This window comes from Pogona vitticeps, chromosome 1, assembly GCF_051106095.1.
Source record: "Pogona vitticeps strain Pit_001003342236 chromosome 1, PviZW2.1, whole genome shotgun sequence".
NCBI classification, from domain to species: domain Eukaryota; kingdom Metazoa; phylum Chordata; class Lepidosauria; order Squamata; family Agamidae; genus Pogona; species Pogona vitticeps.
Window position 1 is genome coordinate 337,457,297 of NC_135783.1, and position 144,179 is coordinate 337,601,475.

Genomic DNA, 144,179 nt, shown 5'->3' on the forward strand with positions numbered 1-144,179 from the left:
CAAATTTTAAAAAAAATGGTTGGTAGAACCAACCATTCTCTTTCATGATAAGCAGGACTGGTCTTTTCAATTTGAATGAGCTATTTTAATTCTGGGAACGTTTACAGTCGCCTTTGTCTGAACTGGGAAAGTGGGCAAAACACTTTTTCAAAAATCATAACTTGAAAAACCTTTGCCTAAACTTCCCTAAATTTGGGAAACAGCAAGAGAAGACTGTCTGCTACAACTGTCCCAGACTTGGTGCTGATCCGAAGCCCAGTTTAAAAGAGAAAATTTTTTGTTTGGGCTTCACCCCTTTTTAGAATTGCCTTATAGAATGTTGAATAGCTCTGCCCACACAAGATCACTGTTGCTCTCTCATTCAGCAATAACAATGTGCAAACATCTACTGTGGGCCCTTAATTCACAGATAGTCACTTTAACTGTACAAATAGTCATATTGCACTGCAGAACATTGCATGTGTTTTCTAGCTACCATTCTGATTTTCATCCTTCAATTTTGACAATCAGCTAAGAGGATAACATGCTGACTGAGCAGCAAAATTCCAGGGAGATGGGGCGGTGGGCAACTTGGAACAAAACTGGTTAGCCAATCTCTTTCCTCCAGTCCTGAACACATTCTTTCCAGATGATGGTTTTTACTGTGCTTTAACTAGAAAATGGAAACATCATTAACTGCAGGGAAAAAACATGTAAAGAACATTACTGAGGCACAGAACACAGGAAACCGAGATTAAGGATTGCCAAGGCCAATATATTTTTAATGCATGGACAGGAATGAAAGGAGGAACATCAAAACACGACAAAGCTATGCTGGCTTTACACTTCATGTTTCCTGTATTGTTAAAGCCAAAGGTAACAAGATTGCAGTTAATGTTTGTGGCATTTTCTGCTTCACTGAATGCTTGGTGAAGCAAGAATGCTGTATTCAAGGATCAAAATGTTGCCTTTTCTTTTTTCTTTTTAACTCAAGGTTCTCCGATTACTTTTCCTCTGCTCTCCCCTTTGTCATCCTATTGTCTGAAAGGGTCAACTGTTTTACCATGAGCAGTAACATTTCCTTTCCAGCAACAATTAAGGTACATAAACTGATTTACAGAGTGATTGTACATCTGTATCGAACTAGGTCCAACATGGTTTAAAGGCAGGTGCTTCTTGGCAGTTCTGCAATCTATACTTCTTTACTCTAGAGAAAGGAACAACTGAACGGCATTAGGTACTCCCATTGAAGTCAATGTTTACTGCAGAGTTAATGTGTATGATTCTATTGTTACTAGGGAACAAGTACTATTGAACATGGGAGGGTATAGGCTGCCATTCAGCTCACTTTTCTTTTTGTGCACCACTTACAATATGCTATATATATATAAGGATGGGGCTAAAGCAACCGATGCATTCTTGAATCTCAGGAACTGGAGGAACAGGAAATAGTATGACCGAACCTTTGTCTTGGAGCACACGTCTTTAGCTTAGTTCCATAAAAATGATAACCACTTGCTGCAGTTGACTGCTACAGCCAGGCTGCTGTGATGGTTTTTCCTATTCTCCTTTATGTTCCATTACCTCATTGGGTTAGTTTTGTTTTCTTTCCCATCTCCACTAAGACTCCCAGTTGGGTCTTCCTTTCCCTAAATATTGCTTGCACTTCTGCAGAACTTGGAATTTACCTGATCTTACAACTGTATTTCTCTGGCACAGATTATCCTATTTCAGCTCCATAAAGCTCCACGCAGACAATAAATTCACTGTTGGTATTAAAGATGTCTAGGCAATGTGTGGGCCTTCTAATGGGGGGGGGGCTTTACAACCCCTCCATCAGCCCTGTAGTTCAAAAATGGCCAGAGGAACACAGTTGCCAACCTTTAGTACAGGATGATAGTAGCTGCAACACATCCCCTGCTCCAGCTTCAGTTGTATGAACCAGTCATTAAGGATAGGGCAACGAGAAGCAACACCACCTTCTGAAACTAGCTCCAAGGGTGCAAAGATGGGGGAGAATTTGTTTCCAAGTCCCCACTTACCCACATCAATATAAAAGAAGGAACACCTCAGACTTGAAGGGAATGGCCTTCACCTTCTCATAAAAAGGAAAGCATGTTCATCTGGAGGTACCTCAGGAGACCACAATAGATAAACAGATTGCCTTGACTCTTCTACCCACCCTGGCTAAGTGCTCTCAAAATATACTGAATGCTAGTCTTGGAAGAAACCCTTTCTTCCTCTTCTGTCTAACTTTCCTAGCTTTTAGCTAGAACACTTAATAAGCTTCCTCTTTTCTCTGAGTGAAAAGTTACTGTTCAGCTTTTTTTAAAGCTATGGAAAGATCCTTGGCTTGGTACATTCAACCACATGATGTGAAACCACTATTTTTAAAGGGGAAAATACAGTTGTTCCAGTGCCGTGTTGCAACATAAATATCTCAGAAGCATTTAAAAGGCCATGGTGTGAAAGCAAACAACATTAAACGTTTTCATATTCCTTCCTTCCAAATCCACTAAAACAGCTTTATCATCACCCAGATTGCCACTAGATGGCGATCAGATACTACCATGCTTGACTGGGAGGTGACTCGCTTCAAAAACAAGAGTCCTGTGGCACCTTAAAATTAACAGACATTTTTACTGCTACTCATTTCTTTCTCTAGTCACTTCCTACAGTTCAGAACTGACTGCAAGACAGCAGGAGAAGAAAATCCTCATCAGAAGACATAATTTATTTATTTTATTAGACTTATATACGTACCACCCATCTAGAACATGTCTACTTTGAGTGGGTTACAAAAATTACAAAAAACCCAAAGATACAAATCTAATAAATGAAAACATTAATGATTTAAAAACTAAGGCCCAATTTTGCTACAAAAATCCAAGATGGGACAAAAGGAAAAGAAGAGGTAAAGCTAAGTAATGGCTGTTGGGAAGGCTGCATAAACACCATTATAAACAGAATGGTGTTTATGAATTCCACCCAGTTATACTTAATATTTTATTAATATCAAAGAATACATTACAGTCAATTTGTATTTCAATACATTTCAACTATGTTTAAATCATATTTCAGTCTCTACTCTTTTTAAATCCATCTATTTTTGCTGATGCTAAACAATTGAACTATTTATTATTTTCAAATCCAATAATGGTGAGTTCTCTTTCAAGACAATTTTCATAGCCTCTGCTGTTGCTTTTCTGCCCACATACACCACCGCCATTTTCTTTCAAGTGTATTTTCAGTTCTCCTTTTACACAGTCTCTAATTCCTTTTTCTTTCACTTGTGCAATCTCAGTTCCCTCTCAAAAATCAGATGAAACCATTTCCATTTGCTTCTCAGGTTTTTCTTCAAACTCCTGAATTTCCCTTAAATCATTGAATAGTTTATTAAATTTCACTCAACTCTTTCAATTCTGCTGCTACAGGTTTTCGATTAAGCCTGCAATCTGGTATGAATAATGTGGTCCTCTTAAGGATTGCTTCTCAGATGAATCTGTTCACCACTTCACTTGCTAGCTGGGAAGTACAGGGAGCTTGTAGAAACTTAAGTGCTACTAATACCCCTCATCTGTCCTTCATATTGGTTTTTAATCTCTGGAAATTTATTTATTTATTTGATTTATACCCCGCCCATCTGGCCTAAAAGGCCACTCTAGGCGGCTAATGACTAACAAGAATAAACTGCCCCTGAGGAGAAGCCCCCAAGCCTGTCTCCTTTATGCATCCATGATCAACTCAAGTAGGTGCTCTCAGTCAACTTTATATGAACAGAAAAGAAGGCAATCTTTTTGAAGCTTAGCGTTTTTAAAGTGCTCTGCAACTTCAAAAGTCTGAACAGTAATCCTGCCATATAGCAGTTGCATCAGATATTTTGAAAGTTTAGGAAACTATGTCATTTCGATCATGGAGTGGGGAACTGTGGCACTTCACACTTTAGGGCCTGTGACTCCCATCAAGCCTTAACCAGTATAGACAGGACTGAGGATTATGGGGGCGATTCTATGTTCATGGGCAAGGTGCAACATTTCCATAATGCTCTTCCTTCAGTGAGCTGAAGGCAAAGGGGAAAAAAGTGTGCTGCTTATATACTGTCCGCCCCATAGTGCTTAAAGCATTGTCTTGGTAGCATACAATTTAATTATGCAGGCTACATATTGACCATTCCAGAAAACTGGCTACTCAGATATCCAGAAAAACAGACTAAGCAGCAAAGACAATGTATCAGGGGGCAGACTCTTGATTAAAAGTGCAAAATATAATTCCAATTCCTTATTTATTCCCTATGAGTGAATTTCCACTTGATACAGTTCTGCTCTACCTATTCTAGGAATGAAGAACTTACTGCCCTCTAGATGGTATCTTATTCTGGCAATTCAAAAAAGCCTTAACTTGAAAGTGTGAGGAAAGTTTTGACTCCACCCCTTCCTGTTGCTTTGGGAAGACAGAGTGTCTTCAACAGGAAGGTTTCTGCCACAAGTGGAATCTCCCCATGTAACTGTTCTTGACTGTCTGTGTTCTTGATTTTGTAGAGAGGTTCCAGGTGCTGCAGATGACTTCTTTTTCAAGCTGTTCTTTTTTTACATGGAGACAAGAACAGCTGGGGGGACGGGGGAACAGGGCTAGAGAACCTCCTGCTCACACTTTCAGATTAGCTTCCTTCTGAACACCTGAATAGGGAGTAAGCCTTTTAGGTCTGTCACTTTAAGTAACAGGGGCAAATTTAGGCGTTGGAAACGCTGGAGAGCCATGAAGGCCACATTCCAGCAAGGAGTCCACTGCCAGGTGTCTCTGCCGCTCCTTTGTCGTCATTTTCCACCCACCCCTGCCTGAAAAGGAGCAGCAGCCTTTAATTCATGTGGTGTTCTGGATTCGGTCCAAAGACAAAGGGAAATATACAGGCAACCAATACAAGGGCAAAGAACAAGCTGCTGAATATTAAGAAGGGCGGCCACAGATGCCACCTCACCCTCAAAATCCAAAATCACCGAATCACACTGACTGTGGACTAAATATCCTTCAACATTTCCCCATATGGGTTCTAACATTCCACTGAATTTTAATTAATGACATCGTGGTTTCAACCTGCATACCACGCCATCTGCAGGCTTCAGTGTTCCTGTGTCCAAAACTCTAAAGCTCTGTGGTGGAACCAGCTGGAATTCAAACCTCTGCAGAAATTTGGCCATGACCACTTTCGCCTCCATCTGCCGTGAAGAGAAAAATGGAAGAGTGAGCAGTCGGTGCTTATTTACTGCAATTACCTTTTAAACCTAGTATTCTTGTTAAGGAGCTTAGAGAGGCATATAAAATTTTGTCAGTATATCTTCACAACAGACTCAACAATGAGGTTGATTATGTTGGAAAAGAGTGACTGGGGTAAAGTTGGTGAGATGCAGGCTGGGTGGAAATTTGAATTTTTTTATATATATACAGTACTGCATATATATTCTAGCCCTCTTTCACTTGCAAGGGAGGGGGGAGCATGTCTCCTTTGAGCTGTCTCATTTTGAGCAACATGCATTCATGTTGTTTTTGCTAGGAGCAGCCACAACTAGTGAAAACAAGACGCTTACCAACACCCCTTTAAATAATAATAATAATAATAATAATAATAATAATAATAATAATAATAATAATAATAATAATAATAATAATAATAATAATAATAATAATAATAATAATAATAATAATAATAAAAAAGGGTGAGAGCGCAGTGGCCATAAATTGGCCACAGTACCCAGAAACCCAACTCCTCTGCAAAGGAAATAAATCGACAGCATTCAATCATGCTGAAACAAAAAGAATGAAGTGATTCATCACTGGAATAATTTTTTAAAAACCCTCCCAGTGAGGCGGAAATAAACAACTTGCCAGGGCAAATGAATCAATGTTGCCTGTGCATCATGTGAGTGAAAAATAAAGATCTAAAAAGCCAGCCAAATCAGTATAACTGGGGTTCTTTTGGCAAGTGTGACTCGAGTTCAGTATTCTAACCAAATTATTTTAGGATTTAGGATTAGGCATCCTTCAGTCTCGAGAGACTATGGTAACATGCTCTGTATGGAGGACTTGGAACAGCATCTAGTGTGGCTGAGGAGGCCAATTTGAGAGTGACCATTCCTTCCACACTGAGGACAAATACAATCTGTCCCGTCCAGCTCCCTGATTTTGCTGCTTTCGGGACTGCCTCTTTGCCTCGGCCTTCTGGACAAGGGTCTCTTCAAACTGGGGGAGGTCGTGATGCACCGCCTGTTTCCAGGCTGAATGCTCAGATGTCAGGGTTTGATTATTAGCAGTGATATGCACAATCTGAACTTTTTAAATACCTCACTAATAAAAATATTTATACAGCCAGGGTGATGTGAAGGACAGAGTGATGGTCTAGAATTTAGGAGATCTGGGCAGAAATCTCTTCTTGGTCACAAAAACTCCCAGGGATTGGCAATGGTAAAACCACTCAATAACATAAAATGAGCAATTTCAGCCTTCATGTTCCACATATTTTGTTTGTTTGTTTAGTCATTAAGTCGTGTCTGACTTTTCGTGACCCCATGGACTAGAGCACGTTCTTTTGATTCTGTTTAGAGAAATATGTAATTTTTTAAAATACCAGATTATTTTAGATTAGCAAAAACTATTGCTACTGTTTTTCCAAGTGCATTCAAGAGTATGCAGATTCTCAAAATACCGGCTTCCAGCCTTCTATGTTGCCATGATATGCTATGTCATATAAATACCGCCGCCACCCCAGTTGGCAAGGGAACCAATCACACTTGTTAATAATTGCTTCAGGCATACCACTAAATGATCTACTTCAGCTCTTCCACTTCAATCAGGACCTTCATGTTTTTTTTTCCTTTTGATTATCATTATCTTGTCAACATTATTCTCATGGAAGCATCGCTTAACCTTCATTTTATTCAATACGCTTTCAGGACGTTTCAGCCTCTTCCTCAACCTTGAGAGCTTTCACAGCTCTGATTCTTTGTAAAAGTTCTTCAGGTTAACTCAGTCTATTCTCTGCTTTTGTCTTTTTATTCATTTCCATTCATATATTCATTTTAGTTTCCTGTTGTTTATGTGTCACGGCTCATTCATGGGGAAAGCGGGTGTTGTAGTTGCAAGACTTGTACTTCAACACACCGGGGAAGCTGCTTTCTCTTATCTATAATTCAGAAGGCTCTCTCCATTTCTATGGCTTGCTGACTTCTACCAGTCCTTGCTCTCACTATTCAAGTAAAGTATTCTATCAGGTGGAAGACCGTTTTCTGGAAGGAGGAGGACTGAGTTCACCATCGGACTTTTCTTTTAAAATCCACTCTTTTCTCTTTGAGTAATCTTTTAAGAAATCTGCTTTTATGCTGGAGCTCTTCATTGTTATTATTTTAATATTGCTAACTAAAGCACCAATTTGAGAGACTGTCATTATAGCCAACAACTTCAAATGGGAACTACCATTACCTCCACCCCAATGCAATACAAAAAAAGATGGAAGGTTGCATAAAAGGCACTGTACCAACTGAGACAAGAGCAGTTTCATTCTGTTTTATCTGTCCTGGTTCCATCCTAGAGAATTCTAGAATTTGTATGTCAGCAAAGGGGCTTAAAAATCTCTGCCATCGTTCCCAAGTGGCCATTCTCTGGTCAAGAATTCTAGGCATCTCATTAAAGAACAAATTCCAGCACTGAACCATGGCAGCTAAAATGCAATCAATTTATTGTAACTGTGTAACATATACAATTTTAAGAAAGCCAACACTGGGAGTCCCTAGATCAGCAATTTTCAAGATTGGGTCCCCATAATGTTCTTAGACTAAACCTCCCAGAAGCCTTCACCACCAGCTGTGCTGGCCAGGATTTCTCGGAGTTGTAGTCCAACAACTGGGGACCCAAGATTTGGACTCGCTGCTCCTGGTGATGTTGCTTCTCTTTCTTAAACTCTCGAGGCATGAGATCTTCACTTAGCTTTCCTCCAGCTCATGGTACTAGTAGGGCTTGAGTTCTGTCCCATAAGGGACAGGAGATGAAGAGGAGCAATTGGATCATTACTGGAGTGAAACAGGTGGTTCACTAAGAGATGTGCTACATTCTCTCTTGGTGTCATGGAGTTTTAAATGGACAGGTACCAGCTTTTAGGGAGGCCTGGTAGCTTTAGAGATGACTGTCTCACTTACCTGTGCAAATATCTGCCCAATGCAAGAACGAGGTCCCAGGGAAAATGGGAAATAACAAAAGTATGGTCTAAAAAAAAACAAGAGAAGTAGGAACCATTTAGATCATGCATTAGTTTTATTGCAGCCATCACATGCAACCTAATTGCTTAGTGCTAAGGTCAAATGTAGTGGTGTCACTGACGAAACTACTTCCAATAGAACAATTAGAAAGAAGCCACCTTCCACTCCCATGCCAACTAAAAACCTGTTGTGAAGCACTGAAAAAACCTCTAGAGCAGGTCTGCATAAGTATCAAGAATGCCAGCTTTCCCTACTAGCACTGAGCTACTGTTAAATAATGGATGAGCACTTTTCCTTGAGCACTTGTCAAGTACAGTAGCCCGCCCCCATAGCAGCTGGAGATTGGTCCCAAGCCCCATCTTAGATACTGAAAACCATGGACAATAGCGAATATGACAGACAGACAGACAGACAGACAGACAGACAGACAGACAGACAGACAGGATGGTAACATGCATTATCAGAACTGGCCACTAGAGAGCAGAGATCCTACTGGGGGGTGTGGGCTCTGTGCGAGGACCGCTTGGGGGGCGGGGGCACCCCGTGCTCACAGGTGGGCATGTCAAACTCATGGAAGGGTGTGTCACACTCAAAGCAAAGCAAAGCGTGCTGCTTATATACCGCCCCATAGTGCTTCAAGCACTCTCTGGGCAGTTTACAAGTTAATTATGCAGGCTACACATTGCCCTACCAGCGAGCTGGGTACTTATTTTACCAGCCTCGGAAGGATAGAAGGCTGAGTCAACCTTGAGCCGCTACCTGGGATTGAACCCCAGGTCATGAGCACAGTTTTGGCTGCAGTACAGCGGTTTAACCACTGTGCCACAAGGCTTACTTAGACACTCATGTCTAAGATACAAGAGTGCTTCTGAGGAGAGATAACAACTCTGAGTCAAGTTTCTCTATTAGATAAGGTAGCTCAGGGCCATGCTCAGGGAGGAACACAAACCCTATTTTCATTGATAATGATGGGAAGGGTGGGAAGGAATGCATGGTTTGCCAATGATAAGCTGTGTGAATGGGATGACTCATGAGGCTGAGGGCGCTGGGAAGACACTGGCATGGATACAGGCTGGTGCCCTAATCATCAGTCAGGAGGTAGGGCATTGGCAAGATATCACTGGGATGGATACAAGCTGGCCCCACCAATCATGAGCCAAGAAGCGAGGGTGGGGCGGATTCAAATTGGCCCCCCCATCAGGTAAGGGGCAGGTGGACTGACAGTGGTAGGAATTCAAGCTGGCCCTCATAAGCCACAAATCTTGTATTGTAGAAGGCACCCAAGCTGCCCAATCATGAGTAAAAACAGAAGGGAGAGTCCAAGTACATACTCAACATTAGCTAACCAGGAAGGAGAGCAGGAAGATGGACAGTGAAAGGGCCAGGCCTTGAACTGTGTACAGTTGTGTAGAATTGTGTAGAGCTGTGTCAGGTGGACAACAGACTATAGGATCCCTGGAAAGCACAGCCGAAGAATTCTTGCCTGAAGTATAACTTTACACAGCTCCAGTCAGTAACTTTGCCACTAATTATGAGCTAGGGCAGGGGAAAGAGGGAGTAATGTGAGGCCATCCTATAGATCAATAAACACAAGTTTTCTTTGGCTGCCTCCTGTGGTTCTCTCAGACAGTGGAGTGGGTGCACATTTAAATGAGAGAAAGGTAGATGTCATGGGGGCACTCTGACTGCACCAGATGCACTAGGAGGGGCTGAGCTTTCTACGGCACTAACCAGTATTGCAATGGGTTTCATGGCAGCTGCAGAAAGGACTTGCATCTGGGGGAAATAGCACACTGTACCTTTAACAGGCATCTCCCTCTTAATTGTGAGGTTATGATTCAGGCAGCCTAAGGCCAGCCTGGCTAGTTAGGATTGTGCCCTAAACCAGGACGAGAAAAAGAAAGAAAAATTTACTTTAGTGCTAACATTTTCTGAATTTGGACTAGGGTTCTGTGACATAAATAGTGCTTTGAATGGCGGTTAGTTCTCCAACATCTTCTAATATTCCATTCTTGACTTTTGACCTAAAAAGGAGTAGGTAAATAGCTCCATGACATTAATTAAGATAGTTAATGGATACTCATTTGGAGATACTACTCATCATGTATGAGCTGATAAGAAAAACAAACAAACAAACAAAAAACAGCCTGACAGCAGCCCATCCAGAAATATTATGATCCACAGGACATTTATTTCACTCTTGCAAGCAGCCTGGTTGGGCTTAAGAGCGTGAGAGACATTTAAATAACTCTTGACATACCACTGAGGTCATAATGAGAGAAGGTGTCACATGACCTCTGAGGTCACATGATTGCTGGAGCAACAGTGCTCTAAGCTCTTGACAGTTGGTCTTTGCCCACTTGCTGCTTTCCTGCCTCAACAGCCATTGGGAGCAGAGTGAGTTAGAGAGACCTTGGCTTTTCAAAATTACTTACATTTACCTTTCATCCGGGCCTAACTGTGGACTTTCTCAGCCATTCAGGTTCATAGTTTATAGAGATGTACTCTGTATCAACGGACAGGATTGCTTCCTGTTTTGTCTATAGCTCTAGAAACTACGTTAAGGCATTGCCTAGGTAGTGTAGGTTTAAGGTGGTGAAGTCTGGCAGGACAGTTGATGTGGTACTTTTGAGAGGTTGCTGTTGTTTTTTAATGGAGATAAATGGGTTTGTTAGGAGGCAGCCAGATGTAAACTGGATTTCAATAACAGATTGGAAAGAGTAGCATTTGTGAGGATCCTTTTCTGGGTGCCCTCTTTCTGATGGAGCCATGGGTGTAGTTGGAAATGAAACATTTCTGTTTCATTTCTGAAATATTTGCCCACTCTGCATGATTAATCTGCATATTTCATCCCTAGCATTCATTAGATTGTATTTGGTTAATCTCCCTCCTTAGTAACCATAATTAGAAAAAATGTTTTGTTTATGTTGTTCAGAAATGAACAACAGACCTCTTTACATACTGTTTCCGAGTCTGAAGGGTTCCAAAGATTATTGTGTCTGAAATATTTACCCATTTAATGTGTTAATATGCCAGGATCTATTGATTTGTTCAGCTTAATAGTTCTCTTTCTGGGTTAATATCTCTTGTATTTATTTCCATATTCATAGTGTTAATTACGTGCTCAAAATTTAAAGAGATAGTGGTTTATAAATGTTAAGACATATCACATAACTATCTTCTAGGTAAAACACCTTATCTTATGGTTAGGTACTGACCAGGTAAGGGATCAAAACTCAATTTAGATTTATTTATTTTTTACTACCTTCCCTTCTCATACAGGCCAAGACACCAACCAGGTAGGAGATCAAACCAAATTTTGGTTTATTTTTTTTCCATTTTTACCACCTTCCCTCCTTATGCAGGTGAAGACATTGACCAGGTAAGGAATCAGAACCAATTTCTGTTCATTTTTTTCCATTTTAACTGCCTTCCCTCCTTATTCAGGTAAAGACACTGAGAAGGTAAGAGATGAAAGCTAATTTTGGTTTATTTTTTGCATTTTTATCACCTTCCCTCCTTATACAAGTAAAGACACCAACCAGGTAGGAGAGCAAACCTAATTTTGGTTTATTTTCTTCCATTTTCACAACTTTGCCTCTTTATACAGGCCAAGACACCAACCAGGTAAGAGATCAAACCTACTTTTCGTTTATTTTTTCCAGTGTTACTGCCTTCCCTCCTGTGCTGTGATGTTTTTTGTGTTTTGGTGTGTATTTTTTCCCAGCCCCATCGCGTTCGGACTGGCTGTGTGTATGTGGAGGGTGTTTTTGTGTTTTTTTCCCCAGCCCCATGTGTTCTGCTGGGGCTGGCTGTGTGTGGGGGGGGTTGTGTTTCCCCCCCCCCAGCTGGAAGAAATATCAACTTCAGATATGTAGATGATACCACTCTGATGGCAGAAAGTAAGGAGGAATCAAAGAACCTCTTAATGAGGGTGAAAGAGGAGAGTGCAAAAAATGGTCTGAAGCTCAATATAAAAAAAAACTAAGATCATGGCCACTGGCCAAATAGAAGGGGAAGATATGGAGACAGTGACAGATTTTACCTTCTTGGGCTCCGTGATCACTGCAAATGGGGACAGCAGCCACAAAATTAAAAGACGCTTGCTTCTTGGGATGAATGCAATGACAAAGCTAGACAGCATCTTAAAAAGCAGAGACATCGCCTTGCCGACAAAGGTCCGCATAGACAAAGCTATGGCTATTCCAGTTGCAATGTATAGAGGTGAGAGCTGGACCATAAAGAAGGCTGACTGCTGAAGAATTGACACTTTTGAATTCTGTTGCTGGAGGATACTCTTGAGAGTCCCCTGAACTGCAAGGAGAACAAACCTATCTGTTTTGAAGAAAATCAACCCTGAGTGCTTACTGGAAAGCAGATCCTGAAGCTGAAGCTTCAGTACTTTGGCCATCTCATGAGAAGAGAAGACTCCCTGGAAAAGACCCTGATGTTGGGAAAGTGTGAAGGCAAGAGAAGAAGGGGACAGCAGAAGATAAGATGGTTGGACAGTGTCATCGAAGCTACCAACTTGAATTTGACCCAACTCCTGGAGGCAGTGGAAGACAGGAGGGCCTGGCGTGCTCTGGTCCATGCGGTCACGAAGAGTCAGACACGACTTAATGACTAAACAACAAAATAGGTTGTTGGCAGAAGAGGTAAGTAAATGTTTGGGAGGAACACAAGGTCCTATCCAGACCTGCTCTCTCCCATATATACTTCACACATTTAGTCTCCATTTCACTTCTTAACCCAATCTTCACCCCCCCACCCAGTCCCTACATCTGAATTCATCCACTATCACATTGGCCTGCCCTCCCCACACCTCCCTGCTTCCCTCCAGCAACCGACAGAACATGTCTCTTCTCCTCCTACCCACAATCCCCTATCATTGGTCTTCATATGCACATACCCAGACATACTAAAAAAACCCATCACCTCTAGACCCACCCAACTCCCCTCTCATACGTACACACTCCACCTCCTTCCCAGCTCCACCTCCTTCCCTACAGGAGATCCTCCCCTCCCAATCCCACACCATGCCACATAATGACTCCTCTGCCCCACATGGACAAAAAGCATCCCAATATGCACTCCCCTCATCCCTTCCATGCCTCACATGCCCAACAGCCCTAACCAATCCCTCACACCATTTATAACATGCCCCTCACAAGTGTGTTCCTAGTTACTGGTAACTCCAACACTTGAGTCCATCTCTGTATTTCTGGAGCTGGTGGGCAATGTATACCTCTGCCAGCATGGATTCCTACGCTGGCTTGGAACTATTTTTCCCACATCTCCTGATCTGACATAGGCAGGTAGAGGCACCAACTGGCGCTTCCCACAAGGCTATGCTGGGACTGGATGTTGGTGCAATTATAAGATCCTTCTGCCCCCAGCCAGCCCTTTTTCCTTTGAGTTAGCCTGCCTCCCCTGGGTCCACTCTGGCTGAGGTGGTCGCTTCGGGGCCGGATAGGAATTTTGGGTCTGTCTCACCTGATTGGCATATAAAAGGTGGGTGGATGTATTTTTGCCTATCCCACACAGTTTACCCATAGGATTCTGAGGGCTATTCCAGATTCGAGTCACACTTAAATAGGTCAAACTGTCAGGTAGTGTGGAAGAGAAGGTTTCAGTGAGCTCCCAAAAAGCACATGGGGTCCTACTGCACCCAGCATCACAGCAATCAGGATCTAGCGTTTCACTTGCTGGGATGAGGGATGGATAAGGCATAGTCCCATCCACTGCATGTCTTAGTTCTAGACAATTGCATGGATGGCAGATAGGGAGTTTTTTTCTTCCCAGTCTGTGGCCAACTGGGTACGAGCTGTTCAGGGGACAGCTCTGACCAGGGGCTTGGGACTCACCCACTTAGGATTGGAGAGGGGGTAAGAGATACCCCTAGAGCCTGCCCCAGGGATCCACATGACATCCAGGCCCCTCTACAGGATGAGAGTGATTGGAAATTAAAAGCAATAAAGTGTGGCCCTAGTTAACTCCAACACCTGTGTCCGTCTATTTCAGGAGTGGGTGGGCAGAGATTAAATAACTGGTGGAGGAAAACACTGAATATTAATTTCATGAACTTTAAAATATCATGTGAAATAAATCTACAGTGTTTTGGAAATTCATAGTATATTCCAAAGTGTCAATAGTCAACAAGGGACCATAGTAGAATATTTTAACTACAAAAATTCTTAAATGCTTTCCAGACAGTTTACATGTCTCCTCTACATTTTCTCTCTTGCATTCTTTTTTAACAGCTCTACAGTTCATCCCAAAAGCAGTCCTGACTGCCACTGGCAAAGTTCCATCTCCCACCCCTCCAAATGTAGGATATCCACAAGAATAATCACAGGCCTGACACTATACTGATTTTCTACTGATTCTGCCTCTTATCATACAAGAGGTGAATTATCGAGACAGGGCTCACATGATCAGCATTGCTGATTTATCAAGAAAACATCAAACTAGTGGCATTCCCATTTGGACATAAGAAAAAAAGCTCTCCTCTTTCTCTTGATCCAAGAGAAAGTATAAAGATCCAAGGTTTGGGCCCTTATAAATTTTAAACAGAAGTTTTCAAGAGTTGCAGATAGAGATGGTATTTGCAGCAATCTGTGACAGATTGTTACCGCTGATCATACAGGTAAAAGGTAAAATCAGTGGAAGAAGCAGTGCAGGAAGAATAATCAATTATTGGTCTGAATACAACACAATATTATTGTTTAGAGTTGTTGCATGCATGGTCAGAATGGCCACAATGACATCCAGCCTCTAATAAGAAAGGGATGAGAAGACCACTGTCTCTTCAATCGGACATGTTGGAGTAAGATGTTCCTTGCTTAAAAATTGAATTTCCTTTTTTCCTCTTTCAGTCTGCACTTGATTAGGCAGAAGGGGATGGGTGATTCAGAAGTCATATACTGGGGAATGGAAAGGAAGGGTGAAGTATTGGATGGTAGAGCTCTTTGTGGTGCATGGCAGGTCCTACATACAACTAAACTACATCAAGGCCTGAAGAAAGAATTCTACTCACACTGAAGGAAAATTGCTCCCTTTCAGTCTTTGGTGCTACACATGTTCAACTACTGGGTGACAATAACAATATATTTTGAAATATGTTGTGTTCTGCCTACATGGAAGAAATAAATATAAAATAGGCTTTGTTCTGTTCTACTAGGTACCAAGATTCCTTTCCTCTTTGTTTGTTCCTTGTTGGCCATGGCTCTTTGGCCCTGGCGGTGGCAAACAAGCAACAGCAGGAAAGGAAAAGGAAAGGAAGAAAGAGGGAGGGAACGAGCGACAGACCGTCAAGACGGACAGATGGACGGGCGTAAGCTCTCCGCGGCAGGCTGCGAAAGGAGACAGGGAGGGGAGCGCATGCGAGAAGGCTGTTCTCTCGTCATCACCCCTTCCCACAGCACGTCTGGGCAGGGAGCAGAGTCGTGCCAGTCGGAAGGAAGGAGAAGCGCGTGGCCAGGTTGCGAGCGGGCCCCCTCCTTCACCTCAATTGCAAAGAGAACAAGGTGACAGCAGCAGCAGCCTCGGGTGACCCGTGACGAGCGGGGGAGGGGGGAGAGACCTAAAAGCAGAAGCCCAGGTGGCACCAAACCCCTGAGGGAGAAGACTGCCGGGCAGGGAGAGGGCTCTCCTTCTGGACACGTGGGTGCTTCAGGGGGGCAGGTGGGACCCAGCCCTTACGAGGCGGGGAGGAAGCCCCGTGCTCACCAAGTAGGTGCCGCTGCTCCTCTTTTGGCTGAAATTATAAGCCAAGGAGATTTTGAGAGTGTGTGGGCGTGTAGCCCTTGCGGGTCGCCGTGTTGTGCTTGTGCGCATGCACACAAGCGCGACACGCCACTCCGCAAGCACAACATGCCCACCCACAAGCCTGACACACCCCTCCGCAAGCACGACACACCCCTGTGCATCCGTGCGGGGGGGCAGAGATCCGTGTCCGCGGCCCAGTTAAAGGAAGCCCACGGACCGACGCCAGACTGCGGGCTGGCGGTTGGGGACCCCTGTTTTAAGAGATACTGAGGGAAATGCGAAACAAATGACAAAAACACAGCAAATTTGCTCCTTTCTATAGCTGCAACATACTCAAAGACATCTCCTCCACTGTAGAAGTCTGACATTTTCTACTAGGCCTTCTAAAAATTAGCTGGATGTGTCACAATTCACCAGAATCATGAAAAGTCTTACATATTGTTATGTGTATTAAAGGAGAAGCACCTGTAAAGAAGATATGTTGCTTTTAAGAAAGATTCCAAATCCATGTTCAGGTAACACAATTTTAGACCAACCAAAAAGGTACAAAAATACATGAATACTTTTGAGATGCCCATATATCCTTACCAGACGAAACAGCACAAGAAGCAGTGAGGGTAAGGAAAATATCTGAGGATGTTGAAATTATGATGTATACATGATGTCCTCAGACAAAATGAAGGAGAAAGCATCTGCAGCCATTTTTCCTCGAATTGCCCTTCAGACCAGTGAGAGCAAGAAAGACAGAGCCTCACCTTGGTTCATCTTTGCTAAATCGATCAGGATTGAAAGTCAGTGGATCCTTGAAATATCTTTCCATACGTCCCATGATGTATGAGCTAAACTGCCAAAGGAAAAGGGGAATTAAAATTTGCACATGGGAGGCAGCTGGATATATGCAAGAGACAAATGCAGAGTATAATGGATTTCTGTTTACATTTTCAGGATATGTTTTTACTTCATGTCAACACAATAACACCCTTTTCCTGGAATGAATGCTATTTTAGACTTTGCTTAGAACAGCAGTTCCCAACCTTGGATCCCCAGATGTTCCTGGACTATAACTCCCAGAAACCTTCATAACTAGCTGTGCAAACAAAGGTTTCTGGGAGTTGTCCAAGGACATCTGGGGACTTAAAGTTAGGAAGGCCTGCCTTACAGATTAAGCTGAGGTTGAGCACTTATGGCCCTCCAGGTCTTCCTCTAATCCCTCAGCACTGACTATGTTAGTTGGGGCTGATAGGAATTGCTGTCCAACATCACCAAGATGCCCAACCCGACCCAGGTTCCTTTCAAATTGCCTCCTACTACATTTGTAAGCTCTAGTACTTTTCTCAGATCAGAGGTCGTTAAAGTTCACAGATATATAGCATAGAAGGAAGAAGGCGGTTGTCTTTTCCATCTTGGCATTCAGGTTTTGGAATAATCTCCTCAGAGACACTCTGCTCTGAAATGCTTGGAGAATCACGATATTATTACTGTGGGCACTTATCTTCTATCCCCACCTTTCTATTTCTGCCATTTAAAAAATTTGACTGACTTTGAAACTCTTCTAGACTATTTTATATATTGATAGCCTCCAAAACTTTGTTTCCCCACAGAAAGGTGGGATACAAATGTTACTATAAAACAAGCAAAATAAATATAGAAGATATGAAAAAAATACACTTAAATGAAAGCATTTTGCTATAAGTCAAAAGGGGACTGCTAAAACACATATATAATCTATGAAACTACATTTTAATAAGTACAACATTAAAAAAATCTAAGCATGACTTGTTTACCATTTATTTACATCACTCCCCCAAAAGACAGATGGTTTAGGAGACCAAGTTCAGCATCTGCTATCACTTGTTCCTGTTTTCAGGCAGGCTTTGGAATCATAGCAAATATTCATTGCCTTAGGTGTACAATTCAGTTATGTCAGTGGACATTTGGGGCCAAATACCAATACTATGTAACTTCCTCTTTTTCTCTATTTTTATCTACTTTGTTCTGTGTAAATGCCGTAAATTGTTATTTGATATTAATTGTTTTTATTCTGCGTTTTGTGAGCCGCCCAGAGTAGACTACGTCTAAATGGGTGGCATATAAGCTAAATAAATAAATAAATAAATAAATAAATAAATAAATAAATAAATAAATAAATAAATAAATAAATAAATAAATAAATAAATAAATAAAGTGCTTTGGACAACCACATGCTGCAGCCCATTGAACATACTCACAATCAGGGTGGTGTTTGCTGGAATTTTAACCCCTTCAATGACATTCTCCTTCCCTGTCCAGCGTACTGTGCCTGGAGCTGGTGGATATAATCGTAGAACCTCTTTGAGGACCTAAAATAGTGAAGATGGATTTCATGCAACATACACTGGCCATTTTCCCCCTTGTCCTTTCATCTGGAATACTTCCCATCACAAAATTATGCAGTGAAAGCTGATGCTAGGTTAAATTGTGTAATGCTAAATCAAAAGTTATTACAGAGGTGGAGAATGGCCGGCCCTCAAATTATGCCATTCCATTTCTAATCATTCTTCGCCATTGGTTGTACTGGACAGAGTTAAAGAGTACAACCCAACAAGCTCAGGAGGGCCACCCATTTCCACACCCAATTCAGTGTTTCAGCTAAATATAGTGTTCAGACTGACTTATATACTGGCATCCATACAAAGGGCTTCACCCGTAGTTACCTGTTTGATCCTTAACTGTATTTCAAACAAGGAGAGAAAGTGTTCCTCACATACATTTTAGGATTGCCTCCTGAGGCCTGATTCTGCCACAGACAAATACCAAAAAAACAAACAGAAAGTTGACAAGATTATGTGAGCCTAAGGATAATGTTTTGTTGATTGCCAGTAACATCATGGGGAATGTTGTATGGATGACAGTTAAACATAAGCACATGGTACAGCAACTGCAGGCCAAATATGCAAAATGTACATGTCACAGTGATGGCAAAGCCTTGATTAGTGACTCACTAACCAGCTCAACTATCATGGAGAGGAGAAAACTAGCCAACATTTTCAACAATAAAAGTATCACAGCACTGTGTTGATTATTCCACTGAACGCATTACTGCTAAGAAATTACAGGTTTCCACAGCATGGGAATCCTATAATGTCTTTCTGTAATGTGTTTATACTACAGCAAAGTCACACTGAGACATTGTTTTAAATGCTCTCAAGCATCATGCTGCAAGCTCTATTTTGGGAACAACTTTATTATTTTTGTCACTGCGGGATGGTTCAGCGAGGCTTATTCTTCTGGGTTACCTGTGGTCAAGAGACAGTACCTGTGATAGGTATTCAAGCTTTCCAAGATCTTCATAACCAATGTCTGTCTTCACACCAATAACCTCATCCACTTCAGCCTGAAGTCTAAGAAACAGAAGCAGAAGAAAATTTTAGTTTAGTGGCTATTAATCATCAGTGTTAAAAAGACAACTTCTGTATTTGAGAAGTCCAGGATTTATCATCCAAGAGATTAAATGGCAACATAACTCAGACAGAGAATCTGGGAATTACGAATATCAGTCACCATTCTGGACAGAGTTAAGCACTTTTGGGGCAAAGAAAGTTGCAACATAGGTTGAACAGAAGATCCATTTTGGAAATATTTATTTATTTATTTATTATTTATTTATTTATTGGACTTATATACCGCCCCATAGCGCTACAAGCACTCTCCGGGCGGTTTACAATTTTAATTATACAGGCTACACATTGCCCCCCCAGCAAGCTGGGTACTCATTTTACCGACCTCGGAAGGATGGAAGGCTGAGTCAACCTTGAGCCGGCTACCTGGGATTTGAACCCCAGGTCGTGAGCACAGTTTTAGCTGCAGTCTCCAGCCAAGTCCAGAAGTGGAGAACCTATGGTTTTCCAGATGCTGAGGAATTAATCCCATGACTCCATCACCATAGGGCAGGCTAGCTGGGGTTAATGGACTTGTGTACTGCTGGTGACTAGAACCAGGATCACCCAGTTAACCAAATTCTCGTGTTTATTGGGCAAATATAACAAGTACTCAAAACTGATCAGAACTGCTCATGTGCTGTGGCCCAAAGATCTCAGAAGGGATGAGGAACCACAAACAGCATCATCATCATTAGGTCCAGGAAAGAATAAAGAGTTTACTTGCTTTGCAACAATCTCTGGATGCCGTCCCAGTTCCATTACGGTGAAAGATAACTGATTGGCAGTGGTTTCATGACCTGAGGAATACAAAATCTAGTTGAGTAAAAGAGAATAGTAAAGAAATAAAATAAAAGATTAAATGAAGCTAGGTTGTAAAACAAGTAAGTCTTCTCTTAAAATATTTCTGAGGTCTGACAGAAGTTTAAGTTGCCTCTGATGACAAATGTCAATGCCAAAAATTAGTGTGAGAAGCAGAGCCCACTACACCTACATGTAGAACTGGTTCTATGGCTAAGCTGCATAAAGAGATTTATCCCAATATTAAATTGCAGTCTACCTTCCTATGATTTAAACCAGCCCTCCCGTGGGACAGGTCTTCAGCCCTTTCTATGGAGCAGCTCTTTGAGTATATGAAGAGTATTAACCTGTTTGCTTCATTCTTCTCTTTCTCAGGGTAAATTTATACAGTTGCACAGAACCCAGCCTCAACAGTGAGTAAACCATTGGCCCATCAAGACTAGTCCCGTCACCTCTGATGATAGTCAGTCTGTCCTTGGGTTCAGGCAGTAGCGATGGACACAAAGTGAACCACAAACCAGGAAAAAAACACAAACTGGGCTGGTTCATGGTTTGGTGAGCCTGTTTTGCTGAAAGGAAATGCCAGACTATTTCCCCCTCGGTGCTCATTTTGCTTTGGCAAAAAGGGATGCCCACTCAGTCTGTCCTTGGATGCAGCCAGCATTCTTTCCTAGACTCACAGGATGTCTCCATTCAACTACTAAACAGTGGAAGTGTCCCTCCCAATTCTCAATGTTAAATGACTTTGGAATTGTTTCACTTTTGGCTTCTTCCAGCCCACTGGCTTACTGACAAACTACAACAATACAGAACAAAGGGCAGGATACGTTCATCCTTCCCGATGTCCTCAGACATATCAAACTGTGACTCTCTTCATCCTGCAGGACCACATCTTAGGAAAGTTTTTTACTTTTTTGGACTACAACAAACAGAATCTCCAGGTGTTTGCCTCTTCCTTTAAGCCCTCAAAAGAATAGATTTTCGAAACTCATCTCAGATGAGTTTCTAAAATATCAATATAGAAATGATGCAGAAATGCTCTTTCAATGTCTGCTACAACCTAAAACCTACTTTCCTGTAATCTGATCTTGATACGAGTAAAGCTTCAATATGACCCACAATCCAGCTCTGACAACAGAAACAAAACAAGGACACATATGGCATAGTGGTTAAAATGCAGTACCGCAGCCACAACGCTGCTCATAACCCGCATTCAATACCAGGTAGCCAGCTCAAGGTTCAATACGAATTTTGTCCTTCCAAGGTCAGTAAATTGAGTGCCCAACTTGTGGGGAGTGGGACAACAATCTGTAGCCTGCTCAAAGAGTGCTTTAAGTGCTATGAGGCAGTATATGAGCAATACACTTTGCTTTGCTTTTTTTTGGTAGGAATTCTGAACGAAGACAGACATTCTGATTTATGTCAAAACACAAATCCAGCTGGTTTGACATTCTCAGTATTGACAGGAGATACATGGACTCTCACTTACTCAGCTACTATCACCACCAGCAGGCCAGATGGGAAACAGGGTCATTCTGCTAGCCAGGTGAAACGACCTGTTTTTTTTAACCTTCCCTCAGAGCTTGAAAGCCATGAGTTACAAGGACTCCAGTTAAAGATTCACATGAATTTCTTGGTCCAGAGGTTTGTGCTGGTTCATCAGACCAGCACTATATGTGCCTCATGTTCTCTTCCCTCACTCCCCAACTGGATTCCCCACTCGCCAGCTGGTGTATGCAGCTTTCTCCTCCTCTTTTGGCGTTCAACCAGTTTCAGTAGGAGTGTGTGATTCCCCCCTCCGCCTGTGCCATCAGCCTCCCTACAAAAAGGCAACACTGCAGGAATCCCTGTCCTACCTTCTTGTCTGAGTGACTGGATGCCAGACGAGGCAGAGAAGGTAACCACGCTCTCCTTCTGGGACTGGTTGAACGACTGAAGAAAAGGAGGTTTCGAACCAAAGTTCGTGCCCATCTCTACTACAGTTACATTTCATTAATTGTTTGGGTCAAAAAGTAACAAGGATATAGCAAAGTTACATGTTAAAAGCAGGAATGACTTTGAGTGATATAGTGAGCAACCTATTCCAGTTACTTTCAGAAGTTCCTTTTAAAAGAAATTTTAGAGACAATTTAAAAATAATTTTTCAGGTTTATGCCATTATGGATCCTACTTTGTAGTAAAAAGAAAATAAGCAGCACATCAAGCTGTATATAACAAGTTATCTTTCAATACTACAACACACAATCATAATTTTTCACACAGTATGACTCCATAAAAACACCAGGCAATCTTGGACCAGTTAGTGTCTATCACCTTGCTGCCTGACCTATCACAGATGGCTGATGTATGGATATAGAGGAGGAAAGCCATTTACACTGCTTTGAGTTCACGGAGGAAATGTAAAGAAGAGAACTTAATTGACATGTAATGAATTTAATGTAAGAAGGTCTACAAACCTGCAAAAAAGAAAGTGACAAAATTATCGAGGATCGTTTCGTCATCACAGTCCCCTTCCTGAGCTGCCAAATAAAGGAAACAGAGATCAAGATTGCCACACCTCTTCACATTATAGACATTAGATACGTATAAATATAGCACCGGACATCCCTGGTGAAGCCAATGTCAGAGGTACAAGACAGAAGAGCAACTTCAGAATTTGCATTCTGGATCATAGTCCTATTGCTATTTTTTTTCTGAGCAGAAATTTATTTATTTAAAATATTTTTACCCTGCCTTTCTCCTTAAAAAGTATCCAAGGCACCTTACATCATTAGAAGACAACATTTAAAGCTAAAAACAATGAGTTTTTACTCATTTTACTCAAAGGCGGCTTACAAAATTAGAAGACAATTGTCGTTTAGTCGTGTCCAACTCTTTGTGACCCCATGGACCAGAGCACGCCAGGCCCTCCTATCCTCCACTGCCCCCTGGAGTTGTGCCAGCTTCATTCTGGTAGCTTCGATGACACTGTCCAACCATCTCATCCTCTGTCGTCCCCTTCTCCTCTTGCCTTCACATTTTCCTAACATCAAGGTCTTTTCCAAGGAGTCTTCTCTTCTCATGAGATGGCCAAAGTATTGGAGCCTCAGCTTCAGGATCTGTCCTTCCAGTGATTTCCTTTAGAATTGATAGGTTTGTTCTCCTTGCAATCCAGGGGACTCTCAAGAGCCTCCTCCAGCACCACAATTCAAAAGCATCAATTCTTTGGCGGTCAGATTTCTTTATGGTCCAGCTCTCACTTCCATACATCACGACAGGAAAAACCATAGCTTTGACTATGAGGAATTTCGTTGGCAAGGTGATGTCTCTGCTTTTTAGGATGCTGTCAAGGTTTGTCATTGCTTTCCTCCAAAGAAGCAAGTGTCTTTTAATTTTGTGGCTGCTGTCTCCATCTGCAGTGATTGTGGAGCCCAAGAAAGTAAAATTTGTCACTGCCTCCATGTCTTCCCCTTCTATTTCCCAGGAGGTGATGGGACCAGTGGCCGTGATCTTAGTTTTTCTGATGTTGAGCTTCAGAACATTTTTTGCACTCTCCTCTTTCACCCTCATTACAAGGTTCTTTAATTCCTCCTCACTTTCTGCCATCAGAGTGGTATCATCTGCATATCGGAGGTTGTTGATATTTCTTCCGGCAATCTTGATTCCGGCTTGGGATTCCTCCAGTCCAGCGTTTTGCATGATGTATTCTGCATATAAGTTGAATAAGCAGGGGACAATATACAGCCTCGTCATACTCCTTTCCCAATTTTGAACCAATCAGTTGTTCCATATCCAGTTCTAACTGTTGCTTCCTGTCCCACGTATAGGTTTCTCAGGAGACAGATAAGGTGGTGAGGCACTCCCATTTCTTTAAGGACTTGCCATAGTTTGTTGTGGTCCACACAGTCAAAGGCTTTTGCATAGTCAATGAAGAAGAAGTAGATGTTTTTCTGGAACTCTCTGGCTTTCTCTATAATCCAGCGCATGTTAGCAATTTGGTCTCTAGTTCCTCTGCCCCTTCGGAATCCAGCTTGTACCTCTGGGAGTTCTCGGTCCACATACTGTTGAAGCCTACCTTGTAGGATTTTGAGCATAACCTTGCTAGCGTGTGAAATGAGTGCAATTGTACGGTAGTTGGAGCATTCTTTGGCACTGCCTTTCTTTGGGATTGGGATGTAGATTGATCTTTTCCAGTCTTCTGGCCACTGTTGAGTTTTCCAAACTTGCTGCATATTGAATGTAGCACCTTAACAGCATCATCTTTTAAGATTTTAAATAGTTCGACTGGAATGCCATCACCTCCACTGGCCTTGTTAGACAAGCTTTCTAAGGCCCACTTGACTTCACTCTCCAGGATGTCTGGCTCAAGGTATGCAGCCACATTATCTGGGTTGTTTGGGATATCCAAATCTTTCTGGTATAATTACTCTGTGTATTCTTGTCACCTCTTCTTGATGTCTTCTGCTTCTGTGAGCTCTCTCCCATTTTTGTCCTTTATCATGCTCATCTTTGCATGAAGACAATATTTACAGATAAAAACAAAAAGCATATAAATACTAAAAAGAATTAGACAAATACCACTCTGAGAAATGGTAAACAAAGTAGTCAATTTAAGCATGTCTAAAGTATAATTTTCAAAAATACTCCTCCTTCCTTTCTTAATGCTTTTTAGTTCGTATAGTCATGGAAAGATAATTTGGTCATGGGACTAAAGGCTCTAAACCATTCTGTGATATCCCTGCTTTTGATAGAAAATGGTACATGCAAAAATGACACAGCCTCGTCCCATCCCTAAGGAATCTCTAACCTGCACTCTTTAAGATCTGGCTCAGAATATCCATGGGGATCTCTTCTCCATTCTCAATGGCTTTGCGCCTCCGCTCAATACACTCCTTCCCAGTCCGACGGAGCAGTTTCAGACTCTCCCGAATCTCTTGCACTATTTTTCTATTCCTTGGCATATACTAAAAAGAAAAGTGTTGTCATTAAGAGAAGATGAGCATAAAAACTAATTTTTTAAAAAACTGAATTTTCACCAGTGACCTCTCACAAATGTATGTATGTATTTAAAATATTAAAAGACTAAAAGATAAAAAGACTAAGAGAAGTAGAACAGAAAGTAGCATATTCCATGGCAGACATCACCATCCTTCCTCAGACATAACTTCTAAGGACTTCCCATTCAGACTTTTTTGACCCTAATCGGACAGACCATTTGAATCATTTCCTTTTCCTCCTTTTTTAATATCCCTCCTTTTAAAAATTTAACTTCCCAGTTCCTTTCTCCATTTTCTGTTTTCTCCCCTACCCTCGATTTTTCTCCTCCTCCCCTTTTCCCTTCCCTCCTTTACTCCCCGCTTCCCTTATTTTTCTGCATATCTCTTCCTATCAGTTCTTGGTTTTGATTTTACTTTCCCTCTTTGAATAGCATCAGGACGAGGAAGAAGCAGGTTTTAAAAGATTTGAAAGTATTGTGAAGAGCACAGTTTTTAAAAAGTTTTTCTTTCTCCCCTCAAACAAGTTGAAGCAGGAAACGGCTCAAGCCTTCTTTCCTTCCTTAAATCCTGAAAGGGATGGGGAGAAGGTTGTCTCCTTCTGATCAATGTGCTTATGCTGCTGTGGCTGCTTTCCATGGGTAAAAAATGATTTATAAATAACCTTTTTTTAAAAATAAAAAAGGGTAAAAGTGGCCATGGTGCTGCAAAAAAAGTGACACATTCACAAATTAAATAAATTGGGCAGCAACATTCACACATGCCAAGATGATAAGGATTGAAGCAATGAAAAGATCCAGTGAAGAGGGGGGAAAACTGGCTGGCCAAATGAATCAATGGTCTGTGCATCATGTGAATGGAAACTTATAAAACTTTTTAAATATGAGAAGAATCTTATAATTGGGGTTCTTTTGGCATGTGTGATCAAGCCTCAACTCCCCAAATTCTGGACAATGCTTTCTGGATTTCGTAGTTCTTTGGAAAGCAGTTTCTTTACAGCCTACAGGGCAACATGACTACAACTCCCAGAAAGCACCACAGCAGCTTCCATTTTTGCACATTAACCATAGGAAGTAGGACAGAGACAGGCAGAGAGGCTCCAGGACGGACCCAAAACAGGGAAGAGGACCTCTCTCCTAGCACAGCTAGCACCAGCATTAAGGACCCACTAACTCAAAATCACCTCAGGATAGGGTGGGAAATGATACGCCTTGGCCTATTAATGAGTGGGGGCCACTCCCACTGATTTTACTGCATCTCCCTTCACAAATAAGTGTTTATTTTAAAAACATTACATCCCAAAAGAATCACCACCACCTTGAAATGTGCATTGTGTAGAATGAATTCAGAGGCGAGCATCCTGCCCTGACCTTGAAAAACGGATTGCGTCCTTCGCCTAGTCCTCTCATGACCAAGTTCACTGCATGTGGAAAAGGGGCCTGGTCATCGTGCAGGGTGTTCAATTCTAGGCCAAAAGCTACCTGATAATATAAAGGAAGAGGAGACAAACCTGAGGAGCTGAGCACTGCTATTTTTTTTTTAAAAAGCATAAAAATACACATGTTGTTCTATCTCAGGGGCACAATCTGACAAATATTTCAAGAGGTCAATACAGAAGTACAGAGTTTTAAATGTAAATGCCGGCTGCCGGCATGCCGTCAAAAGAAACATTACAATTTTGGAAGGGGAATGGGAATCCTTGAAATAAAGGAAAAGGTCTACTTCTCCATGAGAACTAGACCTTTTCGTCTCAGTGGGGGGGGAGCACATTGTTTCAATTTTGTTCGTGTACAATTATTGTCCTTTATTTGTTTATTCATTTGTTGTTCTGTTTGTTGTTCCTTTGTTTACAATATGTTTTCATTTCATAAAATAAATATTCCAATTATTTAAAGAGAAAAGAAAATTAAATGTCGGCAGCTCAGCCAGAATGCAAAGATACTATAAAGAACAAACTTTAATTCACATTACATCTTCTTGTTTTGCATTATTTAGAAAGAATAGCTAGTTACAAATCTTTAGAATAGCTGTTACAGTGGGGTTTTGTCTTGAGAACTTAATCCGTATTGGAAGGCGGTTCTCAAGTCAAAAAGTTCTCAAGTCAAATCTGCATTTCCCATAGGAATGCATTGAAAACCATTTGATCCGTATCTGCTCTTTTCCGTCCATAGAAACCAATGGGAAGCTGCTATTCTGCCTTCGACCACTAGAGGGGAATATTTTGTTTCTTTTTTTCTTAGGTCAAGAAAGGTTCAGGGAAGGCAGGGAAAATACAGTCCAGGCAGTACCAGGCAGTCTGAAGACTCCCAATCCACTCTCTAAACGCTGAGAGGAGTGAGGAAGCAGACAGGCACCCTTTTCACTGGCCAACAGTTAACTGAAAGTTCAAATTTTGCACTTTCCCTGCCTCCCACGTGGTTTTTTTTCAGTTCTTAACTCAAATCTAAGTACTTAAGTCAAGTCAATATTTTCCTATGAGAGTGGTTCTTAAGTCAAAATGTTCTTAACTCAAGCTGTTCTTAAGTCAAGACCCCACTGTATTTAATAGGCATAAGTGCAGTACGAGGTCACTGCAGTGTGTTAATATGTATGCCAAATATTCTTAAAATGCCTTCTTTTTCTGATTCACTCTTTCCTCCATATGGAAACAATGCACATTCTTCCGGACATTACCTTTGCAATGATGTCCAGTGTCACCCGTCTCAGCAGGTTCATCACATCCACTTGGGTTTCTCCATCTGCTTTTTTCTCCAGCTCCTTCATAAGCTCTTCTGCTTGGTCATTAAAAGGTCCCATCAAGTCAATCAGGTAACTGTGTTATTAATACACAATATTCAAGAAAGGGTTTTGTGGTATATCAAGACATTGATTCATATGTGAAAAATGAGGGTTTATAAATTATATGCCTGAATGGTATGCAATGGGGAATACAATCAGGAACTCATTAACATGAAGCCATTGACCATGGCAATTTCTACCTGCATTTGGATCAGTGTAAATAACCAGTTTCATTCTGGCCATACAATCACAAGATACATAAGAACGGGTTTTGTGGTATATCAAGAAGTTAGTTCATATGTGAAAACCCCATGTTTATAAATTAGATGCCAGAACAGCATATAAAGGGGAATACATTTTGAACCTGCTCAAGAGTTAACATCATTCGGCAAGACCTTCGCCTTGGTCCTGCCACCTTCACAGATGCATTTGGTGGGGACACGGGAGAGAGCCTTTTCTGTCACTGGTCCCACACTCTGGAACTACCTCCCACAAGAGGCTAGACAGGCTCCATCTTTACTGTCCTTCTCTTCAGGCAAGCTTTCCCTGAGTGAATGGCTGCCGAGGTGTTTTTTTTTAAATGGATTGTTGTACCTCGCTGCATTGAATGTACTCTAGTTTTGCTTATATTTTTGGGTTCATTGGTTTAGTGTTGTATACTTATTCATATCATGAAAAATAAGCCATCTTGAGTCCTTTTTAAGGAGAAAGGTGGGTTAAAATATTTCTATAAATAACAGCAGCAACTCGCTAATAAGGAGCAATTGGCCATGGCCATTTATCTCACTGAACTTAGATCAGTGTAAATAACCAATTTGATTCTGGCTCAACAATCATAAGAGAAAGACAGTAATACTACCCACTGTGAGCAAAATGCATAAACACTACACACAACATGTAAGTTGCCAACCCAATGAAAGGAATGAGGCAAAAAGGTAGCCCTCTGCTTATCCATTCTTTCAATATGAAAACATTTAGGACTAAGTGGCTACGTCACCAACACGGATTGAAAAACACACAATCTCTTTTAAAATTGATCTGCAACTCTCAGTGTTTGTCTCACGTTCGACTGAACGCCGGATCCATAATTCTCCGCTGCTTGTGCCAATGGTCATAGTCACGATCAGTTACCAGGCTATTCCCCAAAAATCTAAAAAAGCAAAGGAAATATGTACTGTTTTAGGGCACGTCGTCATATTGACACACAAAGTTATGATTTACAAGGAAGAGACCATAAGGCTTAGGCGATCCCTTCTTCCACTTCTTGTATACAGTATTCTAGTTCTTGCCCATTTTCTAGTTTCTTCTAACCATACTCATCCTAGGCCCTGTTTCGGCTAGGTATACCAAGGCAAGAACTGATTGATTCATTCTAGTCCTCTAAAACCATGATGTAAATAATAAAAAAACTTATTTTCTCACCACATGAGATAATTTCTAATGTTCCATTTTTGAGGGCAAGAAAAATGTTGAGAGCAAGCTTTTCTAAATGAAAAGAATTAAGTCATCCATTCAGGTTTGGTTCGGTGTTGAAACCGGACCTGTTCTGATGTAGTTTCAAAAACAGTTTGGAATCACAAATAGTAGTGATTAATAATCTGTGGAGGAAGAAAGTGTGTGTTGACTAATTCTACTGGACTTTCCCGTGACATTTGGTATCATCAATAATTGTATCATTTCTGAACATTATTCTGGATTGAGAGTGAGAGGCACTGATTTACATTCATTCCATCAGCAATTGGAATGTAGAGAAACATCCACAAGACCTTGGCCTTTTGAGTTGTGGTATCAGTCCTGCCTCCTATACTGTATTATACAATACTGATATTAAAAAAAGAATTTAAGAATCTGTTCTCATAAATATATATAATTCTCATCGATTCATATCCAAATTGTGTAGCAGAGATGGGCACGAACATCGGTTGAGATGTTCATGCTGATTCATACGCACAGCACCTATGGTGTCGCACATTCTCTTCTCCCTCTCACCAGCCAGTGCCTGCATCTCTTCCCCTTCAGCTGCTTGACCAGTCCCTTGAAGGACCATGGGCCTCCTTGTCCCAACTCCTTGGGTGGTCACCCACTGAGACAAGGAGGCAGGACAAGCAAACCCATACCGCTGCCAGGGACTGGACAAACATGCTGAAGAAGAGAAGGAGGAGAGGAATGCGCTCCAACTGGTGAGTGGGTTATTGGCCGGGCAAGTGGGGAAAGGTTTGTGCCTGTTTCTATTGTGGTTCGGGCCCTTCTCTATTGTGTAGCATTTCCAAATACTTTCCACATGAGCATGTTTCCTGTGTATGAAATACATCTCCAATAACCTTAAGAATCACAAACATTTTGAATACTGGTCAGTCATTTAATCCAACAAGTCACATGTCATTTAGCTGTATTTTGACTCACCTTACACCAAACATATTGAAAAGACGGCCATATGTAATTCGGTCCTTTGGGTACTGTGGTAACATCAAGTATTCCTAGAATTCAGTCCTCTGGTTAGTCCACATCAGATATAAATAACATCACAACAGACGTCAACCAACATCACATAGGACAACATTTTGTAAAAGATACTGATGTTGAAGGATGGCTGAAACCCTATTTCACTGGTGTGTGTGTTATGTGCCATAAGGTCATACCTGACACCTGGTTTTCAAGACATAATCTGGGCTCAAGTGATGTCCATAGATCTGGGTAGTCAGAAAGCCAATAAATATCCATTTCACAGAAAGCTCAGATTTACTAAATTGGACAGAAGCCCACTACCCTGATAGGATGGGATTAGCAGAGACTTTGGTTCTGGAACGTCTATGGCTAACTAGGCCACAGTACCAGGAAGCATTGTTTGAGAAGCATGACAAAACTTTATGTAAGGTGAAGGAACATATTTTTTAAAGCAGTGAGGGAACTTTGATACTCGTAATACCCTCACTGCATTCAAATACACGCTTTTCTTTCAGAGTTCACCTTTTGGAAAAACAAATGGTTTTATGAATCCGAAACAGAAGGGTGAAGCCAGATTTGGTTATTTTTTATTTTTGCCAGAGGAACAATCTAACTAGGCTTCAGATCATTTTAGCAGCATTACTGACATGCTGTGCATATCCCTCATAGTCACAGAGGGGTCACCCATCTCAATATTTGGGTCAAAGTTAAAAAAGACACCCCTAATTTATAGACATTGGCTTCCAGGATCCTGCAGTCAGCAAGGAAAATAATTCTGGTAGTAGCATTTCTGGGCTCAGCCCAGACAACTCAATTTAAAAACTGTACACGGTCAATGAACAATGGAACCAAGAATGCAGGGAACAATGAAAAACCTTCTGGATTTCCAGACCAGCTGCTGCCATCTTACATGTCACCCTCAAATTAATATTCCACAGCATACCTTTACTGCTTCAGGACTCACTACCAATAAGGACACTCTATGAAAGGCGTTAAAACGTAAGACTGGCCCATATTCCTCAGCCCTATGAAAACAGAAATGGGTATAGATAAAACAGTTTAAAATTTAACAATTTGTTTATATTGTCTGTTTGCACACAGAGCTAGCTAAGACATTTTGTTTCCTGAAACAAAGTTGGACTTCAATTACGGTACCTCTTGGATTAGAGAGACAGACAGACTTTATTTACGCTGGAGAGCACCATTTGAATTTTCCACCTCAGAAGCCAGAAGGCCCCAATTTAGAATATTTCCTCACTCAGACAAAGAAAATGTCCCAACATTTAAGAGACAACAGACATATTAAATCAGTCTCCTGCTGAGGATAACTTCTTTAACCATCATGATACCATCACACTCATGGTTCTCAGCTCTTTGCTGCTTTTACTAAAGTGATTCTCAAAATTTAAAAATATAAGTGAGATATCTGTGTTGGCACAAAAACAAATCCCTGAATCCTTACTGGGGTTATATCTTTATTACGTATATCTAAAATGGCAAAGAAAAGTGTCCAAGCTGACCTCAAGTCCTTGAAGTTTATACTGGCTGAAATCCAGGAGTAAGACACAAATAGATTAGCCCATTGAATCAATGCATTTACACAGGCATGAACTCACCAGATTCAATGGGCCTACTCTAGTAGCGACCTCCTGCTGGATTTCAGGTACTGTGCATTAAGATGCAATGCAAGCTGTGGAAAAGGAAATTCTCAGGTGACGCAGCCCACAGACACTGCAGGAGCTGAGAAGTCAGGAAAAAAATTGTTTTCCCTCTTGGGGCAAAAAAGTTGTCACCAACACCCCATGATTAGAAAAATCTAAAGGCTAAATAAATAAGGGCAAAGCCAAGACACAATACAAGCCAGCCAATCTTTTACTTCAATATGTCTGATTATTGGAAAAAAAAACTTACCATTGCAGAAAGATATTGTGAGCAAGTTTCTTACTTTTCAAGCTTTCCCACAGGACTGGCATATGACCAAAGAAAAAACTGCAAGATTTTTAAAAGGAAGATTTCATTAAACTGTGAGGAGGACACCCTACTTTAAAAAGTCAGATGAAAATGGAAGGAAAAATAATTAAATGGAACAGAAATTCCTATAGTCTTGAGGTACCACCCCACTTTCTCTCCTTTTAACAAAACAATTTGGCAAAGAAGACCAAAAAACAAACAAACAAACCCCAAACCCAGAACACCTGTCAGTGTCTTTTCATTGCTAGATATGGAACTGTCCTCCTTTGCTCTACCAATCAGATACTGAAACTTGTCTGGGCAAGGGAAGCGAATGTAGAAAACCAAGAGAAAAACTATTGTTTATGTTAGCTACATCTGAGGCATGTTTAGCTAAATAGCCTCCTGTTTGGTTGGAAGCTCAATTCCTACTGTGTCTCCTGGAAGAAAAGTCTGGCTGTGTGGCCTTACGCAAGCTCCCATCTTAGAGTGCCTCCAGAAGAAAGGAACGGTAAACCTCTTTGCTTGTTTTCTACCTGGAAACTCTTGCAAGGAGTTGGATAACCAGGTTTGAAAAAGGCAAGAAAGATGCCAACCGAGGGAGTTCATGGTCTTTCTCAGGTCTCATTCTGTTTGTTTATAATTCAAAAATAACCTTTGAGTTCTTTGATGTGCAGAAATGCAATGCAAAATCAGTGAAGGACAAAACTTGAGGAAACAGCTAGAAGATGGACCAATAAGATAAATATCGGTACATATGCTGCAGTCTCCAAAAAGCAACATTACAGAGTTGTTGTAAAGTATGCAGTTTGACAAGCTGCGATGGTATGGATCCTCTTAAGAAATATAAGGCAGGAAAAGAGATCAGGTCTCAAAACAGGTTAGAAAAAAGACCCTGCAATTCTAGCTTTATAAATTTTGTGGTCTGTTAAGGTAATGCAATAAAACGAATTAAAGCTACCATAGAATTTCATTCTCCAAGCAGGGAAGGTCACAGTGGCCCTCCTGACCCAATAAAAGCAGGCACGCACAAACACCCAGGATAAAACCGCTCATTTTCTACAGGTAATTTTCTCATTTCTATCTGGGGAGAAGAGGGGAGCATCCAAAGGAACCAGGATGCTGGGTTTTGAGACAAGTGGAGTTTTACTATTGCAATACTGCTTAAAAAATGCTCACTTATTTTCTTACCTGGCCCGCGGGGCCCCCGGGATGTGATCATATCTCCAATGGACCGTTTTGATGTAGAAACAATAAAGACCGAAAGCCAGGAGGGAGACCGCGAGCAAGAAGCCCAGCAAGCTCCAGACCACCTGCAACACTTCCATGACAGCTGAAAGTTTTCACTGCTTGCGTCCGTTTTGACCAGGAAAAACTCTTTGCCTTCGGAGGGAGGAGCCAGCAGGACGACCCTTAAAGGGACAGAGTTTGGCATGGCTACTCCCAGGACTTTGAAACGTTTTTTACTACAATTCCCAAAATTCTCCAGGAAGCGCTTCTGCCTATGGAATTATGGGGGTTGTAGTCCAATCTCCCCTCTCTACCCTCTCATTGCAGCCGCAAGCACTGGAAGACCAATTGCAGTCTCTTTCGCGAATGCGTAAACAAAAGCCCATAATTTCTTCCAGCGGTTGCGATGATGATGATGATGACGGTAACGAGGAAATCACCGAGAAGGTAGCAAAATTCGATGTGCCGGCATGTTTCACGAGGACGCATCTGATTAATTCTCAATTAAATATATCTGCTCTGTCAAATAAATCAAACGACAAAAAGAGAAGAAGAGAAAAACGTTGTGGTACCTTAAAGACTAGCTGTTATATTTTAATATTATCTTCAGTTAAGTTTACCACTAAAACTGGATATTCAGTTCGCAGAGAGACTGCCTGTATTTGCTCCATTAATATCCTTAGTGCATTAAAATTTGGCCGATCTATGATCGTAATAGTAAAGACTGACTGATGATAACATCCATACGTTTATTACTATAGAGTTGATGTTTACACCGGACCAGAATGGGGATTTACTTTTATTTCTCCCTTGGAAATATTTCTGGACATCTCTTCTGAGAATCTGCAAGGAGAAGCATTTAACCTTTGAGACCAATTTAGGATCCTGATTTGGGTTTGTATGTTTTAACAGTGAAAAGGTTTTAGCAAAGGTTCATACCCTTCCAGCCTAAAATAGTTTTTTTATTGCGCAAATATTATCAGCCACTCCATCACAGCCTCTGTGACTTGATTTTGAGAAAATCAGAGTATCACTCCAACTTTCCAGAAAGAGATTTGAATAGTGCAGCTGCCAGCCTTGTGGAAACCCTGGAGGATAGAGAAATACAGATTTGTGATTCTAGAATGCAACTCTCAGAATACAGGAGGGAGAGATTTAAAGCCATCCGATCACATCTGTCATTCCATCTATTATTATTTTTGGCTGCATTATTGTGAGAGTTCGTTTCTCACCCTAGACTGTTTCCCAGGTTCCTCAGCAACCATCAAGGCCTTTCATGCTTTAAAACCAAACTTCTATTCACATATGGAGGTTGTTCTACTAGGTTGTCTACAGATTGACCTTCTTCAAAACATGGTTGCATTTTTAGGTTAGAATCAACGTTATCTGTGATCCCGCCTATTATTTTTCAGCTGCATTCTACCTCACCTTTCCTCCATTGAGTTCAAGCTGCCATTTGTAGCTCTTCCACTTCATTTTCACAGCAAACCCTGTGAGGTAGGTCAGACAAAGGGCCTATTTATGGATCATGGGGTTGGGAAAAAATCTCATTTGTGAAAACGCTGGAGGATAGAGAAATACAGATTTGTGATTCTAGAATGCAACTCCCAGAATACAGGAGGGAGAAAATGGAGAAGAAATTAAGAACACACAAATGAGAACCAGCAACCAAATATTGTATGATTGTCATGACCTCCTAAAATGAATTCTACTACTTCTAGTACCAAAAGCCATCTATATTATTTTTGGACATGAAGCAGAAAAAGCCAAAGGCACCTCTCCTCAACCCTGGTAGTAAAAATACAATAAATTTAAAGGAGAGCTGGCAATACAAGGAGACCTCTGGAAATACCCAACTTTTCCCCTCCCTTTCTCTGCCAAGATCCTCTAGTACTTCATGCTAGGATCTCTTGAACCCTTCATCTGGGGCTTAGTGGAGCATGTCACTACAGGGTGAGAACAGGAGACTTTCAGCTTATCTCAGGTTCTAATTTGTAATCTTAACTTAAGTGACTTGTTGCTGATTAAGAGTGAATTGAATTCTGGGCCAGCCCTACAATTAATCAGTGCAGCCTTCCCTCCTATTCGCTCTGTGGCTGAAATCTTGTTGTAAACATTGTGACACCCCTCCCCCCAAAGGCCATGGCTGACATAATCAAGTGTAGCCCTCTTTTGGTAATTTAATAGTTTCTGATTTGCAAGTGCATACAGTGTATACAGTGGTGCCCCGTATGACGATGACCCCGCATGATGTTGAATCCGCAGGACGCTGACTTTTTTGCGATCGCTATAGCGATCGCAAAACGATGTTTCCTATGGGGGATTTTCATTGACGACAATTAGGTCCGTGCTTCGCGAACTGTTCGCAAGATGACGATTTTCACAGCTGATCATCAGGTTCCTAAAATGGCTGTGCTGTGTTTTCCAGACACATGCTTCACAGGACAGCCATTTTAACAGCTGATCGGTGCTCTCAAAATGGCTTCCCTATGGAGGATCTTATCTGGACGATGAGGTAATTTCCCCATTTTGAATGCATTAAGCTGGGTTTCAATGCATTCCAATGGGGAAAGGCTTTTGACTTGACGATTTCGCTGTACAGCGATTTTAACGGAACAGATTATCGTTGTCATGTGGGGTGCCACTGTATACTTAGAATGATCCACTGTTTCCATTCAAGAGCTTTTTAGGAGTTCTGCAACTTTCTGTCCCAGCATAGAGCATGCATTCTTTTTGGCACACCCCTTGTTTAGCCCACTGTTTAGTTTGTTTAGCCTCAGCTTTCAACAGCCATTATGGCTGCAGATTCTGATGGAGAGTTGGGGGAGAATGTGGAAAGGCAACCTGGGGGGGGGAGAGAAAAAAACAGAAGGGCATTGACAGAGGGAGAGAGGAGTGGCATAAAAAAAATCCCCTTCTCCTGAGCCACCACCGATGATCAGGGTAAGCCCTTAAATGACAACCGATCAGGCTAAAAGCAGCCATTTCCTGTTTGGATGCAAGAAGTCTACCAAATGACACATTGCTCCTTCTGTCAACTTCAGCAGAGCCTTTGCCGCTTGATCTGTCCATCCCACACCCAAAGTGGCCAGTCTGGACAGACCCTAAGGAGTGAGCAGCCAAAGATTGTTGTATAAAAAGAATCATATTTGAGGCTTGCATAATTTACCATGATTAATTGCCGGTAGTTGACCATGTGCCAGGAAACATATCAGTTGCACAACTGGAGACATCTGACTGGAGGTGTCCACTTGCACAACTGGAGACACAGGCCAGAGCTTCATCATTTTCTTCAAAATAGTCACAGCAAGCTACACCAATCTTACATGAACACCAGTAGGATTCTGGCCAATGAGTTCATAACTCAGCAAGACCTGAAAGTGAGTCTCTGGAATCCAATTAGAGCAGTCCAACTGCTATTCCACACACTATTCCACTCCTGCAAGGGAGCAGGGCAGAAAAATTCTCATCAAAAGAGGTCACAGCATTTATGAATTCCACCCAGTTATATTTAGTATTTTATTAATTTCAAAGATTACATTACATTCAATTTTTTTGTTCAATACATTTCAACAATTTTAAAATGACCTATCAATCGCCATTCCTTTTTAATCCATCCACTTGTTATAGATCCTTAACTCTGGAACTACAGTATTTGGTCTTTTTGGATCCAATAATGGTGAGGAATCAAACAAAATTCAAGAATTTGTTGTGTTACACAAGAAAATGTTGGCAAGCGAGGTTCTCGATTCAGTGGGGACAAAAATCGAGATTTCCCACATCACAGTCCAACACATGATCTACTATGACACACTGGTTCTCTATTTAAAAAAAAAACGCTGGAGGGATATATTTGTTCACTTTGATCTTAGACGAGTCTCAGTGAAATACATTTGATGTCCAAAACATGAAGAACTCAGTGGTCTGTCTGATAGCTTTGATTCTAACAATTCGGTTTCTAGGCTGAGAGATTCTAAATCTGGTGTATTTAGTGATTTTTACCCTTAACACAATACACAGGTTCACAAGTGATCACCCGAGGCTTAGGACTGTAAGATCCATGGAAACAGACATTCAGAAATGCAAATATAGCAGCGAAGAAGCCTTCACAGTGTGTCAGGTGTATTAAAATGGCAGCCTCTTGATTAGAACTGCAAAATATAATTCCACTATCTTATTTATTCCCTATGAGTGAATTTCCACTTGATTAGAGATACAGTTCTGTTCTACCTATTCTAGGAATGAAGAAGTTGTTGCTCTCCAAAAGGCATGGTAGGGCTAGATCAAACGTACTGAAAGAACTACAGTTACGTAGCTTCTGCTGTTTTAAAAATCATTTTATAAATTTCTATTCACATGACATACAGGTAAGATCAATTCATTTGGCCAGCCAATCCGTTTTTGCCACCCTTGCCAGTAGGGTTGTTTTAAAATGTACTGATCACGTATTGCTTCATATCTTATAGTTGCAGCCCAGGTGAATGTTTTTGGCAATTTATTTACTTTGTGAAGAGACTGAGTCTGGGGGCCCTATGGCCACTTGGCCGTTGTGGTTTTACTCTTTAAAAAAATTAAGTGATATTGATAGGTTGTTGCAGCTGCTACATTGGGTAGACAGATACATCCTTCTCCCACTCCCTTGCAGGTGTAAGGAAGGAAAGGGGAAAGAAAGCTTGAGCAGAGAAATTGACATTTCCTACTTTTAATTATTTGATGGGAAGAAAGAAAGGGGTTTTGCATTAATGTCTCCTCTCTCTCTTTTTAAACCCTACTCTTCCAAATACTTTGCAAGTCTTTTAAAACCCGCCTCCTCCTCCTGAGAAGTGAAAATTGGGAAGTGAAAATTAAAAAGGAAGGGCAACATATCAGGTGTCATATACCACCAGATTCCACACTGGCTGGAGTATCAGGAAAATAGCAATATGTCACTTACAATTTTTTAAAGAAAATGTTTATTGCAGCGGGAAACCCAAGGAATAGGATGGCAAATGAATTGATTTATACAAGATGGCATGTGCAGGCTACAGAAGCATTAAAAAAGCAAGAAATGTACCAATTGAACTGACAGCTGTGTGAACAGTCCTGGCAGGATATATACCATGTGACCCCATGAAACATTTTTGGAATATTTTTGGAAAAAAAATTCTGTTTTGGAAAGAGAGACTATCTTGAAGAGGAAAGCTTCTGCCACAAGTTGAATCTCTCCATATAATAGTGGGTCCCAAAATATCTGAGTTCCTGAAAAAAGAGGAGCTCTTTTCAAGCTCTTTTTTACATGGAGACAAGAACAGCTGGGGGGCGGTGGCAGGGAAATAGGGCTAGAGAACTTCCTCCTCACACCTTCAGATTAGCTTCCTTCTGAACACCTGAATAGGGAGTAAGCCTTTTAAATCTGTCACCTTAAGCAACAGGGGCAAAGTTAGGTGTTGGAAACACTGGAGAGCCACGAAGGCCTACATTCCAGCAAAGAGTCCACTGCCAGGTGACTCTGCCACTCCTTTGTTGTTGTTTTCCACCCACCCTTGCCTGAAAAGGAGCTTCTTTGTTAAGTCATGTCCAACTCTTTGTGACCCCATGGATCAAAGCAAGGCAGGCCCTCTTGTCTCCCACTGCCTGCCAGAGTTTGGTCAAATTCATATTGGTAGCTTCGGTGTCCAACCATCTCGTCCTCTGTCGTCCCCTTCTCTTTAGAAGGAGCAGCAGCCTTTAATTCATGTAGTATTCTGGATTTGGTCGAAAGGGAATAGGAAATATACAGGCAACCAATACAAGGGCAAAGAACAAGGCTACTGAATATTAAGGGCAGCCACAGATGCCACCTCACCCTCAAAACCCAAAATCACTGAATCACACTGACTGTGGACTAATTATCCTTTAACATTTCCCCATATGAGTTCTAAGATTCCACTGAATTTCAATTAATGACATCGTGCTTTCAACCTGCACACCACATCATCTGCAGGTCTCAGTGTCACTAAGTCCCAAATTCTAAAGCTCTGTGGTGGAACCAGCTGGAATTCAAACCTCTGCAGAAATTTGGCCATGACCACTTTCGCCTCCATCTGCCATGGAAAAAAATGGAACAGTGAGCAGTCCGTGCTTGTCTATTGCATTTACATTTTAAGCCTGGTATTCTTGTTAAGGAGCTTAGAGAGGCATACAGGATTTTGTCAGCATAGTAGGACTCCCATATCCATATGGGATTGTTTCCAAGCCCTGCTGTGGATGCTGAAAACCACAGATGTATAGTGAACACTATATGGAGCATGGTAAAAAGAAACAAATCCAAAAAATTATTTTCACATGTATTTTCTTATTCAACAAGAATTCAAACCATGGTTTCTGGCTCCCTGTATAGTTTAACAACAACCTCAACAATGAGGTTGGTTAGTTTGAACAAGAGTGACAGGGTTAAAGTCAGTGAAATTTGGTCTGAGTAGGAATTTGAACCTTAGTCCTAGTTCTAGTTTTCTAACTAAGCCATCACTCTTGACCCTTAGCAGTGGTATCCAAAATCTGAAGGTTTTTTTACACCTCACTGATAAAAATATTTATACAGCCAGGGTGGTGTGAAGGATAGAGTGATGGACTAGGACTTAGGAGATCAGGGTAGAAATCCCTTCTTGGTCATAAACACTCCCAGGCGTTGGCAATGATAAAACCACTCCTTGAATATTTCACATACATATCTTGAAAACCCTATTAGGATCACTATGAACTAAAGGTAACTTGGTGACACGTAAGAATAACATAACATGATTAGTATTTCAGCCTTCATGTCCCACATAGTTTATAATGTATTAAATGTACAGAATTTTTTTTCATTCCTGCTTCCATACCATTATAAAAGAAAGCCCAAATACATTACAGTATTTTGTTTTGTATGCAAATTCTCAAAACTAAACAGCAGTTTCCAGCCTTCTGTTCCTTGATGCCTCTGTGTTGCCCTGATATGCCATGTCATATAAATACCACCAACCCAGTTGGCAAGGGAACCAAACACACTTCTTAATAATTACTTCAGGCGTACCACTCAATGATCTACTTCAGCTCTTCCACTTCAATCAGGACCTTCATGTTTTTTTTTCTTTTGATTATCATTATCTTGTCAACATTATTCTCATGGAAGCATCGCTTAACCTTTCAGGATGCTTCAGCCCGTTCCTCTACCTTGAGAGCTTTCACAGCTCTGATTCTTTGTAAAAGTTCTGTCACTCTTCTTCAGGCTAACTCAGTCTATTCTCTGCTTTTGTCTTTTTATTCATTTCCATTCATATATTCATTTTAGTTTCCTGTCGTTTATGTGTCATGGCTCATTCAAATGCCCTCAGTTCTTCTAAGAAAATTTACTTGGTAGAAAGCAATTCTTCCTCAGCCAGACACTGCCAAATACACTGGACTACCATTTCTGCCATCTCCACGCCCATTGGCCACAATGGCTGGGGAACGTGGGTCTTGTAGTTGTAGGACTTGTACTTCAACACACCTGGAAGCTGCTTTCTGTTATCTATAATTCAGAAGGCACTCTCAATTACCAGTCCTTGCTCTCACTATTCAAGTAAAGCATTCTATTAGATGGAGGACTGTTTCCCCCCTGCCTTTCTGATGTTTGGCACGGAAAGAGAACAGAGTTCACCATCAGACTTTTCTTTTAAAGTCCACTCTTTTCTCTTTACGTAATCTTTTAAGAAATCCACTTTTGTGCTAACTTTTATGTTATTTTTTTTTCAAGTGCATCCAACTGGGGGGCTCTCACCATAGCCAACAATTTCAAATCAGAACTACCATACCGTGTTTCCCCAAAAATAAGACAGGGTCTTATATTAATTTTTGCTCCTAAAAAAAGACATTATGGCTTATTTTCAGGGGATGTTTTATTTTACTGTCATATCGTATTTTGGTTGCTACACAATGCTGCACAATGGTGGAGGGCAGAGTATCACAGGGCTTCTATTACGAGCATCCTGAAAAATCATGCTAGGGCTTATTTTCAGGATAGGTCTTATTTTTGGGAAAACAGGGTAGTACTAAACTCCATCTCCAATGCAATACAAAAAAACACCAGATTAGTGGTTCCCAACTTTGAAATGCCAAATGTCCTTGGGCCAAACTCCCAGAAGCCTTTGCCACCAACCGTGCCAGCTAGAATCTGTGGGAGTCGAAGTCCAAGAACATGTGGGAAGTCCAAGAACATGGGGAACACTGGTCCATGAGATTTAGGAGACAAGGGGGAACAATTGGATCCTTGTTGATGTAAAACAGGTACAGTGGTGCCTCACAAGATGAATACCTCGCGGGACAAAAAACCTGCAAGACGATTGGTTTTTGCTATTGCTATGGTGCCTCAAAAGACGGTTTCTTCTATGGCCTTGCTTCGCAAGATGTTTTTTTTCTTCAAGAGCAATGCCTCGCAAGACAAATAAATTTCCCATAGGGGAACCTATGCAAGACAATTTTTTCGCAAGACAGCGCTTCTCATGGAACAAATTACATTCGTCTTGTGAGGCACCAACTCTAGATCAAAAACAGAAGTGCTATATTTTCTCCTGGTGCCCTGTAGTTTAAAAGACAAGTTCCACCTTTTAGGAACACCTGACAGCTTTAGAGATGGCTCACTTACCAGTGCAAATACCTGCCCAATACAAGAACGAGGTCCCAGGGAGAATGGGAAATAACAAAAGTATGGTCTAAAAAAAATCAAGACAGATAGAAATCATTCAGACACTTTTTGTTACACAGCCATGAAACACAACCTATCCGCTTAAGGCTAAGGTCAAACTTAGTGGTTCCACTGGCAAAACTACTTCCACTAGAACAATCAGAAAGAAGCTAACTTCCACCTCCATATAATCAAAAACCTGTTGAAAAACACTGAGAAAACCTCTTAAGCAGGTCTGCATAGGTATCAAGAATGCCAGCTTTCCCTACTGGGAAAGTGATGATGCTGACCTCCATGCTGTAAAATGTTCAAGCAGTTAAATTCTGAAGACTGAGCTACTGTTAATGGTGTGGAAAATAATGCACAATATGCCAATTTAAGTATCTTTTAAGAGATATTGACGGAAATGCCAGAAAATAACAAATATGCAGCAAATTTGCTCCTTTCTATAGGAGCCACCAACTGAAGGACGTCTCTACCACTGTAGAAGTCTGACATTTTTCACTAGGCCTTCTAAAGTCTTAAAAATTAGCTGGAAGTGTCAAACAAAATATTACAAGAAGCAGTGAGGGTGAGAAAGATATCCGAGGGTATTGAAATTATGATATCTACATGATGTTCTCAGACAAAATGAACGAGAAAGCATCTACAGCTATTTCTCCTGGAATAACCAGAATAGTGAGAGCAAGAAAGACAGGTCCTCACCTTGGTTCATCTTTGCTAAATCGGTCAGGATTGAAGGTCAGTGGATCCTTGAAATATCTTTCCATACGTCCCATCACGTATGAGCTAAACTGCCAAAGGAAGAGGGGCATTTAAATTTGCACATGGGAGGCAGCTGGATAGATGCAAGAGACAGATGCAGAGACTAGAATGGATTTCTGTTTGCATTTTCAGCATCTGTTTTTACTTCATGTCAACACTAGAATGCCCTTTGCCTGGAATGAATGCTATCAATGCTGGAATGAATGCTATGAAATCAATCAATCAATCAATCAATCAATCAATCAATGAATAAATAAATAAATAAATAAATAAATAAATAAATAAATAAATAAATAAATAAATATTTATAGACTTTGCTCAGAGCAATAGTTCCCAACCTTGGATCCCGAGGTGTTCTTGGACTAAAATTTGCAGAAGCTTTCACAAGTAGCTGTGCTGGCCAGGGTTTCTGGGTAGAGATGGGGGCATTTGTATTCGTATAAGAATATGAACACTCCCGCACAGGTGGACATAATGAGGGTCCAGCCTCCTGGGGCCGGATGGTCCACTCATGGCTCGGAAGATCATGTTCGGCTCGCAAATCCTCGCAGAAGATGGATGACAAGCCTCTGTGCTCGGTCGAAGAACGGCTCGCGGAATGCTCTCTTCAAAGCCATTGGAAGGCTCCACAGCAACGGCAAATTGGTGGCCGGACCTTCATTATGTCTACCTGTGTGGTGGTATTTGTATTCATATATAAATACAAATACCCCATATCTATTTCTGGGAGTTGGTGTCCAAGAACATCTGGGGACCCAAGGTTGGGACGGACTGGTTGACAGATTAAGCATAGGTTGGGCAATTTATGGCACTACATGTTTTGTTGAATTTAATTTCTTTTAATCCATCACCACTGGCTATGCCGGTTGGGGGTGATGGAAACTGTATGCCAGGAACATCTGGAGAGTTCAAGGCACCCAACCCAAATCAGGTTCCTCGCAAATTGCCTCCTGCTACATTAGCCTGCTCTCATACTTGGCTCATATTCAGAGGTCTTTAAAGTTCACAGATATGTAACACAGAAGGAAGAAGGCAATGGTGTTTTCCATTTTGGCACTCAGGTTTTGGAACACTATCCTCAGAGGGACTCTGCTCAAAAATGCTTGGAGAGTTGTATTATTATTACTCTGGGCACTTATTTTCTGGTTAGGAGTCCCCACCTTTCTATTTCTGCCATTTTAAAATGTTGACTATTCTTTAAATCATTCTATTTTCTTGTTTTATATATTGATACCTGCCTAGACTTTTTTTCCCCTCAGACACGTGGAATCTGAATATTAATATAAAACAAGCAAAATAAATATAGACCATCTGGAAAATACACTTCATAAAGAAGGCATTCTGCTATAAGTCAAAAGGGTACTGCTAAAACCCATATATATCTATGAAACAACATTTTTTTTACGTACATTAAAAAAATCTATGCATGACTTGTTTATCATTTGTTTTATTTACATCAGTCCCCCAAAAGACAGATGGTTTAGGAGACCAAGTTCAGCATCTACTATCACTTGCTCCTGTTTTCATGCACTCCTATGGAATCATAGCAAATATTCATTGCCTTAGGTGTACAATTCAGTTACGTCAGTGGACATTTGGGGCCAAGTACCGAAGAGCTTTGGACAACCATATGCTGCAGCCCATTGAACAGACTCACAATCAAGGTGGTGTTTGCTGGAATTTTAACCCCTTCAATGATGTTCTCTGTTCCTGTCCAGCGTACTGTGCGAGGAGCTAGTGGATATAATCGTAGAACTTCTTTGAGGACCTAAAATAGTGAAGATGTATTTCATACAACATACACTGGTCATTTTCCCCTTGTCCTTTCATCTGGAATACATCCCATTTAAAAAACTGCTTGGGCAATAAATTTACCAAGTGATTCTCAGCATAAAAAAAAATTCCAAAATCCTGTTCACATAACTTTATGTAGTGAGAGCTGATGCCATCATCTGCCCATGCTGCTAAAATTTATTTTAAATTAATTAAATCATTCCTATCCCCCCATTTTATGTGCTTAGGCTCCCTAAGGGTCATTTTTTGCACTGTGGATCTGTATACTACTAGTTAGTTAGATACTTAGGCATCCTTCAGTCTTGAAAGACTATGGTGACGTGCTCTGTATAGAGGACTTGGAACAGCGTCTAGTGTGGCTGAGAAGGCCAATTCAAGATTGAAAATCCCTTCTACACTGAAGACAAATCCAATCTGTCCCCTGTCCAGCTCCCTGATTTTGCTGCTTTTGTGACTTCCTCTTTGCCTCGGCCTGCTGAATCATATTTTTTATTACAGAGATGGAGAATGACTGACTGTCCAGCCATTGTATTCCACTTCTAATAATTCTTCACTCTTGGATGTGCTGGCTAGAGTTGAAGAGTACAACCCAACAAGGTCAGTAGGGCCACCCATTTCCACAACCAATTCAGTGTTTCAGCTAAATTCAGAGTTCAGAGTGACTTACTTCCAGGCATCCATACAAAGGCCTGATTCTGCAACAGACAAATACTAAAAAACAATAGGACATCGAGAAGATTATGTAACATCATGGGGAATATTGTGTGGATGACATTGAAACACACACAGCCACATAGTACAGTAACAGTAGGCCAAATGTGCAGAATGCACTTGTCTTAGTGATGGTAAAGCTTTGATTAGTGAGTGACTCACTAACCAGCTCAACTATCACGGAGAAAAGAATGAAGGAAAGCTAGAATTCTTTGCACAGCCAACATTTTGAACAATAAAAGTATTACAGCACTGTGTTGATTGTTCCACTGACCACCATGACTGATAGGAAATTACACTTTTCCATGGCATGGGAATCCTATAAAGTCTTTTTGTAATGTGTTTATACTACAGCAAATTCACACTGGGACATTAATTGCTTTAGAGGCTGTCAAGCATCATGTTGCAAGCTCTGTTTTGGGAACAATTTTATTATTTTTGTCACTGTGGGATGATTCAGCAAGGCTTATTCAGAGTAGCTGTGGTCTCTTTATTACACTACCTGTGATAAGTATTCAAGCTTTCCAAGATCTTCATAGCCAATGTCTGTCTTCACACCAATAACCTCATCCACTTCAGCCTGAAGTCTAAGAAACAGAAGCAGAAGAAAATTTTAATTTAATGGCTATTGATCATCAGTGCTAAAAAGACAACTTCAATATCTGGGAAGTCCAGGACTTACCATCCAAGAGATTAAATGGCAACATAACTCAGACAGAGAATCTGGGAATTATGAATATCAGATTCAAAACAGTCACCATTCTGGACAGTGTTAAGCACCTTTGGGGCAAAGATAGTTGCAACATAGGTTGAACAGAATATCAGTTTTGGAAATATGCCCTAACTTATCTTTTCCCCTCTCCAGTAAAGTCCAGAGATGCAGAACCTGAGATATTCCAGATGCAGAGGAATTAATGCCTTCACCAAAGGGTAGGCTAGCTGGGGTTGATGACATGCTGTAACTTTCTAGGAAATCCAGCAACACCTGGAATACTATGTATTTCCCCAACCCTGATAAATATTACAGCATTCTTCATCCTTCACTTGAATTTAATTAATGAGTTCATCTGTGCTAGATTATGTCCAATTTCTTCATAAACTCATAGGGTGACTTCACAAAATCTTTTTTGTGAGACACAATTAATGTTGAATGACCTTGACTCTTGTCAACAAGGCTGTTGTTGATACAGACAATGGAGAACAAGACAACCCTAGGCATTTAGGGTGTATTTCTATATGCATTTTACCTGGGGGGTAAGGCATGCTGTACTCAATATGGCTCGTTTCTGAATAGATCCATATAGGCATATATAGTACTTATAATTAGATGATATCACATCGGTTCTGACTTACAGTAACCCTTTCCAGGATTTTCTAGGTAGAGAATACTCAGAAGTGGTTTAGGATTACAAATGGGCATGCAGCCATGTTCCTGAACCCCAAGCCAGATTCCACCACTGACCAACTGGCACGCCCCACCTCCTCATCTGAGTGGGGAGCTAATGGAGGGGGTGGAGAAGGGAATTCCGTGCTCCTGCCTTGAGTGGTCAAATGACTGAAAAGGAGGAGGACTGGATTTGTACCCATCTCTATTTACAATTCCCTTCTTATGGGACACTCTGGGACTGTGCAACTTGCCCAAAGCTACACAGCCTGATTCTTCTCCCAGGGGGAAAATTGGAGAATCCAATTCTCAACTTTCGGGTCTTCAGCAAAGGACTCAAATCACCAGTCTATCTAGCCAACTCATAGGTGTACATATTATGAAATTATTAGCTGACGCTAATTCTTGGGATTCCACAGCTCAGGGGAAAGTGCCAGTGAGAATACAAGAACTGCTTGTGACTATCACCCAGTTCTCATGTTTAATTGGGCAGATACAAGAAGTACTCAAAACTGATCAAAACTGATTAGGTGCCGTGGTCCGAAAGATCTTAGAATGGATGGAGAACGGTAAACAGTACAAACATAGTGGGTGTTTGATTCCCCACTGTGCCTCCTTCACAAGGACTGGACTCAACGATCCACAGGGTCCCTTCCAGCTCTGCAGTTCAAAGGTGGTGGCAGAGATGGTTGTTGTTAGGTCCCAGAAAGGATAAGGGGTTTACTTGCTTTGCAACAATCTCTGGATGCCGTCCCAGTTCCATTATGGTGAAAGATAACAGACTTGCAGTACTTTCATGACCTGAGGGATGCAGAATCTGGTTGAGTTAAGAAGGACAAAAGGAATAAAACCAAAAATTTAAGCGAAACTAAGTTATAAAAAAAGAAGTCTTAAAATATTTCTGTGTCTGACAGAAGTTTTAGTTGCCTTTGATGAGAAATATCAGGCCAGATGGGAAGCAGGAACACTCTGCCGGCCTGCTGAAACTAGTTGCTTTTTTACCCTCCCTCAGAGTTGGAAAGTGTCAGGGCTTACAAGGACAACAGTTACATTTCATTAATTGTTTTGTGAGGGGAGGGTAACAAGGTTATAGCGAAGTTATATTTTAAAAGTAGGAATGAATTTAAATTGACTGGTATAATCAGCAACATTTTTCAGTTACTTTCAGAAGTTCCTTTTTAAAGGTATTTTAGAGACATTTTAGAAATAATTATTCAGGTTTATGGCATTATGAATCCTACTTTTTATTCAAGTAAAAATAAGCAGCACATCAAGCAGTATACAGTGGACCCTTGACTTACAGACGGCTTGACTTACAGACTTTTTGAGTTACAGACTTCTCTGGCCACAAAATTTAGGTTTGACTTGCAGCCTGAGAATTGACTTACAGACCAGAAAATAACCAAAATGGAACAAAAACGGCCTGTTATGGGATTAATCGGTTTTCAATGCACTGTAGGTCAATGGAGACTTGACCTACAGACTTTTTGACTTGAGAACCGCCTTCCAATACGGATTAAGTTCTCAAGTCAAGACCCCACTGTAGCAAGTTACCCTTTTCAGTGCTGCAATAGGGAAGTATCTGCCATGTGCCTAGTCTTGCATTGGCTGTCCAATCAACTGTGTGAAGGACATGTTTGCAAAAATAGAACAAGCACTTGGTGCAATCATGGTAAACCCAACAGGTTATTAGCCGCAGACAGTAAGTAGAGATATTGTTTTATTGCATGTATGTAAATTGTTCTGCAAGCCCTTTTTGGCTGAGGATCAAATGGTTTAAATAAGAAAACAAACGTGGAAAGCACTGTTAATCCAATATGGAAGTGAAGACCTTCTAGCAGCAGATCTTTCTTGGTGAATCTGGGACTTGTAGGCTAAAGGAATTAGAGAGCTGGGTTGGGACTTGAGAGGTCCAGGTTTTCCTCACCAGACATCCATCAAAAACACTAGGCAACCTTAGGCGTGTCAGCTTGTTGCCTCAGCTATCACAGATGGCTGTTGTGTGGATAAAGTAGGGAGGAGCAAAGCCATTTGCACTCCTTTGAGTTCACTGAAGGAAATGTAATGAATACAAAGGTAATGAATTTAAGATAAGAAGATCTACAAACCTGCAACAAAGAAAGCGACAAAATTGTCTAGGATACTTTCTTCATCACAGTCCCCTTCCTGAGCTGCGAAAGACAGGAAACAGAGATCAAGACGTCCACATATTTGCAAATTGTATATTATGGAAATTACATAAATATGATCATAGCACTGGAGATCCCTGGAGAAGGTACAAGAAACAAGAGAAAGTTCAGAATTTACATTCTGGATCATAGCCTTTTTGCCACCTTTTTCTTTCAAACAGAAATGGTCAATTTAAGCATGGCTAACGTGTTAATTTCACAAATAGCATTTATTCCTTTTTAATGGTTTTTCGTAAGTACAGTATAGCTATTAACAGATAATTTGGTCATGAGACAAACTAAAGGCTGTAAACTATTCTGTGATATCCCGGAGGCTTTTGATAGAAAATGGCACATGCAAAAATGACACAGCCTCTTCTCATTCCTAAGGAGTCTCTTACCTGCACTCTTTAAGATCTGGCTCAGAATATCCATGGGGATCTCTTCTCCATTCTCAATGGCTTTGCGCCTCCGCTCGATACACTCCTTCCCAGTCCGACGGAGCAGTTTCAGACTCTCCCGAATCTCTTGCACTATTTTTCTATTCCTTGGCATATACTAAAAAGATAAGCTATTTTGCTAAGAGCAGATTAGCATAAAAACATTTCTTTAAAAAAAAACCTGGCATATGAGTTTTCACCAGTGACCTCTCACGAATGTATGTACATATTTATTAAAAATATTAAAAGACTAAAAGATAAAAAGACTACGACAAGATGAGTAGAAAGTAGCATATTCCATGGCAGACATAGCCATCCTTCCTCAGACATAACTTCTAAGGACTTCCCATTCAGATATTTTTGAGCCTAATCACAAAGACCATTTAAATCATTTCTTTTTCCTCCTTTTTAAAATATCGACATGCTTTGTTCCCTCCTTTTAAAAAATTCACTTCCCAATTCCTTTCTCCACTTTCTGTTTTTCTCCCCCACCTTTTATTTTTCTCATCCTCCCCTTTTCCCTTCCCTCCTTTATTCCCCACTTCCCTTATTTTCCTGCATATCTCTTCATCTCAGTTCTTGTTTTTGATTTTCCTTTTCCCCTTTGAATAGCACCAGGAGGAGGAAGAAGCAGGTTTTAAAAGATTTGAAAGTATTGTGAAGCGCACAGTTCTTTAAAAAGTTTTTCTTTCTCCCCTCAAACAAGTTGAAGCAGGAAACGGCTCAAGCCTTCTTTCCTTCCTTTAATCCTGAAAGGGGTGGGGAGAAGGTTGTCTCCTTCTGATCAATGTGTTTATGCTGCTGTGGCTGCTTTCCATGGGTAAAAAATGATTTATAAATAACCTTTTTTTAAAATAAAAAAGGGTAAAAGTGGCCATGGTGCTGCAAAAAAACTGACACATTCACAAATTAAATAAATTGGGCAGCAACATTCACACATGCCAAGACAATAAGGATTGAAGCAATGAAAAGATCCAGTGAAGAGGGGAAAAACTGGCTGGCCAAATGAATCAATGCTACCTGTGCATGATGTGAATGGAAATTTATAAAACTTTTTAAATATGAGGAGAATCTTATAACTGGAGTTCTTTTGGCATGGTTGATTGAGCCCCAACTCCCCAAATTCTGGACAATGCTTTCTGGACATTGTAGTTCTTTGGAAAGCAGTTTCTTTACAGCCTATTTACTTAATTTATTTATTGGATTTATACCCCACCTCTCTAGTCAAACGACCATTCTAGTTGGCTTCCAACACATAAAACAACAATCTAACAAAATTACAATATAACAAAAATTTTAAACATCAGTACAAACAAATTATCCAAGAAGAAAAAAGAGAAAAAAGAAAAATGGAAAAAATCAAGTATCAACTGGAGGGAAGGCCTGCGTAAACATCCAAGTTTTCAGTTGTTTATTAAAAATGCCCAGTGAAGGGGCTGCACAAATCTCCAGAGGAAGGTTATTTCAGAGGCGAGGAGCTACCGCCGAGAAAGCCCAGTGTGGCATCCACCCTCATGCCCCTTTTTTGACCTTCAAGCCCCAGAGCACACGAAGGCAAACAAACCTCACTCTTTTCACTTGCTGCCACCAGGTGATCTCTAAATCACCATTATTTCAGAAAGACTCAGGTCCACACTTCAGGTCCTTTTAAATAAAACTTTGGTTTATTGAATACATAGATCAATTCATGAATATCTTCAGCATTTAATCATTCCTCAGAAGTTCCCCAAACCACACATTCTTTTACTCTGTCAGGCTTTTCTCTCCAGCCTGACTCTTACATTTGTCTTTCTGACTCTCTCTGAATCTCCACACACTGATTTAAACTCTATTAATCTCACACTCTGACTGAAATATTGACTCAAGCTCTGCCTCTTATAGCATCTGTCTCGGCTCTGCCTCTCTGCAATATTAATATCCATAAACCATTATATTACATAACATAGACCGAGTAGACATGGTCTAGAGGGGCGGGGTATAAATAAATAAATAAATAAATAAATAAATAAATAAATAAATAAATAAATAAATAAATAAATAAATAAATAAATAAATAAATAGAGAACACTACACCCAGTTTCTAGTTTTTTTCCTTTCGGTCATCCCTCAGCGTCAGGCTCCTCAGCCTCACCTCCTGACTTGATCGAGTTATTTTGGTGGGAGTAGGCGTTCCGCCAGGTATCGAGGCCCTAAACCGTTTAGGGCTTTATACGTAAGCATTAAAACTTTGAAGTCAATGCGGAATCGAATGGGCAGCAAATGAAAAGCGGCCAGAGCAGGAGAGGTAAACATGCTACAGGGCAATATGATTACAACTCCCAAAAAGCACCACAGCAGCTTCCATTTTTGCACATTAACCATAGGAAGCAGGACAGAGACAGGCAGAGAGGCTTCAGGACGGATCCAAAACAGGGAAGCGGACCTCTCTCCTAGCACAGCTAACACCAGCATTAAGGACCCACAAACTCAAAATCACCTCAGGATAGGGTGGGAAATGATACGCCTCGGCCTATTAACAAGTGGGGGCCACAGCCACTGTTTTACTGCATCTCCCTTCGCAAATAAGTGTTTATTTTTGAATTCATAGGCAAGCATCCCGCCCTGACCTTGAAAAATGGATTGCGTCCTTCGCCCAGTCCTCTCATGACCAAGTTCACTGCATGTGGAAAAGGGGTCTGGTCATCGTGCAGGGTGTTCAATTCTAGGCCAAAAGCTACCTGGTAATATCAAGAAAAAGAAGAAGATTGACCAAAAAACTGTGGAGCTGAGCACTGCTATTTTTTCAAAAAAGCATAAAAATACATATGTTATTCTAGCTCAGGGGCACGATCTGACAAATATTTCAAGAGGTCAATACAGAAGTACAGAGTTTGAAATTTAAATGCCGGCTGCTGGCATGCCTTCGCAAGAAACATTACAATCTTGGTAGGGGAATGGGAATCCTTGAAATAAAGGAAACGGTCTAGTTCTCCATGAGAACTAGATCTTTTGGTCTTAGCGGGGGGAGCACTTTGTTTCAATTTTGTTTGTCTATAAATTTTGTGTTTTGTTTGTTTATTCATTTGTTATTCCGTTTGTTGTTCTTTTGTTTACAATATGTTTTCATTTCATAAAATAATTATTCAAAAAGAAATTAAAAGTAAGTGTTGGCAGCTCAGCCAGAATGCAGAGATACTATAAGGAACAAATTTTAATTCACATTACATCTTCTTGTTTTGCGTTATTTAGAAAGAATCCCTGCAATAGAGTCATTTCACACCGGCTGGCTAAATATTGATTTTCTGCAAAATCACCAGATGATTCAGAAACATTCTTTTTTCTTTTTTCCCCCTCACTTTTTATTTTTTATTTTTAATCAACTACAAACAAATATACAATATAAAATACAATATGAAATAAAACAGGAAAGAAAGGGAAGAAATAAAAACAAAATGAAGGAGGAAGAAAGAAAAAAAACCCCAAACCCTCCCCCACTTTGGCGACAGAGATTCAGACCTCATTGCATCCCAAATTTCCCAAGTTTTCAGAGAACATTGAAAGCGAAAAAGGAAAAACAAAGCCCATCAATCATTTTGTCCTATCCTCTAATCTGTCCCTGGGCCCAAACTTATATTAAATTCCAACTTTGTTTTGCATAGTCTCTTGGTTGTTCTCTTAGTGCTTCTGAAAGTGTGTCTAGTTCTGTAATGTCCAACAGCTTCTTCAGGAATTCCTCCATTGTAGGTATGTCTTCACTTTTCCATTTTTGGGCCCAGAGTAACCTAGCCGCTATAAATATGTACATCAAACAGTATTTAATTTTCTTATCAGTAATTTCTGGCATAATATTTAATAGTGCTATTTCGGGTTTGAAATTTAATTTCTTTTGAGTGATTCCTTTTATTATTTCCCACAACTGTAACCAATAACCCCTGGCTTTTTCACATGTCCACCACATATGGTAATAAGTTCCTACTTTTTTTTTTACATTTCCAACAGATATTGCTGTTACCTTCTGACATTTTTGCCAGTTTTGCAAGGGTGTAGTGCCATCTGTAAAACATTTTGAGGATATTTTCTCTTAGATTTACTGGCTTAATCATTTTATAACAGTCTTTCCACATCATTGTCCAGTGATCAATGTCAATATTATAACCGAAATTACTTGCCCATTTTATCATCATCTCCTTTACCCTATCAATTTTCTGCAAAATCACCAGATGATTCAGAAACATTCTTTTTTCTAAACTAGGCAGTCTCCAGATAGCCACCTGTTGGGGAAGGTTCAGGGGTGGGCTTGATGACCCTTTGAGATCCCTTCCACCTCTATGATTCAGTGATTGTACAACATTAATTTAGGTAGAAAGAGATCAAAATTGCTGATCCCCTGGAAATGTCAAGCCTAATGTTTCTCTTCTAATTATTTTGACCAGTTACTTCATCAAAGCCAATCCTATGCCATTCTAAAACCAACTGCTGGATTTTTCTGTTCCTCTTTAGGTCTGTGGTCTGAAGGAAGTCCTTTACGTTAATTAACAATTCATATGTGCTAGCTGTTGTCTCCTGTCTCTGTCAGGGCAGCTTTAATCAAATGCAGTCAAAAGTTTTTTTGATATATTAAAAAACTTAACAAACGTATCACAATATAAACTGAAAGACCCGAGCTGGATTCATAAGATTCTGGTTATGCTTTCTCACTCGCCAGGTTACAAAATCCACTCTCAAACGAAATCACCAGATTTTCAGGGAGCATCCCTGTCTCCTTTCCCCTCCTCACTTTTCAATTAATTCCTTGCTCTGGGCCTTGCTGTTGTTTAGTCGTTAAGTTGTGTCCTACTCCTTGTGACCCCATGGACCAGAGTACGCCAGGCCCTCCTGTCTTCCACTGCCTCATGGAGTTGGGTGAAATTCATGTTGGTCGCTTCGATGACACTGCCTATCCATCTTGTTCTCTGTCATCCCCTTTTCCTCTTGCCTTCACACTTTCCCAGCATCAGGGTCTTTTCCAGGGAGTCTTCTCGTCTCATGAGATGGCCAAAGTATTGGAACCTCAGCTTCAGGATCTGTCCTTCCAATGGGCTCTCAGGGTTGATTTCCTTCAGAATGGATACAATTGTTCTCTTTGCAGTCCAGGGGACTCTCAAGAATCTCCTCCAGCACCACAATTTAAAAGCATAAATTCTTCTTTATGGTCCAGCTCTCACTTCCATACATCGCTACTGGAAAAACCATAGCTTTGACTATGCGGACCTTTCTCGGCAAGGTAATGTCTCTGCTTTTTAAGATGTTGTTTAGGTTTGTCATAACTTTCCTCCCAAGAATCAGGTGTCTTTTAATTTCGTGGCTGCTGTCACCATCTGCCATGATTATGGAGTCCAAGAAGGTAAAATCTGTCACTACCTCCATATCTCCCCCTTCTTTTTGCAAGGAGATGATGAGGCCAGTGGCCATGATCTTAGTTTTTCTGATGTTGAGCTTCAGAACATTTTTTGTGCTCTCCTCTTTCACCCTCATTACAAGGTTCTTTAATTCCTCCTCACTTTCTGCCATCAGAGTGGTATCATCTGCATATCTGAGGTTGTTGATATTTCTTCCAGCAATCTTAATTCCAGTTTGGGATTCCTCCAGTCCAGCCTTTTGCATGATATATTCTGCATATAAGTTAAATAAGCAGGGAGACAATATACAGCCTTGTTGTACTCCTTTCCCACTTTTGAACCAAACATTTGTTTGATATCCAGTTCTAACTGTTGCTTCCTGTCCCACGTACAGTGGTGCCTCGCTTAACGGCGATAATCCATTCCAGGCGCAAACATCATAAAGCGAAAATTAAAACCCCATAGAAACACATTGAAAGGTTTTCAATGCGTTCCAATGAACTTAAAACTCACCGTCCAGCAAAGATCCTCCATATGGCGGCCATTTTTGCTGACTGTATAGCGAGGAATCCTTCCCTAAACACAGCGAGGAGCCATTTTAGTTACCTGGCGGCCATTTTGAAACCACCGACCAGCTGTCTGAAAATCGTCGTTTTGCGAAGAATCAGTTCCCGAAGCAGGGAACCGATCATCGCAAAGTGAAATTCCCCCATTTAGACCACAAAAGATAGCCGTAAAAGATAGTCGTAAAAGATAGTCCTAAAGCAGATTCGTCGTAATGCAGGGCAATTGTAAAGAGAGGCACCACTGTATAGATTTCTCAGGAGGTAGATAAGGTGTTCAGGCACTCCTATTTTTTTTAGGAACTTGCCATAGTTTTCTGTGGTCCAAATAGTCAAAGGCTTTTGCATAGTCAATGAAGCAGTAGTAGATCTTTTTCTGGAACTCTCTGGCTTTCTCCATAATCCAGCGCATGTTCTGGGCTGCCTTTTGATTATGGTCCTGTGGCATTCCAATAAGGAATCAATAGCACATAGCATGTCCTCCCTAACAGCTATCAGCATGAACAGAAGCCAGAACTGGTGTTTCAGGTTTACTTCCTCACACATTATTCCTATAAAAGTTTCCTTAATATATGTTTTCCATTTTTAGCAACTTACAAAGCTTTAGAATAGCTATTATTTAATAGGCATAACCTCAGTACGAGGTCACATGCCTTTTTCTTCTTATGCACTCTTTCATCCATATGGAAACATGCACATTCTTCCAGACATTACCTTTGCAATGATGTCCAGCGTCACCCGTCCCAGCAGGTTCATCACATCCACTTGGGTTTCTCCATCGGCTTTTTTCTGCAGCTCCTTCATAAGCTCTTCTGCTTGGTCATTAAAAGTTCCCATCAAACCAAGCAGGTAACTGTGTTATTAATACACGATATTTAAGAAAGGGTTTTGTGGTATATCAAGACATTGGTTCATATGTGAAAAATGAGGGTTTATAAATAATATGCCCCAATGGCACGCAATGGGGAATACAATCAGCAGCTCATTAACGTGAAGCCACTGACCATGGCATTTTGTACCTGCTTTTAGATCAGTGTAAATAATCAGATTAATTCTGGCCATACAATCACAGGATAGAGGATATAAAATAAACTGTGCTATTAATACTAGCTACTCAGGAAAGGGTTTTGTGGCATATCAAGAAGTTAGTTCATATATGAAAACCCCATGTTTATAAATTAGATGCCAGAACAGCATGTAAAGCGGAATACATTTTGAACCTGCTCAAGTGTTCACATTATTAGGCAAGATGTTCGCCTTGGTCCTGCCACCTTCACAGATGCATTTGGTGGGGACACGGAAGAGAGCCTTTTCTGTCACTGGTCCCATACTCTGGAACTCCCTCCCACAAGAGGCTAGACAGGCTCCATCTTTATTGTCCTTCTCTTCAGGCAAGCTTTCACTGAATGAATGGCTGCCGAGGGTTGTTTAAAAATGGATTGTTGTACCTCAGTGCATTGAATGTACTCTAGTTTTGCTTATATTTTTTTGGTTTGGATTCATTGGTCCTTTTATTGTTGTATACAAATTAGTATCGTGAAAAATAAGCCGTCTTGAGTCCTTTTTAGGGAGAAAGGCGGATTAAAATATTTATATAAATAATAGAAGCAGCAACTCGCTAATAAGGAGCAATTGGCCATGGCCATTTATCTCATTGAACTTAAATAACCAATCTGATTTTGGCTCAACAATCATAAGACAAAGACAGTAATACTATCCACTATGAGCAAAATCCATACACACTACACTACACACAACATGTAAGATGCCAAACCAATGAAAGGAATGAGGCAAAAAGGTAGCCCTTTGCTTATCCATTCTTTCAATATGAAAACATTTAGAACTGAGTGGCTACAACAACAACACAGATTGAAAAACACACAATCTCTTTTAAAATTCATCTGGAACTGTCAGTGTTTGTCTCACGTTCGACTGAATGCCGGATCCATAATTCTCCGCTGCTTGTGCCAATGGTCATAGTCAGGTTCAGTTACCAGGCTATTCCCTAAAAATCTAAAAAAGCAAAGGAAATATGTACTATTTTAGGGCACATCGTCATATTCTGACACACAAAATTATGATTCAGAAGAAAGCGGCCATAACGCTTAGGTGATCCCTTCTTTCACTTCTCGTATATTCTAGTTGTTGCCCATTTTTTAGTTTCTTTTAACCATACTCATCCTAGACCCTGTACTAGCTAGGTAAACCAAGGCAAGTATTGACTGATTAATTCCAGTCCTCTAAAACCATGATGCAAATAATAAAAAAACTTTCTGAAAATAATTTTTAAAATACCATTATTTTCCCACCACATGAGACAGTTTCTGAACAGCATCTAATGTTCCATTTTTCAGGGCAAGAAAAATTTTGAGAACAAGCTTTTCTAAACAAAATGAATTAAGTCATTCATTTAGGTTTGGCTCGGTGTTGAAACCAGACCTATTCTAATGTGGTTTCAAAACCAGTTTGGAATCATAAATAGTAGTGATGAATAATCTGTGGAGGAAGCTGGGATGAAGAAAGAGTGTGCATTGACTAATTCTACTGGACTTTTCCGTGACATTTGGTATCATCAATACAGTGGTGCCTCGCTTAACGAGCGCTTCGTTTAACAACGAATCCACATAGCGACGATTTTTTTGCGATCACAAAAGCAATCGCATTACAATGTTTTGAATGGTAAAAAATCGCTTTGCGATGATTGGTAAGCTGTTTCGCTTACTGATTTTCGCATAGTGATGTTTTTAGAACAGCTGATTGGCAGTTCCAAAATGGCCGCTGGGTTTAAAAAAATGGCCGCCCGCTGTGTTTTCGCGCCGATTCCTCGCTTACCGGGCAGCGAAAATGGCGGCCGTATGGAGGATTTTCGCTTTAAGGTGAGTTTTTTGCCCATAGGAACGCATTAAACGGGTTTTAATGCATTCCTATGCGCTTTTTTTTTTGCATAGCGACAAATCCGTATAGCGACGATTTTTGCTGCATGGATTATCGTCACTATGTGGGGCACCACTGTAATTGTATCTTTATTGAACATTATTTTGGATTGAGAGTGAGAGGCACCGATTTACATTCATTCCATTAGTAAGTGGAATACAGAGAAACATCCACAAGACCTTGGCTTTTTGAGTTGTGGTTGTGGAGTTCACCCTGTTGCCCCTTTCTTGACTGTCAAGACTCAGAGCTCACGAAGGCAAACAATCCCCTTTTTTATACTGCTGCTACCAGGTGATCAAATCACCATTATGTCAGGAAGATAAAGATTCAGATCTACACTTCAAGGTCTTTTAAATAGAACTTTTGTTTATTGATTACAAGAAATTGATTCATGAATATCTTCTTTAGGTAAATTTATTACCCACACTCTAACTATTTCTCTCTCACACACTTCACTCCAATTCTCTCTCTGACTCTTACTGCCTGACTTTGACTCAGGCTCCGCCTGTTATGAGATCTCGCTCGGCTCTGCCTCTCAGCAACATGAATATGCATGAAGTATTAACATAACAGACATGAGCCATTGACATAATAAAGGGGAACGCTACAGTGGTATCAATCCTTCCTCCTATATTATTCAATACTGATATTAAAAAAGAATTTTAGAATCTGTTCCCATAAATATATATAATTCTTATCAATTCATATCCAAATTTAACATCTACATGGAACTGCTGGGAGAGGTCATCAAGAGGTTTCGTCTGAGCAGTCAGCAATATGCCGACGACACTTAGCTCTACCTCTTGTTTTCCACCAATCCAGGTGAGACGGTTTCTGTGCTGAACTCGTGTCTGGACCTGATAATGGACTGGACGAGGGTTAATTGAAACTCAATCCAGACAAGATGGAACTGCTGTTAGTGGGTGCTTCGCTGGATACGCTGGAGGGCCATTTCCCTGCCCTGAATGGGGTTACACTCCCCCTAAGGGACAGGATCTGCAGACTGGGGGTGCTCCTGGACCCCAATCTAACTCTGGAAGCCCAGGTGGACTCGGTGGCCAGGGGCACCTTCCTTCAGCTGCAGAAATTATACAAGCTATGGCCCTACCTGGACGCGCAGAGTCTCACGACAGTTACACATGCACTGGGAACATCTCGTATAGATTACTTAATGGTTTTATCTTTTTATTGTATTTTAATTGTTGTAAGCCGCCCAGAGACCTTTGCGTAGAGTGGGCAGCATACAAGTTAAATAAATAAATAAAATAAATAAATTGTGTAGCAAAGATGGGCACGAACATCGGTTCGGATGTTCATGCTGATTCATACGCGCAGCACCTATGGTGTCACACATTCCCTTCTCCCATTCTCCAGCCAGTGCCTGCTTCTCTTCCGCTTCAGCTGCTTGACCAGTCCCTTGAAGGAGCACGGGCCTCCCTGTCCAACTCCTTGGGTGGTCACCCACTGAGACAAGGAGACAGGACAAGCAAACCCATACCACTGCCAGGGACTGGCCAAACAGCCGAAGAGGAGGAGGAGGACGACGAGGAGAGGAACGTGCTCCAACTGGTGAGTGAGTCATTGGCCAGGCAAGCGGGGAAAGGTTTGTGTCTGTTTCTATTGTGGTTCGGGCCCTTCTCTATTGTGTAGCATTTCCAAATACTTTCCACATGAGCATGTTTCCTGTGTATGAAATACATTTCCAATAACCTTAAGAATCACAAACTTCTTGAATACTGGTCAGTCATTTAATCCAACAAGTCACATGCCATTTAGCTCTACTTTGACTCACCTTACACCAAACATATTGAAAAGATAGCCATATGTAATTCGGTCCTTTGGGTACTGTGGTAACATCAAGTATTCCTATAATTCAGTCCTCTGGTTAGTCCACATCAGATATAAATAACATCACAACAGACGTCAACCAACATCACATAGGACAACATTTTGTAAAATATACTGATGTTGAAGGATGGCTGAAACCCTATTCCACCGGTGTGTGTGTGTTATGTGCCATAAAGTCATACCTGACACCTGGTTTTCAAGACATAATTTGGGCTCAAGTGATGTCCATAGATCTGGGTAGTCAGAAAGCCAATAAATGTCCAGTTCACAGAAAGCTCAGATTTACTAAATTGGACAGAAGCCCATTACCCTGATAGGATGGGATTAGCAGAGAGTTTGGTTCTGGAACATCTATGGCTAACTAGGCCACAGTACCAGGAAGCATTGTTTGAGAAGCATGACAGAACTTTATGTAAGGTGAAGGAACATATTTTTTTAAGCAGTGAGGGAGCTTTGATACTCGTAATACCCTCACTGCATTCAAATACACGCTTTTCTTTCAGAGTTCACTTTTTGGAAAAACAAATGGCTTTATGAATCGGAAACAGAAGGGTGAAGCCAGATTTTGTTATTATTTATTTTTGCAAAAGGAGCAATCTAACTAGGCTTCAGATCATTTCAGCAGCATTACTGACATGCTGTGCGAATCGCTCATAGTCACAGAAGGGTCACCCATCTCAATATTTGGTTCAAAGCTAAAAAAGACACACCTAATTTATAGACGTTGGCTTCCAGAATCCTGCAGCCAGCAAGGACAATAATTCTGGTAGTAGCATTTCTGGGCTCAGCCCATGCAAACAACAAGACAACCCAATTTAAAAGCTGTACACAGGGAACAACGAGAAACCTTCTGAATTTCCAGACCAGCTGCTCCCGTCTTATGTGTCACCCTCAAATCAATATTCCATAGCATACCTTTACTGCTTCAGGACTCACTATCAATAAGGACACTCTATGAAAGGCATTAAAACGCAAGACTGGCCCATATTCCTCAGCCCTATGAAAACAGAAACGGGTATAGATAAAACATTTTAGATTTTAACAATTTGTTTTTATAGTCTGTTTGCACACACAGCTAGCTAAGACATTTTTTTCCTGAAAAAAAAGTTGGACTTCAACCACCTCTTGGATTAGAGAGACAGACAGACTTTATTTACACTGGACAGCACCATTTGAGTTTTCTACCTCAGAAGCCAGAAGGCCCCAATCTAGAATATTTGCTCATTAAGACAAAGAAAATGTTGCAACATTCAAGAGATAACAGACATGCTCTGTTCTATTCAACCAGTCTCCTTCTGAGGATAACTTCTTTAGCCTCATGATTTCACCACTCTCACAGTTCTCGGCTCTTTGCTGCTTTTACTGAAGTGATTCTCAAAATTTAAAAATATAAGTGGGATATCTGTGTTGGCACATAACCAAATTCCTGAATCCTTACTAGATATTCTCAAAATTTAAAAATATAAGTGGGATATCTGTGTTGGCACATAACCAAATTCCTGAACCCTTACTAGATATGCTTAATATCTTTATTAAGTATATCTAAAATGGCAAAGAAAAGTGTCCAAGCTGACCTCAAGTCCTTGAAGTCTATACTGGCTGAAATCCAGTAGTAAGACACAAATAGATCACTCCATTGAATCAATGCATTTACACAGGCATGAACTCACCAGATTCCCACTGATTCAATGGGCCTACTCTAGTAGCAACCTCCTGGTGGATTTCAGGTACTGTGCATTAAGATGCAATGCAAGCTGTGGAAAAGGAAATTCTCAGGTGATGCAGCCCACAGGCACTGCAGGAGCTGAGAAGTCAGAAAAAAATTGTTTTCCCTCTTGGGGCAAAAAGGTTGTCACCAACACCCCATCATTAGAAAAATCTAAAGGCTAAATAAATAAGGGCAAAGCCAAGACACAATACAAGCCAGCCACGCTGCACTTTGTAATCTTTTACTTCAAGATGCCTGATTTTTGAAAAAAAAACAACTTACCATTGCAGAAAGATATTGTGAACAAGTTTCTTACTTTTCGAGCTTTCCCACAGGACTGGCATATGACCAAAGAAAAAACTGCAAGATTTTTAAAAGGAAGATTTCATTAAACTGTGAGGAGCACACACTACTTTAAAAAGTCAGATGAAAATGGAAGGAAAATAATGAAATGGAACAGAAATGTCTATAGTCTTGAGTCCCCTCCCCCTTCATCTTTCCACTTTCTCTCATTTTTACAAAACAATTTGGCAAAAAAGAACCAAAAAACAAAACAAAACCCAGAACACCTATCAGTGTCTTTTGATTGCTAGATATGGAACTGTCCCCCTTCGCTCTACCAAATAATGCTGGGATGCTGAAATTTGTCCAGGCAAGGGAAATGTATGTAGAAAACCAAGGGAAAAACACTATTGTTTTAGTTTAGCTACACCTGGGGCATGGTTAACTATATAGCCTCCTGTTTGGTTGGAAGCTCAGTACCTGGAAACTCCTGCAAGGAGTTGGATAACCATGTCTGAAAAAGGCAAGAAAGATGCCAACCGAAGGAGTTCATGGTCTTTCTCAGGTCTCATTCTGTCTGTTTAAAATTCAAAAATAACCTTTGAGTTCTTCGATGTGAAGAAATGCAATGTAAAATCAGGGAAGCACAAAGCTTGAGGAAACAGCTAGAAGATGAACCAATAAGATAAATATCGGTACATATGCTGCCATCTCCAACAAGCAACATTACAGAGTAGTTGTAAAGTATGCAGTTTGACAAGCTGCGATGGTATGGATCCTCTTAAGAAATATAAGGCAGGAAAAGAGATCAGGTCTCAAAACACGTTAGAAAAGAGACCCTGCAATGCTAGGTTTATAAATTCTGTGGTCTGTTAAGGTAATGCAATAAAACGAATTAAAGCTACCATAGAATTTCATTCTCCAAGCAGGGAAGGTCACAGTGGCCCTCCTGACCCAATAAAAGCAGGCACGCACAAACACCCAAGATAAAACCGCTCATTTTCTACAGGTAATTTTCTCATTTCTATCTGGGGAGAAGAGGGGAGCATCCAAAGGAACCAGGATGCTTGGTTTTGAGAAAAGTGGAGTTTTACTGTTGCAATACTCTACCGTGGTGGTGGTGGTAGGGGATCTGCTTTTTAAAAAAATGCCCACTTATTTTCTTACCTGGCCCGCGGGGCTCCAGGGATGTGATCATATCTCCAATGGACCGTTTTGATGTAGAAAGAGTAAAGACCGAAAGCCAGGAGGGAAACCGCGAGCAAAAAGCCCAGCAAGCTCCAGACCACCTGCAACACTTCCATGACAGCTGAAAGTTTTCACTGTTTGCCTCTGTTTTGACCAGGGAAAACTCTTTGGCTTTGGAGGGAGGAGCCAGCAGGATGACCCTTAAAGGGACAGAGCTTGGCATCCCAGGACTTTGAAACGTGTTTTTTTTTTTACTACAATCCCCAAAATTCTTCAGGAAGCGCTTCTGCCTATGGAATTATGGGGTTTTTAGTCCAATCGCTCCTCTCTACCCTCTCATTGAAGCCGCAAGCAGAGTAACCAAAAGCCCCTAATTTCTTCCCGCGGTTGCGATGATGATAATGATGATAACGAGGAAATCACCGAAAAGGTAGCAAAGTCAGACGTGCCGGCATGTTTCACGACGCACCTGATTAATTCTCAATTAAATATATCTTCTCTTTCAAATAAATCAGACGACAAAAAGGAGAGAAAAACGTTGTGGTATCTTAAAGACTAGCTGTTATATTTTAATATTATCCTCAATTAAGTTTAGCACTAAAACTGGATATTCAGTTTGCAGAGAGACCGGTAAATTATTACTGCCTGTATAGATCTTTGCTCCATCAATATCCTTAATGCATTAAAATTTGGCCGATCTATGATCGGAATAGTAAAGATTGACTGATGATAACATCCATACGTTTATTCCTGTGGAGTTGATGTTTACACCGGACCAGAATGGGGATTTAGTACTTTGGAAATATTTCTGGAAATCTCTTCTGAGAATCTGCAAGGAGAAGCATTTAACCTTTGAGACCAATTTACGATCCTGGTTTGGGTTTGTATGTTTTAACAGTGAAAAAGGTTTTAGCAAAGGTTCATACCCTTCCAGCCTAAAATGGTTTTTTATTGCTCAAGGCAAATATTATCAGCCACTCCATCACAGCCTCTGTGACTTGATTTTGAGAAAAGCAGAGTATCACTCCAACTTTCCAGAAGGAGATTTGAATAGTGCAGCTGCCAGCCTTGTGGAAACGCTGGAGGATAGAGAAATACAGATTTGTGATTCTAGAATGCAACTCCCAGAATACACCAGGTAGAAGATGGAGAAGAAATTAAGAGCACAGAAGTGAGAACCAGCAACCAAATACTGTACGATTGTCATGACCTCCTAAAAGGAATTCTACTCCTTCTAGTACCAAAAGCCATCTACTGTATATTATTTTTGGACATTAAGCAGAAAAAGCCCAAGGCACCTCTCCTCAACCCTGGTAGTAAAATACAATAACTATAAATACTGTAACTGGCAATACAAGAAGATCTTCATCTGGGGCTTAGTGGAGCATGTCACGACAGGGTGAGAACAGGAGACTTTCAAATTATCTTGTTCTAATTTGTAATCTTAATTAAGTGACTCGTTGCTGTTTAAGGGTGAATTGAATTCTGGGTCAGCCCTACTATTAATCAGTGCAGCCTTCCCTCCTATTTGCTCTGTGGCCGAAACCTTGTTGTAAGCCTTGTGACCTCCCCCCCCCCCAAAAGGCCATGGCTGACATAATCAAGTGTAGCCCTTTTTGGTAATTTAATAGTTTCTGATCACTCCCCCTCCATTACAAGGACCCTTTACAATCTCTTTCATTCTATGGAAACCTTTCGGGCTGCAGGATGGGGGAGCGGTTGTCTGAAAATCCCCTTTGCTGGGACCATGTACAGTATGAAGTTGTACATTCATATAGCTTTTGTTGATGGGAAGGAAGGACCAACAGCAGAAAACAGGCCTGCCTCTATCAGTGATTCAACTTGGGCTAAACAGCTGAAAATGGAACCAGGTAATTTGGTGAACAGCAATTTATTTTTAGAGCTAAATGGGAGCAATGTATGGAAAGGCATTTTAAAGGGGCACTGTAGTCTTGTGGTTAAAATGTTTGCACCATTACTTGGGGAAACACTCATTGGTGGAAAAGTGGCATATAAATGTAACAATTAGTGATATATAACTGTAACAAGTAGTGGCATATAAATGTAACAAAATTTAACTGCTTTTTCAAAGGAACATTATATTGAAGCAGGTCCTGTGAGAATATCTGAAGACTTCAGCATGGCTGTGTTTTCCCAGTAAGTACTCATACATCCTGTGAAATGTGCAACCTATTAAAACATCAACATGAACAAACTGTAGAAGTGGTTGTTAATTATTATTATTCATAAGGTTCCCCAACTACTTCATCAGGTTCTTCTCCACTTCAGTTCCTTCCTCGTGGCCACTTTAAGACTACTGTGAGCCACAAAAGTAGTTTCTTTATGCATGAATTCCATCCAGCTATCATAAGATTTAAAGCGATCCCATCTGTGGTTCCATCTATTATTATTTTTTGGCTGCACTATTGTGAGAGTTCGTTTCTCACCCTAGACTGTTTCCTGGGTTCCCCAGCAACAGACAAGATCTTTCATGCTTTAAAACCAAACTTTTATTCACCTATGGAGGTTGTTCTACTAGAACCTCCACAGGTTGATCTTCTTCAAATCATGGTTGGATTTTTAGGTTAGAATCAACGTTATCTGTGATCCCGCCTATTATTTTTTCAGCTGCATTCTACCTGATCTTTCCTCCATTGAGTTCAAGCTGCCATTTGTAGCTCTTTTTTGTCCACTTTTTCACAGCAAACCCTGTGAGGTAGGTCAGACAAAGGGCCTATCCATGCATCATGGGGTTGGGTCAGAAAAAATCTCATCTGCAAGTGCATATAATTACAATGATCCAGTTTCCCTTTAAGAGCTCTTTAAGAGTTGCGCTGCTTTCTGCCCCAGCATAGAGCATGCATTCTTTTTGGCACACCCCTTGTTTAGCCCATTGTTTAGCTTGTTTAGCCTCAGCTTTCAACTTACAATATTTGTTCTTTTTGGATCCAGTAATGATGAGTTCTCTTTCAAGCCAATTTTTCATAGGTGCTTTTCTGCCCACAAACACCACCCCCAGTTTTCTTTCAAGTGTATTTTCAGTTCTCCTTTCAAACAGTCTCTAATTCCCTTTTCTTTCACTTGTGCAATCTCAGTTCCCTCTCAAAAACCAGATAAAACCATTTCTGTTTGCTTCTCAAGTCCCCCTGGACGCTCCTGAATCTCCTTTAAATTGTTGAAGAGTTTGTTAAATTTCACTCAGCTTTTTCTATCCTGTTGCTACAGATTTTCTTTCAACATGGCCATCTTTTCAGGCCACTTATATGGATTAAGTCTACAATCTGGTATGAATCATGTTCTTTTTGGATCCAATAATGGTGCTTCTCAGTGCTTCTCAGCAGAGTCTGTTCACCACTTCATCTGCCAACTGGGAAGTACAGGGAGCTTGTAGGAACTTGGATGCTTCTCCCCTAGAGCTACTAATATCCCTCTTCTGTCTTCCATACTGTTTGTCAAATTTCTTGTGTAACACATCATTAAGCTCTGGGAAGTTACTAACAAGAATAACCTGCCCCTAAGGAATCAAATAAAATTCAAGAATTTGATGTGTTATACGAGAAAATGTTGGCAAGCGAGTTTCTTGATTCAGTGGGGACAAAAATCTAGACTTCCCACGTCACAGTCCAACACATAACACACTATGACAGACTGGTTCTCTATTTTAAAAAACACTGGAGGGAAATACTTGTTCACCTTTGATCTGAGAGGAGCCTCAGTGAAATACATTTGAAGTCCAAAACATGAAGAACTCAGTGGTCTGTCTGACAGCTCTGATTCTAGCAATTCAGCTTCTAAGCCGAGACATTCTAAATCCAGTGTATTGTAGTGATTGTTACCCTTAACACAATACACAGGTGCACAAGTGATCACCTGAGGCTTAGAACTGTAAGATCCATGGAAACAGACATCCAGAAAAGCAAATCTAGCAGTGAAGAAGCCTTCACAGTGTGTCAGGTGTATTAAAATGGCAGCCTCTTGATTAGAACTGCAAAATATAATTCCACTATCTTTTTTATTCCCTATGAGTGAATTTCCACTGTTCTACTGTATGAAGAAGTTGTTGCTCTCCAAAAGGCATGGTAGGGCTCGACCAAACGTACTGAAAGAACAACTGTTATGTTGCTTCTGCTGTTTTAAAAATCATTTTATAAATTTCCATTCACATGACATACAGGTAAGATCAATTCATTTGGCCAGCCAATCAGTTTTTGCCCCCCCCTTGCCAGTAGGGTTGTTTTAAAATGTACTTAACATGGATTGCTTCATTTCTTATAGTTGCAGCCCATGTGAATGTTTCTGGTGATTTATTTACTTTGTGAAGAGACTGAGTCTGGGGGCACTATGGCCACTTCATGGCCATTGTGCTTTTACCCTTTAAAAAATTAAGTGATATTGATAAGTTGTTGCAGCTGCTACATTGGGTAGACAGATACATCCTTCTCCCACTCCCTTGCAGGTATAAGGAAGGAAAGGGGAAAGAAAGCTTGAGCAGAGAAATGGACATTTCTTACTTTGGATTATTTTATGGGAAGAAAGAAATGGGTGTTGCATTAATGTCTCTTCTCTCTCTTTTTAAACCCTACTCTTCCCAATACTTTGCAAGTCGTTTAAAAGCCGCTTCCTCCTCCTGAGAAGTGAAAATTGGGAAGTGAAAATTAAAAAGGAAGGGCAACATATCAGGTGTCATATACCACCAGATTCCACATTGGCTGGAAGTATCAGGAAAATAGCAATATATCACTTACAATTTTTTAAAAGAACATTTTTATTGCAGCGGGAAACCCAGGGAACAGGATGGCAAATGAATGGATTTATATGAGACAGCATGTGCAGGCTACAGAAGCAGTAAAAAAGCAAGAAATGTATCGATTGAACTGAGAGCTGTATGAACAGTCTTGGCAGTATATATACCATGTGACCCCATGAAAAAATATGTATCGATTCAAGAAAGGGATGAAAAGAATCGGTAGAACTAGGCATGTATGATTAAGCCCTTATTCTGGCATTCCAAAAAGTGTTAATTTGAAAGTGTGAAGAGAGTTCTGGGTCCACATATTTCTGCTGCTTTGGAAAGAGAGACTATCTTGAAGAGGAAAGTTTCTGCCAGAAGTTGAATCTCTCCATATAATAGTGGGTCCCAAAATATCTGAGTTCCTGAAAAAAGAGGAGCTCTTTTTCAAGCTCTTCTTTTTTACATGGAGACAAGAACAGCTGAGGGGGCGGGGAAAACAGGGGTACAGAACCTCCTCCTCACACTTTCAAATTAGCTTCCTTCTCAACACCTGAATAGGGAGTAAGCCTTTTAGGTCTGTAACTTTAAGCAACAGGGGCAAAGTTAGGTGTTGGAAACACTGGAGAGCTATGAAAGCCTACATTCCAGCAAAGAGTCCACTGCCAGTGTCTCTGCCGCTCCTTTGTTGTTGTTTTCCACCCACCCTTGCCTGAAAAGAAGCTTTGTTGTTGTGTCCGACTGTTCATGACCCCATGGACCAGAGCATGCCAGGCCCTCCTGTTTTCCACTGCCTTCCGGAGTTGAATCAAATTCATGTTGGTCGCTTCAGTGACACTGTCCAACCATCTCGTCTTCTGTCGTCCCCTTCTCCTCTTGCCTTCACAAGGAGCAGCAGCCTTTAATTCATGTAGTATTCTGGATTTGGTCCAAAGGGAACAGGAAATATACAAGCAACCAATACAAGGGCAAAGAACAAGGCTGCTGAATATTAAGAAGGGTGGCCACAGATGCCACCTCACCCTCAAAACCCAAAATCACTGAATCACACTGACTGTGGACTAATTATCCTTTAACATTTCCCCATATGAGTTCTAAGATTCAACTGAATTTTAATTAATGACATCGTGCTTTCAACCTGCATACCACATCATCTGCAGGTCTCAGTGTCCCTGAATCCCAAATTCTAAAGCTCTGTGGTGGAACCAGCTGGAATTCAAACCTCTGCAGAAATTTGGCCATGACCACTTTCGCCTCCATCTGCCATGGAAAAAAATGGAACAGTGAGCAGTCTGTTCTTGTCTATTGCATTTACATTTTAAGCCTGGTATTCTTGTTAAGGAGCTTAGAGAGGCATACAGGATTTTTTCAGCATAGTAGGACTCCCATATCCATATGGGATTGTTTTCAAGCCCTGCCGTGGATGCTGAAAACCTCAGATGTATAGTGAACACTATACGGAGCATGGTAAAAAGAAAAAAATCCAAAACATTATTTTTGCATGTATTTTCTTATTCAACAAGAATTCATGCCATGGTTTCTGGCTCCTTCTAGTGGTTGGTTTTGTTAATACATGTGAAAATATTTAATATTTAAAAATATTTAATATTTTTAATATAATATAAAAATATTTAATATTTTTAATATTTTCAAACCCTGGATACGTGAAACTGTAGATACTAATCCTATGGATACAGGGGTCCTATTGTATATCTTAACAACCTCAACAATGAGGTTGGTTAGTTTGAAAAAGAGTGACAGGGTAAAAGTCAGTCAAATTTGGTTTGAGTAGGAATTTGGACCTTAGTCCTAGTTCTAGTTTTTTTTAACCATGCCATCACTCTTGACTCTTAGCAGTGGTATCCAAAATCAGAAGGTTTTTTTACACCTCGCTGATAAAAATATTTGTACAGCCAGGGTGGTATGAAGGACAGAGTGATGGACTAGGATTTAGGAGATCAGGGTAGAAATCCCTTCTTGGTCATAAACACTCCCAGGCGTTGGCAATGATAAAACCAAGATATATTTCACATATCTTGAAAACCCTATTAGGATCACTATAAACTAAATGTGACTTGGTGACACATAAGAATAACATAACATGATTAGCATTTCAGCCTTCATGTTCCACACATTTTATAATGTATTAAATGTACAGATTTTTTTCTTTCCTGCTTCCATACCATTATAATAGAAAGCCCAAATATGTACTTTGTTTTTGGTTAGACAAATATATAATTTAAAAAACACCAGTGGGGAAAGTGGGTCTTGTAGTTGTAGGACTTGTACTTCAACACACCTGGAAGCTGCTTTCTGTTATCTATAATTCAGAAGGCTCTCTCAGTTACCAGTCCTTGCTCTCACTATTCAAGTAAAGCGTTCTATCAGATGGAGGACTGTTTCGCCCCGTCTTTCTGATGTTTGGCAGAGAAGAACAGAGTTCACCATCAGACTTTTCTTTTAAAGTCCACTCTTTTCTCTTTATGTAATCTTTTAAGAAATCCACTTTTGTGCTAACTTTTGTGTTATTATTATTTTTTCAAGTGCATCCAACTGGGGGGCTCTCACCATAGCCAACAATTTCAAATGGGAACTACCATACCGTAGTACTAAACTCCACCTCAAATGTAATGCAAAAAATCACTAGATTAGTGGTTCCCAAGTTTGAATTGTCAGATGTTCCTGGACCAAAATTCCCAGAAGCCTTTGCCACCAACCGTGCCAGCTAGAATATCTGGGAGTTGAAGTCCAAGAACATATGGGAACACAAGGTTGGGAACCATTGATGTAGAAGATGTTGCTTCTTTTTCTTAAACTATGTATTGAGGCATGAGAGTTTCACAGGTCTTCACTCAGCTTTCCTCCAGCCTATAGTACTAATAGAACTTGAGTTCTGCCCCATGAGATTCAGGAGACAAGGGGAACAATTGGATCCTTGTTGATGTGAAACAGGTGGTTCAAAAACAGAAGTGCTATATTCTCTCCTGGTGCCCTGTAGTTACAGTGGTTCTTAACCTTTGTTACTCGGATGTTTTTGAACTGCAACTCCCAGAAACCCCAGCCAGCACGGTGTTGAAGGCTTCTGGGAGTTGCAGTCCAAAACTCCTGAGTAACCCAAGGTTAAGAACCAGTGGTTTAAAAGACAGGGCCCACCTTTTAGGAATACCTGACAGCTTTAGAGATGACTCACTTACCAGTGCAAATACCTGCCCAATACAAGAACGAGGTCCCAGGGAGAATGGGAAATAACAGAAGTATGGTCTTAAAAAAATCAAGACAGATAGAAATCATTTAGACACTTTTTGTTACACAGCCATGAAACACAACCTAGCTGCTTAAGGCTAAGGTCAAACTTAGTGGTTCGAGTGACAAAAACTAATTCCACTAGAACAATCAGAAAGAAGCTACCTTCCACCCCCATATAATCTAAAAACCTGTTGAAAAGCACTGACAAAATCTCTTGAGCAGATCTGCATAGGTATCAAGAAATACAGCTTTCCCTACTGGGAAAGTGATGATGCTGACCTCCATGCTGTAAAATGTTCAAACAGTTAAATTCTGAAGACTGAGCTACTGTAAATGGTGTGGAAAATAGTGCACAATATGCCAATTTAAGTATCTTTTAAGAGATATTGAGGGAAATGCCAGAAAATAACAAATATGCAACAAATTTGCTCCTTTCTATAGGAAAGGTGGGGACTCCTTTCTATAGAAGTCTGACATTTTTTACTAGGCCTTCTAAAGTCTTAAAAATTAGCAGGAAGTGTCAGACAAAATATTACAAGAAGCAGCGAAGGTGTGGAAAATATCTGAGGGTGTTGAAATTATGATATCTACATGATGTTCTCAGACAAAATGAAGGAGAAAGCATCTACAGCTATTTCTCCTGGAATAACCCTCCAGAATAGTGAGAGGAAGAAAGACCGATCCTCACCTTGGTTCATCTTTGCTAAATCGGTCAGGATTGAAGGTCAGTGGATCCTTGAAATATCTTTCCATACGTCCCATCACGTATGTGCTGAACTGCCAAAGGAAGAGGGGCATTTAAATTTGCACATGGGAGGCAGCTGGACAGATGCAAGAGACAGATGCAGAGACTAGAATGGATTTCTGTTTGCATTTTCAGCATCTGTTTTTACAGCATGTCAACACTAGAATGCCCTTTGCCTGGAATGAATGTTATTTATAGACTTTGCTCAGAGCAATAGTTCCCAACCTTGGATCCCGAGGTGTTCTTGGACTAAAATTTGCAGAAGCTTTCACAAGTAGCTGTGCTGGCCAGGATTTCCGGGTAGAAACTGGGTTATTTGTATTCATATAAGAATACGAACACCCCACACAGGTGGTCATAACGAGGGTCCAGCCTCCTGGGGCTGGACGGTCCACTCTTGGCTCCAAAGAGCGCGTTCGGATCACCACTCCTGGCAGGAGATGGGATGACAAGGCTCTGTGCTCGGTCGAAGAATGGCTCACGGAACGCGCTCTTCGAAGCCATTGGAAGGCTCTGCGGCAGTGGCGGATTGGTGGCCGGACCCTCATTATGTCCACCTGTGTGGTGGTATTTACATTGATATACGAATACAAATACCCCCATATCTATTTCTGGGAGTTGGTGTCCAAGAACATCTGGGGACCCAAGGTTGGGAGGGACTGGTTGACAGATTAAGCATACATTGGGCAATTTATGGCAAGAGACAGATGCAGAGACTAGAATGGATTTCTGTTTGCATTTTCAGCATCTATGTTTACATCATTTCAACACAGGGACACCCTTTGCCTGGAATGAATGCTATTTTAGACTTTGCTCAGAGCAGTAATTCCTAACCTTGGATCCCCAGGTGTCCTTCGACTAAAATTTACAGAAGCTTTCACAAGTAGCTCTGCTGGCCAGGATTTCTGGGTAGAGATGGGTGTATTCATATTCGTATAAGAATACAAACACCCCCACAAGGTATTTGTATTCGTATAAGAATACAAACACCCCTGCACAGGTGGACATAACGAGAGTCCAGCCTCCTAGGGCTGGACGGTCCACTCATGGCTCCAAAGAGCATGTTCGACTTGCTACTCCTGGCAGGAGGCAGGACGACAAACCTTTCTGCTCGGTTGAAGAGTGGCTTGCGGAACGTGCTCTTTGAAGCCATTGGTAGGCTATATGGCAGCGGCAGATTGGTGACTTGGGCCGGACTCTCATTATGTCCACCTGTGCAGTGGTATTCATGTTTATATATGAATACAAATACCCTCATATCTATTTCTGGAAGCTGGTGTCCAAGAACATCTGGAGACCCAAGGTTGGTAGGGATAGGTTGACAGGTTAAGCATAGGTTCCCTCTATGTTTTGTTGAATTTAATTTCTTCTTATCCATCACCACTGGCTATGCCTGTTGGGGGTGATGGAAATTGGGTGCCAGGAACATCTGGAGAGTTCAAGGCACCCAACCCAAATCAGGTTCCTCGCAAATTGCCTCCTGCTACATTAGCTTGCTCTCATACTTGGCTCATATTCAGAGATCTTTAAAGTTCACAGATATGTAACACAGAAGGAAGAAGTCAGTGATGTTTTCCATTTTGACACTCAGGTTTTGGAATATTATCCTCAGAGGGACTCTGCTCCAAAATGCTTCGAGAGTTGTATTATTATTACTCTGGGCACGTATCTTCTGGTTAGGAGTCCCCACCTTTCTATTTCTGCCATTTTAAAATGTTGACTATTCTTTAAATCATTCTATTTTCCTGTTTTATATATTGATAGCTGCCTAGACTTTGTTTAACCTCAGCCAGGTGGAATATGAATATTAATATAAAACAAGCAAAATAAATATAGACCATCTGGAAAATACACTTTATAAAGAAGGCATTCTGCTATAAGTCAAAAGGGGACTGCTAAAACCCATATATATCTATGAAACAACATTTTATTTACATATATTTAAAAAATCTATGCATGATTTGTTTATCATTTGTTTTATTTACATCAGTCCCCCAAAAGACAGATGGGTTAGGAGACCAAGTTCAGCATCTGCTATCACTTGCTCCTGTTTTCATGCACTCCTGTGGTATCATAGCAAATATTCATTGCCTTAGGTGTACAATTCAGTTACGTCAGTGGACATTTGGGGCCAAATACCGAAGAGCTTTGGACAACCATATGCTGCAGCCCATTGAACAGACTCACAATCAAGGTGGTGTTTGCTGGAATTTTAACCCCTTCAATGATATTCTCCTTCCCTGTCCAGCGTACTGTGCGTGGAGCTGGTGGATATAATCTTAGAACTTCTTTGAGGACCTAAAATAGTGAAGATGTATTTCATACAACATACACATGTCATTTTCCCCTTGTCCTTTCAACTGGAATACATCCCATTAAAAAGAACTATTTTGGCAACAAATTTACCAAGTGATTCTCAGCAAAAAAACAGCCAAAATCCTGTTCACATAACTTTATGTAGTGAGAGCTGATGCTATCATCTGCCCATGCTGCTAAAATTTATTTTAAATTAACTAAATGTTTCCTATCCCCCCCATTTTATGTGCTTAGGCCCCCTAGGGGTCATTATTTATTTATTTATTTATTTATTTATTTATTTATTTATTTATTTATTTATTTATTTATTGTATTTATACCCCGCCTATCTAGTCATTTCGACCATTCTAGGCACTTTTTGCACTGTGGATTTGTATACTGCTGAATCATAATTTATTAAAGAGGTGGGGAATGGCTGGCTGTCCAGCCACTGTATTCCACTTCTAATAATTCTTCACTCTTGGCTGTGCTGGCTAGAGTTGAAGAGTACAACCCAACAAGGTCAGTAGGGCCACCCATTTCCACAACCAATTCAGTGTTTCAGCTAAATTCAGAGTGACTTACTTCCAGGCATCCATACAAAGGCCTGATTCTGCAACAGACAAATACCAAAAAACAACAGGAAGTCGACAAGATTCTGTAACATCATGGGGAATGTTGTGTGGATGACATTGAAACACACACAACAACCTAGTACAGTAACAGTAGGCCAAATGTGCAGAATGTACTTGTCATAGTGATGGCAAAGCTTTGATTAGTGAGTGACTCACTAACCAGTTCAACTATCACGGAGAGGAGAATGAAGGAAAGCTAGAATTCTTTTCACAGCCAACATTTTGAACAATAAAAGTATCACAGCACTGTGTTGATTGTTCCACTGACCACCATGACTGCTAGGAAATTACAGTTTTTCACAGCATGGGAATCCTATAAAGTCTTTCTGTAATGTGTTTATACTACAGCAAAGTCACACTGAGACATTGTTTTAAATGCTCTCAAGCATCATGCTGCAAGCTCTATTTTGGGAACAACTTTATTATTTTTGTCACTGTGGGATGATTCAGCGAGGTTTATTCTTCTGGGTTACCTGTGGTCAAGAGACAGTACCTGTGATAGGTATTCAAGCTTTCCAAGATCTTCATAGGCAATGTCTGTCTTCACACCAATAACCTCATCCACTTCAGCCTGAAGTCTAAGAAACAGAAGCAGAAAAACTTTTTAGTTTAGTGGCTATTAATCATCAGTGCTAAAAAGACAACTTCAATATTTGGGAAGTCCAGGATTCACCATCCAAGAGATTAAATGGCAACAGGGTAGACTGGAGGGTCGGGGGGGGGGAGTAGCCATTGTCCATAAATCAACCTTGGAGGTCACTAGGCGCTCCTCGGTGATAAAGCCGGGTCTTGAGGCCCTCCACGTGTCTATCGGGGCCAGGGATGGTATTGGGATCTTGCTGGGCTACCGTGCTCCCCGCGACCCAGCCACCTCCCTACCGGAGCTGGTGGACTTCGTCTCCGCGGCACTGTTGGGTTCCCCGAACCTATTGGTTCTGGGGGATTTCAACGTGCACGCGGGGGCGTAGACCTCTGGTCCAGCTCTTGAGTTCTTGGAGACCATGGCCTTCTTGAACATGTCCCAACATGTCAACGGCCCCACTCACGTGGGGGGTCATACACTTGACCTGGTTTTTTCTACCAATGGGAGTGAGTGTGGTCCGATGGTGACTGACCTTGAGTCGGTACCCTTGTCATGGTCGGATCACCACCTAATAAAGTGTACCATTAAAATGGCTCTCCCCCCCTGCAGGGAGCAGGGATCTATTGTTATGGTCCGCCCTCGAAGGCTACTGGATCCGGTTGGATTCCAGGATGCCATGAGAGGTGTTATGGCTGACCTGGCTGGCGCTCCTGTCGAGGCTCTGGTAGATGGCTGGTTTGCTGCCGCGACTAGGGCTGTTGACATGATCGCACCTAAACGCCCTCTCCGCCGCAGAGACCGCCCGGCTCCCTGGTTTAACCGGGACCTCCGGGCGAGGAAGCGGGTCAGGAGACGGCTAGAGCGCAAATGGAGAAAGGTCCCGACGGATTTTAACAGGATAGCTGTCAGGGTCGCTACTAACCTTTATCTTGCTAAGGTAAAGGCTGCTAGTAGATCATACCTCGCTAACCGGATAAGCGAGGCGTCCAACCAGCAGGCAGAGTTATTCCGTATAGTACGCGACCTTTCCGGAATTGGTCCGGGCGACGGGCCTCCCCCTAGTTTTTCGCCGGACCAATTTGCAGCATTTTTTAAATCAAAAGTGGAGGCCATCCGCCGGGACCTCTCACCTTTTTTGAGTACAGTGAGTCGAGCTGAGATGTCCAGCGCTCCGTCTTGTCCGGTGATTTTGGACACCTTTCAGCCTGTTATGCCTGACACTGTTTCCAGGGCGCTTGACCGCTGTCGTGCCACCACCTCCTCTTTGGACCCTTGCCCGGCCTGGCTAAGCAAAGCAGCCAGGCCGCTAACAACGGAATGGGCCACGGCTATAATAAATGGGTCTCTCCTTGAGGGCAGATTTCCATCTGCCCTGAAGGACACACTCATTAGGCCCATCAGGAAGAAACCTAGTTTGGCGGCGGACGAAATTGGCAATTACAGGCCCGTCGCCAATGTTTCTTTCCTTAGCAAGGTAGTCGAGAGGGTGGTGGCCGATCAGCTTCAGGCGCTCCTGGATGAAACGGATGCCCTGGATCCATTCCAGTCGGGCTTCAGGCCGCGCCACGGCACAGAAACGGCTTTGGTCGCCCTGTGTGATGACCTATTGAGGGAGGCCGATAGGGGCAAAGTGTCCCTGTTGGTCCTCCTCGACATCTCAGCGGCCTTTGATACCATTGACCACGGTATCCTCCTGGGGAGGCTCTCCGAGTTGGGAATAGGTGGCCTCGCATTGTCCTGGCTCCGTTCCTTCTTGGAGGACCATCCCCAGAGAGTCCAGCTTGGGGAGAGAGTCTCGGCCCCGTGGAGCCTCAATTGTGGGGTTCCACAGGGGTCGATTATCTCCCCAATGCTATTTAACATCTATATGAGGCCGCTGGGTGGGGTCATCAGGGGGTGTGGTGCTTCATGTCACCAGTATGCGGATGACACGCAGCTCTACATCTCCTTTTTGCCAACTGCAGGAGAAGCCGTCCTGTGCCTTCGGCGCTGCCTGGAGACTATACTGGGATGGATGCAGGAGAACGGGCTTAGGCTGAACCCGGACAAGACGGAAGTATTGAGGGTGGGCCCTCCCACAGTCGGGGATTTGGGAAACTCCCTCTCTTTTGGGGGGGTGACTCTCCCTGCAAAGGATGGGGTACGCAGCTTGGGGATTCATCTGGACCCGGTGCTTTCCATGGAATCACAGGTGGCATCGGTGGTCCGTACCGCCTTTTTTCACCTCAGGCGGATAGCCCAGCTGCGGCCCTACCTGGAAGTGGGGGCGCTCACCATCTTAGTACACGCGCTCGTAATCTCAAGATTAGACCACTGTAATGCGCTCTACGTGGGGCTTCCTTTGAGGTTGCTGCGGAAATTACAGGTGGTGCAGAATGCGGCGGCCAGATTACTTAGTGGAGTGAAAAAATTCCAACATATTTCGCCCACTCTGGCTGCATTGCATTGGCTGCCCATCAGGTTCCGCATCGACTTCAAAGTGTTAACGCTTACGTATAAAGCCCTAAACGGTTTAGGGCCTCAATACCTGGCGGAACGCCTATTCCCACCAAGTTCTACCCGGATCACACGGGCGAGCCAGGAGGTGAGGCTGAGGAGCTTAACGCCGAGGGAGGCCCGAAAAGAGAAAACAAGAAATAGGGCCTTCTCGGCGGTGGCTCCTCGCTTGTGGAATAATTTACCTCCTGGTATTCGCGGAGCTCCCTCGCTGGGCACCTTTAAGAATCTATTAAAGACCTGGATGTTTCGGCAGGCCTTCCCACCAGACTACTTTTGATTTTTTTTTTCTTCTTTATCGTTTCTTTACTCTATTGTTTTGTAATTTGTTGTTTTATTCTATTGTATTTTATCGTTGTTGTTGGCCGCCTAGAGTAGTCCTTCGGGACTAGATAGGCGGGATATAAATTAAATAAATAAATAAATAAATAAATAAATAACTCAGAGAATCTGGGAATTACGAATATCAGTCACCATTCTGGACAGAGTTAAGCACTTTTTGGGCAAAGAAAGTTGCAACATAGGTTGAACAGAAGATTCATTTTGGAAATATGCCCTAACTTATCTTTTGCCCTCTCTAGTAAAGTCCAGAAGTGCAGCATCTGAGATGTTCCATCACCAAAGGGCAGGCTAGCTGGGTTTGATGACATGCTGTAGCTTTCTAGGAAATCCAGCAACACCTGGAATACTATGTATTTCCCCAACCCTGATAAATATTACAGCATTCTTCACCCTTCACTTGAATATAATTAATGAGTTCATCTCTGCTAGATTATGTCCAATTTATTCATAAACTCATAGGGTGACTTTACAAAATCTTTTTTGTGAGACACAATGTTGAATGACCTTGACTCTTGCTGTTGTTGATACAGACAATGGAGAACAAGACAACCCTAGGCATTTAGGATGTAATTCTCAATAAATAAATAAAATATGCATTTTACCTGGGGTTAAACCCATATAGGCATATATAGTACTTATAATTAGATGATATCACATCGGTTCTGACTTACAGTAACCCTTTCCAGGATTTTCTAGGTACAGAATACTCAGAAGTGGTTTAGGATTAGAAATGGGCACGCAGCCATCTCCCTGAACCCCAAGCCGGATTCCAGTACTGACCAACTGGCACGCCCCACCTCCTCATCTGAGAGGGCAGCTAATGGAAGGTGTGGAGAAGGGAATTCCGTGCTCCTGCCATGAGTGGTGAAATGAGTGAAAAGGAGGAGGACTGGATTTGTACCCATCTCTATTTACGATTCCCTTCTTATAGGACACTCAGGGACTGTTCAACTTGCCCAAAGCTACACAGCCTGATTCTTCTTCCAGCAGGCAAATTGGAGAATCCAATTCTCAACCTTCAGGTCTTCAGCCAGGGACTCAAATCACTGATCTATCTAGCCAGCCCATAGGTGTACATATGATGAAATTATTAGCTGACATCAGTTCTTGGGATTCCACAAGTCATGGGAAAATGCCATTGAGAATACAAGAACTACTTGTGACTATCACCCAGTTCTCATGTTTAATTGGGCAGATACAATAAGTACTCAAAACTGATCAAAACTGATTAGGTGCCGTGGCCCGAAAGATCTTAGAATGGATGGAGAACTGTAAACAGTACAAACACAGTGGGTGTTTGATTCCCCACTGTGCCTCCTTCACAAGGACTGGACTCAACGATCCACAGGGTCCCTTCCAGCTCTGCAGTTCAAAGGTGGTGGTAGAGGTGGTGGTTGTTAGGTCCCAGAAAGAATAAGGGGTTTACAGTACTTGCTTTGCAACAATCTCTGGATGCCGTCCCAGTTCCATTATGGTGAAAGATAACAGACTTGCAGTAGTTTCATGACCTGAGGGATGCAGAATCTGGTTGAGTTAAGAAGGACAAAAGGAATACAACCAAAATTTAAGTGAAACTAGGTTATATAAAAACAGAAGTCTTATCTTAAAATATTTCTGCATCTGACAGAAGTTTAAGTTGCCTTTGATGACAAATATCAGGCCAGATGGGAAGCAGGAACACTCTGCTGGCCTGCTGAAACGAGTTGCTTTTTTACCCTCCCTCAGAGCTGGATAGTGTCAGAGCTTACAAGGACAACAGTTACATTTCATTAATTGTTTTGTGAGGGGAGGGTAACAAGGTTATAGCGAAGTTATATTTTAAAAGCAAGAATGAATTTACTTTGACTGGCATAATGAGGAACATTTTCCAGTTACTTTCAGAAGTTCCTTTTTAAAAGGTATTTTAGAGACATTTTACAAATACTTTTTCAGGTTTATGGCATTATGAATCCTACTTTTTATTCAAGTAAAAATAAGCAGCACATCAAGCAGTATAGCCATTTACCCTTTTCAGTGCTGCAACAGGGAAGTATCTGTCATGTGCCTAGTCTTGCATTGGCTGTCCAATCAACTGTGTGAATGACATGTTTGCAAAAAGGAGAACAAGCACTTGGTGCAATTATGGTAAACCCAACAGGTTATTGGCCGCAGACAGTAAGTAGAGATATTCTTTTATTGCATGTATGTAAATCGTTCTGCGAGCCCTTTTTGGCTGAGGATCAAATGGTTTAAATAAGCAAACAAACATGGAAAGCATTGTTAATCCAATATGCAAGTGAAGACCTTCTAGCAGCAGATCTTTCTTGATGAATCTGAGACCTGTAGGCTAAAGGAATTAGAGAGCTGGGTTGGGACTTGAGAGGGCCAGGTTTTCCTCACCAGACATCCATCAAAAACACTAGGCAACCTTAGGCCAGTCAGTGTCTGTCAGCTTGCTGCCTCACCTATCGCAGATGGCTGTTGTGTGGATAAAGTAGGGAGGAGGAAAGCCATTTGCACTGCTTTGAGTTCACTGAAGGAAATGTAATGAATACAAAGGTAATGAATTTAAGATAAGAAGATCTACAAACCTGCAAAAAAGAAGGTGACAAAATTGTCTAGGATACTTTCTTCATCACAGTCCCCTTCCTGAGCTGCCAAAGACAGGAAACAGAGATCAAGACATCCACATATTTGCAAATGAACGTAATTGTATATTATGTAAATTACACAAATATGATCATAGCACTGGAGATCCCTGGAGAAGGTACAAGAAACAAGAGAAAGTTCAAAATTTACATTCTGGATCATAGCCTTCTTGCCAGATTTTTCTTTCGAACAGAAATGGTCAATTTAAGCATGGCTAACGTGTTAATTTCACAAACAGCATTTATTCCTTTTTTAATGGTTTTTCATAAGTATAGCCATTAACAGATAATTTGGTCATGAGACTAACTAAACGCTGTAAACCATCCTGTGATATCCCGCTTTTGATAGAAAATGGCACATGCAAAAATGACACAGCCTCTTCCCATCCCTAAGGAGTCTCTTACCTGCACTCTTTAAGATCTGGCTCAGAATATCCATGGGGATCTCTTCTCCATTCTCAATGGCTTTGCGCCTCCGCTCGATACACTCCTTCCCAGTCCGACGGAGCAGTCTCAGACTCTCCCGAATCTCTTGCACTACTTTTCTATTCCCTGGCATATACTAAAAAGAGAAGCTTTGTTGTTAAGAGCAGATTAGCATAAAAGCAATTAAAAAAAGAGCATATGGCTTTTCACCAGTGACCTCTCACTAATGTATGTATGTATGTATGTATGTATGTATGTATGTATGTATGTATGTATGTATGTATGTATGTATGTATGTATGCATGCATGCATGCATGCATGCATGCAGGTTGTGGCGCAGTGGTTAAACTGCAATACTGAAGTGAAACATTGCTCATAACTCAGGGTTCAATCCCGGGTATCTGACTCAAGGTTCACTCAACCTTCCATCTTTCCGAGGTAGGTAAGATGACCTCAGAAGGAAAACGTAGTGGCAATGTATAGCCTGCAAAATTAACTTGTAAACCACCCCGCGCTATGGGGTAGTATATAAGCAGCACACTTTGCTGCTTGCTTTTCTATGTATTTAAAATTTTAAAATACTAAGATGAGGTGAATAGAAGGTAGCATATCCCATTGGAGAGAAAAGGGAAACCTTTCGTTAACAAAAATCTCCCCCTGCTGGTGACATCAGCACCCTTCCTCACCGGTACTAGGGATGTGCCATTCAGATTTTTTGGAACTCCAACTCCCAGAATTCACCAAGAATTCCCCATATTTACAGACACCTTTAGAAACCTACATTCCCCTCACCTGTAGTAGGACTGGTCTTGAAGCCTCTCAGGCCTACCTCCAGTTGTTAAGGTACGAAAATGGAAGCTGCCACAATGCTTTCTGGACATGGTAGTTCATTGAAAGGCAATTTCCACAGAGCCTACAAGGCCACATGACTACAGAGAATACTACAGCAGCTTCCATTTTCCAGTTTAATCACAGAAGCAGGCCAGAGACAAGCAAGGAAGCTCAAGGATAGGCTCTGTTCCAGGTGAGCAAACCAATCTCATAGGAAAAGGTTGAGTACTCTGCAGCAAGCACCAGAATCATGGACCCAGTAAACCAAAATCACCTCATGATGCGGTGAGAAATGATAGGCCTCAACCTATTAAGCAGTAGGGGCACAGTCAGTGATTTTACTGCATCTCCCAAACCCTACTCCCCCACCCCATTTTGCCTATTCTGCTTTTTCAAGAAATTACCAAATTCTGCACATCCCTATACTCTTCCTGTGGAATCCTGGGGATGAAAGATGTCATTATGCACAAGAATAGTAAACAACTGTTCACAGATTTGTGTTTCTTTTTTAAAAAAACATATGAAACATACAATAAATCCCCAGAGGTAACTTTTTTAAAAAAAATCTCACACAAAGAAATTTCACTGGAAATAGAAGAGAATCACCACCACCTTGAAATGTTCAATGTGTAGAATGAATTCAGTGGTCAGCAGCCTGCTCTGACCTTGAAAAATGGATTGCGTCCTTCGCCCATTCCTCTCATGACCATGTTCACCGCATGTGGAAAAGGGGTCTGGTCATTGTGCAGAGTGTTCAATTCTAGACCAAAAGCTACCTGATAACATCAAGAAAGAGGAGAAGATTGACCAAAAACCTGAGGAGCTAAGCACTGCTATTTTTTAAGCATAAAAATACATTTGTTGTTCTAGCTCAGGGGCACGAACTGACAAATATTTCAAGAGATCAATCCAGCAGCACAGAGTTTGAAATATAAATGTGGGCAGCTTAGCCAGAACACAGAGATACTATATGGAACAAATTTTAATTCACATTACATCTTCTTGTCTTGCATTATTTAGAAAGAATCCCTGCAATAGAGTCATTTCACACCGGCTGGGTAAATATTAATTTTCTACAAAATCACCAGATGATTCAGAAACATTCTTTTTCCTAAACTAGGTAGTCTCTACATAGCCACCTGTTGGGAAAAGTTCAGGGGTGGGCTTGATGACCCTTTGAGATCCCTTCCAGCTCTATGATTTAGTGATTCTACAACATTAATTTAGGTAGAAAGAGACCAACACTTGCTGGTTCTCTTGGAAATGTCAAGCTTAACATTTCTCTTCTAATTACTTCATCAAAGTCAATCCTATGTCATTCTAAAACCATCTGGTGGATTTTTCTGTTGTTTGTTAAGTCGATGAGCTGAAGGAAGTCCTTAATATTAATTAACAATTCATATGCATCAGCTGCTGACTTCAGTCCTCTGTTTCTATGAGAGCAGCTTTAGTCAGATGCAGCCAAAATCTTTGGTATATTAAATAACTTGACAAATGTATCACAATATAAAATGAAAGACTAGAGGCCAGTTCATAAGATGCTGGTTATGCTTTGCTAAATCCACTCCCAAACGAAATCACCAGGTTCACAGGGAGCATCCCTGTCTCCTTTCCCCTCCTCACTCTTTAATTCATCTTTTCTGGGCTGACTTTTAACTTTGGTCCACTGCTGCATCAGAGACACACTCTAAAATGGAAACTAAGACGTAGCATCTCGTCTATAACAACCACCAGCATTAATAGAAGCCAGTACTGGGAGTTCAGTAACCAAGTTTAGGTTTATTTTCTCCCAAATTATTCCTGTAATGTACAAGTATCTTTAACAAATATAAGATGTCCATGTTTACCTAATTACGAATCTTTGAAGGAGCTACTATTATTTAATAGGCATAAGTTCAGTATGAGGTCACTGCACTGCGTTAATATGTATGCCAAATATCCTTAAAATGGCTTCTTTTTCTGATGCACTCTTTCCTCCATAAGGAAAATACATATTCTTCCAGACACTACCTTTGCAATGATGTCCAGCGTCACCCGTCTCAGCAGGTTCATCACATCCACTTGGGTTTCTCCATCTGCTTTTTTCTGCAGCTCCTTCATAAGCTCTTCTACTTGGTCATTAAAAGATCCCATCAAGCCAATCAGGTAACTGTGTTATTAATACACAATATTCAAGAAAGGGTTTTGTGGTATATCAAGAAATTGGTTCATATATGAAAAATGAGGGTTTATAAATTATATGCCCGAATGGCACGCAATGGGGAATACAATCAGCAGCTCATTAACATGGAGCCATTGACCATGGCAATTTCTACCTGCATTTAGATCAGTGTAAATAACCGGTTTGATTCTGGCCATACAATCACAGGATAAAGGGAAAAATTTAAGAATGCTATTGATTGTGAGCAACATGTATGCACACAATATGCAAAACATTAAGCCAGTGAAAGGAATGAGGCAAAAAGGTACCCCTTTGCTTATCCATTCTCTCAATATGAAAACATTTAGAACTGAGTGGCTACATCATCAACACGGATTTAAAAACACACAATCTCTTTTAAAATTCATCTGCAACTGTCAGTGTTTGTCTCACGTTCGACTGAACGCCGGATCCATAATTCTCCGCTGCTTGTGCCAATGATCATAGTCAGGATCAGTTACCAGTCCATTACCAAAAAATCTAAAAAAGCAAAGGAAATAAGTACTTTTTAGGTCACATTGACGTATTCTGACACACAAAATTATGATTCAAAAGGAAGAGGCCATAAGGCTTAGGCGATCCCTTCTTCCACTTCTTGTATATTCTAGTTCTTGCCCATTTTCTAGTTTCTTCTAACCATAGTCATCCTAGCCCCTGTTCTAGCTAGGTAAACCAAGGCCAGTCTCTGTGGCCAGTCCTCTGAAGATGGCAGCCACAGAGACTGGTGAAACGTCAGGAAGAACAACCTTCAGAACATGGCCAAAAAGCCCGAAAAACCCACAACAACCATAAGTCACACTTCACTTGGCTCTGCATTGACTCACCTTAGACCAAACATATTGAAAAAACGGCCATATACAATTCGGTCCTTTGGGTATTGTGGCAACATCAGGTACTCCTAGAATTCAGACCTCTGGTTAGTCCACATCAAATATATATAACACAACAACAGACGTCAACCAACATCACTTAGGACAACATTGTGTAAAGGATACTGATGTTGAAGGGTGGCTAAAACCTTATTCTACTGGTGTGTGTGTGTTATGTGCCGTAAAGTCACATCTGGTATCTAGTTTTCAAGACATATTCTGGAGTCAAGTGATGTCTGCAGATCTGGGTAGTCAGAAAGCCAATAAATATCTGATTCACAGACACCTCAAATTTATTAAATTGGACACAAGCTCACTACTCTGATAATGGGGTTAGCGGCGAGTTTCATTCTTGGAACGTCTATGGCTAACTATCAGGCCACAGTACCAGGAAGCTAATAGGCCTCCTTCCAGCACAAAATGTAAGCTAGAAAATGTATTTGTGGACCTACTGCCCTCTAGTAGTATCTCCATTGTACAGCTAAATATATTTATGTGGTATTAAAAGCCATGAGGCTCAACGAAATTTACTTCAAAGGTAGTATGCTGAGGAGCACAGCTACTAATTAGCAATTATTAGATTTGCTTCTAATGGGAATTTTTAAGAGCACAAGATTACTACAGGGAATCATTCTTTTGTATCTTTAAATAGGAACATGTGTTCTCCAAACGAGTGTCACATCTTTCATCTTCTGCAGCTTTGCCAATCGGTAAAAGTGCTCTTTCAGACAAGGCTGTTTCAGAAGCATGACACAACTTTACACAAGGTGAAGGAACTTATTATTTTAAGCAGCGAGGGAGCTTTGATAGTACTGTCACTACATTCAAATATACTCTTTTGTTTCAGGATTCATCTTGTGGGAAAACAAATGGTTTTTGAATCTGAAACAGAATTTTTTAAATTATGAAGCCAGATTTTTTTTAAAAAAATTATTATTCAAAAATACTAGACATAGTAAATCAAAATTATGAAAACATTATAGAACAGATACAAATTTTAACCAAAAACCTACCGAAAGTATCTGTTAAATATCAGCGCAGTATGTATGCTGTTCCTAATATTGCTGTTTTTTGTAGCTTTGACAGTATTGTTTCTGAGATCTGTAACTGCTTATACTACTGTGTGAAATTTCTTGATATGGTTCCCAAAGCCCCAATGACTATGGGGACCACAGAAGTGTGTTTCTTCCAGAGGCAAGATGTTTTGATTGCCAGGTCTCTCTACTTTGTTAGTTTTTCCATTTCTTTATTTTCAGCTCTGGCATCCCCTGGAATTGCAATGTCAATGATCCAGACATTTCTTCATTCTATCACTATTATGTCTGGTGTGTTATGTTCAATGTGTCTATCAGTTTGGATCTGGAAATCCCACAAGATCTTGACTTCCTCATTTTCTGACACCTTATCCACCTGATATTCCCACAGGTTTTTGTAGGCTGGCAAGTTATATTTTTTGCATAATGAGCAGTGCACTAATTTTGCCACTCTATCATCTATCAATCTGTGCAATCTTTGGACATTCACAGATTAAGTGTGACACAGTTTAATCTTTTTCTTGGCAGAGTCAACATTTGCTGTTAGCACTAATTCATTGGATCTTAGCTTCCATCATGTTGGTTTGGAGCACTTGTTCTTGTACAGCCTTCGGTTTCTTTCTTACAGGTCCCCAATTTAAGCCACAAACATGTTGAATTATGATCATGCTTTGCATCAATATTTCTCAGGTGCAGTCCACATAGTTTATTTTTCCAGCTTTCAAATTGTTGTTTCTTATATTGAGCCTTTGTTTTTGTTGTTTTCAAAATAGTCTCAATTTTAACTGCTTTCAGTAATTTTTCTCTGCTTGTACCGATATAATCATTTAAGCTTCTGTTTTCTTCCTCTACTAACTGCTGTATTTGCAGTAATCTACGGCCTCCAACTTTTTGTGGTAAATATAATCCGTCCACATCACTTTTTGGATGTAGTGTGTGATGTATGTTCATTAGTTTCTGTGTTTTTCAGTCTAATTCTTATAGTTCATTCTATTATTCCAGCTGTGTGTCCAGTTACTGGAATGGCCCATCTGTTTATGGTTTTGATTGTATTTCCACCATTTAATTTTGATTTTAAGATTTTCTGCAGTCTTTTGATACATTCCTTTTTTGTTAGTTCTTTAACTATTGTGCGCAGGATGTTATCTGCTTCTAGTATTCCAAGGTATTTATAATTTCCATCACTTGAGAGTGATTAACATAAGAACATAAGAAGACCCCTGCTGGATCAGGCCAAGGGCCCATCTAGTCCAGCTTCCTGTATCTCACAGTGGCCCCACCAGATGCCTCTGGGAGCACATGAGACAACTAGATACCTGTCCCCTGACACCTCTCCCCTGTATCTGGCATTTTGAAGTACCTTCCTTTTAAGCCTGGAGATTATATATCCCCATCATGGCTCTTAACCTGTGATGGACTTTTCCTTCAGAAATCTGTCCAATCCACTTTTACAGGCACTTAGGCTAGATGCCATCACCACATCCTGTGGCAAGGAGTTCCAAAAACTAAAAACATGATGCGGAAAGAAATATTTTCTTTTGTCTGCTCTCACTCTCCCAACACTCCATTTGAGTGGATGTCCCCTGGTTCTCGTATTGCATAAGAAAGAAAAGAGCTTCCCGCTATCCACTTTATCCACCCCTGCATAATTTTATATGTCTCAATCATGTCCCCCTCCTCAGATGCCTTTTCTCTAGACTAAAGTGCCCCAAACACTGTAGCCTTTCCTCATAAAAGAGGTGCCCCAGCCCAGTCATCATTTTAGTCACTCTCTTCTGCACCTTTTCCAGTTCCACTATGTCTTTTTTGAGGTGTGGTGACCAGTACTGTATGCAATATTCCAGGTGCAGCTTTACCAGCGTTTTGTACAATGGCATTATAATGTTGGCTGTTCTCCTTTTTAATGACACCTAGCATGGAATTGGCCTTCTTCACTGCCACTGCACACTGGGTTGACACTTTCATCGAGTACACCAAAATCTCTTTCCTGACCCATCACTGACAGCTCAGAACCCATCAGCTGATAACTAAAGTTTTGTTGTTGTTTTTTTTGCCCCAGTGTGCATTACTTTACATTTTCTTATACTGAAACGAATTTGCCATTTTGGCGCCCATTCTCCCAGCTTGGAGAGATCCTTCTGGAGCTCCTCACAAGCCCTTCTGGTCTTCACTACTCGGAACGTTTTCATGCCATCTGTAAACTTGGCCACCTCATTGCTTTTCCCTGTTTTCAGGTCATTTATAAAGAGGTTGAAAAGCAATGGACCCAGGACAGATCATACTATATTCACCGTCACCCTCAAATTAATATTCCATAGCATACCTTTACTGCTTCAGGACTTGCAACAAATATGGACACTCTATGAAAGGTATTAAAACGCAAGACTGGCCCATATTCCTCAGCCCTATGAAAACAAAAATATGTATAGAACATATAAAGTAAGATATTAAGAAATCATTTTTATAGTCTGTTTGCACACAAGTGGGGCACGGTGGCGCTGCAGGTTAAGCCACAGAAGCCTCTGTGCTGCTAGGTCAGACGACCAGCAGTCGTAAGAGCGAACCCATGCGACAGAGTGAGCTCCCGCCGCTTGTCCCAGCTCTTGCCAACCTAGCAGTTCGAAAACATGTCAATGCAAGTACATAAATAGGTATCACCTCGGTGGGAAGGTAATGGCGTTCCATGTCTAGTCGCGCTGGCCACATGACCACGGAAACTGTCTTTGAACAAATGCTGGCTGTATGGCTTGGAAACGGGGATGAGCACCGCACCCTAGAGTCGGACACGACTGGACTAAATGTCAAGGCGAATCTTTACCTTTACCTTGCACACATAGCTTGCCTAAGACATTTTACTTCCTGAAACAAATATGGACTTCACCCATCCCCTGGATACATATACATACATATGTATGTATGTATGTATATATATGGGATATGTGCCATTTATTGATTTCATTTCATGTCATTTCATTTTTATGCCGCCTTTCCTCACTGCATGCTATCATCCAGAAGGAAAAATAGACCATGCGGGAATGAAGCCATCACATAGTAGGGCACCTCCAATGGCTACATTTAACAGCAGCATTGTTGCAGAGGGATATGTGACACATAACCCCTATTCATCTGTTAACCTAGTTCACCATTATCAACAGGGATAGAAAAGCACATCTAGTCCCAACCCCTCATTTATTGCTCTCTCTGTGCAAGCATGTAGAAGAGAAGAGGTTTCCACTTGTCTATAGAATCTATATGTGAAAAAGAACCCAGATGTTTCATGATTCCTGCTCATGTATAGACCCCACACTTGAACAGAAACTTCTGTTTTCCAGACTGGATGCTAAAAATATGAAGGAGACAGCACCAGAAGAGCTTCTCTAATCCTATTGATGATGCTGGATTACAGAAGGCATGGCCAGGGCATGAGAGACAAACCCATCAAGAAGTAATCTTGAAGACTTCCAGTCTGTTAAACATAAAATGGATGCTGACATGCATTAATTTCATTGAAATACAGTGGTGCCCCGCATGACTACGACCCCACTAAACGACGAATCCGCTGGATGATGACTTTTTTGCGATCGCTATAGACAAAGAAAATGTTCCAACATTTAAGAGGCAACGGACATGCTGTTCTATTAAATGAGTTTCCTGCTGAGAACAACTTCTTCATCCCAGTGAAGCCAACACACACATGGTTCTCACCTTTTGCCGCTGCTCAAGAAGTGATTCTCAAAGTTTAAAAATATAAGGGGGGCCCTTTATTGGCACAAAACCATATTTCTGAATCCTTACTGGGGCGATACCTTTATTAGGACATCTAAAATGGCAGAGAAAAGTGTACAAGCTGTCAAGGTCACTGAAATCAATTAGGCAGAGGGGAAAGAACCTTAAGTCCTTGAAGTCTACACTGGCTGAAATCAAGTAGCAAGTCACAAATAGATTAGCCCGATGAATCAATGCATTTACAAAGGCATGAACTCCCTAGATTCCCACTAATTCAATGGGCCTACTCTAGTAGCAACCTGCTGCCTGGATTTCAGGTACTGTGTATAAAAATGCAATGCAGGCTGTGCAAAGGGAATTTCTCAGGCCATGCAATGGAGTCAGATTTCACCAGAGGAAGCCCACAGACATTAGAAGTCAGAAAATGTTGGTTTTACCTCTTAGGGCAAAAACGTTGTCATGAACAACCTATGATTACCCTGTTTCACTGAAAATAAGACCTAACCTGAAAATAAGCCCTAGTATGATTTTTCACAATGCTCGTAATATAAGCTCTACCCCAAAAATAAGCTCCAGTTAAGTGAAGCCGTACCCTCCACCATTGTGTAGCATTGTGCAGCAACGAGAAGATGACATGACTGTAAAATAAAACATCCCCTGAAAATGATAGCACTAAATGTATTTGGAGAATTTCAATTAGGAGTCAGAAACAATGCAGTATAATGATTCATTGAATTCTGTGAAGCCAACAATCTTTTTGTAGCTTCACGTAACTGTACATGTAGATATCCAGATGGCCAGAATAGATATCAAATAGATTACATAATAGAAAATAATACCGTTTCTCCGAAAATAAGCCCTAGTTTGATTTTTCAGGATGCTCATAATATAAGCCCTACACCCAAAATAAGCCTTATTGTGCAGCAATGAGAAGATGACATGACTATAAAATAAAACATCCCCTGAAAATAAGCCCTAATGCGTTTTTTGGAGCAAAAATTAATATAATACCCTGTCTTATTTTCGGAGAAACACGGTAGAAGATCTAAAAGGGTAAAAAACTAAGGAAAAAAACCAAAACACAATATAAATCAGCTCCACTGCACTTCGTAATCTTTTATTTCAAGAAGTCTGATTTTTTTTAAAAAAAAAAAACTTACCATTGCAGAAAGATATTGTAAGCAAGTTTCTTGTTTTCGAAGCTTTCCCAGAAGATTGGCATATGACCAAAGAAAAAGCTGAAAAAAATTTAAAAAGGAAGATTTCATCAAATTGTGAAGAGCACACCCTACTTAAAAAGTCAGATGAAAATGGAAGGGAAAAAAATTAAAAGGAGCAGAAATGTCAATGGACCTCGGTTGTCGTCCCCCCCCCCCCCGTGCTTCTTCCACTTTCCTCTGTTCTGCCAAAACAAATACAGTGGGGTCTCTACTTAAGAACTTAATCCGTATTGGAAGGTGGTTCTCAAGTTGAAAAGTTCTTATGTTGAATCTGCATTTCCCATAGGAATGCATTGAAAACCATTTAATCCGTATCTGCTCTTTTCCGTCCATAGAAACTACAGTGGAACCTCTACTTCAGAACTTAATCCATTTTGGAATGGTGTTCTTAAGTTGAAACGTTCTTAAGTTGAAGCAAAATTTCCCATAGGAATGGACTGAAATCCAATTAATTCGTTCTGGCTGTTTTTTTGTTATGTAGAGGTGCGTTCGTACATTGAAGCATTAGTTCCCATAGGAACTAATGCAAAGCTGGTTAATACGTACTCTACCACTAGGGGGAGAATTTTTTTTAACCTAAGATGACCTAAGAGCAGGAAAGGTTTTTTTCCTGTTCTTATCTTGGATTTCTGTTCTCAAGTAGAAGCAAAATTTAGCAAATGGAGCTGTTCTTAAGTTGGATTGTTCTTAAGTAGGGACGTTCTTAAGTAGAGACCCCACTGTAGGCAGCAATGGGGCCTCAAGTCATGGGGTACACCACTGGTTCTTAACCTTGGGCTACTCAGGAGTTTTGGACTGCAACTCCCAGAAGCCTTCACCACCAGCTGTGCTGACTGGGGTTTCTGGGAGTTGCAGTTCAAAAGCATCCGAGTAACAAAGGTTAAGAACCACTGGGGTACACTGTCAAGTTGGGCTTAAGTTGCACTGGTGATGCGATGCAACTCAGACTCAATTCAGTTTTTTTTAATGACTCAGACTCAGTTCAGGACTGAGAACCCACCTACTTCCTCCCTTTTTTGGGAGGTGATGAGCCTCGTAGCGCAGTGGTTAAACTGCTGTACTGCAGCCAAAATTGTGCTCACGACCTGGGGTTCAATCCCAGGTAGCCGACTCAAGGTTCACTCAGCCTTCTATCCTTCTGAGGTCGGTAAAAGGAGTACCCAGCTTGCTTGGGGGGGGGGCAATGTGTAGCCTGCATAATTAACTTGTAAACCGCCCAGAGAGTGCTTGAAGCGCTATGGGGCGGTATGTAAGCAGCACACTTTGCTTTGCTTTTTTCCTGGTGTGGGGGGGGGGGAGCTTATTTTTAATAGGGACTCGGACTTGGGACTTGGGACTTGGGACTTGGAACCAAAGACTTGCCAATATTCCTGAAAATGAGCAAAAGAGATGTAAAGAGAAAAGACAGAATGCCTGTTGGTTTCTTTTGATTGACAGAGCCGGGATCCTCCTTGCTAGCTCTACCAATCAAATGCTAGGATGCTGCACTTTGCTGCCCAGAGTAGACTATTTGTCTAGAGGGGTGGGGTATAAATCTAATAAAATAAATAAATAAACTTAGGACAAGGAAAGTGTATGTTTAAAACAAAAGGAGAATCTATAGATTTATGTTAAATACATTTGGGGCACAAGTTAGCTTTATAACTAAGTATCCGGCTGCAGAGCCAAAGACTGGAAGTTCGATTCCCACTGTGTCTCCTGGGAGAAAAGTCAGGCTGTGTGGCCTTGGGCAAGCTGCACAGTCCCAGGATTCCCCCAGAAGAAGGGAAGGGTAAAACATTTTGCTGTATTTTCTATCTAGAAACCCGTGCAAAGCATTGCATAACCATTTAAAAAAAGACAAGACAGAAGCCAACAGAAGGACTTTCTAACTTGGGCCTCATTCTATATGTACATAATTTTTTTTAAAAAAACCCTTTGAATTCTTAGATGTGTAGAAATGTGTAAAATCACTGAAGCACTGTGGCATTCACCTAAGTTATGCAATATAAGTTATGCATTATTTATGTTATTTGTTAATATGGTTAAGAGGTGGGGCTGAAAGATGCTAAAAGCCGGAGCCTGAGAGGGGAGTGAGTCAGAGTCAGAGTCTGGAATCAGGGAGAGAAGGATAGGTTGGGGGACATAAGGAGCGATTAGGCTGAGTGTAACCTGGGATAATTAATAGAGAAGGTTGATATTGATGACTGATGAATCTTGAAGAATATGCTTATGAATTATTCCAGCAACCACCTGTAATTAATAAACTTGTTCTGTTGAAACGTCAGTGCTGGATGGACCTTCGTCTTTGCTAAGTAAACTAGGTTGATAAAAGAGATCAACTGGTGGCTGCATATCAGAGGGCGTGCTCAGATACCTTGTGAGCTCTGTGTTTGGGGAAACAAGCAAGTGGCCACGAGGGCAAACGACGCCACAAGCACAAAGCTTGAGGAAACAGCTAGAAGATGGCCCAATAAGATAAATGTCGGTACATTTGCTGCAATCCCCAAAGGGCAGCAATAGAGAGTTGTTGTAAAGTATGCAGTCTGACAAGCTACTACATATCCTCTTAAGAAACACCAGGAAAGAAAGGCGATCAGGTCTCAACGCAGTCACTGCAATTCTAGCTTTACAGTTTCTGTGGTCTGCTGAGGCAAACCAATAAAATGACTTAAAGTCACTATAAAGTTTAATTCTGCAAGTAGGGAAAGTCACAGTGGCCATCCAGACCCCATCTCAGCTGTAAACACAGACACACACACACACACACACAGAGAGAGAGAGAGAGAGAGAGAGAGAGAGAGAGAGAACTGCTCATTTTCTACAGGTAATTTTCTCATTTCTATCTGGGGAGAAGAGGGGAGCGCCCAAAGGAACCAGGACTCTTGGTTTTGAGACAAGTGGAGTTTTACTATTGCAATACCGTGGTGGTGCTGGTGGTAGGGGATCTGTTTTTTTTTTAACCCACTTATTTTCTTACCTGGCTCGCGGGGGTCCAGGGATGTCATCATATCTCCAATGGATCATTTTGATGTATAAACAATAAAGACAGAAAGCCAGGAGGGAGAACGCGAGCAAAACGCACAGCAAGCTCCACACCATCTCCAATACTTCCATGACAGCTGAAAGTTTTCACTGTTTGCCTCTGTTTTGACTAGGAAAAACTCTTTGACTTTGGAGGGAGGAGCCAGCAAGATGACCCTTAAAGGGACAGAGCTTGGCATGCCTAAACCCAGGATGTTGAAACAAGAAGTGTGCAAATTTGTGTTGGGTTTTTTCTACTACAACTCCCAAAATTCCTCAGGAAGTGCTTCTGCCAATGGGATTCTGGGAATAGTAGTTGTAGTGATCACCCTGTTTTGGCTCAGGTAGAAGATTATTGGCAGAAAAACATCTACTTCTGCTTTATTGACTATGCAAAAGCCTTTGATTGTGTGGACCGCAGCAAACTGTGGCAAGTCCTTAAAGAAATGGGACTGCCTGACCACCTTATCTATCTCCTGAGAAACCTATACGTGGGACAGGAAGCAACAGTTAGAACTGGATATGGAACAACTGATTGGTTCAAAACTGAGAAAGGAGTACAACAAGGCTGTACATTGTACTCCTGCTTATTTAACTTATATGCAGAAGACATCATGCGAAAGGCTGGACTGGAGGAATCCCAAACCGGAATTAAGATTGCCGGAAGAAATATCAACAACCTCAGATATGTAGATAATACCACTCTGATGGCAGAAAGTGAGGAGGAATTAAAGAACCTCTTAATGAGGGTGAAAGAGGAGACCGCAAAAAATGGTCTGGAGCTTAACATTTAAAAAACCCTAAGATCATGGCCACTGGCCCCATCACCTCCTGGCAAATAGAAGGGGAAGATATAGAGGCAGTGACAGATTTTACTTTCTTGGGCTCCATGATCACTGCAGATGGTGACAGCAGCCACGAAATTAAAAGACGTCTGTTTCTTGGGAGGAAAGAGATGACAAACCTAGACAGCATCTTAAAAAGCCCTTTAACACGCTGCCACCATTTGATCTCTTTATCAACCTATATTTCCTATGAAAGACTGAGGTCCATTCAGTACTGAACTTTGAAATAGAAACAAGTTTATTGATTAGACATTGTTTGAGGAATACTTCTTAAGCACACCACTGGGTCATCACAGATCCCTCAGACAAAGGTTTGTGTTTCTAAGAACAAAAGGAGAGAAGAGGGAGAGAGAAGACAATTGGGAGGGGTGGAGTTTGGAGTCTAAAACACATTTTAAACCCACACATGCTAAGCCCACACATTTTAAACCCACACATTTTACAACAACACATTTTAAACGAAGCAGCCAAAAGACTAAAATGCATTTTAGAGGCTAACAGCCAGACAGACCTTTGCAGTTTTCTGATATTTTTCTGATTTTAAAATCGCCAGCCAGCACAGAAACATAACCCCCCCCCAGCCACCTAGCCCATTTTTAGGGTTTTTATTATTTTTGTCTTTGACCAAATAACACAATTCCCCAGGCAAAAAGGAATAAAATTGTTCTAAATCTAAACGAGAGAGTGCGTGCCTGCACAAGCGCACCGTTCGCGCATGCGTATAAGCATGCACGCAGGCGCAAACAGCATTTGCGGGGGTGAGTGCATGCAGGCGAGGTGGGAACTCTGTCTTCATGGCCCGGTCAGGCGCAGGCTGGGGACCAGCACTGGGCCACGGACTGTGGGTTGATGACCTCTGCATTACTTAACAACAAAAAAGGGGAGAATTACTGCAGCCATGAGAAAAGGTAGAGAAAGGGGCTATATTGACTCCATGGACTCTCCCTCCACAAGACAGAGCAGCCCAAGCTAAGGAAAAGGGCAGAAAAAATGGAGACCACCTGCCTTCTGTCTCCCCAACTTTTACCCCAATGTTTTCCCCTCGTGCTGCCACTGTCCTTGGCTGCTGTGGGTTCTGCGTCCTTACTTGTGAGTAAACTGAGTAAACATACACATGAACAATCTGTGCCAACCTTGCTCATGAGTAAACTTGGGATCCAACAATCTGTGTGGACCCTTCTCGTGAGAGAACAAACATCTTCAGTATGAATGAAAGGATTGCTCAAGTAATTGTTTTAAAGATCAGAACTCTTTAAGTGCGAACCAGACCACTCCAAATTCTCCTGTCTGGACCATAGAAAGAGGAGCTGTTGATGGTTGTAGGGGAGAGCGAATCCCTAGAGGAGGGGCTAGCCTCAATATGAGGAATATAAAGGAGATGCTGGAGATGGTAGAGAGGAAGTTGGAGGAAGAGAAGCAGAGGAGGGAGGAAACCACCTTAGAGGGGAAAGAAGCAGCAGCCTAGGGCAATGCCTAGGAGGAGATGGTAAATGTAAATGTTACCCTTGACATTTAGTCCAGTCGTGTCCAACTCTAGAGAGTGATGCTCATCCCTGTTTCCAAGCCGTAGAGCCAGAATTTGTCCAAAGACAGTTTCCGTGGTCACGTGGCCAGCGCGACTAGACACGGAACGCCATTACCTTCCCACCGTGGTGGTACCTATTTATCCTACTTGCATTTACATGCTTTCAAACTGTTAGGCTGGCAGGAGCTGGGACAAGCAATGGGAGCTCACTCTGTCGCGTGGATTCGATCTTACGACTGCAGGTCTTCTGCCCTTGCAGTACAGAGGCTTCTGCGTTTTAACCCACAGTGCCACCACGTCCTTTAGGAGGAGATAGGTGAGGCCTATAATGTAGAGGAAGAGCAAAAAGAGGAGCTGGATGGAGAATGCGACTTTGTGGTAAAGGAAGACTCTTGCAGAAAGGTCTTAGTTCAGTTAAAGTTGCCTACAGGAGAGGTGGAGAAGCAAGGTCCACCTCCCCTTGTTGGCCACTCTGATATTTCTGGAAGCCCACAAGCTGGGATTGGATAGGGGGCAATTCTGACCAAGCGTCCGTATAGTTATTTGTCATACACACAAAATTTTGACTTGCAATGCAGACAGAAGGATGCTTCATACACATTTTTTGCTTTTTGTGCTTCAAGACCCTAAATGCAGTTGTATGCATGTAAAAGATACTTCTCATTGCTCCAATATGAGTGACATCCATAAGTGGGAGATATGGCAATGAAAAAGAACTTTGTCTTTGATTTTTGTATTTTAAATTTTATTTTAACAGTCATAAGATGCCCTGTTTAGCAAAATGCATTGGAAAAGTGGGATAGAACAATAAACTTTGACCTGTTGATCCTCAAGCACTTTTTTGAGAAATAATCCCAGTTATGTGTCGGGGGAAAAAAAAGACTTAAGATGCTTGGGGAGGGGAAAGTCACTCCCTACCTCTACTTTACCTTATTAGTATTTGTTAGCATTTATTACAAATAAAGTATCAATAATTATTAAAGTACTAATTAATAAATTATTAATAATACACTGTTAGTATTCATTGCAACTGCATGGAAGGAAGGTTGAGAATAATTTATCTTCACAATCATCCTGTAAGATTGACTGTGCTGAGAAATAATGGCTTGCTCACACAGTCATCCTTTTTCACAGAGCATGCTGGCAGAAGGATTCCAAGGTGTGTAGTCAAAAAAAGAGTAACTTTCCCAACTTCTGCTTTTCAGTAGCAAACCTATATCCTTAGCAACATTGTGGAAGAAGAGAATTAAGACACTTGGAGGTCCTTGTGTCTTAATTTTCTTCTTCCACGATGTTGCTAAGATTACAGGTAACTGAGTCACTCTTTGAATATCACTCCAAGACTCTTTTTAAAAGGACTGTATGCTGATTCGAAGTTCATATAAAAGTTCTGTTATCGCTTCAGAGGATTGTAAATCATGTCAAGTGTCACATTTTCAAGAGATGCAGACAAGTGCAGACAGGAATCAAATCCTAATAACACTCAAAGCTGAGTTCACATTTCAACTGTTGCCAAATTATGCCATTATACATTGCCAATGAAATACAGTCCTGAGGGTGGGCCATGGCCAAAATTGTGAAGCTGGGGTGTGCTCGGTGAATGGCAGGCGTTTTAAAAATACATTTCTAGCTGTGCCAATACAATAAAATAGAACATAGACAGCTGAATCAAACGTGTGTATTGCTCTCGCTCCTGGCTCACAAAATTATCTATCCCTGCTGTGTTATCAAAGTGCTGCTGCCAAAACCTCCCTTCTCCCGGGTTCAGAATGATCCTTGTTTCCTTTTCCAATTTGGGCCAGGCTTCGAACATGCTCAAGCTCTTTAAAATGGCTTCTCCAAAAGCCCGGCAGTCTGAGCAAGCTGAGCAAACTACCCACAAATTCAGGGTGATCTCCTCTACTGCTCCAACCACAGGCCACTTAGGGCTCCATCTTTCAAGCATCATGTGTCTATTTTTCCCAAACTGGCACCACATCAGCTTTCTAAATGCACAGTTTTACCTGAAAGGTCAAGGGGGTCTGACCCAGGCTGCAACCCCCATTACTGTGAAGAAAAAAACTAAAATCAAACTTACTGAGGATAGTTATAGAAATATATTTTAGTATCCAATACCTTTAAAAAATCTAACAGCCCGTAGGATCTTGAAGTCTGACAAGTTTTATGTCACATAGGTTTTTGTGGACAATCAGCCAAGTGGAACTTGTTACTTTTGAAGGTTTACGTTTTATAATTTTGTCTTTCTAAACCTTATTGGTCTCCAAAAAGTTGGAGAGTCTTTGTTCATAAACAAAGGTCTTGACTCAAGAGATATTGTACATGTATAATTGGCAACCCGTACACTTCTCCCTTCAACAGTGCTGGGGCAATGGATCCCCATGTAGTTCAGAACCCTTGTATAACTCTTATGCCTCCCGAAACGTAACTACAAAGCATAAAAAGTTGATTAACACCCACACCCACAGAACAGTGCTCTTTATCGGAGTTATCTTCCCTAGCCTTGACAATCTCTTCCATACACTGCCCTGTGCAATGAGCCTCAAAGGTCTTTATGGCTGCCTGATCTAGAGGCTGTATTAGAGATGTTGCATTTGAGGGCAAATAGCCCAGTTTGACGCATTCAGTATTGAACTCATGGGGTTGTGGGTGGCACAGTATTTATTGCAATATTTATTTATTGGGGGGAAAAGTCTATGTTTAACCCAAATTGTACTGTTCAGGACTCTACAATTCAAGGGAGAAGCGTACTAGCAAGAAACAGCTGCAGAGAACGTTGAAGAGCAGATGACACAGAACACCCGAGATATGAAGATGTCAAAGATGTGTGGTATCACCACTGCATTCAATACTGTATGTACTCAGAGAACATCTTTAGAGAAACATTCCATAATTCAAATGATGACATCATTGTCAACGGAGAAGTTACCAAAAATATGCAATATGTGGGTGATACAGTTTAGATGGTCTGCAAATATTACTCAAGGGAGTTAAGGATGAAAGCAATTCGTTCTAAACGTGAATGCTAAGGAAATCAAGTCTCCTGTCGTTAGTTAAACAGCAAGCAGAGCAATAAATGCAGTTAACGATCCAAAATAAATGCATGGAGTGTGTTGACAGATATAAGTAACCTGGAATTTGGTTAAATGAACTGTAGGAGCATAGCTGTGCAATAAAATGCAAAACAGAGATGGCCCGGAGCAGCTTCTGAAAGATGAACATTGTAACACACAATAAAATCTTAAATTTGGCGTTGGTGATGTGCATTGTACAGTTCAGTGCAATGCAAAAATACTTTGGTCTGTAGACTTTGATGCAGACTGAGGACAAATATAAAAGCACTTGAAATAAGGATTTATTGCAGGGGGTGAAATTTTTTTGGACAGCCAGCCAAAAATGAGGTGGTACAAAGACAAATGTATAAAGATCCAGAAATCATGAAACTCATAAAATGCAGAACACTTCGGTTACGGAAAGGGAAGCGAACGGTACAGGTCGGTACAACTGACCCTTCGTGTTAAAATAAATGGGGACAAAAACTGCAGTAAAGAGAGGAACTCATCGGCTGAAGACTCCGTTTCGAGGGCTCCAGAATGATCATCTGCGGTTAAAGTGGCCGCATGGAAAGTCACGGGAGCCACGATAAACGCTCAGTCTTCCAGTAGGAGAGGAGGAAGCAGGCGACGATAACCAAAGGAGGCCTCTGTGGATGGACCCGGCGACCCCTCGGCAGACAGAGGCGCCGGCGGCGTCTGCAGCTTTTGAGGTTTTGGACCTCTTACCTGCTCTCTTGGCGAGGCGAAGGGACTCTCGAGAGGCCACCTGGGGGGCGGGGCGGGGACTCCCTGCAGACCCGCCCCCCCGCCTCTCCTTCCAGCTGCTAGGCGTCCTTGAAGACGCGCGCGGCGAATGCTCGGTCGCCGGTTCGAGTCCCGCCGCCGCCCCTCGCCATGCCGGCTCCCGAGGCGCTCCTCGCCTGGTTGGCGACCCCCGCTCTGCTCACGGTGGCCCTTGTCCTGTCGGGCCCTTGGCGGCTTTCGGACTCCCCGCTGCCCCGGAGCTTGGTGCGGGAGCTGGAGCGCCGGCAGCAGGATCTCAGCCGTTTGGAGGCAGCCGCCGATGCCGGAGCCCGAGCGGGCGCATTTCCCCGAAGGCGCGCACCTTTGGGGGCGGCGGCAGCGGACCTGTTGGGCTGCTCGGCTCTGAAGGAGGTGACCAGCGTGAGCTTCGTGGGATCCGGCATCACCAAGCGGGTGCTGAGGGCCACTCTGCCGCCCAGCGGCGAGGAGATCGCCCTGAAATCCGTGCACTGGGCTGGCAACGACGTGAGCCGCTGCGTGCAGCGCTATGGGCACCCGGGAGGCTGTTACCGCCTCGCTGCCTACAAGCTGCTCCAAGAGGCGGTGCTGATGCAGAGCCTCGATCACCCGGGCATCGTCAAGGCACGTAGGATATACCGGCCTTGGGCAAAGGAGGGAGGGCGGGCATCCACCCAAATGCCAGCCCGTTCTGCGACTCTGGAAAATACGGAGTTAATCTGGTGTGTGTGTGTGTGTTTGCAACCCACGGGGCGTCTTTTGCGCGCCTCGGTGTATTGGACGCGTAGTCCGCCTTTGCACCGAAAAAGGGGTTCGAGGCGGTGCCATCCCGTGCTCCATCCTTTGGAATCCAATTTGGGTTGTGCCCGACTGAAGCTGCAGTCTTACCTGGGAGGAAGGCGTACTGAACACAGGGGGAATATTTTTGGGGGAAAATGGATAAGATTGTGCCAGGGTTGGTCTTACGTAGGAGCCACGCTTGATAACACCAGCCACCCACCATGCCATGTAGCTGGTCATTGGGAACGAAAATGATCTCTGCCCATGGTTTTCACCATTATTTTCATATGGCTCAGGATTAACAAAAATGTGAAATGTTCTGGGGTTGCATTCTGCTTAACAGTCCCATGCTATATGCACACTGTTCAGAACGTAGAATTTTTGATGCTTTTTAAAATGCTCAGTAGTAGAATTGCACCTCCTCATTATTTTGTCACCTAGCAGTTTTTTTGGTTCCTAAGTGATCCTAAGTGTGTTTACTTGAAGAGAAATCCGTCTGAGGTCAGTGGGACTTAATTTCAAGTAACTGTGCGCAAGGTTGCAGCCTTAGAGCATGCCTTCAGATCACTACTGGTTGCAAAGAATGATGCAGTTTTGGCATTTAATTCATTGCAGTTACATCTTAACATTTAGGACCATAACAGACTGTTCTGCAAAACAGGGCATGTTCTTTTATGTCTATAAAATAAGTCTCTCTTGCTCCCCGCCCCCATAAAAGCAGAGGTTTGGAGAGGTCACATTATACTTTGACATAACTTTGTGCCAGTGATATTTCTGCTTAGCTGGATTTTACTGAGTTGCTTGTGAAACAGAGGGAAGCATGCTTCGCCCAACCTTAACTAGGTCTAACTATTATTGATGGCTTCAAGCCAAGTGGCTTTTTATTTTTAGGTATGCCAGTGATAATGACTCATATGAGGTTCAATCCCAAGATTTCTTGTTTGTCTACTTCCTATGCATTTCCCCTTCTTGAAAGGGAAGGTAAAGGCCATATTTTCTGTTGTAATCCTAAAAGGGACCTGTTACATAACAGCACTGATGTTACCTGTCTGTCATGGGTTTGGAGGGAAAGTTCCATCCTATGGGGAGTGGAAGGCGGGACATCAGGAGGAGGGGCTGTACTGTATAAATATGTGATGCCTGTGTGGTGAAGAGGAGATGCTGAGACAGACTGTGAGACACTGGGTTGGGACGAAGCAGCAGCTGGGGAAGAAGAAGCTGTTGTGGGAGTCTGGGTGTCTGACAGGGTACTACTGTGTGTCAGAGTACCAACCTGAAAGGTTCAGGGGTCTGTGGGTTAGCCAGAACTGATGGGTTCAGGGTCTGTGCTTTAAGTTAAAGGTTCTAGGTGAACCAAACTGTATGCTTGTGGGTGTGAGAATAAGCCACGTTACTTTATTTTATTCACCTGATTGTTTTACTTACCCTGTTTGTATTTAAAATAAACCTTATTCTTTTACTGTTTAAAAATCCATCCCTGGTCTGTGTGACTTTTTATAGGGAATGGTTGGTGGCAGCTTAGTGTAACTGTGTGGCAGATCCCAGTAGGTCTGGGTTTGTCACATTGATTGGTGTCCAGCGTGTGGGATACGACTGGTCCAGTTGTCCAGCGGTCCAGCAAAGCCTTGGCAAGTGTGCCCAGAGCAAGGGGGGTCTAGTCAGGGACAGTCTGAGGCGCGTAGGTAATCTTCTAGGTGTACCTCACGGGGAGGTGCGCTAGTAGAAGAACGTGCCAACTGGGGAGACTTAGATTAAGGTGCTCTGAGGCAGCCTGATTTTGGCGGGAAAACGCTGAGGCAAAACTGCGTAGCAACAGCGAGCTAGCTTGCCAGCTGAGAGGCCCAGCAGAGGGGGGTAGGCTCTGACTCGATACTGTTGCAAATTTAGTGCTGAAGAACAGCAGCAATCTCTGGGGAGAGCTGGTTCTGAGGCAAGAAGGAAAAAAAAAAAAAAAAGTGGTCGTTTTATTTTGAGGCTTGACTTTTTAAAGCAGCCTGTTCTGAGGGGGGATTATGCCCTTGACTCGAAGCCAGATGGCCGAAATGAGTGAAGTGAAAGACCCCCAGATTGACCAAGGTTCTGAGGATGAATTTGGCTCAGTGCAGGGTGACAGCACAGGAGAGCAGAACCCAGAACTTAGAAAAATGCTCCTAGCCCAACAGCATGAACTGAGGGTGAGGGAAATGGAAATCAGAAGAAAAGAAAGAGCTGAAATCTGTCAGGCAGAGGCAGATGCCAAGAAAAGGGGAATGGCCATGAGGATAAAAGAGATGGAACTGAAACACCAAATTAGACTGGTACAATTGGAATTGAAGTTCCTAAATAAGTTTATTAACAATTTATCAGTGGAAGAAATGTCAAAGAAGGAAAAGTATGAGGCTCAGGTCAGACAAAGTGAGCAAGATCTTGAAAAATATACTCAGCAAAAAGACATTAAATTAAAAGAAATCAGAGATAAGACTGAAGAAAAAGTAAAAGAGATAAAAGCTAGGGCTGAGGAAGAAATTTTACAGATCAGGGCTGAGTTTGAGGCCAAGCAAAAGGAGCTGGATTTGAGAATAAAAGGGAAAAGCCAGCAAGGGGGAGGGGCCCATGGTGAAGGGAAGCCCTCAGACATGAAACCAAGACCTCAGATTTTGGAGGGAAAACCAAAACAAGATGAGAGGGAATCAAAATACACCAGAAAATGCTATTTCTGTCAGGGAAAGGGTCATCTAATCTCAGAGTGTCAGAAATTAAAGCAGCTAAAAGGAATGGTGCCTCAGAATTCTAGTGGGACCAAGCCAAAAGCTGTGTTCTGTGTCCAGAAAGAGCAAGGCTCAGTGTCACAGAGGGAGCCTGTTGCCATAGCTACTCAGTCTGGAACAGCTACCTCTGCTGATCAGGCTGAGGAAAATGGTCCTCTTGTGGAGGTAAAGCGCTGCTTGCTGATAAAAACAGATTCTCAGTTGTTTGAGACAGCAGGGGTGGACGTAGGAATACTTGACCGTCAGTATAGGGGGCTGCGGGACACTTGTTCCCAGGTAACCCTGTGCCATCCAGATATTATTCCCCGGGAGTTTATAATCCCAAATGAGAGCATAAAGGTAGCAGGTATTGAGGGGCAGGTAATCTCTCTGCCAGTAGCAGAGGTACCTGTCAACTTTCAAGGCTGGAGGGGAGATTGGCGGATAGCGATTTCATCGACTCTGCCAGCAGCCGTGCTCGTGGGAAATGACCTGGCTGAACATGTGAAACGGGTGCTAGTGATTACACGCTCACAAGCCACCACAGGGACAGTTCAGGGGGGTAATGATGAGCCAGAGACGGAAGCAGAGGGGAGTTCAGAAGCTGTGGTGGAAACCTTAACCACAGACAGCAGATTTGGACAGGAGCAAAAGGCAGACGCCACTCTCCAAAAGTGTTTTGAACAGGTGACTGACGCTCAGCTAACACCTGAAACCCCAGTGAGATTTCTGGAGAAAAAGGGGATTTTATATAGAGAAACCCTGAGAAATATCTCAAAAGGGGGAGATGGGATCAGAAGTCAGCTGGTGGTACCTGAAAAGTATCGCCCCATGATCTTAAAAAGGGGTCACTCTGACATGTTTGCTGCACACTTAGGGGTGAAAGGGCCCCTTGATTTGGTCAAGCAAGATTGGGAGCAGATCACCCAGGATGACCCACTAGACGTTGTGACATACATAGACACCTTGATGAATGACCTAAGGAGAAATCTAGAGGTGGCAGCAGAAAACCTGCAAGCTCAGAAGGTCAAACAGAAAACATGGTATGACCGCAAAGCTAGAGAGAGGCACTTTGACCCAGGGGAGGAGGTGCTTTGGCTTAGGCCCTGCAGAGAGAATAAGCTGCAGCTCAAATGGGCAGGACCATATAGGGTCATTTCCAAGATGTCAGACCTGAACTACCTAATAGAGCAAGAGGAGAACCACGCAAGGAGGGTGGTTCACGTGAATGCCCTAAAACCCTACTACAGAGGGGAACAGAGGGTTTTATTCGCGATAAAAGCAGCTGAGAGTGAGGAAGCTGAATTACCCTTCTGGGAGGGTAGAGGGGAAGTAAAATACAACCCAGAGGAGGTAAAGATCAGTCCTGCACTCACCCAAGACCAGCAGCAAGAACTACAAATGCTGCTTAGTAAATATCAACAGGTGTTTTCTAACAAGCCGGGGATAGTGAAGGGAGTGATGCATCGGATCCACACAGGGGATGCACCCCCGCAGGCAGTATCCCCATACCGAGTAACGGGACCCTATAGGGACAAGGTGCGGAAGGAGCTGGACGAGATGCTGAGGGAGAACATAATCGTCCCCTCTTCTAGTCCTTGGTCCTCTCCGATAGTCCTTGTGGACAAGCCTGATGGGAGCATTAGGTTTTGTGTCGATTACAGGAAATTAAACCGTGTAACCACTCCTGATGCCTACCCAATGCCCAGGCTAGACAACCTGATTGAAACCATAGGGGGTTGTCGGTTCATCTCATCATTGGACCTGGTAAAGGGATATTGGCAATTAAGAATTGATCCCAGGGATCAAGAAAAAACTGCCTTTTGCAGCCCTTTTGGTCTCTATGAGTTTCGAGTCCTGAGCTTTGGTCTCAGAAATGCACCAGCCACATTCCAAAGGCTGATGGACCAGACCTTGGCAGGGCTCAGTGACTTTACAGTGGCCTACATTGATGACATAGGGATCTTCAGTAATACCTGGGAAGATCACCTGATACACCTGGAGTTAGTGCTGCAGAGGTTAAGTGCAGCAGGGCTAACAGTAAAGGCCAGCAAGTGTCAGCTGGGTAGCCCAGAAATAAAATACTTAGGTCACATGGTAGGGGGAGGAATGATAAAACCCCTGGAGGCCAAAATAGAAGCTGTTCGAGATTGGCCTAGACCCACCACCAAGAGAAAAGTCAAATCATTTCTTGGGTTGGTGGGCTACTACAGAAAGTTCATCCCGAGGTTTAGCGAGATTGCGGCTCCGCTGACCGATCTGACGAGGAAGAAGACTGATGACCGCATCCCGTGGACCAGCGACTGTGAGGCGGCGTTCCAGAGGTTGAAGGAGGCGTTAATCAACTATCCTGTCCTGCGTGCTCCAGACTTCGACCGGGAGTTCATCATCTACACCGATGCGTCTAACAGCGGGGTAGGAGCAGTTCTGTGCCAGGAGGATGAGAATGGTGACCAGCATCCAGTGTCCTACCTGAGTAGGAAACTTCAAAAAGGTGAGAGACATTTGGCAACCGTGGAGAAGGAGTGTTTGGCCATAGTCTACGCGATCCAGAAGGCCAAGCCTTACATCTGGGGAAGACATTTTGTTCTGTGTACTGACCATTCACCATTGCAATGGTTAAAGACAATGAAAACCCACAATAGCAAACTTATGAGGTGGGCTTTAAACCTACAGGACTATGACTTTGAAGTGAAGGTGGTCAGAGGGTCAGTGAACTGTGTTGCTGACGCCTTATCAAGAAGACCTGAAGATTGAAGACGGCGAAAGAACATGGACTATATGTATATAATGAGAACAAAAAGTTAAAATGTACCTGGTTTTAAATTGGTTTGTATTAATAAAGGTAAAATTGATGTAATGCATATGGTAAATGTTTGAAATGCCTATTTGCTATGTTTAACTTGGAGTGTAAGTATATGTAAGTATTATATGGTATGTATAACTGTTGTTGTATGTTTTATACAGGTTGTTTTTTTGGTGAAAAGCACGTTAGCTTTCCCCCTACAAAACAACTTTTAAAGAGGGGAGGTGTTACATAACAGCACTGATGTTACCTGTCTGTCATGGGTTTGGAGGGAAAGTTCCATCCTATGGGGAGTGGAAGGCGGGACATCAGGAGGAGGGGCTGTACTGTATAAATATGTGATGCCTGTGTGGTGAAGAGGAGATGCTGAGACAGACTGTGAGACACTGGGTTGGGACGAAGCAGCAGCTGGGGAAGAAGAAGCTGTTGTGGGAGTCTGGGTGTCTGACAGGGTACTACTGTGTGTCAGAGTACCAACCTGAAAGGTTCAGGGGTCTGTGGGTTAGCCAGAACTGATGGGTTCAGGGTCTGTGCTTTAAGTTAAAGGTTCTAGGTGAACCAAACTGTATGCTTGTGGGTGTGAGAATAAGCCACGTTACTTTATTTTATTCACCTGATTGTTTTACTTACCCTGTTTGTATTTAAAATAAACCTTATTCTTTTACTGTTTAAAAATCCATCCCTGGTCTGTGTGACTTTTTATAGGGAATGGTTGGTGGCAGCTTAGTGTAACTGTGTGGCAGATCCCAGTAGGTCTGGGTTTGTCACAGGACCAACAAGATCTTTTTGTGTGTATGTTTGCTGTACTAACACACCTACCATCTGGCAATTCCTTTAGTATGTGAAAAGCATATTAGGTTTCAGTAACATGCATGCATTTAGTCAATCGTTGTTATGTGCTGTATATCAACCCTAATAGGGTTTTAAGGGTGACTGAGATATTTAAGGAGTGGTTCTACCAGTTTCACTTTCCAGTGGGTTTCTATGACCAAGTGGGGAATGGATCCCTGTCTCCAGAGTCCTAGTCTGTCACACTATTCGCTACACCACACTGGGTATTTAGTCAATTAACCAATGATTAACTAAGTGATAAAATGACAGAAAAGTCTCCTGGCTCTCATTGGATTTAACTGTACAAACAAAGGGTAAAATCGAGAAGGTTCCCAAAGTTGGCTTGGAAAAAATCCTGTGTGTAAAACCTCGAGAGCAACAGTTAGTCAGAGCTGACATTACTGGGCTAACATCATCATCATCATCTTAGAACTGTAGAAGGAACCCTGTAGATCATGAAGTCCAGCCCATGTCAAGGAGGCACAGCAGGGAATCAAAATCCCAATCTCTGGCTCCACGGCCAGATACCTAAACCACTTATCTGCCTGCATTCCTTTATTTCACAGTCAGCAATAAACACAGAGGTGCGTCAGACTTGGAATTAAATTGGAAATGTTTAATCATGAACATGAAGTGCAGTTTGACAAGCAACATCGGTGTGCTTGACATTGACATGCAGTGTCTGCATTCTTCAAATGAAATCTAAACTCTCTTGGTTTAATTACTGTTAATGCCTTGATAGAACTCACAGGATGGTGAGAAGGGAAGTCACAGAAAGCAGATTGCTATACCTCTTTGGAAAATTACTTTTGGCTGCGCGAACAGTAAACAAACTGTGGAAACACACTGTTCTCCATGTGGGTAAACATTCAACTTGAAAACCAGACTAATTAACACTCTAGTTTACATCCAGTATCAGTATGTTTAGAACTAGTCATGAAGGAGTGTTCTTATTGTAGGAGAATTCCATGTGCCAGAATCCTATTAGTTAGCTACACTTATTTATTTATTTATTTAACTTATCTGCTGCCCACTCTACCCAAAGGTCTCTGGGCAGCTTACAACAATTAAAATTCAACTAAAATACAATAAAAGATAAAATGATTAAAATACAATTAAAATTGCCATCAGGACCCAGAGTTGATGTTATTTCAATTAAAAGCCTTCTGGAACAGGAAGGTTTTGACCTGGCGCCGAAATGTCATCAATGTCAGCGCCATACGAATTTCAGTCAGGAGGGCATTCCATAGTCTGGGGGCAGCTGCCGAAAAGGCCCTTTGTCTACAAGCCAACCCTCTTATCTCCTTGAGGGACGGCTCTTTCAAACGGGCCCCCTGGCTAGATCTTAACTGCCGGGTAGGCTCATATGGAAGAAGGCGGTCCTTCAGGTATCCAGGGCCCAAGCCGTTTAGGGCTTGTGTGAGTGCAGTGACAGAAACTGCTATATTACATTGCTACGAGTTAACATGTCACTGCTTATATTCCTTGTCACATGCCAGTTGTGTGAGTTAATGTACTCCACAACTTATTCAGTAACAGTAGTACTGTATTTATGATATATGCCATTGCACTTATACTGATATAACTAATTGATAAGATTTTGCCTAGAGATTTGAGGGACAGAGATAAATCTTAATTAACCTTTCCCCCACCCATATCAGTGCATAATGCTGTTTTCATTTAGAAAGGGGACTCCTGCATTTACCTCTCTATTTATACGGCAACCTCTGCCTTTTTCTCTCTTGACAGCTGCGTGGTCGGTGCTATGATAGGAGCTCAGCTCCGGAGATGAAGGTGGTCACCATGCTGGAGTTGGGAACTCCTTTGGAGATGATTAATCTTCTGCAAACCCCCTGGGAAGAGAGATTTAAAGTAAGAAAACAAAAGCCAGGGGGTATCATTTAGCAGTGTTTAGACCCCAAACTGAGCCCCTTCAACGAGCTACGGCAGATGTGACCTTCTTTTTGTTTGCATTTGGAAAGACTTTTTCATAATCTTGGTTCTGGTGTCTTCGTAATTGCATTGGCAAATTTCCTTTGAAATTGTATTGGAACTTTCACTAAGAATGTTTTATGGAATCACAAATGGGTTGGAAGGAAGAATGGGCAAAAAATGGTGGTGGGTTGACTTTATAACTGTAATGCAAGGAGAGGAAAAAACTTGCAAACTTATTCTTTTATATTATATTTAAGATATCCATTCTTGCAAAACCCAGCTGGCTTGTAACATATATTTTTAAAAAGGCTTTCCAAAATGGGAAGAGAAACAGGTTGTAATCCGAAAAGTCACAATCATGGACTTGGAGTTGCATGTATTTTAATGAAATTTGAGCCTTTTTGAAAAAAAGATGAGTAAATTAAGGAGTTGGTCCAGCCTGCCCTTCTAACACAAGACTTGAAGGATTTGGAAGAATAAGATTAAGCAACCAGGAATTCATGCCAAAACAAGTGAAACTTGCAACAAAATTTTGCAATACGGAGTCCTCCAGGCTGTCAGCCAGCCACATTTTTGCCCAGACTACTCCACTCCACTCTGCTCTCCAGCTGGTTCTCTGTCCCACATAGATAGCTGCCTGCTCACCTCATACAGCATGCTTAGTGCATCTCTTTGCAGGGATATGCTACCCAGGGCACTTTTTTTTAATGCTAAAGATTTTTCTGTATTTTTGCAAACTTTAGGATAGTTTGGCTACTTATAGATCAGAGACCTGAACTTGCTAGGAACGATGATCAAACTATAGGCCAGCACTAGCCCAACCAGAAAAATATCAGTGGCGGCAGCAGATTGCCACTAATGAAATAGTGTGTTTTTCTATTTTGTGATGCACACAAGTTGCACACAAAACTGCATGCACCCCAAAATTCAGAAAATGAACATTTCCGTTAGAGGCATTAATTTTATTGATTGATTGATTTGATTTGATTTGTACCCCGCCCATCTGGTCTATACGACCACTCTAGGCAGTGTTAAGCCTTTTCCAGTGACATGATCCCTGATGCACCAACAGAGCTTTACAAGAAAATATTGTGAGCCATGGAACTATAGAAGTGGGATTCTGAAGATCATCTAGTTTGAGCCCTGCCAATGTAGGAAATCCACAGCTTGAACATTATTGACATGTCTCTCTCCAAATGCTGTTTAAAAACCTCCAGTGAATTTCACCCAGATAGTCTGTTTTGTTGTCACAGAATCCTGAAGCATAAGGAAGTTGTTTCTGAGATTAATTGGACTCTCCTTTCTCATAATGGGAATCTTTTTTAAAAAAATATTAAATTATTTTTTATATTATAACAAACACACAAACACAAAAAAGACAAATGAAAATCCACTGTTCTTATACAATATCACTCTTTATATATTTTTTTCCTCCACCCAGTGCTACCCTCCCCTTTGGGATTAGATTCCAAGACTTTACAATTCATGCCACCTCTTATATCTCCAGAAATACACTGATTCTTCTTTTGGTGTGTACCCCTTCCCTTTAGTCAAGCCGTGTTCTAGAAATGGATTCCATATTCTTCTTAAATTAATTATAGATGAATTTATAATGAAGAGGCATTAACATACATCTTCAAATTTTCATATCACGTCAATTTATCATTATTTACCATATTCCACATTTCGCTGTATCACTCTTCTATGTTAATCTGATTGTCATATATCCATTTTTTTTTTTGCAATTAGTAGCATTGCCACACTTACCATTATGGTAATTAAATCCTTTTTAATCTCTTTATTTGTTTACCATTAATAGTGTTCAGTAAAGCAATCATAGGAGATGGTTGTATGTCAATTACTATTATGTCTCTTATTTCATTAAAAACCAGGCTCCATTCCTTCGTTCTTTTTTCACAAAACCACCACATACGCATATATGTCCCTTTCTCGTTCTTATACCTCCAACATACAGATGATAGTTTTTATTTATTTATTATGTATTTAAAGTTATTATTGAACAGGTGTTAAAATAGCATTTCCATATTACCCTGCAGCAATTGATTCTTACTGACATGTTTTTCATTTTTCCTTTATTCCATATCTTGTTCCATTCTTCCCTTTTGATTTCTTTACCCAAATCCTCCTGCTGCAAATCTTTTGTCATGGATGTTTCATATTCTGCTTGTACCAATACAGTGGTGCCTTGCAAGATGATTTAATTCATTCCGCGAAAATCGTCATCTTGTGAAAAAATCTTGTGAAATAAATGAAATTTATTTGTCTTGTGAATCATCGGTCTCAAAAAAAAAAGCACAGTCATAGAAAAAAATGTCTTGCGAGGCACCATAGCGATTGCAAAAACCAATCATCTTGTGGGTTTTTCGCCCTGTGTGGCAATCGTCTAGCGAGGCACCACTGTAATTTATATATTTTGCTTACAATATCTTTCCTGTTCTTTGTTATTTCCCATTTCTGTCTTTTTTCTTTGTATTCTTCAGAATTATTGTTTTGGTCCTACCCTCCTGGAGCAACAGAAAACAGGTTTGCTCCGTCTTCTCTGTTATGTATAAACTACAGTATATTTGTATATTAGTCTGCTTCTATTCTATTCTATTCTATTCTAGTCACTTCTATTCTTATTCAAAAACTCAGAAACACTCTGTGTTCACCTCCTCTCTTTTCAGATTTGCCTGGATCTGGTAGAACTGCTCTATTACTTGGCAAATTCTCCTCTAGGTTCCATTGTCCTCTTGGATTTCCAGACTCGGCAATTTGTTATGGTGAATGGAAGCTTGAAAGTCACCGACTTGGACGATGTGAGCACCAAAGAACCATCATGCCAGCTGGATCATGATTGCACCCTCGAGTTCCCCACAAAGAGGTTCTCTCTCAGATGTGGCATGCATAAGAGATGTGAAGGGATAAATGAGAAAAAAAATCTCTTCAATGCATACAGGTATGCACAACATTTTAGGAAAGGGGTGGGGATGGAATTATTTGTTTCTTGCATTTTTACCCTGCTCTTCACCCGAAAAGGCTTGCAGGGTAGCTTGCATATATCATTAAAAAGACAATCCCAGCCCATAGACTGAAAAAAGAAACAATGCAAAAGGGAAAGGGGCAGATGAGGAGGAGGAATAAGGAAAACACCTTCACTAGAATTTTGGTGACAGGGTTTAACTGGCAAGCAGTTCAGATTTAAGCAAAAAATGGATTTGCTGCTGCTCAAACTGATACAGTGGTGCCTCACTTAAGGGCGATAATCCATTCCAAGAAAGAAATAAAAAATAAAAAGCACATTGAAACGCATTGAAACCTTTCAATGCATTCCAGTGGGCTAAAAACTCACTGTCCAGCGAAGATCCTCCATACGGCAGCCATTTTCGCTGCCTTTATAGCGAGGAATCTGTCCCTAAACACAATGGGGAGCCATTTTAATTACCCAGCGGCCATTTTGAAACCGCCGATCAGCTGTTTAAAAAACCATCGTTTTGCGAAGAATCGGTTCCCGAAGCAGGGAACCGATCATCACAAAGCGAAAAAACCCATAAGCGGATTCGTCATTATGTGGGGTAATCGTAAAACGGGGCACGACTGTAGTTGTCTCACACAAAATGAAGCGTGAGAGATTCCCTAGGACCTTGTATAATGTTGGGAGGGACATCTGGCAGCACTGTTTCACGAAAGAAGGCCCATCAGGTGTAGTGTTTGTTGAAGCTGTTCCTTACACTTCAAATGTGGTGCAGTATAGCTGCCACCATCCACAGTCAGTATGACCTTTAGATAATTGTAGTCTGATGCGCCTGGGCAATTCCTGGTGGAGGGAAAAATTCTTCTAAGCTACTCAGAGACCTTTTTTCTTATTGAGCAAGGAACAGACCAGCAAGGAAAGGCCAAAGGAAAGGTTAAAACTGAAGTAGGGGCTTCAGTTTGACTCTCAGTCAACCCCAGTATTTGCTGCCAAAGGCCAGTTTGGTTCTGCAAAAGAAACTTTTATCTTAGTTTGCTAACAAATCATAGGTCAAGCCCTCAAAATTATGAAAGACATAATTATGAAAAGCTAAAATTCAGTACTGAATTACAACTAGAGCAGGCCCATTGAATCAGTGGTGATTTGATGAGTCAACACTTATGTAACTTCCATTGATTCAATGTGCCTACTCTAGTTGCAACATACTACTGGATTCGAGACATGGAAACCATTAGACTTTAGAAAAAAATCTTTATATTATCAGTATCTGCCCCTCGTGTACTTGAGTCCAGAAGATAAATTACACAGCTCTTGAGCCTTTCTAAACATATATATCTATATCCACATATGCAAGTCTTTCTATATATTTGTAGGTATTTCTTCACCTATCTCTTACCACATACTGCCCCCTTTGTTCTGCAACCCCTTCTGAAGGACATCCTGAATGCCACAGGTATGTGAAAATATGAAAATTTACAAATAATTTAAATAATAACAGCTTCTTTCTTCTTAAAACATGTTGCTTCCCCCCCTGTAAACATAGGTAATCTGCGATTTGGAGCAAATGAAACCCTGAGAGCATTTCAGAAAGTTTTGCATTTGTACAAATCGGGACTTTATCTGCAGAAAAAAACTACTTATTTGAAAGGTACAGATTTTACATGATGCTTATAAACCCTTGACATGGTGATTTAACCTCTGTGAGCTATGTCAGTCTTTAGAGGATCTGCTCAAGTGCTCCCAGTGAAGACAATGAGTTATGTTTAAATATGTTCCACTGACACTGATAGAGGGAACGAGTCATGGCCACTGTAAATCTAATTTATTTCAATGGGAATTTGGCCCAGCTTGTTTTCCTTGGATAAAGGCCAGCTGACTGCAAAGGCTGTTGAATGAGATTTAATGTCTTCCTCTCTTCTTATATTTCCATTCATATGAACATATAAAGGACTATGACTTATAACTTAATACTGATGTATCAACTAGCTATTCATGTATACTGGTAGCTTAACCCCTAGGTTCCCAACCTTTGTTACTCAGATGTTTTTGAACTGCAACTCCCAGAAACCCCAGCCAGCACAGTTGGTGGTGAAGGCTTCTGGGAGTTGCAGTCCACAACTCCTGAGTAAGCCAAGATTGAGAACCTTAACCCATACAACTCCTGCATTGAGCAGGAGTGCCACTATGCTTGCCACTATGCTATGATTCTATGAACTCAACTTTGAAATCAGTTACTCTGGGCCATAGAGGGTTTCTGCTCGTGAGAAAAAGCTCCACCCACACGTAAAAACAACTATACAGAGGACCCTCTACTTACGGAATTAATCTGTATTGGAACAGTGGCTGCAGGTTGAAAAGTCTATAGGTCGAGTTTCCATTGACCTACAATGCATTGAAAACCGATTAATCCCATAACCGGCCGTTTTAGTTCCATTTTTGTTCCATTTTGTTTTTTTTCTGGTCTGTAGGTCGATTCTCAGGCTGCAAGTCGAACCTAAATTTTGCAGCCAGAGAAGTCTGTAACTCGAAAAGTCTGTAAATCGAGCTGTCTGTAAGTCGAGGGTCCACTGTACAGGTGTTCTGCGCTAGAGATTGGGAGCCTATTGGATGTAGCCTATGGGCATTCATCATCAGGCCTATAAGCTTCTTTTGCTGTTATCTCAGGTTAATGATAAGATATAAGAATATGATAAATGGAATGGCGATCTAGTGGTTTCCAAGCTAGGAAGCTCAGTTCCTGTTTACAGACCAGAAGGCTGAAACTGAGTTGGACTTTTCAGCCTGGCTGGAAATGTTGAAAGGGGGTTACATATAGATGCCTTTTGTCATAAAGAGAAGAACAAAATGGCTGAAGTCCTGTTTGTAACTTCCAGTCCTTTCCTCTCTGGGAAACAAAGTGCTGCTGCCACGATTCTCAGGGGTACATGCACACACTGGCTTGTGGAGTGCATATATGTGCCCTTTAGAATTGCAGCAGGACCATTTTGTTTCTGCTGATATAGTGGAGTATGTTTTTGTTAACATATCTTCAGAATGTCCCAGGGCATCAAGTATGTGTGTAAGAAACCAGATTCACATCAGATTTTGCATGTTCTTGCCAGAGATCAATAAGAGAATTTATATATGTTGTAATACGCCGGATGGGCAGTATAAAAGTGAAAATAAATAAATAAAACAAATAAAGAATTGTACAAATGGAGAGCTGAAAGGGACACCATGGGTCATATAGTCAACCCCTGCCAATTCAGGAATCCACAACTTCAGCAAAACATAAGATCTAAAGACAGCTCCTCGGTTTTAGAGGAGATTGCCCAGCCATGAAAGCAAAACACCGTTCAGCAAACTCTTGCTTCTATTTCACATTACTCTGTCTGAAACATTTAGCTTTCAACTGTGCTGCATATGCAAAAATAATAATTTGCCTTCTTCTTCCCTTTCCTTCCCCCTGCCAAGATTATGTTGCCTTAAAGGGATTCCAGAGCAGGGATGCCGAAGACTATAAATGCTGGCCTTCTTATCGCCATTTGGGATGCATGCTCTCTGTTCACAACCCAGAGGAAGCAGCATCCATTTGCAGCTCCCATCCACAATGTCAACATTTCATCATCACTCCACGGAGGACATGGACAGGTAAGAGTATTTTTTTTAAAAAACACCTCTGGTTTCTTCCTAATATATAGTCTGGTTGACATATTCAAGATTCACTTAAGTGCAGCATGTAGCTCTTTAGGTGATGTCGGAATGCAACTTCCTTAAACTCAGAAGTAAATGAGTTATACTCAGTAGCACATTTTCAATCATACTGGGCTAACTTTTTTTCTTTCATGGTAAATCTTTTTGTCCAAAGTCAGATCATAAATATTTTGGGGCCATAAAACATCTTCATTACTCTGCCCCATTAAATATGTTCACTGTTCATTAGCCAAAGATGTGGATTAGAAAATTTATATAATCCGTGCAGTATGACTAGAGTTATTTCTGGGTATTTAGATTAAAGGTGAAAAATGACAGCTGGACTCATAACAATCATATTTAAGACATTCTTTTATCAGCCTCCTAAATTGCCAGATGACAGATTTGTCAAAGGCAATTAGCATTGATTACAGACTTTCACTGAAGTAGCATGATTTTTTTTAATTATCTGATTTTAACTAATGCTTTTACAAGATTTTAACTACAGCCTTTAATGAGGAATGCAGAGTGTTTTTTTAGTATATCTCTGATAATCTCAGGGAATCTCCCAACCTACCCTGAAAATACCTTGAAATTTGTAATACTATGCCAGCTGCTTAACTAGTTATCTAGTTTTTGATTACACACGTAGAAATACTGTACCCCCTACAAAGTATTTGGCCAGGATGGGGATAAACCCAAGAGAATGAGTGCTTTTGGCACCATCCTGTAGCAAATATTAGATGGGTTTTGCTCTTGATTGTGTACTCCTATGAGAAAGCATAAAGAAAGATTGCTGGGACATTTGGATACCGAGAGCCATAGATGGAACACCTTCTTTTGCTGCAGTAGCCCAAATGCTCCAGGCTGGAGAAGCGTTGCCACTGCCTGCCATCTATCTGCCCATTCTCGTGTGTGCAGTCTGCCACCCTATGTCCTGTACTCCCCAGGTCATATTGGGCATGAGACCTCATTAAAGATTCACCAACAGCTTTGAATGGCGGACACAACAAAGTGATCAGTGTTGGTGATGGCGGCAGGAACAGCAGCAACAAAACAAGCAGAAGAGGATGCTGTGTGAGCATAGAAAGAGGTCACCAGAGTCATGGGAGGGAAGGAGAAGGTTGAGATGCACCGCAGAGGGAGGGAAAGAGAGAGGAAGGCTACTGCAGCAGCAACATGATGGCCGAGTACTCATGGATGGAGAGGAGTGATCTGTGCAACCGCATGATGGAGAAAGAGGAGGAAAACATTATGGTACCCAGAAAAACAAAAATAGGAGGAGAGTGAGGATTCTCTAACTGCTTATGAACAATAATTTTGAAAAGTTGGAGTGAAACATCCAGGATTTTTAAGACTGAGAAAAAGAAATAGAGGTTAAGAGAGAGGACGGGATTTTGATGATCATATCCTTCTGAACAATCAAGGCAAGTCTATCGCCCTGTCTACTTTCCTTCCTTTCATAGGCAATTCCTTCCTTCCACAGACAATTTTCTGTCTTTCTTTCTTTCTTTCTTTCTTTCTTTCTTTCTTTCTTTCTTTCTTTCTTTCTTTCTTTCTTTCTTTCTTTCTTTCTTTCTTTCTTTCTTTCTTTCTTTCTTTCTTTCTTTCTTTCTTTATTCATTCATTCATTCATTCATTCATTCATTCATTCATTCATTCATTCATTCATTCATTCCATTTATACCCCACCTATCTGGTCATATTGACCACTCTAGGCGGCCTTCTGTCTTCTGCTCATTCTGCTGACTGAATCCTGTTGTGCACAGAGGAAATGCTTCTTCTGCAGCACTTGCCTCGGATACTTCTCTACTAGCTATCTCCCATTCACCCTCCTAGTTTCCCTTCTTTCCTGAGTGCTTTGGTGCCTGACTCCCCTCTCCATCTCTTGATGGTTCTCCATTCTTAACAACCATCACTACAAAACACCCATGTATCCTGCACAATGACCACCAGCTTGCCCAGGCAACTTTGCAGTTTCCCAATTTCTTTCCTGGGCTGGGACCCATACAGATCACCCCTCTCCATCTGTGGGAGATGGCCATCTTCTGAAAGGCAAGAGGTCAGAATAAGTGTGAGGTGGGACAAAAAAAAACAACCCAAAAAAGGGACAAGAAGGTTTGCCCAAGATGGCAGGGGCAACAGTGGTCCTCCAGGCAGTAGCAGCTCTTCCAGTGGGGAAGGACAGAATTTGCCCCTCTGCCATCCTCCACCTCACCCTGCATACTGTCAGAGCTAGCCCTGCTATTTTTACTTCTTGCAGTGTTTCAGTGTCTCATTTACTCTCAAAGCTGTGTCACAGATAATTCCTTTTGCTACTTTTCCTGAACTTGTTTTGTTCTGTCTTGTCTCTGCCTCCCATCCCCAATTATTTTTCCCCCTCCAGGACGTCCCCTTGCTTTGTTTCAAAGCAACTTCTCTGATCTAATTCCAGAAGGGAACATGGTGGTTTATATTAAACGATCTGCATTCTCAGGAAGCCTCTGACAGAAAGCCTGAAGAGCCACAGAACCAGCGCACAAGAAGAACTCAGGCAGTGATCACCAGGACTAATTTTCACTTTTTCAGACTCTTAAGAAGTGGTGTGGCTTTTTTTTAAAATATGGGATTTGTGCACGCGCGCCAGTTTTGACTGAGACAAAGGATGTTATTACAGTGATCAAACCAAATCCTCCCTTCTGAAAAATGCCATCTGAATCAGTATTAACTTGCCGAGTTATATATCTCCTTCCAGGCTATGTACATTGTTCTATTTCAATTTATGGATTGCTGCTTTCTGCATCAAAAAAATAGCATCCCAAGCTTTGGAATGAATATTACTGCAAGTACTGTACATTGTTTATGGTCTGGCTTGTTGCCTTAATACTTCAAAGCAATACATGCATGGAAGTAGGTTCAGCTGCGTGTATTTTAGTCAGTCATGTCCGACTCTAGGGGGCGGTGCTCATCCCCGTTTCCAAGCCGTGGAGCCAGCGTTTGTCCAAAGACAGTTTCCGTTGTCACGTGGCCAGCGCGACTTAGATTCGGAACGCTGTTTACCTTCCCATCGAGATGGTACCTATTTATCTACTCGCATTGATATGCTTTCGAACTGCTAGGTTGGCGAGGAGCTGGGACAAAGCGACAGGAGCTCAATCCGTCGCGTGGATTCGATCTTACGACTGCTGGTCTTCTGACCCTGCAGCACACAAAGGCTTCTGCAGTTTAGCCCACACCACCACCACATCCCTGAATTCCCCACTGCCTAACCTTAAATTGTTAAGAGAGACAGCTATGCAAAAAAGTGCTTTTTAGAGTGCCAAATTTTGTTGCTCCTGGTCATGTCTCTTCTCAAACTATTTGATTGCTATTCTGCTTTGTTTCCTCTCACAGACACATAGTTCTAGATTATAGTAATCTTACCTGCTTCAGCTGTTTTCTAGTCATTGTGGGTCATTTACCTGTATTTTTATAACAAAAGGTGCTTTGGCACTGAGTAAGCTTCCAGGCCTTTTGACTTGCCACAATTCTATTGTGGATGTGTGTGCATACATATCAGTATTTGGATCCATGATGGTCTTAATACAAATATGAAAGAAGGAGGGACAGGTATTTACTTACCAAAGTCCATTGTGTCTTAGCTTAGGGTTGGAGTTTCACATGAAGCTTTTGGAAAGTTGTTCTATTAACCTTGGAGGTTTTTCAGTGTTACTTTCAGTGAAAGAAGTGCTACTGAGAAAAATGTTCAAATTATTTATGTAGACAAAGCTTATTCTATAAAGATTTTTCTACTCTGAAAATGAATGGTAGCTATTATTTTGTTTTTAAAAGTCTGTATATTATATACATTCTGATTCTAGAGTGTTGTTCAGAAATAAGCCCCACTGAACCCAGGGAGACTTACCACTGAGTAAATATGTATGGTATAATGCTGGAAAGAAGGCAGTTTGCGTGTCTTTTGTGCCTTCAGGTCAATGCTGACTTAGTATCCCTGGTTGGATTCTGAGGTATGTGAAATATTTAAGGTGTGGTTTCACAGGTGCCACCCAGCCCGCAACAAGTGACCTTCCATGTCCATGTATTGATTTGAACCCAGGCCTTCTGAATCACAGTCCAACCAAGGCATGACTAACCAAGCTAGCATGCCTTTCAGATTTCATTTTGAGGCTCAAAGATTAATGTGGGCAACACAAATGAAGTATAAATATATAATGCATACATATGTGGTAATAATCGCAACGCTATCCCCTAGAAAACTGTTCTGCTATTTTGTGAAGTCCTCTGGACTCATTTTGTAAAAATAATTTTAGTTTTGGGTTGTTTCCTTTTTTAAAGGTTACATGTTCCTTTTATGCAGCACTGGACAGAATGTGGTCTTCCAGTAAAATTTACTGTTCTGCAGCTACTTTCTATTCCTAAAAATAAAGTGTAGGTGGCTGTTACAAATGTCTGCTGTTGTAAAACATAGTTTGGCCCACAAACAGCCCACTAAGTTAATGGCTGACAAGAAATTTGAACCAAGAACTTTAAGATGTTTAAGCCAAATAACACTTCCAGTCTCCATAATATGTTTTGTACCACAGATGCTGAACTGACCTGCTAGCATGACTGTTTAGCCCTCAAAAAGGTTACTTATGCTTTAAAACTCCCAGCCAGCATGGCAAAGGACCCTGCTGATTGGGGGATCTTGGCAGTTCCAGTTCCAAAAAGTTAACTTCCAAATTCTGTGGCTATAATTGCTAAGAGGGAGGCCTAGCCTGGTATTATACTGGAATTATATATAACGAAGCAGTCACCTCAGGCAGCAGGGGAAAGGGGCACCCTTTTGTCTTGTCCTTCACCTCAGGCAGCAAAACCTTGGCTCCTGAGTAAGAGAAACCTTTTATTTTAACTATCTGGGAAAGGATTTAAAACATGAAATTTTCAACAATGCCTTGTTTGGACTGAGAGTAACCCCTGGGCTGATGAGAGTCTCTGAGCAGATAAGGCCTCATTAACACAAAGCTGGCCTCTCAGCCTTGGCCATTGTGATGCAACTGTCCACAGTTCAGATGCATAGACAAACAGCTCATCTTGGAGAAGAAGTGATTAATGGATATATCCTCTTTAGCACACTAAGAAAGCTTCAGTAATGACAAGGCTTTCTTTAAAATGGTGATCTTACATTGAGCTTTTGTGATGTAGACATTTCTTCAATTAAGAGCAAAGAATCATTCTTCTGAGCTGATGGCCCAGTCAGATGGGGGGTCTTCTCCTTTACCACCTCACTGAATTTTCTCTGAGACACTGGTGCTTTTCCAGACTGGGGAGATAATAAGTTGTTGTTGTTGCTTAGTCTTTAAGTCGTCTCCGACTCTTCATGATCCCATGGATGAGAGCATGCCAGGCCCCCCTGTCTTCCACTGCCTCCCCGAGTTGGGTCAAATTCACGTTGGCAGTTTTGACGACACTGTCCAATCATCTCATCCTTTTTCGTCCCTTCTCCTCTTGCCCTCACTCTTGCCCAACATCAGGGTCTTTTCCAGGGAGTCTTCTTATGAGATGGCCAAAGTATTGCAGCCTCAGCTTCAGGATCTGTCCTTTCAGTGAGCACTCAGGGTTGATTTCCTTTAGAATGGATCGGTTTGTTCTTCTTGCAGTCCGGGGGACTCTCAAGAGTCTCCTCCAGCACCACAGTTCAAAAGCATCAGTTCTTCGGTGGTCAGCCTTCTTTAGGGTCCAACTCTCACTTCCATACATCACTACTGGAAAAACCATAGCTTTGACTATGCGGACCTTTGTTGGCAAGGTGAGGTCATCTCCTGTTTGACCACATCTAGCTTACCAAGGTTCATAGATCTTACATTCCAGGTTCCTATGAAGTATTTTTCTTTGCAGCATCAGAAGTATTTTTCCTTGCAGCATCAGAGCACAGAGTGCTGTCCTCTGAAGATGCTGGCCACAGAGACTGGCAAAACGTTAGGAAGAACAACCTTCAGAACACGGCCAAAGAGCCGGAAAAACCTGCAACAACCATTAGCCGCCTAGAGTGCTCGTATAGATCAGATGGGCGGGATATAAATCAATCAATCAATCAAATAAATAAATAAATAAATAAATAAATAAATAAATAAATAAATAAATAAATAAATAAATAAATAAATAAGACTTTCCTTTCACTTCCATGCGTGTCCGCATGGCCCAACCACTTCATTAGCTCTGGAGCTACTTGTCCTTGTCCTCCGCTCTTCCTCAGTAGCATGTTGGATGCCTTCCGACCTGAAGTGCCCAGTTTCCAGCGTCATATCTTTTAGCCGTTCATGGGGTTTTCTTGGCAAAAATACTGGAGTGGCTTGCCAGTTCCTGCTCCAGGTGGATCGTGTTTAGTCAGAACTCTCCACTATGACCTGTCCATCTTGGGTGTCTCTGCACGGCATAGCCCATAGCTTCTCTGAATTGCTCAATACCCTTCGCCACAACAAGGCAGCAATCCATGAAGGGGGACAATATGTTAGCATTTCCCAAATCTGGGGGATAAAATAAGAAAAACAGTACACTCCCAGAAAAAGAAATGACCACCACCTTGGAATTCCCTTCCTAGTTTTTTATCAGTCAGATTAAGGGGATGCAATCTAAATTAGAGTTACCCTGTTTCCCTGAAAATAAGACTTAACCTGAAAATAAGCCCTAGTATGATTTTTCAGGATGCTCGTAATATAAGCCCTACCCCAAAAAAATAAGTTCCAGTTAAGTGAAACCCCACCATCCACCATTGTGCAGCAACCATGACATGATTTTAAACAAAACATCCCCTGAAAATAAGCCTAATGCATTTTTTGGAGCAAAAATTAATATAAGACCCTGTCTTATTTTTGGGGAAACACGGTTCTAGACATGAGTAGATTTTAGATATGTGTGTATGCGGTGGGAGGATTTATATTAAAGATATCTTAGGAGAGTTCTGCGTATGTTGCACCTTAATTTGGGCACCTGTGTATCTTTTTCATTCACCTCTTTGACATTCATGGCCCGGCATTGCTGTTGCAAGGACCTCTGAGGACGATACGTGATATACCTAAAGCTTCTGAGCAGGCCTCAGAAACGTCGTTCTGGCTTACAGCTTCGAGAATCTTCTAGCCAATTTGGCCAGTGGCCACTCTGGCTGGGGGGTGGGTGGGTTCTGGGAACAAAAAGGAAGAAAAAAAAAGAGGACACTGGTTTACATAAAATGTTGTATGTTGATTTAAATGTATAGGTGCAGCATTATAACTTCTTTTTATAGTTTAAATAGAATAATCACATGAGTGGAAGGGCTGTGATCAAGTGACCAGTGTGCTGGCTGAGCCTGCTGCCCAGGTTTTTCTTATTACTTGCTAATCCAATCACTGCCAACATGTTGCTACCCTTTTTAGCAGCAACCTCCAGAAAGACCTATCAGCTGCAGCTAAACTCAAAGCTGTGACTTTTGTTATTGGGAGAAAACATCTTATTATTATTGTCTATATTATTTTGGGGATGGCCCATTTGTGGGTCCCATTCCAGCAGTATAAAGTTAATGATACAGAGAAGATTACTGCACTGTATATCATAGTAAAATACCTAGAGGTAGTGGTCCTTCAAATAACCTTATTTATTTGCCAGAGCAGACACTGCTGCTGGAGTCAGCTTGGGCCACCTTTGGAGAGGGTCTAACACAATCTTTGAAAAACTACAGGGGATCAGCCCTGTAGAAGCAAAATTTCTTTACAAAGTCTTTATCACAACCTTGGAAAAGGAATTGTTAATGGGGGGGGGGAATGTTCGCGGGAGAGAAAGAAATTTGATGTCTTTTAGATACGGAGGAAACATATTTCAATTATTTTTATTTTAAAATTTTAATTACCGATTATCATAACAGAGATAAAATAATAGTAACAAACTAATAGCAACTGTGAGGTTTTTTTTTTAAAAAAACCCAACACTGAGGACTTGTTTTGAAAAATAAAGAACAGATGAGAAATGACTCAACATTTGCAGAGAGAGATAAAACAAAATAAAGATATATGGGAGTCGTGTATTCTGTAGAACAGCCTAGAAAACTTGATTTTTCTTGACTACAACCTCGAGAATTTCATAGTAGTTATGAATGGTTAATGAAATTCTGGACACTAACGAAAATGAAGGACTTTGTCATGTTTTGCTGTGTAGCAATGTCTCATTAAATCCAAGTAGGTGATGGAGTGTAAGAACGAGGGAGAGAGAGAGAGAGACCCCTCTCTCTGGAGTGCAGTCCCTCCCGCCAACCACTGAGAAAGAAAGTCAGACCCCACCAGTTCCCTCACCCCGGAAGATGAGACCTCCTGGATCTGACCCGGGGAATTTGGAGGGAAATTTAAAGAGACTTATGATTGCAGAACCCAGGACTACTTTGGCAGGCGCGGGAGAAAAAAGGCGGGAGATAGTGGAGGTGGGATTGGGGGATATAAAGAAGGGGGAAGGAGATTTGTCAGGAGGCTGGGAGTGGATCTGGATTGAAGATCCATGGACGGAAAAGACGGAGAAACTGCGGGTCCCCAAGGAAGAAGCAGACGCACGGAGGCGGCGTGAGTTAAGCCCCGAACCTTCCTATTGGGGAGAATGAGAAACGAAGGAGTGGAGGAGGAAGCTGAGAGAGGAAAGAGAGAGAGAGTTGAAAGAGAATGAAAGGGAAGGCTAGAATGGAGGATTTGGGAGAATCAACAAAGGGAATTCCTGGAGTACCATGGGAGACAGGGGATTCCCCCCCCCCAGGGAGTGCGACTGGGTGGACAGAGAAGAAGACACAATCCTCCTACTGGAAGAAGAGGAGGGAATATTACTAAATGATGGCAAGCCCCCCCCCCCGGGGTGGCCCAGGCCCTGGAATAGCTAGAGTAAGAACCCTTTCAAAATACAGTGGACCCTCGACTTACAGACAGCTCGACTTACAGACTTTTCGAGTTACAGACTTCTCTGGCCGCAAAATTTAGATTCGACTTGTAGCTGGAGAATCAACTTACAGACCAGAAAAAAACCAAAATGGAACAAAAATAGAATAAAAACTGCCAGTTATGGGATTAATTGGTTTTCAATGCATTGTAGGTCAATGGAGATTCGACCTACAGACTTTTCGACTTGCAGCCACCATTCCAATACGAATTAATTCCGTAAGTAGAGGGTCCACTGTAGAAGATTGGAACCCCCTTTCAGACCCGTTGTCAAAAGGGAAGAACGTTTGGAATGCTTTTGTTGACACTGGACTGTTGTTGAATACCCAAATAAATGTTACCCCCCATTTCTAAACTGAGGAGAGTGGGTGTGTTTATTGATAAAATGTTGGAGCAAAATACTGAACCCTCACATGGAGTAAAAGGTTGGGTCTCAAAGTTGGCTCCTGACCAATCCCAGTGACTCAACCATTCCTTCTTTCACGGACATCATGGCTGCCAACACCAAATGTTTTTGCAGCGCTTGGAAAATATCCTCTTTTCGACTACAACTCACTACTGCTAGGGTTGTACAACTTGAATGTGGCGCTCTACATACTGATGGTTTTTAATGCCCAAGTCAGGGATGAGGTGCGGTGGGAGATGCAATTCAAGGGCTACATGATTCTCACCCCAGCTTCAGGAAATTATTTTTATTGTTGTTTTTCTCTGACTGCAACTTCCATCATCCCTGAATATGGTGGCTAATGTAAAGTGGTCTGGTATGATCTCTTGGAGAGTTGAAGGCAGCATGGAAAGAGGAAGACCAGTATTAGGTGGGGGTTGACCCCATAAAGGAATCTGCAGCCTTGAATTTGCTGTTAATAATATGGCATTTCAGAGGTCATTCATTCATTGAGTCACCACAAATTATAGGCAACTTGATGGCACATAACAAGAACACCATGTTCCCCTTGCCTGCTTCAGGGAACTAGAAACAACATATGCGTTCAGGTCTTCCCATTCATTAACCCTGTTCGATAAGTTTGGCTGAATGTGTGTATGACTTGCTAGAGATCACTCAGTGAAGCAAGGATAGGAACTAAGGTCTTCTCAGTCCTACTTTATTGACCATGACACTAGAAGATGAAAAACACTTAAAAACATGAAAGCTTAAGAGTTTACAAGATTGCCACCTTGGGAAGAAACGAACATCTCTAATGGGCAAATTATGATTACTGAAATACTACCGCATACACATAAGACATGTCTTGAGAGACTGTACTGTTATGCAATGCAATGTTCCCCCCTTTTTAAACTATTGCCAGCTTACCTTTGATGTTGCTTGCATCTGCTTAGAGTGCTTTTATTTGCATTGTTAATTAATGTGGTTGGAGTAGGAGACTTACATCCAAGTGTGTTTCTTTTTAACCCTCCTCTTCACTTTGAACTTGCAGCCAGTTCCCTGTAAATTTTATTTTTGAAACTATAAACATCAGAAAGTTTTAGCCTGATACTTGTTCCAGGTAGATGGACATGGAGAAATCTCCTGCAACAACTATCCTCAGATTATGGCCCTCAAGCCCTGTTGTACTTGTTGTTTAGTTGTTAAGTCGTGTCTGACTCTTTGTGACCCCAGTTGTACTATAGTTTTTATTCTCACCAGCCAGCATGGTCATTGGTAGACTGAAGCAAAGCAGCTTCAGAATAAGCTTGCTACTTATTCTTAGATATGATGGAGAACACATTCAACGCCCCCCCCTTTCACTGTACTGAAGCAGCTGGGAAGATTAGTAGAGACTGAGCAGAAACAGCATCCTCCTGGCACCTTGAAGACTAGCAAGTTTTCCATATGTGGGGTGAAGAGGATGGCATTTTGCCCCAGGTACTGGGAATGGTCTTGTCAAGATGCTTATCAGAGATTAGGTAATCAATGGAAAAAGGTTTAGAAGTGCAGGAAAGAGGCTCTGCTTTCTAAATTAGTGATAACAAAAAACAAATACATTAGAGAAGGCTAAACGTTGTTGGCCTCCCAAATTAGAATTTTGACTTTTTAAAAACCAGACAATAGTATGTGAAATGAGCCAAGTATAATTATGATTAATCATGGCGAAAAACTAAAATGGTGTTGTTTATTTATTTAGCCAGATAAGATGTAACATTAACCTGCTATTTACCATCAAGTCAGAACTGACTTATAGTGACCCTAATAAAGCTTTCAAGGTAAGTGAGATATTTAAGGAGTGGTTTAACCAGCTATATATCCCCAGTGAATTTCCATGGCTGAAGGGGATTTTGAACCCGGTCCTTTTGAGCTCTAGTCTATCACTCTATTCCAGTGGTTCCCGACTTTGAGTCCCCAGACATTCTTGGACGACATCTCCCAGAAGCCTTCACCACTAATTGTGACCCCGGGGGACCCAAGGCTGAGAACCACTGCTCTATACCACACTGGGTATCCAGCTATTATTTACCTATTGTATTTATATCCCACCTTTCCTCCAGTGAGCTCAAAGTGGTGTATGTAGCTTTCTTCCTTCCAATTTTCTCCTTACCCCATAGGAAGGTGAGGCTGAGAAAGAGTTCCTATGGAAATATCTTTTAGTGACTCATATCTGACAAGTTCCATCTGAGCACTGTAATCACTAATCTAAACTAAGTTACTGGGTGTTTCCCCCATACACACACTCTGTCTGGATGTTCCCCTTGAAAATTCCATTTGATGTTCATCTTGTGATTTATTTTGCAGCTTTAGCCTGGTGAATCTGCAATTTTGCTAATGTCAGTGCTATCACATTTCCACTCAGTACTGCTTTCTGGTGCAATCCAAAGTCTTTTAGCATCTGGAACAGGTTAATTCTTCTGTCTCCAGTCTAGTGTCTCCCTAATAATGTTGACTGCAACTGCTACCAACCCTTCTAAGTTGGTCAGTGGTCAAGGGTGATGTAACTTCAGAATACATGGACCTAATTTAGCTCATTGAAGATAATGGTCAGGACACACGATGATCTCTAACAAATTTGAGATGGATTCACAATCCTAAAAGTGTCCGTGCTTTTCAGATGCCAATCAAAGTTTTGAAAAGGTTATTTTTCTGGACTGCAACTTTGGAAATTGGACATGGGAGCTTGGGAATCTGGAAACTGTTAACCAACAAATTGGTTTACTAAGCTTTGCAATCTAGACCTCAGTTTTTAATTACGTCTGTGCCTGGAGGGCTGGGCGGGGGAGGTGTTATTTTGAATATCTTTCCATCTTTCTTTGAAACAACTGGAGCAACAGATAAATGAGGTTTAGGGAGAGGTTATGGTGCCACCAGTGTGATCAGTCTTAGAACATCATGACTCAATACAGTACGTGATGGGTCAACACCAGCCCGTGCTTCAGTTAATTATTGCTCTGTAGTGCAGTCATTTTGTAGCCCTGGATTGTCTTAAATTTTCTTTAATACTGGTTTCTTTGGAACAGTTTGTTCAATGGCCAGATCAATTCATGGGGACATCATTTTAGAGGCAGAAACACAGTTCCTCTCCCCATCCTCTTATGCTTATACATTCACCACAGATCTTCAAAACACTCATCTTTGGCAGCCTATCTGATGAAAGTTTAACCTTGCTGTACATTAGAAACTCTGGAGGATCTTCCCCTCTCTCCCTGAGGTAACTGTGCAGCAACTAACCATAGAAAAGACACAAAATGTATTCCTTTTTTTCTTTGAAGATCAGAGAGGAAGTTTAGAAGCAGCCTCAGAGAAGACGATTTATGGAGTTCAAAGTACCTAGTTATTAAAATGCGATTAAAGTTTTCTATCTCTTTAAATGCATAAATATGCAGATGAAAGGAGGCACGTGGTTTGGCAGAGGGCCATCCCTGCTGTAGGCCCCCCAGCCTAATTGTAGGTTGCCAGAATTTTCTATTTTTATAGTGGTGAGAATGATTTAAGATGTGGAAGGATACAGAGAAAGCGAACAGGAGAGAGAACATCTTATAAGAACTTTCTGCTAGCTTACTTGTCTTCCTTCACCAGCTTAGTAATGAATCTGTTTATACAAGCTAAAGAGGAAAGTGCTTTCGTACATGGGAGTTCTTTTCCTAGCTACGGGCCTTACGCATTATGAATAAGCTATCAAGTTAACTTTCAGTTTCTTCTTTCTCCTTCCCCCACCATCTATCTCTCCTGCAAAAGGTACCTTCTAAAGATTGTTTGCTGTGAAGTTTAGCCTGTAGCAAACTAAACATACACTTGGAAGTGGAAATCTTCTAAATGCTTTGAATAAATGCAGCATTCATAGGATCATGAGAGCGAAGAAGAAGGCAGCCTTGTAAGCCCTTGGTTCTGTCTTTTGACCTCCAGACTTTTTAAAATTATAATTCCCCAAATCCCTGGTTGGGTTTCTGGGTGCTGAAGGTTGGGAACCATTGTTGTTGGTCAAGTCGTCCAATCCTTGCTGCTCAGTGAAGAAAATCTAGAGTCTGAGTGTTTCCGGAGGAGTAACACATGACACACAAATACAGTAGTTAAATATAGGGGCTTCCCTCCTGTTTCATAATTTAGAACTCAAGAGTCATTCCGTAAGGAAGAATGGGGAGGGGTTCAGAATAGACAAGATTCCATCTATAGTAGAAATGTGGAGATCACTACCACAAGATAGAGCTTCCACCTCAGAAGGCTTTAAAAGACACTGTGACAAATAAATGGAGGATGAAACTCACAATCGCTACTAGAAATGATGGTGGTCTGGTGTTGTTTCCCGTATGCCTCTAAATATTGTTGGGGAATTTGAACAGCATGGAACTCTTACATTCCCACAGGCTTCCCACTGCTTCCTAATTGGCCACGGAAAGACTCTGCTTGCCAGATTAAGTAGGCCTTTGTCTGATCTAGCAGCACGTTTCTTATGCTTTTGATTTATTTATGTCCTGCCTTCCCTTCTAGAAATCAAGAAGGAATTCACAACTGGGTAGTCTCTTCTATACCAGACCCGCTACTCTAGTCACCTACACAGGTTATTATGCTCCACATTTCAAGTAGCAGCAGCTTTTACCTAAAGCTTGACAGAATACCTTTTTTGGACTACAACATCCTGAATTTCCCAGGCAGTAGCTGTTAGAGATTATTTTCTTTGTTTGCACACTGCCTTTAGTTGGTTTGGCTTGGAGGGAATCCTTCTGGGCTGGGGCAACTGTTAATCTATCTAGCACTAACCAATCATTCCATTCCTGCCTTTGAATTCAAAGAGAGTGCACACATCCTTTCTGATCTTTCTCCCTCTCTAGAACCTGCTGAAGTCTTTTACTGAAAGCAGCTACATTTCTCAATTTACAATTTAATCTGTTCAGTTACAAATCATGAAATCTTTTATTTGTTCTGCTACTAATATATCAGAATGAGTTATTAAGACTATATACTGTATTTTCCGGTTGATGAGAAAAAGAAATGGACTACTCTGGAAACTTGAACCTATTCTGCTTTGCAAATTCCTGCACTTCTGCTGTGTAGCTAGGGGAATTTAACCAAAATTTTGTTTTTATAGTTTTATAAAATGTATAGTATTATAAAATTCAAAACTTTGCAACAGTAGCCATGCTAACTCGATGGTTCTGGGGATCATTGTACAAAAGGATTAACTCTTAAAACTCTGATTCAGTAGGACTCCTAACCTTCAACAGCATATCCAGCTCTTCAGTTTTTGAAGAAAGGAAAACTGCCTTTGGAGCTGATCTATTGACAACATTATCATTGTTCTCAGGGTTTTTACAGATGGTTTTGCTCTTACTTTAATTAAAATATTTTCATTTTTATACATTGATAAAGTTGTATTATATTTTTGCCTCTCTGTGACAATGTCAAATACATTAAGATTTACAACTCTGTCTTCAATTATCATAATGTGATAGATATAACGAGGTGTTGCAGTGGAGGCAGTGTGGCTTGTCAATCCAAGGAAATGAATTTGTCATGAAAACTAGACAGTCTTCTCTGGGAGAACTATAAATTGGGCATTTGCTGAGTGACAGCCAGATTCTGATGGATGGCCCTCCTGTTTAGCATCATTGTTGACAACAGCTCCCCAGGCTGCTGTCAAAGACCCACTTCATTATCCACATTCATTTCCCACCACCCATTATGTCCAGAGCAATCACATTCCTTGAAGGTAGCCAATCAATGCCATTTTCAATTAACATAATTGGACACTGGCTTTTGTTAGGTTCATCTGAAACCAAACAATACTATAATCACCTCCTGTCTTTACAAAGAATTTTCTGGACATTTCCTGGAAATACAGACTGTTCTACAAAAGAACAGCTATGTATTATGAAAGGGCAATATGCTGTATATTAATTCAACAGGATGGGGCTTTTCAGTGCCCCAGAGTTACTTTTTGTTGAAGAACCCACACAGAATTAGACTACAAGTCTAGATATAACCCAGCCTGTGACCCAAGAATAGTAAACAATATCACCGAGTTTCAGCCTCAGTGTTTTTCAGGTTTTTTAAAAATAGAAATTTACTGGTACAAAAAGTGTTCAAAGACGCCTTGCATTGTGTCACTGAAGTATTTTTTGTATCTTAGCCAAGGTACACAAATACGTCTCGTGCTGGGTTTTTGGCAAACCATTAAACTGAGCAGGAGACATGACATACACTGGTTGTCAGTAAGCAGAATGCTTTTGGAGGAAGTCTTTGACGTTTCTCAGTGGAGCTTGGAAATATACTAACACTGAACCCAACCCTAATTTCAACTCTAGGCCTAGCTCATTACTGCTGCTAAAAGAGGATAATACAAAATATTGCAACATCTAGGATGGTCTCTTTGAAACTTACAACCTAGGAAGCAATGGTGAATATTGTGATGATGGGGAAATTGTAAATACCTGCCATTTTCCGATGATCATCCGGTCTTTTATCGGCAGGCTAGAGACCAATTAGATATTAAGGAGACAGGCTATGTACGGTAAGTCAGTGTAACCTAGATAAATAAATAACTTAGCCTGGCTGTGATTCCCTCTTTCCTATCCTTACAAACATTGTGCCTCTTTAATGCCATCTGCTCAAGCTTTCTCTCACAGAATGGCTTTCCTGAGAACACTTCTCAGCAATATAGTTTGCTCACCAGTGATCTGAACTAACAGAATTATCTGGCCGAAATAAGAATTTAGTGCTGTCTTCATTTTAAATTATCTGGATCCTCTGTGCAAGACAGAGACTTAGGCTCAGACAGCTGTCTTGAAATCACATTATGAAAAGAGAGTAAATACATGTGTCTGTGCTGTTCCAGAGGGCAGGATTAGAGCTAATTTGCTTGAGTTACAGAGGGACAGACTTTAGAAAAGTTACTATTTGGGGGGGATTACAGTTCCCAGAATCTCCTAGCCTGACTGGAGGATTCTGGCAACCACACTTCAAATTTATTTTAGTTTAGTTCCTGTTGGCTTTCTTCACTGTCCATCTTTCATATCCATACATGGCAATTGGAAATAAAGTTGTATGGGTTTATCTTGGTCCTGGTTCTCCAGTGACACATCCTTACATTTTGTGATCTTACGGAAAATTGGATTAAATTACCTCCAAATAAAGAAGAAGTGAGAACTGGTGGAAGAAACAACAGTAATTTAAAATATATTAATGATATATGGCTGGCAGAAAGATGCAATGATGCAATGACTTTTTATTAAGGTGGAAGAAGAAAAAGGGAAAAACACGCTTAAACATTAAGAAAATGAAAATCATGACTACAGAAGAAGTAAGGTTCCCTTTGACATTTAGTCCAGTCGTGTCCGTCTCTAGGCGGCGCTGCTCATCCCCGTTTCCAAGCCGTTGAGCCAGTGTTTGTCCATAGACAGTTTCCGTGGTCACGTGGCCAGCGCGACTAGGCATGGAACGCCATTACTTTCCCACCAAGGTGGTACCTATTTATCCACTTGCATTTTTACATGCTTTGGAACTGCTAGGTTGGCAGGAGCTGGGACAAGCGACAGGAGCTCACTCCGTCGCATGGATTCGATTTTACGACTGCCGGTCTTCTGACCTTGCAGCACAGAGGCTTCTGCGGTTTAACCCTCAGCACCACCACGTCCCATGTACACAGAAGAAGTACATAGCTTTAATTTTGACAATGAAGAAATTGAAATTGTTCAGTTATAAATACAAATAGAAATTGCAGCCAAGAAATCAGAAGAAGACTGAGAGCAACAAAGGAACTAGGGAAAAAAAATCATCAAGTTTAAGGAGGTTTGCTCTACCCAGCATTATCTTGTACTTTACAAGATTGTGGGAAGAACGTGCCTGAACATAACCAGATGAGCCTGCCAATGGATTAATCTTCTCTATGATCTTCTCTATGATCTTTATTATAAGATCAAAACTCTAAATGATTAATGGACAGCTTTGGAATTCACATCTGTGTTGACTTGCCGGGTCACCTGGATGATCTCCCACCCCAGTTACTCACTGCCAAACATTTGCACAGTGCCCTGAAGAGAGATGGCCATGGGCTGTGCCAGCTGCCTACAGAGTGCTAATTTCTGGCGAGAAGAGGGAGGAGAATGCCACCATAATTGCAGAGCTTGTAAAAGTTACTTTTTAAAATGCTAGAATGGTCCAGCAAGCAGCTGCCATTTTGGAAAAGTTTCTTTTCCAAGGAAAAGTTTTCCAAGCATACCCAGTTCTAAGGAACTATTACATTCTTTCTGTCACGATGGAATGTTTTCCTGCTTCTGGATTAAGACTATCACAGTAGAATAGAGATAGGCACAAGCCGTCTCTCTCTGGCCAATGACCCACTCCTCTTCTCTTCCTCTTCAGCTGTTCGATCAGTTCCCAGCAGGAGCACGGGACTGCCCGCTTGTCTAAGTAGGTGATCAGCCAAGAAGGTGAGGCAGGGAAGCCCGTCCTCCTGCCAGAGGCCAGCTGAACAGCTGAAGACTGGCTCCTAAGGGGGATCCAGCTGGGGAGGTGGGGTAAGGAAGTACCTGGCACCTGTGGTACTGCATGTATGAACTGGCACGAACCTCTGAACCGAGGTTCATACCCATCTCTACAGTAGACCCTTTTCTTTACTAGAGTGTGTTGCTTGGGTCCTGTTTTTAGTGTCCAGAGATAAATTGGGGGATAAGGGCTATGGGCATCTGGACTGGACTACAGATATGCCAATTTATGGAATGGAGTGAACCGCAGATTGGGGCAAAGTATGGCCCTCCAAATATTGCTGAACTGCAAATCCCAACACTCCTCACTATTGGCTGTGTGGGCTAGGATTGCTGGGAGTTGCAGTTCAGCAACATCTGGAGGGGCACATTTTGCCCATGTGCTTCATAGGCAGCATGGCTGATTCTTTCATGTTGGAAAAGACGAGGGAAATTCTCTTAAGTCTTAATTTTTAGACAATGGATAAAGCACAAAGACAGATACATGGTACATGTACTGTATGTATACCATGTACTGTATAAATATATATATGTAGTGCCAAGCCTTTGTTCAAACTAGAAGACAATGGAATGATATAGATCAGCTACGGATCCAGATATTTTCAATGGCTACATGCCCATAATTTACTCCAGTTTGGGAAAGTTTTACTTTTAAGGCAGCAGAGAAAGGAACTATGGGCTTTTTACCCTGCTAATTTATTATCCAACAATTTGCTGTTTAGTCATTAAGTCGTGTCCAACTCTTCATGACCCCCATGGACCAGAGCACGCCAGGGCCTCCTGTCTTCCACTGCCTCCTGGAGTTGGGTCAAATTCATTTTCAATGACAGTGTCCATCCATCTCATCCTCTGTCGCCCCCTTCTCCTCTTGCCTTCACAGTTTCCCAAAATCAGGGTCTTTTCCTGGGAGTCTTCTCTTCTCATGAGATGGCCAAAGTATTAGAGCCTCAGCTTCAGGATCTGTCCTTCCAGTGAACACTCAGGGTTGATTTCCTTCAAAATGGCTAGGTTTGTTCTCTTTGCAGTCCAGGGGATTCTCAAGAGGCTCCTCCAGCACCACAATTCAAAAGCATTAATTCTTCGGTGGTCAGCCTTCCTTATGGTCCAGCTCTCACTTCCATACATCACTACTGGAAAAACCATAGCTTTGACTATTCGGACCTTTGTCAGCAAGGTGAGATCTCTGCTTTTTGAGATGTTGTCTAGGTTTGTCATTGCTTTCCTCCCAAGAATCAGGTGTCTTTTAATTTCATGGCTGCTGTCACTATCTGCAGTGATCACGGAGCCCAAGAAAGTAAAATCTGTCACTATCTCCATATCTTTCCCTTCTATTTGCCACGAGGTGATGGGACCAGAGGACATGATCTTAGTTTTTTTGATGTTGAGCTTCAGACCATTTTTTGTGCTCTCCTCTTTCACCTTCATTACGAGGTTCTTTAATTCCTCCTCACTTTCTGCCATCAGAGTGGTATCATCTGCATATCTGAGGTTATTGATATTTCTTCCAGCAATCTTAATTCCGGCTTGAGATTTATCCAGTCCAGCCTTTTGCATGATGTATCCTGCATATACCAAGTTAAATAAGCAGGGAGACAATATACAGCCTTGTCACACTCCTTTCCCAATTTGACCAATCCAACAATACCACACTGAATTTTAGTAATGAGAACAATACCAGTGAAAATGCAGGAAAATTAAGGGTATTGGTGGGGAAAAATGCAATTACAAGTCAGCTGAATGGTGCACACTTTAAACTCACTTTGTGTAATTTTTTATTCTGTGCAGATTTTACTCTTCTGCAGCCTTCAGTCCTTCATTTACACTTTGGTTTTATGTAATTTTGATTTCAGCTTTGAGGGGTTTGCAGTTCATCAGATGTTTACATTTTTACAATGGGTTACTTCTTTTAGAAGATTCTGCCCTTAACTAAGTTTTTCCTTTGTGATTTTTACACAATACTAAGTCTTCTCTGAATAAAGTTTGATTTCCTAAAATTCCTTTACTTTCCCCTTCTCTTATTTTTACTTTTCCACCATGTTCCAAATTCAGGTAGAAAAATATGCATAATATGCTTGTAGGTAAATAACATTTTGTCAAGCATGGAAGCCTTTGGTGATATCCTCCTTCAATCACTGTTGTTATTTGCCATTAACATCTATTGATGGTTCAAAAACCCAACCATTCCATGAGAAAGCCACAGGAAACCCCCACAAGAAACACAGTGTCATTTGATTTGCAGGAAATATATAGGGAAAGTGAGATTGAAGCTCAGGAAGATAAAACATACAGTTTGAATTGCATCAAAGATATTGATCAAATATTTTATTATTAGAAAATATTCTTGTTTTAACTTTGTCTTGATCACAATACATTTGTTAACCAGCTAACATATGCTAGGATGACTGTATACTCTTCTCACATTATTAACATTTAGGGACCTCTCTTTTCCTTATATTGGTGATTCCCAAGAAGTTTCACCATTAGCTGTGCTGGCTGGGGTTTCTGGGAATTGCAGTCCAAGAACACTTGGGTGACCCAAAAATTGGGAACCTCTGCTTATATTCACATTACTGCTGTTGCTACTACTGATTATGATGATATCTGGAAACTTAAGAAGACAGATGTCTCAATAAAGTAAAAGAGATTATGTATTTTTGGTGGAGAGCATCTTGAATAATTCATGTTTTTGCCACAGAAAATGCAGAAAATTGCCTTTAAGGAACAATATATTACCATCTATACCGAATACCACATATGCTCCCTCTACTTTTCCCATAAATCCTTTCCCCCCTTTTTTTCTCCATGTTCAATCTGTTCCACAGCTTTTCACAGGTTTTCAGATCTTTGTCTGTCTATGTTTTGAGGGAGAATCATATCCTGAAGTCTGATCTTTAATTATTCCCCTCATTATGCCATTCGGCCCTGTTGAAAATGTTATGCATGAGGGAAAAGAAGACAGGGCATCTCTAGGAATATTCATTTCATTGCAGGACAATGTAATTATTCTTGCCATCAAAAGAGAGAGAAAGCCTAATAAGTAGCTGGAGGGTGTTTCATCTATCTTCCATTCCACAGCTTCAAAGGCAACTTTTTAAAAAGCATAATTAAACAGCTTGAGTACCAAACCCCGCTTTTGGTTTTTATAAGCTAATTTCTTTCTAATAGGAAGACATAAAGTGGACAATAAGCTCCCAGCAGCCACACACACTTTCCTGTAATGAGCTAACAGAACATAGCCTGTACTGTATCTCTGAAACTGCCATCAAACCTCATGTTTACCTCACGGCAAAGCAGTGATAAATAACTTTGTGGTTAATGATGTCCCCCCTTTTAATTGCAATAATAATTGTTCAGACAACTGCCATACGTGGGACAGTCAGTTTATGGCCAAGTAAGAAGTTTATCGGAGGTTTGAGAGGAGAAAATTATAGACCAGAAGACTGAAATGAAAACTTACAATGCTTCTGCATAGACCTGTTAGGGAATAAGAGAAATGCCAGGGACTGTGACCTTATGGTTATTCTTGAACGGTTTTGTTCAATGTGATGTTCATGCAGGCAGAAAAACAAAATTCGCATTGAATGGATTCTGGGGAGTTTTCTGATACCATAGAAATTCTAAAGTGTCAATCATTACCAGAAGGATTAGTTGTGTCCTCGTCCCCCAACATAACCCCTGAGAATTCCAGTGTGTTCCTCCCCCCAATAGGGCTAGACAACTGACAAAATATGTCTATATTTTCTGACAACTAATGTATGTCTATTAAATATTCTGTTTATTGGCATCGTGGCTTGCCAAAAGGCAGCATGGGACATTTTTTGTCCCAAAATACATTGCACTGGCTGAAATCCTGTTGCATTTTTTGTGAAGGCTGATAATGTCCTTAGCAATTTGCAGCCATTTTTAAGAAATAAACATTTTTATTACCCCTCCCCAATAATTCCAAGGCTGCCATTGGGATCCCTTTCACCATAGGGAAGTCATTGGGGATGATGTCTTGGATTTCCCAAAATTGCAGCCAGCAGGATGATTTTACCTGTAGCAAAAAGTTTAAGAAATCGAAGTCCTCTCCATGCCGTGCCCTCCAATAATTTCCTCATTACCAAAGGAATTCCTGGATAATTTCATGACCTTTGTTTTGTGTGTGTGTGTGTGTGTGTGTGTGTGTGTGTGTGTGTGTGTGTGTGTGTGTGTGTGTGTGTGTGTGTGTGTGTGTGTGTGTGTGTGTGTGTGTGTGTGTGTGTGTGTGTGTGTGTGTGTGTGTGAGAGAGAGAGAGAGAGAGAGAGAGAGAGAGAGAGAGAGAGAGAGAGAGAGAGAAAAGACCCCAATGACAAAAGATAATAGATGCCAGTTAATTTCAATAGTATATCTGTTTTAGGAGACATTTGTAGTATTGCCAAATTTCCTTAATTCTTGCTTTTAAACCATGTGCCATTCTCAAGCATTTCTGTATTATTAAAGTGAAACAAAACTTCTAAAACTGAAGACTTCTTCACTGAAAAATGCAGAAAACATGTTTTGAATAAGCCTTGGCCATTCATATTGCTGTTCTGATTTAGAGAATGGAAAATAAATTTAATTATATAAAACTGTTGTTGAGATAATGTATTTTATTTTCTGAATGTTGCCTGTGGACAGCAACATTTAGGTATATGTGTGTAGCTATCATGGTTGGATCTGAAGCAACGTAGTCCCTCGTGGATTCTGCTTGTAGGCAGAGGTACACCAGTCTTCATGGCTGTCTTGCAGTGATTTGGCTGTAAGGATGTGCACACACACGGAGACACACACATACCAGCCAAGCATTTAGGAAATAGCTGACAGTGTATAGAAACAGCCACTGGCAGCACCTCTTTTTGTTCTGCCACTTCTTTATTACCTGGTCCTCTGTTATCTTCCTCCACCATGGAGGGCATGTGCGCTGCTGCTGGACCCAGTAAGTGGAGCCATGACTCTCTAGTTTGAAGCCCCTGTTTTCTGATTAGGAGAGACTGTGATATCCATCTGGCACTCCGCTCAAGCCTCTCTCTTTCCCCTAATCTTAGCTTATAGTTGTTGGAGGCGCTGGGGGAGAAATGTATTTTGTTATCTCTGTTATAATGCAGATTAGTTCGGGGGGGTTGGTCTTGAACAGGCCGTTAAGAGCCTTTAACTTTACAAAACAACCCCTCCTCATTTGTTGGTATGGTCTGATCCAGATGCTACCATTTTGGATTCTCCTTAAGGGGAAGGTGGGACAGTTATTGTGGCTGTCTTTATGAAGTGTATACTTCTAGATTTACCATTATTCCATTGGCACAATACAATGCTGAAGGCTAACTTCATCATATGGTGAGGCACAATGCATGGTGGCAGCACTTTGCTTTCTATCTCAAGTGGTAGGAGAGCTTCGTATTCAGTGGAGCTAGGCAAGCAGGCAGGTGAATGAAGAGGAAGGTTGAAATTACTTTCTGCTTTACATCAATGTGGTATCCAGATACTTCGTGGATTGTATTATTGGTAGGTCATGTTGCTGAAGAGGAAAGGACTATGAAAAGCATTGTTGTTGGTGAAGCAACTTAGCTGAAAAGGACATCTAGTGGCCAATTAGCAAGAAGAGTGAAAGACAAGTCCAATACAGCATGATGCATCAATCAAAATAAAGTGAAAATTGTAAAATAAGAAATGGAGCAAGTTAATCACTGCACCATGAGGCTTATTACAGTGGACCCTCGACTTACAGACGGCTCGACTTCAGACTTTTCGAGTTACAGACTTCTCTGGCCGCAAAATTTAGATTCGACTTGTAGCCGGAGAATTGACTTACAGACCAGAAAAAACCCAAAATGGAACAAAAATAGAATAAAAACTGCCAGTTATGGGATTAATCGGTTTTCAATGCATTGTAGGTCAATGGAGATTCGACCTACAGACTTTTCGACTTGCAGCCACCGTTCCAGTACAGATTAATTCTATAAGTAGAGGGTCCACTGTAGTAACTGTTTGATTATTGCATTACTTCCCACTCAAGCAAAACAATGCTCAAGACAAAGCAACAAAGATTTTTACTATGTATGGAACAAGAAATGCCCATTGTTCAAGCTGGATTCTAAAAAAGGAAGAGGAACTAGAACTTATATTGCAAACACATCTTGACTATTGGAACATACTAAAAAAAATCTAAAGAGAATCTGTCTACGCTTCATCAGTTATAGAAAAGAAAAGGCATTTGACTGTGTGGATCATGAAAGGCTATGGATTGTTTATAAAGAAATGGGTGAGCCTCAACAGTTGACACTGCTGCATATTGGAAACTATTTTTCACCCCAAATTCTCGCCTAACTTAAACTCCTTCAGGTACATCCCAAACTGCTTTTGAACATTTCTGATGTTTTCACCATTCTTCCACCAACTTCAGTTTGAAAGTTAGTGGAAGAATGAGTTTGTATTCTTCTATTAAAAAATTAATAATCCTTTGTCCCTGCAGAACCTATTTGCATAGTTTTTCTGAATTGTAACTTAACTCGGCAAATCATTTTTTTGTAACTCTGATGGTAGTGTGATTTCTGAGATCTGCAGTTGCCTGTAGTACTGTGTGAAATTTCTTGATATTGTTCCCAAAACCTCAATGACTACGGGGACCACTGAAGTGTGTTTCTTCCAGAGGTGACATGTTTCGATGGTCAGGTCTCTGTACTTTGTTAGTTTTTCCAGTTCTTTATTTTCAGCTCTGGATTCCCCTGGAACTGCAATATCAATGATCTGGATATTTATTTGTTCTATGTCTGGTGTGTTATGTTCAAGGTGTCTTTTGGTTTGGATTCAGAAATCCCACAAAATCTTGACTTCCTCATTTTATGACACATTATTATACTCATAATTTAAAGGCCTCATACTCTCCCTCCAGAAAAATGTATAGAACAGGGGAGTAATGCCAGTGATGCAAAGTGAGCAATGAAAGGGGGGGAAATCTTTTTTTTTTTAAATGACATTTGGGAATTGATCTGTGGTTTTGTTCCAACTGTTGGAAAGCAAATTAAAAATAACGAGTAGAGGCCCATGATATAGCAGCTGTATTGTTCATGAAGTTGGTATTTTTTGCAATTGTGAGGGCCAGGATCTCTGTGAACCTCAATTTTGCCCAAAATTAGAAAAAAAGAAAGAAAACCAAAGATAGCTGGACATCCACTCCTTGTTTTGTGGGGGCAATGTTTAGTGCTACATTGCTGCTTTGGGAGATTCATAGGCATAAACATTGACCTTTTTTTGACATTTTTGTCAACATTTTCCTCAGTGGTGGAGGCATCAGTATTGTGCAAAATAAAATGTTTAGCCATTTCTTTTATTTTTGGTGTACAATGAGTCTTCATAAAATATTGTTCACTTTTTGAACAGTTGGGGGAACACTTCACTCACCCCTGTTATAAGCCAAGACTGTGTAACCCTTACATTACACTGCTAATTCTATTTTTCCTCAGTCTGACAGATCATTTTATTTAGCAGTTATGCTGGGGATATCTTAGCAGCCACCTTAGAGTAGCTGCAAGTTTTCATTTGGCAGTTTAAAATAAAATAGAGTGAAAAGAATAATTGTTTGCCAAGTGAAATGATCATTTTATGCACGAGCGTGTCAAATGGAATAAAAACACCCGGGTAAGCCCTTTAGACACTGGACTATAATTCCCATAGTCTTTCACCATTGGCCACAGTAGGTCTGCTTGAAAAGGCCTGTAAAATAGAACATATAACAAATCAACTGTTCTTTGTTCTTGGTGTAATTTCAGTACTGGAAAATTACTTAGGAACACATTGCTACTTCACTAGTTATGTAGTTTAGCTTTCTTCCAGGCTTATTTATTAAAGAAAGTTCTTTCCTTACGTTTAGATGTAAAGCCCTTTTTAAAATCAGGTGCTAACATTTTTCTTGAGTCAAGCGTAATTTTTTAGGTGACAATCCTGTTTCATAACACATGGACCATAATGCGTCATCTGTGGTATTTCATGATTTCCGGCTTGCCATGATGGAAGCTGGAGATGACCTCTATTGTTTTCAATTATGCTTGTGCATGCACAGTTAGGTACTGCATACATTTTAGCCCAAGCAACTCAAAAGCCACATTGCTCGCTCAAAGGAGTGGAAAAGACCAGTCTAATTCAATCTGACCTTAAAAATTAAATTATTACCGCTTTTTAAAAAAGAACATCAGAATGCATGGGCAACACAGTGAAGGAATAAGCCAGGATAAAACAGTCTAATGTAAACCCAATGCTATAAATATTTTGTTTGCTCCAGGTAGAAAAATTGTGGGCGTTATCCGTGGATGTACCATAGTAAATCTGCTAAGCTGCTAAGACTGGTAGCTTATGAAAAGCAATGCTACCTGTAAGCATAAAGCCCTGGACGTTATCTGTTAAAAGCTGGGACACAAACTGCAATAAATAGAGGCGGAAAAAACAGACAGAAAATAACAGTAGTTGTGGGTTTTTCGGGCTCTTTGGCCGTGTTCTGAAGGTTGTTCTTCCTAACGTTTCACCAGTCTCTGTGGCCGGCATCTGGAGTGCTGTCCTCTGAAGATGCCGGCCACAAAGACTGGTGAAACGTCAGGAAGAACAACCTTCAGAACACGGCCAAAGAGCCTGAAAAACCCAGAACAACCATTAGATCCCGGCCGTGAAAGCCTTCGCAAATACAGAAAATATCAGGCTGTTATCACTAAATATACCGTGATAATGATGACGAAGTAGCTGATATGTTATCTTTACTGAGATGGGCTTCATCATGTATTGTAAAGGCTTGGGCTGCAACATCTCTCTTCAGAGGATGAGATGAGAATTAATCATTGTTTTCAGTAGAGATGGGAACGAACCACTGAAATTGTGGTTTGTCCTAGTTTACCATCCGTCAAAGTTGACGAACCACGAATCTCCTCCCCATGAACTGATGAACCACGAATCAGTTGGTCAGTTTGTTGGGGTTTTTGTAAGACAGCCAGAGGTTGTCTAAAAAAAGAGCTGACCTCCCCACCTCCACAGCCTACCCTCCAGTGCCATTCCCACTACCTCTGTCACCTCCCTATCTTGGGTGCTGCAGTCCATGCCGCCACTGCCATATGGGGCAGCCTGTGTCACGGTGGCCTCCACAGCCACCATACACTGCCGCTCGTTACGACGGCCTCCACAGCTATGGCCTGCCTACAGGGAATCCGGGCTGTCCTTTGCAAAGATGGCGGCTTCAGCTTCTCTGCGCTAAAAAGGCACAACTGCCGTATTTGCAAAGGGCAGCCAGTGTCCCTTATGGCAGGCTGTCGCTGAGGAGGCCACCACAGTGGGCGGCAATAGATGGCAGTGATACTAGATGGGGCTGGCTGCCTAAAATATTATTTTCAGCCCCTTAAGTAATTTTTCTGTACTTGTATTAACATAATCATTTCAGATTCTTTTTTCTTCCTCTATAATCTGCTGTATTTGCAGCAATCCATAATCTCCAATTTTTTTGTGGTAAATATAACCTGTCCACATCATTTTTTGAATGTAGTGCGTGATGCACATTCATTAGTTTTTGTGTTTTACAATCCAATGTTTCTCATGCATTTTGGGGTTCAATCTATTATTCCAGCTAGGTACAGTGGTGCCCCGCATAGCGACGTTAATCCGTTCCCCCATCCGGCCGCCATTTTCGCTGCCCGATAAGCAAGGGCAGGGCGCAAAAATGCTGCGGGCGGCCATTTTCTGCACCCGGCGGCCATTTTGGAACCGCCGATCAGCTGTTTTTTAAACATCGCAATGCGAAGATCGGTAAGCGAAATGCTTACCGATCATCGCAATGCGATGTTTAGCCTATCTAAACATCACAATGCAATTGCATTAGCAATCGCAAAAAATGCATCGCTATGCGGATTCGTCGTTAAACGGTGCACTCGTTAAGCGAGGCACCACTGTATCTAATTACTGGAACTGACCATGGGTTTATGGCTTTGGTTGTATTTGCACCAGTCAGTTTGATTTTAAGACTTTCTGCAGTCTTTTGATGTATTCTCTTTCTGTTAGTTCTTCAACTTTTGTGTGCAGGATGTTACAGCATCTGCTAGCA

At 41.4% G+C, this 144,179-nt stretch overlaps 4 protein-coding genes across 6 annotated transcripts; 1 reads left to right on the forward strand and 3 right to left on the reverse strand.

The window, feature by feature from the left end:
• Nucleotides 1–733: 733 nt before the first annotated feature.
• Nucleotides 734–34,096, reverse strand: LOC110089661 (cholesterol 24-hydroxylase). 2 transcript variants are annotated; one of them, XR_012082658.2, is made up of 15 exons: nucleotides 33,544–33,822; nucleotides 32,314–32,391; nucleotides 31,346–31,427; nucleotides 30,361–30,434; nucleotides 29,021–29,107; nucleotides 27,853–27,991; nucleotides 26,550–26,660; nucleotides 24,993–25,149; nucleotides 22,663–22,725; nucleotides 20,133–20,205; nucleotides 19,285–19,369; nucleotides 18,218–18,328; nucleotides 16,745–16,828; nucleotides 8,163–8,229; nucleotides 734–5,192 (listed from the first exon to the last, which is right to left on the reverse strand). XR_012082658.2 is itself a non-coding variant. In XM_072986643.2 (15 exons), exons 1-15 carry the CDS (start codon nucleotides 33,678–33,680, stop codon nucleotides 5,049–5,051), a joined length of 1,497 nt encoding a protein of 498 aa, XP_072842744.2. In that variant the 5' UTR covers nucleotides 33,681–34,096; the 3' UTR covers nucleotides 734–5,048. The 2 variants fall into 2 exon arrangements, 1 of the variants encoding a protein (XP_072842744.2); XM_072986643.2 differs by having other exon boundaries at nucleotides 16,745–16,833; nucleotides 33,544–34,096.
• LOC110089659 (cholesterol 24-hydroxylase) lies at nucleotides 34,015–64,949 on the reverse strand. Of its 2 annotated transcripts, none has more exons than XM_078383780.1 (15): nucleotides 63,363–64,949; nucleotides 62,196–62,273; nucleotides 61,121–61,202; nucleotides 60,150–60,223; nucleotides 57,350–57,436; nucleotides 56,138–56,276; nucleotides 52,110–52,220; nucleotides 49,465–49,621; nucleotides 49,004–49,066; nucleotides 47,624–47,696; nucleotides 46,014–46,098; nucleotides 44,664–44,774; nucleotides 42,947–43,035; nucleotides 42,203–42,269; nucleotides 34,015–34,101 (listed from the first exon to the last, which is right to left on the reverse strand). In XM_078383780.1, exons 1-15 carry the CDS (start codon nucleotides 63,497–63,499, stop codon nucleotides 34,087–34,089), a joined length of 1,368 nt encoding a protein of 455 aa, XP_078239906.1. In that variant the 5' UTR covers nucleotides 63,500–64,949; the 3' UTR covers nucleotides 34,015–34,086. The 2 variants fall into 2 exon arrangements, with proteins under 2 accessions (XP_078239906.1, XP_078239905.1); XM_078383779.1 differs by lacking the exon at nucleotides 34,015–34,101 and adding an exon at nucleotides 37,083–39,644.
• A 2,551-nt stretch (nucleotides 64,950–67,500) lies between these two features.
• On the reverse strand, nucleotides 67,501–94,515 carry LOC140703250 (cholesterol 24-hydroxylase). Its single transcript, XM_078383781.1, has 15 exons — nucleotides 94,347–94,515; nucleotides 91,328–91,405; nucleotides 88,765–88,846; nucleotides 85,363–85,436; nucleotides 84,932–85,018; nucleotides 84,349–84,487; nucleotides 83,004–83,114; nucleotides 81,487–81,643; nucleotides 81,025–81,087; nucleotides 79,890–79,962; nucleotides 75,527–75,611; nucleotides 74,291–74,401; nucleotides 72,047–72,135; nucleotides 71,307–71,373; nucleotides 67,501–69,372 (listed from the first exon to the last, which is right to left on the reverse strand). The coding sequence occupies exons 1-15, from the start codon at nucleotides 94,481–94,483 to the stop codon at nucleotides 69,229–69,231; spliced, it is 1,497 nt and encodes a 498-aa protein (XP_078239907.1). The 5' UTR covers nucleotides 94,484–94,515; the 3' UTR covers nucleotides 67,501–69,228.
• Nucleotides 94,516–100,625: 6,110 nt separating this feature from the next.
• On the forward strand, nucleotides 100,626–118,924 carry LOC110090554 (extracellular tyrosine-protein kinase PKDCC). Its single transcript, XM_020814208.3, has 7 exons — nucleotides 100,626–101,199; nucleotides 109,468–109,590; nucleotides 112,341–112,612; nucleotides 114,001–114,080; nucleotides 114,171–114,275; nucleotides 116,081–116,257; nucleotides 118,686–118,924. Exons 1-7 carry the CDS (start codon nucleotides 100,708–100,710, stop codon nucleotides 118,784–118,786), a joined length of 1,350 nt encoding a protein of 449 aa, XP_020669867.3. The 5' UTR covers nucleotides 100,626–100,707; the 3' UTR covers nucleotides 118,787–118,924.
• The last annotated feature ends 25,255 nt before the right edge of the window (nucleotides 118,925–144,179 follow it).

Bases quoted from the DNA above. Each gene is read 5' to 3' on its own strand.
- LOC110089661 (XM_072986643.2), bottom strand. From the start codon at position 33,680: ATGGAAGTGTTGCAGGTGGTCTGGAGCTTGCTGGGCTTCTTGCTCGCG. The intron at 31,428-32,313 runs GTAAGTTTTTTT...CTGTTTTCATAG, and splicing joins CACAATATCTTTCTGCAATG to GGCTGAGGAATATGGGCCAG. The intron at 16,834-18,217 runs GTGAGTATGTTC...TTCCTTTGGCAG, and splicing joins CAGCAAACACCACCCTGATT to TTTAGCTCATACATCATGGG.
- LOC110089659 (XM_078383779.1), bottom strand. From the start codon at position 63,499: ATGGAAGTGTTGCAGGTGGTCTGGAGCTTGCTGGGCTTTTTGCTCGCG. The intron at 52,221-56,137 runs GTAATGTCTGGA...TGATATTACCAG, and splicing joins CGCTGGACATCATTGCAAAG to GTAGCTTTTGGCCTAGAATT. The intron at 46,099-47,623 runs GCAAGTAAACCC...TCTGTTTCTTAG, and splicing joins CATCCAGAGATTGTTGCAAA to ACTTCAGGCTGAAGTGGATG.
- LOC140703250 (XM_078383781.1), bottom strand. From the start codon at position 94,483: ATGGAAGTATTGGAGATGGTGTGGAGCTTGCTGTGCGTTTTGCTCGCG. The intron at 88,847-91,327 runs GTAAGTTTTTTT...TTGTTTTCATAG, and splicing joins TACAATATCTTTCTGCAATG to GGCTGAGGAATATGGGCCAG. The intron at 81,088-81,486 runs GTAAGAGACTCC...TGTCTTTGGCAG, and splicing joins CCAGATCTTAAAGAGTGCAG to CTCAGGAAGGGGACTGTGAT.
- LOC110090554 (XM_020814208.3), top strand. From the start codon at position 100,708: ATGCCGGCTCCCGAGGCGCTCCTCGCCTGGTTGGCGACCCCCGCTCTG. The intron at 109,591-112,340 runs GTAAGAAAACAA...CTCTCTTTTCAG, and splicing joins CCTGGGAAGAGAGATTTAAA to ATTTGCCTGGATCTGGTAGA. The intron at 114,081-114,170 runs GTATGTGAAAAT...CTGTAAACATAG, and splicing joins GGACATCCTGAATGCCACAG to GTAATCTGCGATTTGGAGCA.